The sequence below is a fragment of the Mustelus asterias genome, chromosome 3 (assembly GCF_964213995.1).
Source record: "Mustelus asterias chromosome 3, sMusAst1.hap1.1, whole genome shotgun sequence".
NCBI classification, from domain to species: domain Eukaryota; kingdom Metazoa; phylum Chordata; class Chondrichthyes; order Carcharhiniformes; family Triakidae; genus Mustelus; species Mustelus asterias.
Window position 1 is genome coordinate 46992374 of NC_135803.1, and position 144179 is coordinate 47136552.

The following is a 144179-nucleotide window of genomic DNA, read 5'->3' on the forward strand; positions in this document are numbered from 1 at the left end:
CAGCACATCTTTCGGACTGTGGGAGGAAACTGGAGCACCTGGAAGAAACTCATGCAGGCAGGGGGAGAACGTGCAGACTCCGCACAGACAGTGGCCCAAGCCTGGAATCAAACCCAGGTCCCTAGTGCTGCAAGGCAGCAGTGCTAACCACTGCGCCACCATGCCGCCCCGACAAAGGGTCTACACGCAAAATGTTAAACTTTCTCTTCCCTTTTTACAGATGCTGATACACTTGCAACATATTTGACTTGGATTTTATTTCAAACTTACAATATGTATAATTTTATCTCTTTCTTATTTCCAGAGTAAATAAACCAGTATTGATGCTCTTTGTATTCCAGCATATAGAACTTTTCATTAGTGCAATTTATGCCTGCAGCATCAGTACCGAGTATTCTGGGGCGAGGACAAAGCATATCCTACATTGTTTCAAAAACTTACCTTCAAGTCAACTTCAGAGAAAATCTCCAGCGGTTAATGCAATTGTAGCTGTACTTTTTGACAGTAGTCATATTTACAGTTTCTATAATTCAGCTACTAATTAAATGCAAACCAAATAATGGTTCCTTTCAATCAGTTTTCTGAAATCAAACACTAGCAAAAGTATTTTATTTAAAACACCCCCTAAAATAACTACTATAAGTAGCTATGCATTCCCTATCGTTGAATCATACCAAATGCTGTATCCACCCATTTAACCAAGACAGAGCAAGTAGTGCTCTGACATTCTCTTGTCTATCACACAAAACTCGTGTGAACCTTGTTGGCACAATTTGTTTCATTATAAAATAAACTAGAAAATTCAGAATTTTTGTTTTATTATTCGTTCATGGGGTATGGGTGTTGCTGGTTGGGCCAGCATTTATTGCCCACCCCGAATTGCCCTTGAATTGAGTGACTTGCTAGGCATTTCAGAAAGCAGTTGAGTGTCAATCATATTGCTGTGGCTCTGGAATCACATGTAGGCCAGACCAAGTAAGGATGGCAGATTTCTTTCCCTAAAAGGACATTAGTGAACCAGATGGGTTTTTATGACAATCAACAATGGTTATGGTCATCTTTTTACTTTCAATTCCAGATTTTTATTGAATTCAAACTTCACCATCTCCCGTGGTGGGATTTGAACCCGGGTTTCCAGAGCATTACCCTGGGTCTCTGGATTATTCTCACGATAATGCCACCACCTGGAGCCCTCTTGCTCACAATCTGCCAATTCAATTACTGACATCTGTCTAATAGCTGTCCCCCTGCAAACAGTCAGAACAAAACCACAGGTTAACATGATGACTACAGCCAGATCTTTTAAGCTAACAAGGATTAGATAAGGGCACCAAAATAAGGACAAATGTTTCAGTTCAGCATTATACCCCCACCTTAGTTGAAAAATTCGGCACTTAAATGCCACCATAACAAAACAGCACGGCAATCAGAAATTCATATTTTACAGACTACTTTTGCATCATAACTAATGATAGGTGATACCATACAAGTCATTGTACAACTTGTAAATTCCCATTTTGCCTACATAACCAATTTCTAATGACTGTTATTACAGTGCAGAACAATATAAAACTTGTGGGTCAGACTGTCACATGAAGATATTGAAGTGAAGTGTGACTGTGAGCAAAGGCTTGGCTCATAATTTTCATTTCATTTTTCAACTACCATTGCAACATTCTTAACAACGTTACCTCAGAGCTTTATTAAGTATTTCCGTATATTATAAATGTGGAACAATGTTCATTTATTTTATTTAAAGAATGAAGGTGACAGTACAGGAATAGTCATATAAAAATTAATTGCTTAACACAGACTCATTCTACAAATGTTCTCTTTATTATATACTCCTTTTACTTCAGCTAGCAATGATAAAAATTAGCAGACTGTAAAATTGCAATAACTGTAAAACACACCACTTATGAAATGAAAAGATGTTAAATGAGGCGTTTCATCATTGTAGAATTGATGCATCTATAATGCTTCAAAATCATGTCCATTTGAATTAATATCTTCAGGATGCATGACTCTACCCATAAAGAGGATGGTGCCTAGATCAGAAGGAGGTAAAAGTACAGTCTTAGGTCATGTAGTAGATACAGTTATATCCAGCTCAAGTTTAAATATTTTATATCTTTTTAGTAATGAGAAGTTCTGTATTAATTCTGTGGTAGTATTTTAATCCCTGGACTTTAAAAAATATATAAAAAGTCACAATTTGATAGTTTAGGACTATGCATAGCGTGAGGAATCCCACTGATGTTGCAATGCGAGGGCATCCCAAATCCCAGAAGGGAATCCTGGAATGTTGCTTCTTAACTATTTATTTTTGGAAAAAATGGAGAATAGAAATGAAACCCAATGAGGAAAGGCTTCAATCTTGTTGTAAATTAGATAAACAACAAAACATTTATTAAACTTTAAAACACACAACAAGAAAGGCAATACTAAAGAACAACAATTAGCAACAACAGTTACCCAGACAGTATGCTTAAATTAACCCCCAATCTAAATCTATCTACTTTCCTAAACTATATAAAGTATGCACCTTCCCCAAAGCAACATCCCATCGGTTTTAACAATATGAGCCAAATCCAGCAAATAATTACCACATAGGACCTGTAGCTTTCTTTTGGGAATCGTTCTTCTAGTTTAGAGTAGAATTTATCACGTCTCAAATAGATAGGCTTCTTCTGCTTTCGTTCCTTCACACCACTTCAACTAAGGTGGGGGGAACTTTGGAGAGAGCTCTGCTTTGCATCTGGGAATGGCTATGATCTAGGTCTCCAGGCGGCTAGCATCCAGTTTGCTTAAGAAAGTCTCTGTTTCAGCCTAATACTAGGCTAATGTGCATCTCAAGTCTTCAATGCAGCTAAATCTCTATCAGGTCCTTTTTTTACCTAATTCTTTAATTTATATTTCATTGCAACTTCCTAATAGTAGTTTATAATAAATATTTTTCTCTAATCTGTAATGTCTGACATTGCAAAATGTGTTATTAACTTTTGCTGTCAGTGCTGTAATATTGGTGTTTGGAATTTCTCTTACCTGTCCTTCGGTTTCTGATCATAAAGAAAAATGGATGATCTGCAATGATCTGGGGATTAAGGACCATCATTCTGCTAACAGCAATCATTTCTGCAACACAACATGTACAAGTTAATTAGTTTATTAGTTTTGCATTACTGCCAGTCTGGAAAGGGTGATCTGATAAGAGCTGTGTACGACAGTAAATGAGATGGAAAAGGTTAATCCAAACATTACGAACATTGCCCACAGCAACATTTGATCTGGTTCTTTTAAATATAAATGAGTGCATCAGCACGAATAGCCATCAGTATATTCTTGCCGGCTGCACATTTCTCTGCAGAGCCTTGGGACACTCTCGTTGAAAGCATAGTCAGCTGCACAAACGCATGGGACAGAATTTTACGTTGCTCGGGCCGACGTGGCCCTGACCCAGACGCACCTGAAATTCCCTGAAAAGACACTGGGCATGTGTCCCGACATCATCATGCACTCGCACAATATTTCAATTTGTGGGTGCACACGAGAGTTGGAAGTACACTTGCTAACATTCAAGCCGGCAATTTAGCCCACGAAGAGGCCAATGGAACAAAATTTTACATTGCTTGTCTGCTTTTACGGTTAGCGGGAGGGCCGATTGGCCTTTACGTTTTAGCTTCAAACTCGATCCAGGGTGGAATCAAGTGTCTGGGCTGAAAAGGTGTCCGAGGACTCAGGTTTGTATTTGCATTTGCTTCCTAGACACTCTTTGCATCGTTTTTTGGTCAGAATGTATTTGTTACAGCTCTGCAGCTCCCTGAGGCAGCTCTGCAGTGGCCGTCCCCCTGAGAGAGCACGTTTTAAGCACCAGCCGTATCCTCCCTTTTCTCTGCACCTGCCTTCTTCCTGCCATTCCCGGCAGCGCTCAGCCTATCACAGACAGTGTTTCACACTGGCTGCCCGTTAATTTGCCAGCCAAATTAATGGCATCCTTGTGTACGCATCTCAGCCAAGTTATTCTCCCTTTATGTCCTTGACGCTAACAGTTGGGGCCAGTGTTTCTCAAAAAGCAAAACATAAGCGCCATCATTCTCCCAAATTGGGGCTAAGCGCCTACTTTCCCACCTCATGTTGGACAATGGCTTGCGCACTCCCACTGTTCTGAGACTGGGCCACCATTTCTAAAGGGCCACCCGATCTCCGTGCTCAGAGACTGGCCCCCCCGACACACAAACATAAATTGTGCTCCTCCACACTGACGAGGGGGGTGCCACCAACCCCTCACGGAAGAGGGGCAGCCTGCCCTCCACCCACAAATAATGGGTAAGCCCCTCCCACATTACACAGGGCTGAGGGTGACCCCCACTCAGGCCACGCACCTTGGGAGTGCATCAGGTTTGCACAGGAGGAAGTGAAACTGTAGGCTATCAAGCAGGATTAGACTTTGTCCACATAGCAGTCAGGATCAATGGGGCACTTGAGATGCAGTCAACAGTGAAGGGAAATCAAAATAAAACACAGGTTGCTGGAGGATGATAGAAATCCTTGATCTGACAGCTGAATCTTTAACAGGACACTGCACATTGAACTGGTTACAGATCAAAGACTTCAAGTGCAGTGGAAAGGGTTTCAACAATTTCTGCTTGCTGGGAAGCCTCAGCAATTTCAAATCCAAGCTGGTGTGTATTCATTGGGGCTGAATGCACAGCTGGGCAGACTGGAAACAACCCCCCCCACCCCACCCCTCGGTGAAATTGACTCTCCCCTCTGTCAGAGGACTTCAAAGGGCTCTGCTTACATCTACAGCTTCTGACAGCGAGAAAGGGAAATCTTTGCTGCAGAAGAGTGCTGCAATGAGTTACAATCTTGCCCAGGTGACGCCGGGGGAGGTTAAAGTGACCTTGCCACTTCAGAATTTGCACAACTGACAGGCAGGAATGCAGATATTGATCCGAGGGCTGCCTGAAATCACCACGGTATTGGTGATCGTCAGGTCCACCAGGGCTAGATGGAGGAACCCAGCCACAACACCCCCATCCCAGTGGAAAGTGGCGAGGTCAACCCCCAGGACCCTTCCTCTGCAGCCTGGCAGCTGCAGAAGGACAAGTGGCCACTGGACCTGCCTCCTTGAGCCACCAAGGTGCCCAAGGTACCAGGGCAGGGTGTCAGTGACAGTGGGTCGTGCAGTGTTGGCAGTGCCAAGGTGCTTGGCCTGAAGGGAGGCTGAGTGGGGGGTCCAAGGGGGGAGGGGGCTGAGTCGGGGGGGGGGTCTGAGTGGAGGATTGTTCAGATAAACCTCATGTCTGTGTGGTCTTGGGGGAGGGAGGGGGGTGGGGGGGGGAGTGGTGAGGAAGGATGTCTCTCATTGTTGGTGCTTCCTCGACCCTCAAGGTCAAGGTCCGCTTGTGAGGACCTGTACGAAAGCCCACCCGCTGTAGATTCCGCTGGGGAGGCGGGCGAATACTGAGAGCTGCAAGCCTGCTAATTATATTTAAATTGGCGGTTTTGAATGTGCACCCCATCGGCACCAAGCCCGCGTTTCCGCCGACTCCCGATTCTCCGGGCCATTGCGTTTAGAGCTAGCAGGCCTGGAAAATCCCCCCCACAATATATTGGAAATCTGAAATAAAAATAGAAAATGATGGAAACACTCAAATTTTGATGAAGAGTTTGCCTGAAAGGTTAGTCAACTCTTTTACTTTCCTCTGCAGGTGTTGCTTTGCTGAACATTTCACTGAGTTAGTGAATTCCTACCTGTCTGTTGACCATTATCAACCTCCAGATCAATCATTTTTGGGGGCCAGTTATTTCCCTGTTATCCCTATTTTGTTTCAGTAGTTTACAAATGTTTCCTTGCTGATCTCATGGTTCCAGTTCATGTTCTGATTTCTTAACAAGCTCACTGTCACTTCCAAACCCTACAAGGGATCTTTGCCTGTGTCTGCACCAAAACATGCTGGATTTCCCGGGCAAACAGGTATTGAAGACAAAACAATGCATACTACCCAAGTCAGTAAAGGAATGCATCCAATTCCCCTTTCCATGATTTCAAAATTAATTAAAGCTTTACATTATTGGGTACATCATTTTATAATTCCAGTTTATAAATATTTAAAGAAAAATTTAATCCGTATGTTATTTCTTTTTAATATTTAAATTAACAACAATTGGTTATCACAGAATTGGTGATTTCTAGACAGCCTGGAATGGCAAATTTAAATCATCGTGAAAATATACATTGAAGTACAAGTTTAAAAATATATAAATGATATGACTTCCTTCCTTTGTCCACCTGGCCTCACTGCACATTTCAACCAAGTTAAATGTTTGAATATTTACAATGATAGCACTGCCGCTCATTAAAAAGCCAGTACAAGGGGCTCTGCAAGTGGAGGTGGAGTTCACATAGTATCAAATACAGAAAACTGCATATTTAGAAGAGTTCTATTTAAATCCGAATTAGGATTTAAATATTGTTCAGAAACTGCTATTGGCAGTAAGATTTAGGGGTAGAAATTTGTCTTAGGCTGTGGCACAAAATAGATGGTATCAGGCCAGCTGCCCATTATATCCAGTGCCCAATATTCAGTTCCACTGACTGCAATAGAACAGAGTACAAGGTACTGCATACAATGGACGGATAATCCAATATGCCCACTTTGTGCCACTGCCAGAGAAACATTTCTATTTCTTGTCTATAAACATAAATGAATGTAGACATTATACACTGTATTGGGGACACAGAACTAACTAAAATGTGAAAAGAAATCAGAGATTTTAACAATCTTTGAACCAATGTGCAAGATTCAAAATACTTATCAACTTTACTAAAGCATTATACCGGAGGCTGCAGCTGCTTCCGAACCTTCTTCATTGACTTCAATAAAAGATGAGTGAATAGCCTTGGAGATGCACAAGTCCTTCTTTCCTGTTTGAAAGAGAGAAATTCAACATTTCACAAGCAAAGTCAAACACACAAACTGAAGTACATGTGATATATGGCCTTGCTCGACTCAAAAGAACTAAACAATACAGTAACAGGAACAGGCACATCAGCCAACCAAGCCTGCGTCAATCACGTTGTCCGAGCTAGATCAACCATTTATATCCCTCTATTCCCCGTCTGTTCAGGTGTCTACCCAGATAAGTCTTAAATGTCACTGACGTATCTGCCTCAACCACCTCACTTGGCGGTGCATTGCAGACCCCCACCATCCCCTGTGTAAAAAAACTTCTCCCACACATCTCTACTGAACCTTTTCCCCCCTTATCTTGAACATGTGCTCCCTTGTAATTGCCATTTCTGCCCTGGGAAAAAGCTTCCAACTGTTCACCTTATCTATGCCCCTCATAATTTTATAAACTTCTGTCGCCCCTCAGCCTCTGTCTTTCCAGGGAGAACAATCCCAGTTTATTCAATCTCTACTCATAGCTAATACCCTCGATACCAAGCAACATCCTGGTAAACATTTACTGTACTCCTTCTAAAGCTTCCACGTTCTTCTGGTAGTCAGGGAACCAGAAATGGACACAGTATTCCAAATGTGGCCTAACCAATGTTTTATATTACTGTAACATAATTTGCCAACTTTTACATTTGATGTTCCCGATGATGAAGGCAAGCATGCCATATGCTTTCTTCACCGCCTTTTCCACCTGTGCTGCCACTTTTAAGGATCTGTCAACCTGTACTCCCAGATCTCTCTGTGTGTCTATGCTCCTGATAGTTCTGCCATTTATTTTATAGTCCATCTGAATTGGATCTACCAAAATGCATCACCTCGCATTTGTCTGGATTAAATTCCATCTGTCATTTCTCCGCCCAATTTTCCAGCCCCTCTATATCCTGCTGTATTCTCTGACAATCTTCATCACTATCTGCAACCCCAGCAATCTTAGTATCCTCCACAATCTTGCTAATCAGACCAGCTACGTTTTCTTCCAAGTAATTTATATAAATTTCAAACAACAGAGGCTCCAGCACTGATCCCTGTGGAACACCACTAGTTACAGACCTCCATTCAAAAAAAAAACACCCTTCCACCACTAGCCTCTGTCTTCTATAGCCACGTCAGTTCTGAATCCATCCATCTAGCTAGTTCACCCTTGATCCCGTGTGATTCAACCTTTTGCACCAGCATGCCATGAGGGACCTTGTCAAATGCTTTACTAAAGTCCATGTAGACAACATCCACGGCCCTTCCCTCAATCATTTTTGTCATCTCCTCAAAACACTCAATCAAATTAGACATGAGCTCCCTTGTACAAAACCATGCTGTCTTTCGCTAATAAGATCATTCAGTTCCAAATGTGTATGGATCTTATCCCTAAGAATCTTCTCCAACAATTTAACTATCACTGAAGTTAAGCTCACTGGTGTTATCTATGCTACCCTTTTTAAATAAACATTGGCTGTCCTCCAATCCTCTGGGTCCTCACCTGTGGCCAACAAGGAAACAAAGATTTCTGTTAGAGGCCCAGCAATTTCCTCTCTTGTCTCCCTCAGTAATCTTGGATAGATGCCATCTGGCCCTGGGGATTTGTCTACCTTAATGCTTTTGAGGTCAATGGACATTTCCATTATCAGCCCCTTGCCCGCTCCGATTCTGTGGCGGGCGGGGCGACTGTACAAGAACAACACAATAGCAGATTTCTGAAATAAAACTGAAAATACTGCAAATGCTCAACAGGTGGTCAGGCAGCAGTTGTGGAAAGAAACATAGTTAATGGGCTGAATTTTAGGTGCCCTCAGTGAGTGTGTTTCCTGCAAGGGGATGGCACATAAAAGAGGGTGGGTACCCAGTTTCCATCCCGCCACCGTCTTGCCCATCCGGCTTTCCCCCATAATACAGGGGATGGCAGGCATGTGCCGAAATTGGCAGCCTGCCCATCATATTTAAGTGGATAATCAAGGGTCAATAAGGCTTTTCATCAAGCCAATTGACCCTGATAATGCACTGGCTATGCCATAAACCACTGGCGAGGGCAGCTGGGCAGGAGCTGGAAGTCCTTTTTTTTTTAAATCGAATGCTTAAAAAGAGCAGGAAAGAAGTATGGTGGAGGTCACTCTTCAGAGGCTGCCCCTTGCCGATCTCGGGATGGCTCCACTTAGGTTGATGTCACCCCCCACTTCCTTTTTACCCACTTCCTTTCCACCTGCTTCCTCCCCGCCCTTCTCCCCAAGCTAAACAGGGGTGGGGGGCCACTATTTCACCACCCCCCCACTCCGAGTGGGAAGGATGTTTACAGCTCCCACACCTCATTATGATCCTTTATTCCTATTGTGAATTCAGATACCAGATCGGACTTATTGACACCTGCTGCAGTCAAATAACCTACTCAAATTGCCAATCATGACATTCTAATTATGGTCACTTGGGTAAATTACTGAAGGGCATCTAGCAATTTTGGAACCATAATCCAGCAAGAGAGTCAACATTTTAGAAAACTGGGAAAGAAAAAAAAAATCCAGTGGAGAAAATGTGCTTTCTTTCAACTTTAAAGATACTCAGGATGAGCTGTGGAAACTGATATATTTATGGAACAAGACACCCTAAGCAGCAAAGTATTTCATGCTTTAAGAGGTTTAACCCCTTTCCACCTGCTTCCTCCCAAGCTAAACAAGGCAGCTTAGTTTATGGATCTTATAGATCTATAAGATCTATATCACTCCTGAGGTTGCTTTCCAATCTGTTACCATTAACCACAGACTGAAACATGCAGGCAAACCTTCAGTATGGAAGCAGCTGAGACCCGGAGATGGCTTACTTTCCTCCTCGTCAGTTCAGGATTGAAGAGTGGGATCCTGATGAAATTAAGGAAGCATAGACCATTACACCGCAGTACAGGCCCTTCGGTCCTCGATGTTGCGCCGACCAGTGGAACCAATCTAAAGCCCCTCTAATCTACACTATTCCAATATCATCCATATGTTTATCCAATAACCATTTGAATGCTCTTAATGTTGATGAGTCCACTACTGCTGCAGGCAGGGCATTCCACGCCCTTACTACTCTCCGAGTAAAGAACCTACCTCTAACATCTGTCCTATATCTCTCACCCCTCAATTTAAAGCTATGTCCCCTCGTGCTAGCCATCACCATCCGAGGAAAAAGGCTCTCACTATCCACCCTATCTAATCCTCTGATCATCTTGTATGCCTCTATTAAGTCACCTCTTAACCTTCTTCTAATGAAAACAACCTCAAGCCCCTCAGCCTTTCCTCATACGATTTTCCCACCATACCAGGCAACATCCTGGTAAATCTCCTCTGCACCCTTTCCAACACTTCCACATCTTTCCTATAATACGGCGACCAGAACTGTACGCAATACTCCTAATGTGGCCGCACCAGAGTTTTGTACAGTTGCAGCATGACCTCCTGGCTCTGAAACTCAATCCCTCTACCAATAAAAGCTAACACACTGTACGCCTTCTTAACAACCCTATCAACCTGGGTGCCAACTTTCAGGGACCTATGCACATGGACACCCAGATCCCTCTGTTCATCCACACTACCAAGTATCTTACCATTAGCCCAGTACTCTGTATTCCTGTTAGTCCTTCCAAAGTGAATCACCTCACACTTTTCCGCATTAAACTCCATTTGCCACCTCTGAGCCCAGCTCTGCAGCTTATCTATGTCCCTCTGTAACCTGCCACTTCCCTCCGCACTGTCTACAACTCCACCGACTTTAATGTCATCTCAGTGTCATCGACAGCCTGCATCTCAGTACTCCCCTCGACAACACTGTCCCTCTCCAGTGTGAATACCGACGAAAAATATTCATTTAGTGCCTCTCCTATCTCTTCAGACTCCACGCACAACTTCCCACTACTGTCCTTGACTGGCCCTAATCTTACCCTAGTCATTCTTTTACTCCTGACATACCTATAGAAAGCTTTAGGGTTTTCCTTGATCCTACCTGCCAAAGACTTCTCATGTCCTCTCCTGGCTCTTCTTAACTCTTTCTTTAGGTCCTTCCTGGCCAACTTGTAACTCTCAAGTGCCCTAACTCAGCCTTCACGTCTCATCTTAGCATAAGTCTCCTTCTTCCTCTTCACAAGAGATTCAACCTCCTTAGTAAACCACGGTAAAGCAGGTAAACAAATAATGGAAAACAGGGAACAGAAAAGTGATGGGATAGGATTATGCATATTTAATGGAATGTTCAATAAAAGGAAATGGGGAATGTCAAAAACAATATTGCCAAGTTTTATCTAATAACTTTACTTCCAAGGACATGAATCTTATCAGGAGGTTGAACATTTTGAATGTTTTAAAATTATGATTGTATTGTGTAATCAAGGGTGCTTAATCTTAGGTTTAAAATAAAACTAACTTCTGAAGTCATTATTGGAAACATTTTTCCTGGAACTGAACTATCATTCCTACATCACATACTGTGCATTTATAGTGTCGACATGTAGAGGTATGTTTACAACAATTTACATTTATATAATTCCTTTAACATAATAAAACACCCAAGGCACCCCACTGCAGTGTTACATGAAATTATAACCACATAAAGAGATAAAATGGCTAAAAAGCTTGGTTGGTAAAATAGTTTTAAGGCAGGTCTTAAAAGTGAGTTAGATGCACAAAGAGGTTTAGGGAGAGTTTCATGCAGATGGAGGGCGATTGGTGGGGGGGGGGGGGGGGAGAAATTCTGCAGAACTGAAGTGATCAGAGCAGAGGGGTAGGGACCAGCACAGGTGGGGGGGAAAGAGTGGCGGGAGATCGGGGTGCCTGTGCCGGCTTCACCAATTAGTTTAGCTGCCCCCTTCCCCCCGCTACTGCCGAGAATCCGGGTTCTCTTTTTGCACTGAGTGTTGTATGGCTGTGGCTTGCCAAAAAAAAACCCGGCATCATTCTCCCATGCCAAAGAAAGATCCTTGTGGGACACCAGAGGTAACTGTGGGGGAAGCCACTGATGATGATTCTCTGGCTACAAATAGCTAGAGGAGAATGGATCAGGCAAGTGCAGTCCCACCCAGCTGGACAGTGGTGGAGAGGCATTGCAAGCTGTGAATAACTATATCAAACGCTATAGACAGGTTGAGAAGATGAGTAGGGATAGTGAATCTTTGTCACGGTCGCAATAGGTTTACAAAATATTTATTAAATGGCTGAGGAATAATTCAAAATACTGGGATGGGTAAAGGATGCATAAAACCAGGATCCAAGCAAGATGCGTGGTTAAAAAACAGAGAATGCTTTAAGTCTCAATTTTGGTCTATTTACTATTCCTCTGTGTGTGCTAGTGTGATGAAATGCAGCAGTCTGGATCAAGATAGCCAAAATATATTTAATATGTAAATATGCATCACATCCAATAAGCCCATTTTTTGCTAGTTAAATTCATTAGGCTGCAATTTGTAGCACATCTTAAGTATATGCCGATCTTACAATGCAGAAATTCCGGGATATTATGCTATGACTTATAGCATTTACATTTTTAAGTTTTTGAGTTTATGTATTAGTGTCACAAGTAGGCTTGTATTAACACTGCAATAAAGTTACAGTGAAAATCCTCTAGTCACCACACTCTAGCACCTGTTCGGGGACATTGAGGGAGAATTTAGCATGGCCAATGCACCTAACCAGCACGTCTTTCGCACTGTGGGAGGAAACCGGAGCACCCGGAGCAAATCCACGCAGACATGGAGAGAACATGCAAACTCCACACAGTGATCCAAGCTGGGAATCGAACCCGGGTCCCTGGCGCTGTGAGGCAGCAGTGCTACCAAACATGCATCATACCCCATAGGTTTCTGTCCAGGGGGATCCCTGCTGAACAGTTTCTGCCATCAATCAAAATGAATACCAATTGCAAATTTGCTGAAATGACATCATTTTGATCGCAGTTGCCACTTAGACAATAACAGAACGATGTTGGTTATTAACAGAATGATGCTAAGAGAGCTTAAATTCATTAAAATATTCAATCATTCAATGAGTTGACAAAGATAATATAGCTTGGTCCCACGCATATGCGCCAATCTTTATTCACTGTCTGTAGTGTGATTAAAAAGTGAAGGACAACCAGTGTTTTGTACTTCCTAGTTCACTGTCCGTTTAGTTTGACGGTATCACGATTGCTAGACACCAGAGATCCCCTATAGCCAATGCTGGAATGAAATTAACATTGGAAAAGGTGAAGCCCACACATCAGAGATAGCCCTTCCTTTCAGGTCAATGGCAAGGGCCATCACTCCACCACAGTGTATTATTGGGCTGGAATTTGCAAATATGTCATTGGTGTGGAGAATACATTACTGTTAAAACACTTTACTAAATAACGCTCTCTATAACATTGGTAAGAAATATCTGAAGTAAAAGACCAAAATAGAACTCATTGTAATTTTAGTAGAAACATTAAATACTCTCTTGTTGCATTTTGTGTCTGGACCCACCATCTTGGATCTATATAGGACATTTGCGGCAGTGCATTCTCATCAGTTGTGGTGCAGATTCACCATGACAGGTTCAGGGAGCACAAGAGTCTAACTCATTAAAGTTTATTTATTAGTCACAAGTAAGGCTTCCATTAACACTGCAATGAAGTTACTGTGAAATTCCCCTAGTCGCCACACTCCAGCGTCTGTTCGGGTCAATGCACCGAACCAGTACGTCTTTCAGACTGTGGGAGGAAACCGGAGCACCTGGAGGAAACCCACGCAGACACGTGGAGAACGTGCAAACTCCACACAGACAGTGACCCAAGGCAGGAATCAAACCTGGATCCCTGGCGCTGTGAGGCAGCAGTGCTGGAATTTTCCCATTCTGCCCTCCACGGGAATTGTAGCGGGCAGAGGGCAGACCATGCAAAGGTCCGTTGACATCGGGTGGGATTTTCCAGTTTTGGGGCGGCACAGCTGGAAAATCCCACCCATGGTGTTCTTCCCAATACCCCTCTGCTGCTTCCAAAAACAGCCAACCTTTAGGAATAGCTGACTATTTGCAGTTTTGAAAAAAAATCCAATTATCACACGCTAATTTGGGTGCTTTGCTTCCAGAGATTTACTCAAATAGAAGGCTTGGCACTAAAGTACTGATGTGCCAACTCTTGTACAATAGTGAAGCCAAAGCTACCCAGGAAACAGTGACCTTCTCCCTTTTCAGGTTAATAGACATAGAATAAATAAATTCCATGTGTGCATCTAGGTGGAACAAGTCTTGATCACCGGGTACTCTGATTTCCTCTTAAAGTTGGGAAGTGATTTTTGTATGTGTGTGAGTGAAGCGTGACACAGTGCATATCTGCTAGAGCGCAGCAGTCAGAGTATAACCAGCTGAACACAGCATCATAGTTTAATAATAATCTGTCACTCACACAGTGCACATCAGTTGATTTTAAAGTTAACCTCTAATGATCTGTAACTTGAATTTGTGTGGACAAGCGCCAGGCTTTGAGGTAGAAACGCTGTTTCTGAGTTCTGTCTTATCCAGGATAACAAAGAGACATGATTAAAAAAGTGTTTTTTGAACAGCTCCAGTGATGTTTTGCTCTGCCTAAATTTACAACCTCTGCTTGAACAGGCCATTATTCTAGCATATTCCACTGTACCACCAGATTATGCCAACTGTTTCCATCTGTGTTTGTAAATCACTTTCACCCTCAATTCCAGCAGTCATAGTGTAGTGTGCTAGCACTTGCAACATTAATCCTGCATATTGGAGTAAAAAAGGTTTGAAGCTAAGCTAAACTGGGGAGCTGATGGCCTCGTGGTATTATTGCTAGAACATTAAACCAGAAACTCAGCTAATGTTCTGGGGACCCGGGTTCGAATCCTGCCACGGCAGATGGTGGAATTTGAATTCAATTTTTTTTTTAAAAATCTGGAATTAAGAATCTACTGATGACCATGAAACCATTGCCGATTGTCGGGAAAACCCATCTGGTTCACTAATGTCCTTTAGGAAAGGAAATCTGCCGTCCTTACCTGGTCTGGCCTACATGTGACTCAAGAGCCACAGCAATGTGGTTGACTCTCAACTGCCCTCCAGGGTAACTAGGGATGGGCAATAAATGCTGGCCAGCCAGCGACGCCCACAACTGCATGAGACAAATAGGCTTAAATCCAGAGATTTGTTCTTGCTAACTGTAGTCAGGAAAACATTCCAGCCATATGAGGAACACATTTTAGAAGGATACTTGAAGATTAACATAATATTTTTCTATTTTGTGCTTGTAAGGTCAAAAATGAAGTTTCTCAAAAAGCCTAGTCTTTATTCTCTGCCAGAAAAAAATAGGACTTGTTAGCGCTGCACTTATGATGTTACTTATGGTCAACACTTTTCTCATGTTCTGAGAATGCTGTGTAAATGCCCTGATGAGGCAAAAAGGAAATTCCCATTAAACCTTGGAGCAATCAGATTTCTATGCAGATTTAAATATGCTTGTCTTCCAATTTAAGTAATCATGTTATAAACAGTTTACAGTATAATTATACATATTGGGCAATGGAAGCAATAAAGTTATTTTACAATGCAGAGGCACGGTGCCTTTATGGGTAAAGATTAATGGTTTATTATAAAAACTTTACGCAGAAATATTGTGATGATTGCAGGTAAAATGGAAAAGAAAACAGCACTGAACATACTAAGTAAATGTCTAACCACTGTTAAAATGCACAACTGTATCAGCAGCAAACTGACGCAATGATTCATATTTTTCTTCTAAAATATGCGACAGATTTGGTTGATCAGACATACCTTGTACAAACATGAGCCCGGGTCATCTGGGTTCACTGCTTTAACATATGCCACGGGCACCGCCCCACCCGCCCCCACCTCTCAACTGACTGCAACATGATGGGTGGGATTCTCCCAAAAATATTTTAAGAGCCGATTTCGCGAAAAGACTGGAGTAAATCCCACTGCATTTTTTCTGTGGGACTTTCAAAATGAATCTCCCATACTCTGAGCACTGCAGAATGCACTAGCATGAATCACACTAAGGGTCAGTGGGCAGGGCTTATTCCCGCTGAAGAGGTGGGCAGCATAGCGCTGAGCGGGCCAATGCACACGCGCTGATCTGTCAGCACTGAGATTGGTGCATGCACAGTAGCTGCGCACTGCCGGCATCCCAATCGCTGGCCAGCTCAATCGCTGGCCAGCCCCATGACCCCCAGATCGCTGCCCTTACGAACATTGCAACCCCACCCCACCCCCAACGGCCTGATCATTGGCCCCCCGGACGTGTCTGGGCCAGTTTCGACACCCCCTCCTGGATCCCCCCACCCCCCCGGCGGTCCCGATCACCCCTCCTCCCCAATCGGCAGCCCTGAACCCCCCAGCAGGCTGACCTCTCCCACCACGATCACTGGTCTCCCTCCCTCTGTCAGCAAGACCAAATGCAGAGTGGCAGCGGGACCCCCCCACCCCCAGCGATCTCTCCCCTCCCCCCCCTCCCTCCCTCCCTCCCCGCTGAGGACCTGCCCCATTAGACTCCGCCCCCTCGGACATTGCCACTTTGCCCCTTGTGCAGTGCTAGGGGGGCAGGCTGGCAATGCCCAGGGGACACCCCCTTAACCCCCGACCCTCTGTGGAGGCCTCAGTGGCCCCACATTAACTCCAGCGGGGTTGGGCCACAAACTCCCCACAAGTGGGGAGCTATTGTAAACCTCGCTGGAGTAAACCACTCCTGGCTGGAGGGAGGGGGGCTAGCGGACCCCTAATAGATATGAAATACATTTCAATGGGCATGTAAATAAATTATGCAGCTCCACGCTGATTTCTGGTGCGGAGCTGACGAGACCGGAAAGCCAGCACCTGGAGACTCACGGAGAATGTGGCGCCCAGCTGTAAAAGCAGTGCAGTGGGCAGCGAGAATTGCCCCCAGTGTGTTTTAACTGAGTATGTTAACCCCTTAAATGCTGTGATTCTCAGGAACTGACACAAGGGAGGTTTCCTCATAAAATTAAAAAAAAGTTTATTTCACAACACCTGAAATGTAATCACAATAGCACCTACTGTCTCACTCACACACACAAAAGATGGTTACAAAAGAGGTGGCATGCACTTACATTTTGAAAGAGTTCAAAAAGTCTCCATTACTCTTGTCTTTTGAGATGGAAATTGGGCATGTTGCAGGCCTCATGAGGGGGTTGCACAGTTGTTAGCACTACTGCCTCACAGTGCCAGGGACCTGGGTTCAATTCCTGGCTTGGATCACTGTGCAGAGTCTGCACGTTCTCCCCATGTCTGCGTGGGTTTCCTCCGGGTGCTTCGGTTTCCTCCCACAGTCCGAAAGACATGCTAAATTCTCCCTCCGTGTACCCAAACAGGCACCGGAGTGTGGTGACGAGGGGGATTTTCACAATAACTTCATTGCAGGGTTAATGTAAGCCTACTTGTGACACTAATAAATAAACTAAAAACTTACTTCCAATTCACTCAAAGATATGGAGGGTTGGATGTTTCTGGCGATGAATTCACAGCGGCTTCCTCCTTGCAACAGGAAGTTTTTGGCTTTGCTTCAGTTGAAAGTGTAATCGAGCTTCTATAGTGATGATCTAGCTTGGTTCTGCAAAACGGTAGGTAAACGGATAGCCCCACTTCTCTTTGACAAAGGGTCATCTGGACTCAAAATGTCAGCGCTTTTCTCTCCTTACAGATGCTGCCAGACCTACTGAGATTTTGCAGCATTTTCTTTTTTGGTTTCAGATTCCAGCATCCGTAGTATTTTGTTTTTAGCCCCACTTCTCTACTTGCCTAGACAGGATTCTTCTTTTTCTGAGATCTCTTCCCTTTGTATTATCTTTGTCTCCCAGACTGACTAACAAAAGCCTGTTCGCAGGATGTGTTAATAAATGTTTCATGTTACAAGCTGATTTGTCAAGTGACCATAGTATCAGCTTTTCCCATTGTCCACACAAATGGTCCCTGGGGTTTGAATCTCAGCCATTTGCATCTCTTTTCCATTCGCGTACCCCCAGTCTGTGGAATTTTGTTCTGCAGCCACGAAGTCTGTGTTGTCTTTGTGCATCAGTTTCTGTAGGTATGGTAGCTGCTAAATCCAGTAAGATGTCTCACAACACCAGGTTAAAGTCCAACAGGTTTATTTGGCAGCACAAGCCACAAGCTTTCGGAGTGCTGCTCCTTCATCAGGTGAGTGAGGACTTGTGTTCACAAACAGGGCATATAAAGACACAAACACAATTTACAAGATAATGGTTGGAATGCGAGTCTTTACAGGTAATCAAGTCTTCAAGGTACAGACAATGTGAGTGGAGAGAGGGCCAAGCACAGGTTAAAGAGGTGTGTATTGTCTCCAGCCAGGACAGTTAGTGAGATTTTGCAAGCCCGGGTAAGTCGTGGGGGTTACAGATAGTGTGACATGAACCCAAGATCCCGGTTGAGGCCGTCCTCATGTGTGCGGAACTTGGCTATCAGTTTCTGCGAGCGATTCTGCGATGTCGTGAAGGCCACCTTGGAGAAGGCTTACCCGAAGATCAGAGGCTGAATGCCCGTGACTGCTGAAGTGTTTCCCGGCTGGAAGGGAACACTCCTGCCTGGTGATTGTTGAGTGGTGTTCATTCATTCGTTGTCGTAGCGTCTGCATGGTCTCCCCAATGTACCATGCCTCGGGACATCCTTTCTTGCAGCGTATCAGGTAGACAAGGTTGGCCGAGTTGCAAGAGTATTTACTGTGTACCTGGTGGATGTGTTCTCACGTGAGATGATGGCATCCGTGTCGATGATCCGGCACATCTTGCAGAGGTTGCTGTGGCAGGGTTGTGTGGTGTCATGGTCACTGTTCTCCTGAAGGCTGGGTAGTTTGCTGCGGACAATGGTCTGTTTGAAGTTGTGCGGTTATTTGAAGGCAAGAAGTGGGGGTGTGGGGATGGCCTTGGCGAGATGTTCGTCTTCATTGATGACATGTTGAAGGCTCCAGAGAAGATGTCGTAACTTCTCCGCTCTGGGGAAGTACTGGACGACGAAGGGTACTCTGTCCACCATGTCCTGTGTTTGTCTTCTGAAGGGGTCTCTCCTGCCTCCCGAAGAGACACAAGGAAAAATTCCTGGAGCCTTATTCATCCAGCCTTCAGGAGAACAGAGATGTTCGCCAAGGCCATTCCCTTGGAATAATCAACACGGATGCCATCATCTTACGTGAGAACACCATCCACCAGGTACACGGTACATACTCTTGCAACTCGGCCAATGTTGTCTACCTGATACGCCGCAGGAAAGGATGTCCCGAGGCATGGTACATTGGGGAGACCATGCAGAAGCTACGACAACGGATGAATGAACACCGCTCGACAATCACCAGGCAGGAGTGTTCTTTTCCTGTTGGGGAATACTTCAGCAGTCATGGGCATTCAGCCTCTGATCTTCGGATAAGCATTCTCCAAGGCGGCCTTCACGACACACAACGCAGAATCGCTGAGCAGAAACTGATAGTCAAGTTCTGCACACGAGGACGGCCTCAACCAGGATCTTGGGTTCATGTCACACTATTTGTAACCCTCACGACTTGCCTGGGCTTGCAAAATCTCATTAACTTTCCTGGCTGGAGACAATACACACCTCTTTAACCTGTGCTTAACCCTCTCTCCACTCACATTGTCTGTACCTTTAAGACTTGATTATCTGTAAGGACTCGCATTCCAACCATTATTTTGTAAATTGAGTTTGTGTCTTTATATGCCCTGTTTGTGAACAAAACTCTCACTCCTCTGATGAAGGAGCAGCGCTCCGAAAGCTTGTGGCTTGTGCTACCAAATAAACCTGTTGGACTTTAACCTGGTGTTGTGAGACTTCTTACTGTGCTTACCCCAGTCCAACACCGACATCTCCACATCATAGCTGTTAAATCCACAGGAGAGATCTGTTGCATTTTTAATGACCACTCAAAGGAATGTTCCAAAAGGTCATTGGTCTTTCAGACAAGCAGGTTAAGTACTAGCCTTGGGCAGATCCATGTATATTTGCAGACAAAGAGAAAGGTCACCTGACTCTCTTGACTCTATTTTGTTTCAATGCAGACTGTTTAATATGCAAAATGCCTATTGTTTTAATGTAAAAACTGCTCACTTTTCACAGAACGGCAGGTACACCTGCATAGGCATGACATGTATCTTAAGGTTTAAGTTTGTACTATCTTTACAAGGTCTGTTTTGAACAAGCAGACAAGTTAATTTTCATATTCGTCATGAAGGTTACAGTTCGTATTCCTTATTACTCTCCTCGGTTATAGTTAGTTTTCCCTCACACCAACAATTGTCTCAAGCATTAAGATCTGTGCCGCTATCAGCTTCCTGAAATTAATTTTGGAATCAAAAAATAATGGAACGTCAGAGAGAACACCTGATGCTGGATCTACTCTGTCTCAACTTCAAATGCCACTTTTCTTACAATGTTAACAATATATTGACCTGCCCGTGGTTTGTTTTATAACACATGTCACAGGAAGATTTCTAATCATAGCTGCACTAAGAGATCATTACTAACATCAAACAGACAGTGGTTAGTGCCACGTAAACTTGCAGCAAATAAGAGTGAAGATTTGTTCAGTACTGAAAGAAGATGATGGGCTGGAACTCTCCGGTCTTGCATGCCCTGCAACTGCTACCAGCAAGAACAAAGAACTTCCATTCACTGCAGCAGGACTGGAGAATCCCAGCTGCTCGCGAGGTCGGAGAATTCTGACCAATGTGTTGGCAGTCATAGCAGACATAGCTAATCCAAAGGATGAATTCCAATGCTATATCTAGCTACGGGATTTATTCAATAAAGTCAAATGATGCAATTGTGTATCCGGAAAACGCTTCTTTTGCCTTTAAGCTACACAGGCCAAGGGAGCAGATTGTTCAGCAGTGCATTTGTCTAGTCAGATTGGATGGTGCTGGTAGGCCTGATAGCAATAGGTTTGTTGGTTCACACAAATCAAAAACAAAAATCTTAGTGCTCCAATGTTATCAACTACATACTCGCCCTAATAACCACTGATGAAGAAAAGGGTTGCTCACGTATCACAATAGGAGAAGCTTTCAAGGATTGATTACCTCAGCTTAAACTGAATTTTACACACCAGCTAATAAGAGAATCTTTAGAAAATTAGACTGTCTACCTACCAGTCATTGCCGAGAGGTCAGCATCAACACCAAACATTTCCGAGATCCCCAGGCTGGCCAGGACTTCTTTCAAATCAATATTCTGTGTCACTTTGAATCTAGCAATGTAATTTTATACACATGCAGAATTAAACAACAATGAAAACAAGCAGATTGGAATTACATGTAAGCATTTCTTTTGCTTTAAATTTAAATGATAGATCAATGTTTCTGGAGTAAAAATGTTGATAAAAAGATTACTAATGTATCTTTTGCGTGGAAAAATCATTTGTCGTTAGTCACTGGACGTTCTGAATACGCTCCCTTTATTCTGCAATTCCAAAGCAATAATGAAAAAGTCTTGTGCGCACAGAGTTAGCGCAAGTTGCATTTCCAACTTTGCTAACTCTGCTTGGGAACCTTTGTAGATCTTTGTAAGGTCTACACTGACAGATAATGATTAAAGCACAGCTAGAGTGAAACTAGCAAGTCTGATGCGTTATTGGTATTTTGTTGACAGCGGCAGCATGGCAATGACAACATGTGAATGAGAAAAACAGCAATAGCTGAACATTTAACTCATTCAAAATCTGCTTTCCGTATGGAATGATTGTGACTGCCATTATTAAATTGCTCCGAAAGTATACGCTACATTTTGAAAATGAACTTGCATTTTAAGAAGCTGTGGTTCTTTCAGACCTCCACACATGCTTGTTGTTCCTAATAATGTTTCTGACGCCTTTACCATTATACCAAGACATATGTATTAAAATATGCATTTTAAATAATACTCATAGAATCCTACAGTGCAGAAGGAGGCCATTTGGCCCATCGTGACTGTGCCAAATCTTTGATAGAGCATCTTACCCAGGCCCTTTCCCCGTAACCCCACATTTCAGTTTATTTATTAATGTCACAACTAGGCTTACATTAACACTGCAATTAAGTTGCAGTGAAAATCCCTTAGTCACCACACTATTTGGGTACAGTGAGGGAGAATCTAGCATGGCCAATGCACCTAACCAGCACATCCTTCGGACTGTGGGAGGAAACCAGAGCACCCGGAGGAAACCCACGGGGAGAACGTGCAGACTCCGCACAGTGACTCAAGCTGGGAATCGAACCAGGTGCTGTGAGGCAGCAGTGCCACTGTGCCACCTCATATTTACCTTGCGAATCCCACAACCTACACATCTTGGCACACTAAGGGACAATTTAGCATGGCCAATCCACCTAACCTGTACATCTTTGGACTGTGGGAGGAAAACTGGAGCACCTGGAGGATACCCATGCAGACACGGGGAGAACATGCAAATTCCACACAGACAGTATTAGTATTACGAAGGTGAGATTGATTTGTGCACCACAACTAAAGCTAGCAACAGCAATTGCACCAGCAGTGCAGTCAAGGACTTATGAAACGGCTTTGGCCGTTTCTCATTGAGACTCGTCTTGAAATGCAGGCTCTGCAGTTAAAAAATGAAGCATGTACTAAAACCCAACTAGAGACAAAATCAATGCTAATCCTTGATTCAGCCCGAAGTTTTCATTTGGTACACACTGATTGGCACAATGTAACCCTCCAGTTAGTCTGCCCTATATTCTAAGGCAGTTACACAATATCTTGGGAAAATCCTCATGCGTCACTATATTTTGCTTTAAAGGAGTGGAACTTGTTGGTAACATGCACTTAATATTGAAATTAAAAATACAATATTCCTGGCTTTATTTGTGCAGTTTGATTTGGGAGACTGGAGACACTCTAGATCTTTTGCATTAGGTTTGATGAAGAAGTCGATCAGGTGGTGTGCAATGTATGAAACGCTGACATGGGCACTGACATAGGTTTAATATATTTTATATATCCTACAAATCAGCTGAAAGTTCAATCCAAATTACCCCCTCACTAGAAAGGTTATCAGGTGTTGACTGAATTAATTCAAACAGTCAATGACTATGGCAGGAAACTGGAGAACAACGTAGTTTTATTTTGGCCTTTCATGCCACAAATGGCAACAGACTACGTTATTTCTAAATATCAAAAGTCTCACATTACTGTCAGCATTATTTAAAGGGCAAATGGACAGATAAGAGAATTAAAAGAAGAATGACACCAAATCACTTACATGTTGCCCTACTGGTTTATGATGGAGTCCGAACATCTTAGTGTTCTGTCCAACCTTCTGATCTGCCACCTGCCTTTGCACATTTATGTATTTTTTTCTTTACATTTGATACTATCTTTAACCTTTCCAGTTAACCATGGATGGTGGGTCTGTTCCTCGGACTTTTTTTAAAAATTTGTTGGAATTTATTTATACTGTGCATTCTGAAACATCCCCTTAAATGTTTGTCACTGCATCTCTATTGGCCTATTGCTTAACCTAATCTGACAATTCACTTTAGCCAACTCTGTTTTCGTGCCCTCTTAATTGCCCTTATTTAAGTTTAAAACAGGAGGGATTTTCCACTCCTGTTTTCAGCGTTGGGGGGTGGGGAGGGGGTGATGGAAATCGGTGACAAGGGTGGAAAATCTCACGGGATCCCAAAACAGTACCTACACATGCAGAATTTCCCTGATTAATTATCTCTGCCCCCCCCAGCAATGATGTAACAGATATCCCGACTTTGAAAGTCATGATAATAATTAGCATAGATTTTAATGTAATTATCAGGCGTTTACGCCTGATTGTCCTCCCATATTGGATTGTCCATTCACATCAGTGTGAGGGGGCGAAAGAGGTGGCATGGAAGTGAGGTTTTTATTTTTATTTCATTTTAAATTGGGTACCCTTTTAAAATCTAAATGCTCGAGCCCGCCCCACCAGCATGACATCACGGGACTCGCCCTTTGCCGTTTTTTTGTTTCTAAGATGCTCAAAAGACAGCAAGGAAAGCTGCCCTTGGGGTTGGCAGCTTCCTCGCCGTTTTATCCTGCCCGCTGCATCACTCTGCTTTTTTTCAGAAAAGTTCTTCCTTGTCTCAGACTCACTCCTCTTTCCCTCAAACTGAATGTAAAATTCAATCATATTATGGTCGCTGCTACCTCGGGGTGCCTTCATTACGAGATCATTAATTACTCCCATATTCAGACACGATTAGCATAGTAAACACTTGGTCATAAGAAGTAAAAGCAGAAATAGGCCATTCGGCCCATTAAGCCTGCTGTGACATTCAATAAGATAATGGCTCCCCTACCTCAATTACACCTTCCTGCACTATCCTTATATCCATAGATTCCCATTGTATTCAAAATACTAGTTCTGAAGTGTGTGATTATCAAAGCATGGTATTATTGCAAGAAAACACTATTAAATGTTGTTTTTCCAAAATAATCACTAAATTTCCCTGCAAAAGTGTATGTTACTTCCTGATTCAAAATGGCCAAACATATCTCAGCCATAATAAAATAGATTTTATTAGACATCATTCCCCAAACAAGAAAAAAAAACCCTCACCTTGGCAGATACACTTCAACCTTCTGCTTCTTTACCGAGCTTGCCCATTCATTAATTAGTTGGGTTTTGATAAGTGGCTCCAAGGTAGCCAGTTGCACTTCCTGTCTCGGGAGAACGATCATCATGCTCATCTTGTCACCAATGTAAGGCATTTCTAAAACTTGGTACACCCCTCCTGCTTCATTTGAGCCATCACTGAACTCACCTAAAAAAAAAATCAAGTTGCATCCGTGAAGAACTTATTACCTCAGATTCTCACAGACTGGTTCCTCGCCAATGAAGTACCTTTTGCAGTAGCCCCTGTTGTAATATAGGATGTGTGACAGTCAATTTTGCACATGGCTGTCTTCATGAACCTCATTGAGATAATGACCAGCTCATTGGTTTCATTGGAGTTGGTTGAAGTATGAAAATTGGCCAGCACACTGGGGAGGACTCTCCTATTCTTCTTTGAAACAGTGCCGGGGATCTTATATTCAACCAAGGCGGCAAACAAAGCCTCGTTATATCTCATCTGAAAGACAACTCCTCCGACTGTGCAGAATTCGCTTAGCACTACACTAGAGTATCAGTCTCAATTTTACACTCAAGCCTCTGGAGTTCGTCTTGAACTCATGGGGCATGATTTTCCAGCGTAGTGGGGCAGGAAATTTAAGAGAGACCCAAACAATACGATTCCCACCCGGCGGCCGGCAGGTTGCAATCTTCCTGGGCCATTTTTTTGGCGTAATTAAATATTTAAATATTCAGCAGGTCATTTATATGTCTTCAGAGAGCTCTGGACTCTATTGTCTGGGCTCACTTGGATTTTCAACCTCGCCGGTGAAGGTTCCCACCAGCAGGATCACAGCTCACCCCCAGCAACGAGGGCCAGATTTGATGGTCTCGTCAGTGGGACCGGAGGCCATTGAGGCTTCCCGGGAGGACAGGAGTGGAGCGAACAGTGTCAGCCTAGCACGGTCAGCCTGGGATCCTGGCAGTGCCAGCTTAGCACCCTGGCTATGCCAAGGGTGTGGGTGCCTCATGGGAGGGCTCAAGGAGCGGGGCAGACTCTGCATCCGGGGGGGGGGGGTAAAAAGCTTAACATTTGCAAACCATATTAGAAGTCTTCTTGTTGGTACATCATAGGTACCAACATGCAGCTAGTGGTGGGGGGCCGGTGATTGGGGTCAGTGCCAGCAATTGGGAGGCAGGGTCGCTAAATGGTTCGGCACAGACAAGAAGGGCCAAAAGGCCTGTTTCTGAGCTGTAATTTTCTATTTGGGGAGGGGGGGGGTGATTTGGGGAGGTGGCGGGGGGGGGGGGAGGTGTGATTGAGAGGGGTATGTCAACAGTTTGGGAGATCGGCGCATGCTCAAAGGCCCCCTGAGCACTCTGCTGTCGGCCTTTCTAGCAGGTTTTATGCCCCCCCCCCAACTAGTATGAATTGCCTGATGGCCTCTGTAGTGCACAGAGTACCGTAAATTCATGAAACTCATTCGTCAAAAAAATGGGTGGGTAAACCTCCTGTTTTCCTGCCCGTTGGACACTCTGAATTACTTTGGGGAAATTGCCCCCATGAACTTTTGACCAAGAAGTGAGTGCGCAACTAGCTGCACCCCAGCTGACACTGCATCACAGTAAAACTATAAACCGTGAATTATCAAGTTATGAAGAGTCACTGCTTGTTTTCAGCATGTTCACATTCACATCTCTGCCCATTTGTAAGTGCTATGGCTAAAATATCTCTGCTGTTTTGCAATCATAACAGAGAACCTCATGGGGTCATGTTTAAAAAGGCTAAAGGAAACAAAGGAATACTGTTCTCTATCAAATCTGAATCTTCATTCCAAATGCCAGATCAAGTGAATGGAAAGGTCAATTTTAATTAACTGAGTAAAAAAGCTAAACATTTGCAAACCATAATAGAAGTCTCCTTGTTGGTACATCATAGAGATCTGGATTTCACTTTCATCATCTTTGGTAAAAGGAAATGTACGTGTATTTTCTCCTCTGAATTGAGACTTCCAATTTCCTTTAAAGTAAATTGCATTAACGAGGACTAGACGAGTTAAAGCATTGAAGTCCTTTGGTGATAAAAGATTTGGTATCTTACCTGCAATTGAGAAAAGAAAAGGTCAAAGTATAGCATTCCACAGAGATACAATTCACTGAGGGATATAAATTACCAGCCAAACTCATTGCACACTGGGGCAATTTTGAACCCGCACTTTCTATCTGTGGGAATAGCGGTGTGTGCTTGAAATCCGGAGAGCATGATTCACGCCAGTGAGTTTCTGAGTTCCAATCATACCGGCCTCTCGCATGTGGAGTGGTGTGAAACACTCAGACCACAGAAAGATCATTTTAATATATTAGCACGTCATTAGCGAGCACTCTCTCTCTTCGGGACATCCCTCCATCTCACCAGATATTCAGCGGGCACCTAGATGGGAACCTGTCATGGGGATCTCCCGGGGTTGTAAAGTTTAAGTGTAGGCCCCAGGGGAGAGGGACATTGCCAGGCAGTTGCCTGGCAAAGGTGGGCAATATGGCAGTGCCAACCTGTGCCAAGAGGCGGGCCCCAGTAGGAGCCTCATGGAGGGGGCAGGGATTAATTTAGATGTGATGGTGGCCAGAGGAGCTGGGACACCAGAAGTGCCTGTTGTGGGGGATGTGGGAAGAGGTGCCGATGATCAGCTGGGGGCCCCTGTGGGCTCTGTCTGGAGGGATGGGGGAGGGGGGGGGGCGGCAAGAGATTTACTCAGGTTATGGTCGGGGCGCCCTTTAAAGATGGCGTATCAATCTCTGAGCAACAGGGTTTTGCCAGTGTGTTATTACCCCTCCCCCTCAAAACAACACAAAGTAAAATTATTCAGGAGCATGTTGTAAATTTAGCTACCATTAGCACTCAACAACAAAAATACAGCGATGAACCCACTTAACATTTGCCAACTTCTAAATGTTCTCCCAAAGGCTTCTCACTTGAAATGTTAATGTGATTGCTTTGTCCACTGATCAAAATCAATAGACAAAACAGGCAAAAATCAATAGTTACTAATGTTTTCAAACCGGAGAGATACAAACAGCAGCATTCCTCCGGGATATGCAGAGATTGAAAATATAAAAATCTATGAAAAGGGCTAAGTAATTTCAGGAGGACATGGGTAACTGGATTGGGCAAAATGATGCGAGTTGAGCTGTGAGTGTGAGAGGAGGAAGGGAACAGTACAGTGAAAAGTAAAACTAGAACAGAATGTATTTGGGGATTCAGATACACAAATCCTGAAATGTGGAAGGAGAAGATAACATATCATAGAAATCATAGAAACCCTACAGTGCAGAAGGAGGCCATTCGGCCCATCGAGTCTGCACCGACCACAATCCCACCCAGGCCCTACCCCCACATATTTTACCCGCTAATCCCTCTAACCTACGCATCCCAGGACTCTAAGGGGCAATTTTTTTTTAACCTGGCCAATCAACCTAACCCGCACATCTTTGGACTGTGGAAGGAAACCGGAGCACCCGGAGGAAACCCACACAGACACGAGGAGAATGTGCAAACTCCACACAGACAGTGACCCGAGCCGGGAATCGAACCCGGGACCCTGGAGCTGTGAAGCAGCAGTGCTAACCACTGTGCTACCGTGCCGCCATATGAATTTTTACCTTTTCTTATCTGGGGGAGGTGCTGGCCTGGTGGTATTATCACTGGACTATTAATCCAGAAACTCAGCTAATGTTCTAGGGACCCGGGTTCGAATCCCACCACAGCAGATGGTGGCATTTCAATTCAATAAAAAATTATCTGGAATTAAGAATCTACTGATGACCATAAAACCATTGCCGATTATTGGGAAAAACCCATCTGGTTCACTAATGTCCTTTTTAGGGAAGAAAATTTGCCATCCTTACCCAGCCTGGCCTATGCTATGGCTCTGGAGTCACACAATGTGGTTGACTCTCAACTGCCCTCGGGCGACTAGGGACAGGCAATAAATGCTGGCCAGTCAGCGACGCCCATGTCCCACGAATGGATAAAAAAATAATAATAGGGCATAAAGGCCCACAAGAAATACCAAACAGGATAGGAATATTTCACTGGATTTTGGGCACCCACCTTTAAATCATAGAAATCATAGAAACCCTACAGTGCAGAAGGAGGCCATTCGGCCCATCAAGTCTGCACCAACCACAATCCCACCCCCACATATTTACCCGCTAATCCCTCTAACCTACGCATCTTAGGACTCTAAGGGGCAATTTTTAACCTGGCCAATCAACCTAACCCGCACATTTTTGGACTATGGGAGGAAAGCGGAGCACCCGGAGGAAACCCACGCAGACACGAGGAGAATGTGCAAACTCCACACAGACAGTGACCCGAGCCGGGAATCGAATCGGGGACCCTGGAGCTGTGAAGCAGCAGTGCTAACCACTGTGCTACCGTGCCCCCCTTTAGGGAGGGAGTGCCAAAGAGATTCATTAGGATGATACCAGGGCTTTATTTGAAATAGGTCGAAGAAACTGGACCTCTTTTCATTAGAAGAAACAATTGTTTGAGGAACAATCTAATTTGGCTGCTCAAAATGAGGTAGTATGTTTAAGTAAATAGGGAAAAAACTATTGCCACTCGTCAGAGCAGCAGAAGGGATAAACTTATAAACATCACTAAAAGAAAGATGTTAGGAGATTGTTTTTTAATGCAGAGAGCTATTTGGAGATGAAATGTTTTCCCAGAAACAGTGTTGGCAGCAGCATCCACAAATGCTTGAAAAGGAAAAATGAATATTCAAAAGAAAATTTTAAAATCAAAAACAGAATATTTCAAAGGATAAATTTTAAGAAGTAGAGGAAAGACAGCAATAACAACATGTAACATAATTAAAAAGCCCCCGAGGCGATTCACAGAAGTTTTATGAAGTAAAATACAACACTGAACTTTTTATGATGATATTAGGACAGATGGTCTAAAGCTCATCAAAAAAGGTAAGTTTTGAAGAGCATCTTAAAAGGTGAAAGAGGCAGAGAAGTGAAGGGAGGGAAATTCAGAGCTTCGGGCCTTCGTGCAGCCACCAATTAAAATCAAAGTTGCTCAAGAGACCAGGTGGCACAATGGTTAGCACTGCTGCCTCACAGCGCCAGGGACCCGGTTCGATTCCTGGCTTGGGTCATTGTCTGTGCGGAGTCTGCACGTTCTCTCTGTGTCCGCATGGGTTTCCTCCGGGTGCTCCTGTTTCCTCCCACCGATGTGCCGGTTAGGTGCATTGGTCATGCTAAATTCTCGCTCAGTGAATAGGTGCCGAAGTGTGGCCAGATTAAGTAGAGTTGGGGTCGGCAGAAAGTGATACAATAATCAGAGTTGGTCTTAATCTAGTGATTGATACAATGAGACAAGCAAGATCACAAAAGGTGGCAAGTTCAAAGGGATGACAACGAATATGGGTTGGGAGGTTTACATGGAGCGAGAATAAGAGGACAGTGAACTCAGAAGAGAAAGCATGGCGACTTGAAAAGAAAGTTAAAATCTCTGAAGTTGACAAGTCACACAGTGCAGAGGCTGAATGAGGAAATCAGTTGGGGAAGGGCGTGGGGGGTGGGGGTGGAATTCTCCAGCTGGAATCAGACAGTCCGCGGGAATCCCAATGACCCGCTGAACAGGGTGCCAGCCAAAAATCAAGATTTCCCCCGAGGTGTTAAGGCAATCAAGTTTCACCCAATGCGCCCTGCCGGTCCCAATCGGGTTAAGCCCGCTAATTGTAATATAATTAGCAGGTTGGACAGCCCATTCAGCAGCTTCCCGTCATACACCTGCCTCCCCAGCAGGAAATGCAGTGGGCAGGTTTAGGTGCTGGTAACAGCCAGTGTGGACCTGGCATGTTGGACCCCAAGAGGAATCAAGTAGGTAGATCCTGTAGCCATTTGTCCCTTTGCCGCTGCCAGGCTGCAGAGGGAGGGGCCAAGGGTCCTGGGGGTTAAGTGGGACTGGGCTGGGGGCAAGATATTGATCTCGGCACTGTCCTCCATCCCAGGACATCTGAGCACTTAGTCTGAAAATGGGCGAATTCCGCCCAAGACATCTCGGTGAAAATCTTTTATGGCATTTGGGTGTGCAATGGTGAATGAGAATAACAAGGGGTAGAGCAAAGTGAGACATTCAAAGGAGGAGGAAGTGCCAGAGGAGTATGGGGACAAATGAACGTGTGATTTGTTGATAAGAGCCACACGCCACAGCAATCTTGGCAAGTAGTGGAAGGTATAGCTAGGGGGAAGGTTTCAATTAGCAGACAGGTATCATCAGGTTTCTATCAAGGCCATGATGTCAATGTAATCATCCACAATAAATTAGTAGATGGGCAAGCGCCTTGTTCACAAATGAATGGGCATTCTGGATCAAGAAGAAGAGAAAGTGGTGCAAGCTGATCGACACAGAGCCCACAGGATCATCAGTAGGAAGGGTGAATGGAAAGGAAGGAGTTTGTGGAGGTTAGTCCTGAGGACATGCTAGGCAGGAAGTTTAGAGAGAGAGTAGGATGGTTGCTGTTCCTAACAAGGCTGCACTGAGTCCCCTTGGAGAATGTCAGGAGGCACAAGTAAAACCTGTAAGCTTAACTAAGAGAAAGTCAAGCCTAGGATGACAGCAGTGCAGAATTAAGCACATAGTTCTTAGAACCATTGCAATCACGATGGGCTAAATAGGCTCCTTCTGTATTGTATAATTCCAATTCTCTGCAACGACACAGACAGTTCAAACACACAAATGTCACTATTCACAGCATTTCACACGTTGACAATACTTACTGTTGGTTTGATTCTGCACCCACTCATTGATATGATCAGCCACAGAAGAAGGTTGGCTGAAGTCAACATTTTCAACACTGGCACTGAAATATTTCTTCAGCATTTGAAGGAACTTGTCACTCAGTTCAAATCCTTTCTCCACAAACAAAGAGTTGGCGAGCTTCATCACATACTTCTGGCTGTCTGCTTTCATTGACTGAGAGAGATCCCGTAACAAGTCAAATTCCTCACCTGAACAGGATAGAATTCAGCACTTTTAAAAATATATACTCCTTAATACTGTTCTGCCATATTGGAACAATGTTCACATTGCAAGGTCTTCCACATTTAGGGAATTTCAGGCTCCACATATAGCTGGAACTTAAATCATAGGACAGGGAGAGATGGCGAAATCATCCATGGAATGACTGCCTTGAAGACCTTGTCCAAAAGTACCAGACTAATTTTAGTAGAAACTTCTCATCTAACAACAAGATTAATATAGCATAATACAAAACAACAGCACTAAGCCAAAATAATTGAGGAGTAAGTCACAAGAAAATTTTATATAGCAAGGCTGCCATCGTTGGAAGAATAATGAAAATTAAATGTGGCATGTAATCTAACCTCATACAAATGACATTTCACAGAATAGATACAGAAATTATCCATACAACATAAAATATCTACACAATCAGCTCTTGTTAGAGCGAAGTACAATAATGCATGTAATTGTATAAGGTACAAAAGCTGCACCAGCGGTAAGGGCAGAATTCTCCCAACCTGCCCACGATGGGTTTGGTGGCAGATGGGAATGGAGAATCCAGTGGGAGCCGAAAAGTCAGAAACACGCCAGCATTAAGAACAGTTTGCAATTCTCTCCATGCGAGTTAATGGTGGGCTAGTCTCCCACTTCCTGGTGGCATGAACTCCATTTGCATCTCATGAATGCTCATTAAAACAGCTAATCACCAAAATCTCGTCAGGCCTTTCAATCTTGTGTCACATCAGTGGGAAATCACTTTGGCATCAAACCCGTTTGAAAAAGAGTGGTATGCACATGGCAGACCTCAGTTCACTCGAGACTTCAAGGTAAGTACAGCATTCATAGCTTACCTGCCATGGTGCTGCATCCCTCCTGTTGCACTGAACGTCAATCTTCTGGGCAAAGCAGCTTGTGCCCTCCAGCATTGTGCTGTAGAACTCATGGACCCACCAAGCCAATGGTCTGAAGTTAGACCGGGGGTGGGGTGAGAGGGGATTTGGAGAAAACAAAGTGGCAGTGTGGAAGGAGGGCTGTGCAAGGTTGAGGGCGGAACAACAAGAGGGCACGATGGCAGGCAGAGGTGCAAGGAGAGGGATGAGGATGACAGACGATGGAATGCAAAGACTGAGGGAAAGAAAGCTGGACCCCAACAAGGCTGCATGAAATGCTCACAAACAAGGCAGTCAAAGGGATACCACATTGTTCACTGGAAGGGGATCCAGACAGGGTGGTAGGGGTCCACGTTGAGCATGGGCACCTCACCGGTGGTGAAATGTATTATAAGTTTACAATGGTTTACCTTATCTGGAATGTTCAAGATCCACTGATTGGAGAAACCTTTCACCCAAAAATACTTGTCATTCAAATGAAGATCAAGATCCAGGAGTTACAGCCTAAGGGATACTTTCCAAAAAGCAGGCATTGGATACCTTGAGACTTCCAAGTCAAGGTAATTGATGGGCATTTTTAAGCTATGAACTTAACCAACTGGAACCATGCATGTATAATTCACATTTAAGGATTTTATGTCTATCTTCCAGACTCTCTAAACAAAAAATCAATTCTACTTAAGAAGCAGACAGTATTTACCTTTTTGCATGTAATTGTAGCCCATAACGTGTTGAATTTGCTCGAGAGTTGTACCATCAGCACCGAGCTCCACCATTCCTAAAGCATTAGCAATACTAAATGGAGAATAAAAAATATTTCCATCTTTCTCCATCGACCGCAAATGGTGGTAAATCTTCACAGAAAAGTCAGCAGTGATGCCATCCTGAATGCCCGCATCAACTGCTGCACATTTCATAATCAACAGAGTCAGGAATCCGATCAAAGATGTCATTTTTCAGATAATTTTCAAGCCTAGAGAAAAAGGAATTGTAAAGTAGTACTGCAAAATACACATATTAACAATTTTATATGATCTATTTAGTTTAAATGGTAAGAGTAGAATGAATAAGGAAATGTCAGAACAGTGTATTCTATACGGTTAAGAAAGCAACCAGAAGGTGCAGGAGACGGAGAATACCACCAGTATTTGATCTCAGGTAAATAAAAAACAATTAAAGAAACCAAGAAAGCCGTAGTATTTTTGAAACAGCACCAGGGACTCCAGTAATTATTTTTTATTCCCATCTTCAAAAGGACTTACTGGGGAACGACAGGGAGAAAAAAAAAACATGCATTGTATAGTGCCTTATGTCTCAGAAATATCCCAAAGTGCATCACGTATGATCAAATTAATTTGAAGTGTTACTATGTCAGAATTTGACTGGATATTTGCCAACCTTCCACCTTGTGTACCCATATTGGAAACTCTTGGTCAAACTTAAAACTTCAACGTCCTCTTGTTCATTTCCAACTGCAAATGGCTACCATCTTGAAAATATATCTGGATGATTTAGATTTTGGACGAAGTACGATTTATAAGACTGTTTGTATTCACTGCTCATCATCTTGGTTCTAGCCCTAGACTCAGTCATTCTTTCTTTCAATGGTGGCCATGATGTGGAGGTGCCGGTATTGGACTCGGGGGGGACAAGGTGAGAGGTCACACGACACCAGGTTATAGTCCAACAGGTTTATTTGTAATCACAAGCTTTTGGAGTGCTGCTGTAAAGTCACTTGACAAAGGAGTAGTGCTTCAAAAGCTTGTGATTTCAAATAAACCTGTTAAGACTATAGCCTAGTTTCATGTGACCTCTCATTTTTCCTTTCAGCACTGCTCCTTTCTCCCATCCCTGCCTTGCTCAAATGCTAAATCTTAAAGTAACACACCTTGCGTTTATCAATAGTATAGTACTTTGTCCAACAAGTTAATGATTTCAGCTGCCTCCTGCATGTTCATGGCACCAGGACGCAATGTTATAATGCTACTCAACCCGCTAGACACAAAATTCAACATCTTTGTCCTGATTTACAAAATCTATCCCCAGTTTCATCTTACCCCACCTTCGCAACTTCCTCCAGCTTTACCTTACAGCCCATTTCTCTTCGATCTCCAGACCTACTGTGCATCCCATTCCATCATCAGTGCAGAACTTTCAGCCATGCTGCCTTGATTTTCTGGCATTTTTGCTAAAACTTGCTATTTAAACAGGATTCTCCACCCCCCCCCTCCTCCCCGCTACTCCCCATAGCGTGTTTTGCAGGGGTGGAAGTGGTCCGCCACTGGCCTATGGTGAGATCTTCCAGTTGTTCGCACCCTGGCAGCGAGAGGCCGCCATCGGCACGGGACTGGATGATCCCACTGGCAAGAATGGCCAGAAATTCCGCCCATAGGCCACCTTGCCAGTTTTTTTACTACCAGCTAGCAGTTTCTTCTCCCACAGCAGTAGCTTCCTTTATACCCTCAGAATTTTTACAGATATACCATAGAAAGCATCCTTTCCAGATGTATCACAGCTTGGTTTGGCTCCTGCTCTAACAAGACTAAGAAACTACAAAGGGTTGCGAACGTAGCCCAGTCCATCACGCAAATGAGTCTCCCATCCATTGACTCAGTCTACATTTCCCGCTGCCTTGGAAAAGCAGCCAGCTTAATTAAGGACCCCATGCATACACTCTTCCACCTTCTTCCGTTGGGGAAAAGATACAAAACTCTCAGACCACGTACCAACCGACTCTTTCTTCCCTGCTGAGATCAGACTTTTGAATGGACCCATCATATATTGAGCTGATCTTTCGCTACACCCTAGCTATGACTGTAACACTATATTCTGCACCCTCTCCTTTCCTTTTCCCCTATGTATGGTATGTTTTGTCTGTATAGCACGCAAGAAACAATACTTTTCATTGTATCCCAATACATGACAATAATAAATCAAATCAAAAATGCAAGTCGTTGTTTTAACACACATTAATACATGGTGAAGAAAAATTGTATGGATGCATGAAATTTTTGTGCTTTAATTATCACTCAAACAACAGAATTAAGAACAGATTACCTGGTCATTTATCGCATTGCTGTTTGTGGAACCCTACAATATACTAATTGGCTTCTACGCATGCTTACACTTTAATAGTGACTACATTGCAAAAATCACTTCACTGGTTAAGATCCATTTCCCGTACCCAATCACTGATAGATAGTTTTTGCTTTAATTATTCCTCTGGAGTCAGTTTGGAGTAATGAATGCAAGCTGTCTCCAATTCAAGCCACACTTCATTTAATGCTAGCTATATATCCTTCCTTTTACCATGCAAAACATCATTGGGACTCATTTCACTGGCTACTTGTGATTACATTAGTCAGTAACACTCAGCTAGACTTCTGAAAATATATGACTAGGCCAATTTAATTCGAGGGTCATGTAAAGCTGTTTTTTTTCACTCTGTCAATAATGTGGATCGTTAAACAATAGTCCAGATTTTTCAGTCACACTGGCTTATACTGAGCATGTAGCACAATTATGGCTGCACACAAGATTTACATTCCTGGTTCATGAAAAGAATATATGCCATTGCTTACACACTCGTACTAAGAGTGGTGATATGACATAGCTAATACATTCACAAAGGTTGTCTGGGCATTAGGATAAAAGAATGTTACATTAGTAGAGGTCCTGTGTCAAAAATCTGGTTGGAAAGGAAAAATAGATTAAATTCTATTTTTCTATTCTATGATGAATTTAATCTATGATTAGTTCAGGGTGGCACAGTGGTTAGCACTGCTGTCTCACAGCTCCAGGGACCTAAGTTCGATTCCCAGCTTGGGTGACTGTTTGTGTGGAGTTTGCTTGCTCTCCCCGTGTCTGTGTGAGTTTCCTCCGGGTGTTCCGGTTTCCTCCCACAGTCCAAAGATGTGCAGGTTAAGTTGATTGGCCATGCTAAATTGCCCCTTAGTGTCCTGGGGTGTGTACGTTAGAGGGATTAGCAGGGTAAATATGTGTGCTTTCGGGGATAGGGCTTGGATGGGATTGTTGTCGGTGCAGGTTGGATGGACCGAATGGCCTTCTTCTGCACTGTAGGGTTTCTATGATTCTATATTTCTATGATGTCCAATCACACAGTTAAGACTGAATTTTTGCAATATTTATACTTAAAAGTGCAAACTAACTATACTGATGCTCCTAGGTTCAGAGGAAATCAAAGTGTCCAGTATATTGCAAATGTAATGTGATATCGATGCATCTACCTTATAATGCTCAGCAACCCCAGTTATAGCTTGGATCAAGACATACACTGGTTGCTATGTTGCATCCACAAAGCCGTAGCACCAGTTTGACATTTAAGGAAATACACAGATACAGGTTGTTGTTAGTGATTTTTAAATCTTTCACAGGGGGTGGGTGTCGCTGACCAGACCAGCATTTACTGCCCATCCCTAATTGCTCGAGAAAGTGGTGGTGAACCACCTTCCTGAACTGCTGCAGTCCGTGTTGTAGGTGCACCCACAGTGCTGAGAGGAAGGGAATTTCAGGATTTTGACCCAGCGACAAAGGAACGGCGAGTGGAGAGTATTCCACCACTGTCTTAACTTGTGCCTTGTAGCGGGTGGACAGGTTTTGGGGAGTCAGATGGTTACTTGCCGCAGAATCCCCAACCACTTGTCAGCCCAAGCCTGAATATTGTCCAGATTTTGTTGCATATGCACATGGCCTCCTTCGGCATGAGGACTCACAAATGGTGCTAAACATGGTTAATTACACAATGAACACTGTGGTCATTTCGGACCTTACGATGGAGGGAAAGTCATAGAGGTAACAGCTGAAGATGATTGGACCTAGGACTTGGAAGAACTTCCTCAGGGACGTGCCAGGGCTAAGATGACTGGCCTCCAACAGCCACAACCATCTTTCTTTGTGCTAGGTATGACTCCAAGTAGTGGAAAGTTTTCCCTTCTGATTCCCAATGACTCCAGTTTTGCTCGCACTCCTGCAAGCCGGCCAAATGCTTCCTTGATGTCAAGGGCTGTCACTCTCATCTCACCTGTGGAATTCAGCTGTTTTGTCCATGCTTGGACCAAGACTGCAATGAGGTCAGAAGTTGAATGGCCCTGGCAGAGCCTAAACTAAGGGTCAGTGAGCAGTTTATTGCTGAGTAAGCCCTAGTTGAAAGCCATGTCAATGACACCCACCATCACGTTGCTGATGATCGAGAGTAGACAGAAGAGGTGGCGGCTGGCTGGATTGGATTTATCCTGCTCTTTGTGGACAGGATAAACCTGGGTAATTTTCCACATTTCCAGTGTTGTAACTGTACTGGAACAATTTGGCTGGGGCATGGCTCGTTCTGGAGCACAATCTTCAGGATTATTGCCGGAATGTTGTTTGCAGCATCCAGTGCCTTCAGCCATTTCTTGATATCACGTGGAGTGTATCAAATTGGCAGAATACTGGCATTTGGCGATGCTGGGGACCTCAGGAGGAGGTCAAGATGCATCATCCATCTGATACTTCTGGCTGAAGATGGTTGCAATTGCCTCAGCCTTTTCTTTTGCACTGATCAAAGAATCCCTACAGTGCAGAAGGAGGCCATTCAGCCCACTGATTCTGCACCGACAATAACTAAGGGGATATCCCACCTAAACCTGTTCCCTGTAACCCCAAGTATTTACCCCGCTAATCCCCCTAACCTACACATCTTGAGACACCAAGAGGCAATTTAGCATGGATAATCCACCTAACCTGTACATCTTTGATGTGCTGAGTTCCCCCATCTTTGAGAATGGGGATAATTGCGGTGCATCCTCCTGTTTGTTAGTTGTTTAATTATCCACCACTATTCACGGCTGGATGTGATAGGACTGCAGCATTTAGATTTGATCTGTTGGCTGTGGGATCACTTAGCTCTGTCTATTGCATGCTGCTTAGGTTGTTTGGCATGCAAGTAGTTCTGTGTTGAAGCTTCACCAGGCTGATACCTCTTTTTCAGGTATGCTTGGTGATTGCTCCTTGCCTGCCCTCCTGCGCTCATTAGACAGGGTTGGCCTCCTGGCTTGAAGGTAAGAGTAGAGTGGGGGATATGCCAGGCCACAAGGTTACAGGGTACAATTCTGCTGCTAGTGATGGTCCTCAGCACCTCAGGAATGCTAGGCATTGAGCTGCAAGACCTGTTTTAAATCTAACCCATCTAGTGCAGTGGTAGTGCTACACAACACGATGGAAGGTGGCCTCAATGTAAAACCGGGATTGTGTCTCCACAAGGACTATGCTGTCATGGACTTTGCATCTGTGACAGGTAGATTGGTAAGGATGAGGTCAAGTAAGTTTTTTCCTTTTGTTGGTCCCCTCGCCAGCTGCTGCAGACCTAGTCCAGCGGCTATGTCCTTTAGGACATAGTTGATGACATCAACAAGTTCCATCCCACCATCAGACTCACCATGGACTACTCTCCGGAATCGGTTGCATTCTTGGACACACGCATCTCCATCAAGGACGGTCACCTCAGCACCTCACTGTACCACAAGCCCACGGATAACCTCACGATACTCCACTTCTCCAGCTTCCACCCTAAACACGTGAAAGAAACCATCCCCTACGGACAAGCCCTCCGTATACACAGGATCTGCTCGGATGAGGAGGATCGCAACAGACACCGACAGACGCTGGAAGACGACCTCATAAGAACAGGATATGGCGCTTGACTCATCGATCGACAGTTCCGACGTGCCACAGCGAAAAACCACACCGACCTCCTCAGAAGACAAACACAGGACCTGGCGGACAGAGTACCGTTCGTCGTCCAGTATTTCCCCGGAGCGGAGAAGCTACGATATCTTCTCCGGAGCCTTCAACATGTCATCGATGATGACGAACATCTCGCCAAGGCCATCCCCACACCCCCACTTCTTGCCTTCAAACAACTGCACAACCTCAAACAGACCATTGTCCGCAGCAAACTACCCAGCCTTCAGGAGAACAGTGACCACGACACCACACAACCCTGCTACAGCAACCTCTGCAAGACATGCCGGATCATCGACACAAATGCCATCATCTCACGTGAGAACACCATCCACCAGGTGCACGGTACATACTCTTGCAACTCAGCCAACATTGTCTACCTGATACGCTGCAGGAAAGGATGTCCCGAGACATGGTACATTGGGGAGACCATGCAGATGCTACAACAACGGATGAATGAACACCGCTCAACAATCACCAGGCAGGAGTGTTTCCTTCCAGTCGGGGAATACTTCAGCAGTCATGGGCATTCAGCCCCTGATCTTCAGGTAAGCGTTCTCCAAGGCGGCCTTCACGACACACGACAATGCAGAATCACTGAGCAGAAACTGATAGCCAAGTTCCGCACACATGAGGACGGCCTCAACCGGGATCTTGGGTTCATGTCACACTATCTGTAACCCCCACGACTTGCCTGGGCTTGCAAAATCTCACTAATTGTCCTGGCTGGAGACAATACACATCTCTTTAACCTGTGCTTGGCCCTCTCTCCACTCACATTGGCTGTACCTTTAAGGCTTGATTACCTGTAAAGACTCGCATTCCAACCATTATCTTGTAAATTGTGTTTGTGTCCATATATGCCCTGTTTATGAACACAACTCCCACTCACCTGATGAAGGGCAATGCTCCGAAAGCTTGTGCTGCCAAATAAATCTGTTGGACTTTAACCTGGTGTTGTGAGACTTCCTACTGTGCCCACCCCAGTCCAACGCCAGCATCTCCACATCTTTAGGATTTGGCCAGCTCAGTCAATAGATGTGCTACTGAGCCACTCTTCATGATGGACTTTGAACTTCTCCACTCAAGAGTGCATTCTGTGTCCTTGCCACTGTCATGTACCATCTATCAAGGCAGCCGTTTATCAAAGCAATCCCTAGTTCAATGTATTAACTCAAGATTAAGCCTACACTGTCAATATTACGCAATGGAAAAGTACTGCTGCATTTTCTCAGCTGCAGCACTTTTAAATTTCAGAAACTGGGATCTAAAGATTGGTGGTAAAATGAGCCACTCAGCTCCTGATCTCATAGCAGCTTTAGTTCAAACAAATTTTATATCAGGGAAATACAGCTTTTGAAAAAGCATTAACTAACAAGATAGCGACTTGTTAGTTCATCTGCAAAACGTGTGGAAAATAGCAGCCTCCCTTTTATGTTTCAGATCAAATAACTCTCATTATGATGATGGTTTCCTGATCTTTAAATGATGATTGAGCGAAGTACTGGTACTATCCCCACAACCCTCTCAACTGAAATTGGTTTTGACAAATGGGTTATTATTTATTTATGCAATAGAATACACAAGCTGCAGCAAGCTTAATGTTATGAGGCTGCGGCGAGATATCTTTCTAATGATTAAAAATGAATTGCATGGTAACACCATGATTCCAGATAGTTAGAGACATCATGACAGTAATGATGGAACTAGACTGTTGCAAAGCATTTCAATGCAGCACTTCTAGGTAACTGCACAAAAGATCAGGATACAGTGGACAGCTGCAGTAGTCAATCAAGATGTCTTTCTCATCAGAATAAAAAACTATCATAGGTTTATAGCTTCGGAAGTCATTAGAGAATTGCCCCTGGAACCTGTTAAATGCTATCTAACAGTCTAATTAAGGTAATTACATGGTAGCCTAGGGGAAAGCACAACTAAATCATCCCTAACCACAATTACTGGTACTCATTTACTCTTTTTGGGCTAAAATTGGCACGTTTCTTAGTTTTTCAAAGAACAGTATGGTTTGAAATGCCAAAGCTCACTATATTATCTTTATATTTTAGGAGAAATAGCATTTGAGGAAATTCTGATCATCATTGGATGGGGATGGGAGGTTAATTCAAAGTGAGATGTGATTACAAGATACGTCAGAAATAAACATACGTCAAAACAAAATGATGCCACAATATTTGGGACAAATTTCTGACTTTATACCTCCTGTAGGTAAGGATTTTGTTAGCAACAAAATATAGGAAATGTATCTTTTGTGCAGTTTTACATTGCTGACAAAAACAGAACGAAAACCAACATAATACCCAATTTCTACACAAGAGTATGATTGCTTGGATTGAGTGCCAGTAAACTAGCTGGCCAAGAACATTTATGTTAAATAACAATTTCTGATGCAGCTCAATCCACTTACATGCAAATGCAACCAAATTATGCACCTATATATTGAGGTTTTATTTATTAGTTCAAGGGATGTGGGCATCGCAGGTGAGGCCAGCATTTCATTGCCCATCCCTAATTGCTTTTGAGAAAGTGCTGCCAAGCCATCTCCTTGAACCACTCTAGTCCATGTGGTCTAGGTGCACCTACAATGCTGGAAAGAAGGGAGTTCCAAAAGCTTGACCCAACGACGATGAAGGAATAGCCATTATAGTTCCAAGTCAGGGAGGTGTGTGACTTAGAGGGGAACTTACAGGTTGTCATGTTCCCATGTGTCTGATGCCCTTTTCCTTCTAGGTGGTAGAGGTTTCAGGTTTGGAAAGTGTAATTGAATGGGGCTTGGCAAATTGCTGCAATGCATCTTCTAGATGGCACACACTGCTGCCAATGTACATTAGACCATAAGACCATAAGACCATAAGACATAGGAGCGGATGTAAGGCCATTCGGCCCATCGAGTCCACTCCACCATTCAATCATGGTTGATTTCAACTCCATTTACCCGCTCTCTCCCCATAGCCCTTAATTCCTCGAGAAATCAAGAATTTATCAATTTCTGTCTTGAAGACGCTCAACGTCTCGGCCTCCACAGCCCTCTGTGGCAATGAATTCCACAGACCCACCACTCTCTGGCTGAAGAAATTTCTCCTCATCTCTGTTCTAAAGTGACTCCCTTTTATTCTAAGGCTGTGCCCCCGCGTCCTAGTCTCCCCTGTTAATGGAAACAACTTCCCTACGTCCATCCTATCCAAGCCGTTCATTATCTTGTAAGTTTCTATCAGATCTCCCCTCAACCTCCTAAACTCCAATGAATATAATCCCACGATCCTCAGACGTTCATCGTATGTCAGGCCTACCATTCCTGGGATCATCCGTGTGAATCTCCGCTGGACCCGCTCCAGTGCCAGTATGTCCTTCCTGAGGTGTGGGGCCCAAAATTGCTCACAGTACTCCAAATGGGGCCTAACCAGTGCTTTATAAAGCCTCAGAAGTACATCCCTGCTTTTGTATTCCAAGCCTCTTGAGATAAATGACAACATTACATTTGCTTTCTTAATTACGGACTCAACCTGCAAGTTTACCTTTAGAGAATCCTGGACTAGGACTCCCAAGTCCCTTTGCACTTTAGCATTATGAATTTTGTCACCGTTTAGAAAATAGTCCATGCCTCTATTCTTTTTTCCAAAGTGTACGACCTCGCACTTGCCCACGTTGAATTTCATCAGCCACTTCTTGGACCACTCTCCTAAACTGTCTAAATCTTTCTGCAGCCTCCCCACCTCCTCAATACTACCTGCCCCTCCACCTATCTTTGTATCATCGGCAAACTTGGCCAGAATGCTCCCAGTCCCGTCATCTAGATCGTTAATATATAAAGAGAACAGCTGTGGCCCCAACACTGAACCCTGGTGGTAGAAGGAGTGAATGTTGAAGGTGGTGGATCAGGTGCCAATCAAGCGAGCAGCTTTGTGCTGATGGTTTCAAGCTTCAAGTGTTGATGGAGCTACACTCATCCAGGCAAGTGAGAGTACTCCTTCACAATCCTGACTTCTGCCTTGTGGATGGTGCAGAAGCTTTTGAGAATCAGGAGATGAGTTACCCGCCACAGAATTTGAAGCCTCTGATCTCTCTTGTAGCCAAAGTATTCACCTGATGCAGGAGCAGCGCTCCAAAAGCTCATGCTACCAAATAAACCTGTTGGACTTTAACCTGGTGTTGTGAGACTTCTTACTGTGCCCACCCCAGTCCAATGCTGGCATCTCCACATCAAAGTATTTATATGGCTAGGCCAGTTCAGTTTCTGGTCAATGGTACCATCCGGGATGATAGTGGGGGATTCAATGGCGGTAATGCTCCTGAATGTCCAGGAGAGATGGCTGGACTCTCATAGAAATCATAGAAACCCTACAGTGCAGAAGGAGGCCATTCGGCCCATCGAGTCTGCACCGACCACAATCCCACCCAGGCCCTACCCCCACATATTTACCCGCTAATCCCTCTTAACCTACACATCTCAGGACTCTAAGGGGCAATTTTTAACCTGGCCAATCAACCTAACCCGCACATCTTTGGACTCTGTCTTGGTGGAGATGATCATTGCCTGGCACTTGTGTGGCGCAAATGTTATTTGTCCCATATCAGCCCAAGCCTGAATTATATTCGAGGTCTTGTTACAATTGGGCAGGGACTGCTTCAATTTCTGAGGAGTCAGAAATAGTGCTGAATGTTGGGCAATCATCCCTCTACATCCCCACTTGTAACCTTATGATGGAGGAAACATCACTGAAGATGGTTGTGCCCTGAGGAGCTCCTATAGGGATGTGTCACGGTTGAGATGATCAACCTCCAACAACCACAGCCATCTTTCTTTGTGCCATGTATGACTTTAAATAATTGGAGATCTTTCCCTCGATTCTAATTGACTCCGTTTTGCTAGAGTTATCGATGTTACTCTGTCAAATGTGGCCTTGATATCAAGGGTAGTCACTCTCACCTCTTGAGTTTAGTGCTTTTGTCCATGTTTGACCTAAAGCTACAATGAGGTCAGGAGAGGAGTTGCGGAATCCTCTGGTTGTGGGATCGCTTAGCCCTATTCAATGCCACTTGTGCTGTTTGGTCCTGTGTTATAACTTCACCAGTTCCACATCTCATTTTTAGATATGATGGTGCTGCTTGTGGCATGCCCTCCTGCACTATTAATTGAACCAGTGTTGATCCCTCAACATTGCTGGGGGATATGCCAGGCCATGAGGTTACAGATTGTGGTTGAGTACAATTCTGCTCTGCTGAAGTCCTCTGAGATGCCAGATTTGTTCAAAATCTATCCCATTTAACACAATGGCAGTGCCACACAATATGATGGAGGATATCCTCAATGTGAAGGCGGGACTTTGTTTCCGTGAAGACTGAGTGGGTGGTCACTCCTACCAACAGTCATGGACAGATGTATCTGAGTAGACTGGTGAGGATGAGATCAAGTGCACCCCAGACATTCTCTCTTCCACCTTCTTCTGTCAGGAAAAAGATACAAAAGTCTGAGGACACATACCAACTGACTCAAGGACAGCTTCTTTCCTGCTGTTATTAGACTTTTGAATGGACCTGCCTTGTATTAAGTTGATCTTTTGCTACACCTCAGCTATGACTGTAGCACTGCATTCTGCACGCTCTCCTTTCCTTCTCTGTGTATGGTATGTTTTGTCTGTATAGCATGCAAGAAACAATACTTTTCACTGTATCCCAATACATGTGACAATAAGTCAAATCAAGTAGGTTTTTCCCTCTTTTTGGTTTCCTCAGACCTGCTCAGACCCAGTCGAGCAGCTATGTCCTTTAGTCAATTCAGTCGGTCGTGTTTCTTCTGAATCACTCCTAATGACAGACATTGAAGTTCCCCACCCAGACTACATTCTGTGCCCGAGCCAAACTCAGTGCTTTCTCCAATTGGTGTTCAACATGGAGGAGTACTAATGCATCAGCTTAAGGAGGGCAGTAGGTGCCAATTAGCAGGTTTCCTTGTCCATGTTTGATCCAATCCCATGAGATTTTATGGAGTCCGGAGTTGATGTTGAAAATTTCCACGGCAGCCCCCTCCCAACTATACACCACTGTGTCGCCATCTCTGGTAGGTCTCTCCTATCATTGGGACAGGACATATCCAGGGATGGTGATGGTGTTGTCCGGGACAGTATCTGTAAGGTATGATTCCATGAGTATGACTACATCAGGCTGTTGCTTGACTAGTCTGTAGGACAGCTCTCCCAATTCATCCCCAAGGATTGGGGTTACTTTCTGGAGTTTTGAGATTTTGTTCTAACATCTAGGGCTTAGTGCATTTATAGGTATGACACTGGGCTGCTATTCACAAATCTCTATCCAACCTTTTCAAACCATCCACCCCATTTACCATGCCTCTAATGCATCCTACACACTATGCTATTGACACAATGAAATGAATATATCCACAATTGAAAAAATGCTTAGTAAAACAAACAAGGGCCCCAACACTGCAAGGAAACAAATCCCCTCACTCTATTTCCAATTTATTTGAACAAATTAGTTATTTTAAAATTAAACTGTTGGCTGCAGCAGTTCACCCATTTAATTGAATGGTCAAAACTTGGACAGTTTCACACAAGGTGTCACAGACAAATCCATAGTTCACTATACCATGGCACAGTCAAACCGAGGGTCAAAATGTTTTTGTTACTCTTTTGTGGGCGTCAATGTATTTCCATGTTGAATCTTTCAATGAGCTACTAGCGTGGAACAACATTTAGAACAGTAGGGTAACTCAGAGAGCAACTTCCTGATTTCCACATTTAACTGCATGTGTGGTTCCCAGAGGTTGTTTTGTAACTTACACTTTAACAGTGGTGAGTGCTTTTAGCTTCACAGTTATTTCTGCAGCAAAATCCAAACCATGATCTCATCTTATGATGTTGCAAAACCAGGATTTGCGAAAACTGAAGTTCTATTATATAGCCTTGTAAAAAGATCATTTAACATCTCTTCAAATGAGTACAAAGAAAGAATACTCTAAATACATTGTGACTCTGCACCAATGCTAACAGAATCATATAATTTGTAACTTGTCATTATTTAAATTTTCAGCACACAGCAAAACAATGTTTTATTACACAAAGTTAAAAATGGAGGCAGGTAATCAAAAAAATAACATTAAAAAGGTCAGTCTATGTACACAAGTCCAAAGAAAAGTGGATTAAAACATTTTATTTGCTCCTCTGTATCTAAGATAAGTTAATAATTTTAATATTGGTTTAACTATCAAAGACATGAAGATTCTTTGACTCATATTCAAATTGGCCGTATAGTCAAGGCTTGGAACAATGAAAACTTGATGGCAACCACCCCCCAAATACTGGATGGGGGTGGTGAAAGATGGCAACCAATAACCCCAAAGGGATTCAGAGAAAAAACTAATTTGAAACCAAGTTCATTCTTCTGTTTTACACCATCTGAACCACTTGACTGAATTACTGCCTAGGAATTCACTCATATGCAGTGCAATGGTAACTGAAATTGAATCAATTCATTTGTGGGGCATGGGTGTCACTGGCCAGCCAGCATTTATTGCCCATCCCTAATTGCCCAAGGGCAGTTGAGAATCAACCACATTGCTGTGGCTCTGGAGTCACATGTCGGCCAGACCAGGTAAGGAAGGCAGATTTCCTTCCTTAAAGGACATTAGTGAACGTGCAATTAATTCTGCATTTACCTTCAACTGTTGAGAATGTAAAAAGGTCAAACCCAAGAAGGTTACTGTGGAGTAGCTTGTGCTGCCTGATTAACAGCAGAGAAAATGACAAATATATGGCCTGGATCACATTTATGCAGATATTAGGCTGAATTTCTACAGCCATCTTGCAAGCAGAAGTTGACGTCCAAATTTCCTGTGGCATTTATTTGTTTATACCAGAACTTTAGGACTGACCTAAATGGGCAAACACAGCATTAATGAGCAATAGTGAATAGGCTGCTGCCTTTTGCAGTGGTGCATCACCCATTATTATATTCAGCAAGTGCATAATTATTCAGAAGGCTGCCTGGTCATTCTAAATATTCCATTATCCTATCTCATAATGATGTAAATCAGGATTTTTGTGAAAACTGCAACTCTATTCCTTCCCTAAACCTCTTCACCTCATCAATCCACTCTTCTCTTTAAACTACCAAAATTTGACTTGAGCTTATGACCACCCTTCCTATCATCTCTGTCTCAGGGTTAATTTTTTGCCTGATTATGTTTCTGTGTAGTACCTTGACTCACGTTTCTACTTTAAAATATACTATATCAATGAAAAATTGTTATTTTAGTAATAAACTTGAATACATATGCTGAACTTTATTGAATACATATACTGTTCTGAATCCTGAAGTGCTAATTTTAGCTCATTTTTAAAACAGCAACATTTTAAATAAGCAATTTTAAAAAATATTTAAGAACATTTTAAATATGCTATCTTAACTGCTGTTCTTCCTATTTGCATCAAAATCAAGATTCATCACTCTATGGCTATTCTTCCTTTTGGAGCTGAATTCATAACACACTGAATGAACATCAAGTTATTCTGACTTAGGATGTCAAGATTCTGCAGCTATGAATTCATTCAATTTTCTTTTCCTTCGTCAAACCATGTTTCGAGAGCCAAGTACATGGTGAATAAAACATCAGATTCTAATTTACAAATGTGTTCCATCCTTTGTAGCGGCTTTGATCCTTCTGTAATTATTCATTGAAAAACAATACAAAACTCAAGGCACTAAAACTGTGGACCAAAATTGTAAGTACCCAGCTAAATAACACTGATGTTCATAGCAGAGAAGCAGTAGTTTAGTAAATCTAATCGGATTCAATTATTTAAAATTAATGAAAATAGGGAAAACTCAATCTTGATTTTTTTTCATGAAAACTCAATACAAGAGCAAAATCTTATGACATGGATATACAAAGCAACTTAACCACACTTCAGTAACTAATGTACAATGATCTCTTGATAATGAGTTTCCTGCCCATTTAGACCCTCCACCTCGAGTCATAAACATTCACTGGTTTTATTATCCAAAGTTTTTGTTATAGTTACACAGATTGTCAGATCTCATTTGGATAACACAAGACAAAGTGGACACATATCATTGAGAGATCCGAATAACATGTTGCTTTCTGTTAATCAAAATATCAAACAAAGGACAATGTCATTTTTCTTCTCCAAACACCAGTCAACTACCAACTTTCTTTACAAAGAACAGTGTGAATACATACTTATGGGTTAAGCCTAATCATTTGTCTTTGTTTAAAATTAATATTACTTTAAGTGAAAACATTGACAATAGGTGTTTCAGGGGTAGAAGTACTGGCACAGTATTCATGATACATTTGACAGCAGGTGATAAGGAGACTGGTGAAAACTATGTTCCTGACTTGTCAAATGGTATGAAAATTGCAGATGGCACTCCCACAGTGTGACTAACACCCTGGATTTTATGGTAATTTTCCCCTGGTTAGTACAATGTTGCAGAATGTCAGATACACACTTTCGAATGTCAAGTTCTCAACCTTCCTAGCAAGAGGGGATATGTCAGACCAAAGGCTAGGTGATTAAGCAGTGAGATGGGAGTAAGCAAATAAAACAGAATTACTCATGCAGCAAAAGGAATGCACAAGGCGCAACAGGAATTGATGCATTGTGTGCATTGCTAAGAGATAAAATCGTGATCTCAACCATACAGTGAACAAAAAAATGATTCATTGATGGACTGAAACAGATATTTTAAATAACTACAATTCTGTCAATAATTTCAAAATACTGTTTTGAAGGATGCAAAAAATAAATAAATGTTAAATAGATGTAACACCAGTAAATGCATTCAGTCTCCTACACCATAAATCAATTATGTCACTACTCCTCTGATGTGGAAAATTCTCCTGCATGGAAAAAATATCATAAGATGGCAAGAAATCAAATAACTGCACAAAGTCATTCCATTCTCCAGGCACTTGATTTTGCCACACAACCAAACAAAAATCAATGACATGTAGGTCAGACACAAAGAGAGAGAAAAAACAATATTTGCAGCTAAAGTAGATACATTTTTTGGTAATGTATTCATTTGAGGTATTCCCATCTGATAACCAAGAGATGCAAGGTTTCAAAAGAAAAGATAACGGTGAAATCATGCAACGCTTCGCTAACATTCATTTCTAACAATGGGTTTCGTTTAAATGAAAGCTGGTGGGCGGTGGAAAGATATTTTCCACCCGCTCGCAAGTCTTTTTTTAACCTAACGGGCCAGCCAGATGGGTTTTTCGGATTCATTCACACAAAAAAAACTGAAAACAAGGAGAGTAATAAAATTAAGCAAGAAGCATTCAGGTGTCAACAAGCTGGGGTGGGCTAGTCAGATACAAAGAGACACGGGGGTTGGGGGAGAACAGGAGCTGATATAAATCATCCCCGGTGCCCGTAATAGGTGACTATCAATAACCTCCAACACAGAGACTAAACTACACCCTTAACAAGTCAGGCAGCCCCCAACTAAGCAGCACTTACAAACTTTCTACTATCATTTCCTTCAGCCCCCACTCCGGGGTCGGTAATAGGTTTGCATTGACAGTGCTGAATGGAAATCAGACAAGATACAAAGCAGCCACACTTGTCCCCTCCGCTGAACACACTGCCACTTGCCACTTTTTTCTTTTGCCACATCAAAGAACAGGAGAATGCCAAGCCTGTGGGGATTTTTTTGTCTTTTTTAAATATTTCCAATAGTTGAACTTCAGTTAGATCTGCCTGGGAGTCAGATTAAAGGAGACATTGAATGATTATACCTGCAGCCCTTGCTCCTCTCCAGGTTACAGCTGACCCGCTCGCTACTGGGGTTGCTACAAAAAAATACATTCATCGGTGGCCCCGCCCCCAGGCTCCGCCCCCCTCCGCCGCGCGCAGCCTTGGACCCACTGGTTAATCCACACGTCAATCAGATGGGATGTTAATGTGGTTCGACCGCGGTGCGCACTGGGGCTTGTAGTCCTCTCCCCGCCCCGCGCAGGCGTGGCGGCGGAGTGGAACTACAACTCCCGGCAGGCACCGCGAGGCATCCCTGGCGCTGATTGACTTGCAGGCCGAGGGGTTTCCGGTCGAGCCGCTGCCGAGTCTTCCTCCTCCTCCTGATCGGCGGCGGCGGTGGTGGTGGTGAGGGGAGTCGGAAGGGGAAGGTGCGGTGACCGAGTCACCGAGAGCCTGAGGCCTTGAGAGCCGGTTGCGTTTGAAGGCCGAATGCGTGTGGGTGAGTGAGTTCTTGTCACCGTCCCGCGCGGTGAGGGAAAGAGAGGAGGGGGGATCCTGGTCCGTGACGCCGCTGCCGTCTGGTCCCCCCCCCCGCACTCGGTGGAAAGGTTTCCGCCCAGGCTAGCCTGGGCCAAGGGCTCTGAGGGGCTCTCCCTGGGGGGAGGGAGAGGGGGGTAGTACCGGGCCTGGGCAGCCAACACCCCAGATGGGTATGAGACTGTGAGAGGATTTCAGGGAGTTTTTAATGGAGACGCAACTTGGGGAAGTGTCAGCCTGGAATCGAGCTGCTCGGAATGTGTCTAAACAAACCTGGGTGTGTGCCACAGCTCAGCATTCAGCCATTCGTGCCTGTAAAAAAAACCCACCACTGGTGTCTCACAGACAGGCCATCGAAGCCTGCATTGCTCTCTCCCAAACTTCAATCACACACACACAACTGCTGTCCCTTGGGAATTTTTATTAAGTTTGTGCGAAGTAAGATATCCTCCTAAAAAGGGACGCCTGTTGATGATTGGTTAATGAAACCTTGAAAACAAAAGGCTACAACGCCTTACTTCGAGAATTTCAAATGCACCCATAAGGTTTTGTTTTTAACTCCATTTGGAGCAACTACCTATTCTGTAAAACTGTAGGTTCGTTTCTAGAGTTCTGGCTAATCTGCTGGGAAAACATTTGATGGAAAATCAATAGTGATTTATAAGGAAGTTGATTGTATCTGTGCTTCATTTGATGACTAGTTGCTAGATCTCAAAGTTGGGATGATTTGTAATTTCATTTATATCCTGGCGTTTGACTGATTTATCGCTTGACCAATCTGGTGTGTGACTTTCACAATTCTGTACATCTTATGTACAGTTTTTTTTTGTTGGGGAAGGACTTCACGAAAGCATAATCAAAAATTGGACATTCAAATAAGAGAAATTACAAGTGGCAATCAGAAACGTAGTCAGAGGTTTCATTTAAAGAAGGGGCGGTTGGAGGCATTTAGAGATGGGATTCCAGAGGCTTGGAGATTGTCTGCAAAGTTCCATCCATGTAAGATGGACATGCAGCAAATCTGTTTGGGGGGGCGTGGGGGGCGGGGAGCTTTATATGGTGCACTTTTTGCTGATAATCTGTGCAAAGCAGGTTTTGTCACAGAAGTGACAGTGATTATCAGTTGGCATTGTGGGTTGATTGTGTTGGCACTTATTGCCTAAATGCTGTAGCTATCAATTGTTATGGTGGTACATGCTGGTCAATTGGTGATGTTGCAATTTCCCTCTTGTCAGTTCATGTCCCCAGCTGTGAAAACATATGTTTAGGGTCTTCCAAGCAGAGCTCTGAATGTCCTACTCATCTTCTGGCTCTGGCCACCTCACCATACAGAAAATATTTGGATATGCATCCAACTTCCATCCTGCAAATGTGCCTGAGGCAGTGAAGTTGCCTCTCTTTGAGCGCGAGCAAACTTGGGGGATTTGCTTTGGAGAGGACTGCCCAGTTTGGGATTTTGCCATTTCCAAGAATGTGCCACAAATAATGAAGATAAAAGATTGTTGAGCTTTCTTTCTTGATGACTGCAAGTCGTATGTTTCACAACCCTACACAAAATAGGAGCATTTGTCCCTTCAAGCCTAGCTCTGTCATTCAGTATGATCATGGCTGATCATCCAACTTGGTTGCCTGATCCTGCCTTCCCCCTGCATATACTTTGACCTCTTTTTCCCTAAGAATTATATCTCGCTCCTTCTTGAAAACATACAATGTTTGGGCTTCTGAAGTAGCGAATTCCATAGACTTACTACTCGGGATGAAGAAATTTCTCCTCATCTCAGTCCTAAAAGGTTTATCCCTTATCTTTAGACTATGACCCCTGGTTCTGGACTCTTTCACCATCAGGAACATCCTTTCCTTCATCTACCCTATCTAGTTATAGAGGTTTACAGCATGGAAACAGGCCCTTCAGCCCAACTTGTCCATGCCACCCTTTTTTTTAAACCCCCAAGCTAGTCCCAATTGCCCACATTTGGCCCATATCCCTCTATACCCATGTAGCTGTCTAAATGTTTTTTGAAAGACAAAATTGTACCCGCCTCTACTACTACCACTGGCAGCTTGTTCCACTCACCACCCTCTGTGAAAAAATTGCCCTTCTGGACCCTTTTGTATCTCTCCCCTCTCAACTTAAACCTATGCCCCCTAGTTTTAGACTCCCCTACCTTTGGGAAAAGATATTGACTATCTACCTTGTCCATGCCCCTCATTATTTTATAGACCTCTATAAGATCACCCCTCAGCCTTCAATGCTCCAGGGAAAAAAATCCCAGTCTATCCAGCCTCTCCTTATTACTCAAACCACCATGTCCCGGTAGCATCCTAATAAATCTTTTCTGCACTCTTTCTAGTTTAATACTATCCTTTCTATAATAGGGTGACCAGAACTGTACACAATATTCTAAGTGTGACCTTACCAATGTCTTGTACAACTTCAACAAGACGTCCCAACTCCTGTATTCAATGTTCTGACCAATGAAACCAAGCATGCTGAATGCCTTCTTCACCACTCTGTCCACCTGTGACTCTCTGTTAGAATTTTATAGGTTTCTATGAGATCCCCCTCAATTCTTAACTCTAGTAAATAAATCCTAATCAACTCAATTTCTCCTCGTACATCAGTCCTACCATCCCAGGAATCAGTCTGGTAAACCTTTGCTGCATTCCTTCTATAGAAAGAACATCCTTCCTCAGATAGGACAAGCAAAACTGCAAACAATATTCCAGGTGTGGTCTCACCAAGGCCCTGTATAATTGCAGCAAGAAATCCCTGCTCCTGTGTGATACGCAAATCCTCTCACCATGAAGACCAACATACCATTTGCTGCCTTTACCTCCTGCTGCACCTGCATGCTTAGCTTCAGCGACTGGTGCATGAGGACACCCACGTCTTGTTGCACACAAAGACTCCCTAAAGTGCAGAAGGAGGCCATTCAGCCCATCAAGCCTGCACCGGCAACAATCTCATCTGGGACCTATTCCCATAGCCCCATGTATTTACCCTGACTCTAAGGGGCAATTTAGCACGGCCAATCAACCTAACCTGCATATCTTTGGACTGTGGGAGGAAACCCACACAGACATGGGGAGACGATGCGCAAACTCCACATAGTCACCTGAGGCCGGAATTGAACTTGGGTCCCTGGCGCTGAGAGGCAGCAGTGCTAACCACTGTGCTGCCCGCATGTGGCTGGTCAAGTAGAGTTTCTGATTCAGCAACTTCCAAACACACAACCGTTACCACCCAGAGGGCAGCATATGCATGGGAACGCCATCAGTTGCAAGTTTCCCTCCCAAGTTTTGGAACTATATCACCGTTCCTTCATTGTTCCTGGATCCAAATCCTGGAATTCCATTCCTAACAGCACTGTGGGTGTACTTACACCACAGGAACTGCAGCAGTTCAGAAAGGCAGCTCACCACTCCCTTTAAGGATGCGCAATAAATGCTGGTCTAGCCAGTGATGACCACATCCCATCAACAAATACAAAGAATGACATTGTCACCATGACTGAATTTGCTAACCACTCCCAGCTGGGTTTAGTGTGCACAAGAGCAGAACTGTGACATCCGCCACAACAGTTTTATTGATACTTATGGTACTTGTATAACTCGCATAGAGCAAGTTACTTGCATAGGAGGGACAATCCATGAGTCACTGGTTGAATTTCCATTGAGTGACTAGTGTAACATTCTGAGAAGTGTTCTCTGATGTGCAGTATTTTCTGTCTTCGCTTTCAGTCTGGATGGATTGTCGCGCTTGTCATCTGATCTAGTAACTCCTTCCATATTTGCAAGGAGGGAAGAAGGTACAATCACCAATACTGGGAACTAATGGGGGAGGGGATGTTGCACAAAAGGCCAAGTCTGCCTGCTGTAATCATGCCTATCGTAGGAAGATGATATGGTTGTTGGTGACCGATCAGCTCAGCCTGTGACATTGCTGCAGAAGTAGAGACTGTAGCCCAACCTTCACCTGCTTCATAATGACCATTGCTCCATCAGAATATCATTAATGGGGATGTTCTCTGATGATTGCAAAGTCTTCCGCTTCATTCGCAGCTACTCATATTGAAGTAGTCCACGCCTGGATGACATTCTGGCAAGTATCATTTGCACAGTACATACCAGGCAATGACCATCTCCAACAGGAGATAAGCTATTATCATTAATCAGAAACTGAACTGGACAAGCCACATAAACACTTGCTGTAAGGGCAAGTCGGGGTGAAAATTTTGTGGTGAGTAATTACTCTCCTGACTCCCCAAAGCCTATCGACCATTTACAAGGCACAAGTCAGGAGTGTGACGCACACTCCAAATGCCTGGACAAGTGCACCAATTCCTGTTCATCGATTGTTCCTGTGCACACCAGCCTACGATTGGCTCCTGCAATGTTTTCATTTGGGAATGTTATGTCTATTTTCAAATCCCTCCATAACCTTGCCTATCTGGATAATCTCTCAATCCTCATTTGTGCTTCAATTCCAGCCTACTTTGCCATGGTTTTTATTGCTGCATGAGTGGTGACCCTGCCCTCCAGCCTCCTTAGCTGTAAGCTTGATCTCTTCACCTGTCTACCTCTTTCATCCTATACGTCATCTGGTAACCTACCACACCTGTAATGAGATCTCCTTGTGTGCTCAATGTCAAATTTTGTTTGATAGTGCTCTTTGAAATCTCATGAGACATGTTAAAGACCCAATATAAATGTAAGTTATTGTTATAAAGCTACCTCATAATTAATTCCGTTGAAATTTTAAAATATGTAATGCCAAAAATGTAGACTTTATCGTAAATTTCCAAATATAGCAACTATATTTAGTTATTCAGTAACTCTTATTTAACAGCTAAGACAATGTGATTACAATGAAAATATTACCTCCAGATTTTAATGAATTTTAATACTTTTATCTGAATGGCTTTACCCATTTTTGGAATTTTATTAACATTTTTGTATAAACATTGCCAAATCAAGTTAGCTCTGAATGTGGTCACATTTAATTCTTTCTGATTGATTGAGATTAGTTATTCTGGGGCCTTGTTTTTGAGGGAGACTTTCGATTCAGCAGTGCATTGCTCAATATCTCCTGAATGGGTTCTGTTATGTGGCCAATGAAGTAATGTCTTCCTTGTTTAAGTTCCACCTTAACGGCAGAATTAAGTTCCACCTTAATGGAAGAATTGGGCAACATATTTCTGTTTTCACTAATTTACAAACAAAATCACTTTTATGAAGTTGACTTTGCCAAAAATATTCTCAGCCATGTAGCTACATCTTGGGCTGCAACATTCCTGTGGATTTAATTTGTAATTCCTTGTTAAGGGCATTTACAAGGTTAAAGATTACTGTTCTGGATTGAGACAGTACATGTGACATGTTAAGGTATATTGCCAGACCTTCTGTTTGCAGGTTTAGTAACATTACAAAAGAAGAATTGTAACATTAAAAAAGAGTTATCAATCCTATCCTGTGCTTTGGAAAACATGCCAAGTGTTTCATGCTGTAGTTCATAATCACATTGGCCTGGATTTTGCAGTTTCAGTGGTGGTATAGGAATGGCAATTGCCGTTCATTTTGTATACATAATTTCTATGAGCTTTTGCAATTTGCAAATAGTCAGGCAGCAACTGCATGCTCTTCCCAGAGGGGGCCTGTGTGAACAGGGCAAGCAATAGCATGTTTCTCTTCAGCCAATTAGATTTTAGAATCATAGAAGAATCCCTACAGTGCAGAAGAGACCATTCAGCCTATTGACTCTGTGACAGATTATCTTACCCAGCCCCCCCCCCAATTCCTGTAACCCCTCACGTTTAACATGGTTAATCCAGTTAACCTACACATCTTGGAATACTAGAGGGCAAATTTAGCATGACCAATCCACCTAACCTGCACATCTTTGGACTGTGGGAAGAAACTGGAGCACCCAGAGGAAACCCACGCAGGCGGAGAATGTGGAAAATCCATACAGACGGTGACCCGAGGCCAGAATTGAACCTGGGTCCCTGGAACTGTGAGGCAGCAATGCTAACCACTGTGCCGCCCACTACGTCTTTATTGAGTCTGAGTCTAAACCAGAAAGCATAAGTTACAATAGTTAATTGAATGTCAAATCATATACAGAAATTGAAATCGAGACAAGTGATAATAGGGGAGGTAATGGTATTGTCACTTGAACTAAAAATCCTGGCTAATCCTCTGGAGACCCGCATTCGAATCCCATTATGACAGATGGTAAAGTTTGAATTCAGTAAAAAATCTGGAATTAAAAGTCTAATGATGACCATGAAACCACTGCTGGTTCTCTAATGTCCTTTGAGAGGAAATCTGCTGTGCTTATCTGTTCTGGCTTACATGTGACTCCAGATCCACAGTAATGACCATGAGACGAAGAAGTAGGAGTAGGCCACTCAGCCCTTTGAACCTACTCTGCCATTTAATAAGATCATGGCTGATCTGACACTCACTAAGTCAACTTTCCTGCCTTATCTCTGTAACCTACTGATTAAAAACCTATCAATTTCAGCCTTGAAAATGTTCAAGGGCTTCCACAGCTTCCTGGGGTAAAGAATTCCAAAGGTTCGCCAGTCTAAGAAGAAATTCTTCCTGAAACCCCTCTTAAATGAGCACCCCCTTGTTCTGTGTCCATGCCTTCTCATCCTACATTCTCCCATGAGTGAAAACATCCTCCTAACAAGTTGCTGCATTTCTGTGATAAATGCATTCTCAACTTTCTGGAAAAATTTAGGCTTGTACATTGCTATACTCTAATGACGCAGCAAGTCTTCATTACTGTGGATCAACCGCTCTGATTAACTTTTATGAGTATGGTGCATTTCTTCAGAATCTAAATATTAGTGATTTAAAACTTTAAAATTCTTTCAGTCTTTCCTTTTAATAACATTATTTCCCCTTTGCTTTCTGTACCTGATTTGATATTGGATTATTTATTCAAACTGACACTGTGCTGCTTGTTAATAACTCTTCAGTTGCATTAGTTAAGGAGATAGACAGTTTCTTGCTCTGTCCGCATAGTTTCTAGATCATCTCTGGAGTTGGTGTTCAGAAATGGTTTCCTAATTTACAATAAGTTCCAGTGCAAAGTCCCATAGCCTGTTTGCAAGTCAAATCGCCGCTGAGAGCAAAATCGAGACTCTAGATACTGAAAGTAAAGTTCGTAACATCTAGTTCAACTGCTTATTCGTGCTTGCAAGTTCCTAAAATTTAATTGAATTGAGTTGTATACATATTTGCATTCCTGAATGGATTCTTTTTAAAGAGAAGATTTACTTTTGTGTAGTGCGTTTTGTGTCTTAGGATGTTCCAAAGCACTTTTCAGCCAATTATGTATTACTTGTTGCTGGCCTGCAATACCTAATTTGTATATACCAAGATCACAGACCGCAGCAAAATAAATGGGCGAGTGGATCTGTTTTGGTGCTGTTCATTCACGGATAGTTGTTGGCCAAACCATCAGACGAGTTCAGTCTATTCAAAACGTGCAATAGGATTTGATACGTTAGCCTGAAGAGGCTGATAGAATGCTGGTTTAAAGTTTAATTCCCTGGATAGAACCTCTGGCAGTGCAGTATGCCTTCAGTACTGCATTGAAATGTCCCTTTTAAATTGCAGTGAGACTTCAGCCCGACTGAGTAAAGAATTGTAAACAGGCGACTGCTGAGCTAAGCTGCCTAAAAATCCAAACTTTTTGAAAGATGAAAGGTTTTGATATTAGGAGTATCTCAGCATATATTTATGCAAGAGAAAGCAGGATATATTCAAAATATGATTGAATAGGAGCCTGTGGAGTAAGATGAGGGTCTGAAAAATTAACTAATACATTTTTAAACTAGGCTTGTAAATGGGAGTATTGCTGTGTTTTTGACACTAGCTTTGTTTTTTGATGAGGTAGCAGAAAAGGTAATGTGGTTGATATGGTGCATATAAGCTTCCAAAAGATATTTTGTAAAGTACCATTTAATAGGTGTCTCAATAAAGTGAAGCCCATGGAATAAAAGGAAAAATTGCAGCCTGGGTAGGAAGTTGGCTGAGTGAGAGGAAACAGCAGTGGTAAGCAGTTGTTTTTCAGACTGGAGGGAGGTAGACAAGTGGTGTTCTCCTGGGGTTGGTACAAAGCCTACTGCTTTTTAAAAAATCTATGTTCATGACGTGTTGCTGCCTGGAGACCCTCTCTGGGTTATAGAATTCTCAAAAAGAAGTGCCACCAAGCTCACGAGGAGGGTAGCAGGCTTCACAAGATAGTCTCCCCACCTTTAGAGAGCCTACCTGCCACTGTTAAAATGCTAGGGGTAGTGAGAAGGGATCTTTAATCAGCCACCATCTTCTGGCAGAGCGCCATAGTGATGGGAAGGTAATGGACATTCCAACTATGCCTTTCTCCACCATTTTCCAGGCCCTTAACATGTGCCTAGAGGGCTAGTAAAGGTTGAGAAAGTGGTCAAATGTAATCCCGAGTTGAATGGCTGCTTCCTTGCTGGAATATGTCAATTATTCTACGAATCCTCCACCTTCCGTCGGGGAAAAGATACAAAAGTCTGAGGTCACGTACCAACCGACTCAAGAACAGCTTCTTCCCTGCTGCTCAGACGTTTGGATGGACTTACCTTGCATTAAGTTGATCTTTCTTTACACCCTAACTATGTAACACTGCATTCTGCACTCTTTTGTTTCCTTCTCAATGAACGGTATGCTTTGTATAGCGTGCAAGAAACAATACTTTTCACTGTATGTTAATACATGTGTCAATAATAAATCAAATCAAAAATCCCTCATTTGTATTGTGCAATTTCAGGTGGCATTTATTGCGCAACTGAAAGTAGAACCTTTGACAAGCATGACTTGAATGCTGCAATGAGTTTGAACATTTATTTGATTTCTGTAACCTGGATTTGAATTGTGCCCAGTTTCATGGAATTAGTTTCTTTTAACCTGGTTGTAAGAGTTCTGTGCATTGGATCAAGAAAAGCCTAATGCAGCTTGGTCCTTCATGTGGATGTGCCATGTAAAACTGCCCTTAACTTGGCACCAGCTGATGAGCTTACTCAAGTTTAAAAGCAACTGATGTATGGGAAATGGAAAAGTTTTCACAGTTGCCTTATGAATTCTAGCATGAGAAAAGAAGCTTTGTTCTACAAATGGGCATGTTATTCTTGGTTATAAAATGCTTTTGAAGCATTGAGGTTCTGAAAGATGCTGTATTAACGCTAGCTTGACCATTCTTTTGAGTAGGCTCATTGTTGACACTCCAAAAATGAGATGTCCTATTTCCCATTAACAAATTAATAACATTTGAGAACCTATGCAATAGTGAGTTTTATGAATTGTTTAATAAAGCAGTTTGTATCTTTTGCAAAACATTGTAACTTGCTTTTCCATAAATTATTTAACTAAAATATTTGTTAAGTGAGTTAACTTTTCTCCGGCTTTGCGCGGTACTATAGAATCATAGAAACCCTACAGTGCGGAAGGAGGCCATTCGGCCCATCGAGTCTGCACCGACCACAATCCCACCCAGGCCCTACCCCCATATCCCTACATATTTACCCGCTGATCCCTCTAACCTACACATCTCAGGACACTAAGGGGCAATTTTAGCATGGCCAATCAACCTAACCCGCACATCTTTGGACTGTGGGAGGAAACCAGAGCACCCGGAGGAAACCCACGCAGACACGAGGAGAATGTGCAAACTCCACACAGACAGTGACCCAAGCCGGGAATCGAACCCAGGTCCCTGGAGCTGTGAAGCAGCAGTGCTAACCACTGTGCTACCGTGCCGCCCCTATTGGTCATTACAATCACAACTGTAAATCACAATCAACGTATCATACAGTCAAATCCTGAAATTTATCTTTCACCAGAACCTCAATGCTCCAATGCACTTTATAAGTTTTTTAAATCAGTTGATTATGATCTGTTTCTTTGCATACTCCAAGGTTTGATGTTTCACTGGGCTTTGGTGTAGAGAATTGTTCATTTGCTGCAAGTTAGTATCAGACAACTCCAGATTCCTACAGTCAGCTTGATTCTTAGTGCAATAATTCATATTTACAATGTTTAAATAGTAACTGGTTACAGTGTTAAACATTTTCATGTCCCTTAGAGAATTTACTATTATTGCATTTGGCCATACTTTATATAAAGTGTTATATCCATTTTGGTCAGGTCAGCTCAAAGTTGAGTATGCGCTTTCATCTTCTTGAAACTCACCTAACTCCTGATTGGTTCTACACGCATCACTAATTCTGCTCAAAGATTTGTATTTAAAACATCCTAACTTCCATTGAAATTAATAACAAATCCCTGCTATTCCATGTATAGGTGCTTAGTGGCCAATGCCAAATATAGTCAAACATTTTAATATTTATTTCATGTTTTCTTCATAGGGTAGTGGCTCCTTCTTGCATAAGGAGGGAAGAGGAAGACTGGCTTGGCAGTGAATGCCTTTTGTAGCACTTTTTCAGCAATAGTGTGAGATTAATCAAGGATGACAATGGAAGAGATGAGGAATGAAGCAGATACAACCTCCATGGTTTCCATGCCACTTTATGCAGTGATGTACCCAGTGTTCAATGAGGTAGATATTTTAAGTTCTGGTAGACATATAACAATGCTATTGTTTATTTGGCTTTCTTGAAGGCCTAAAATAACTGTGATCTATTTTGGACAAATGTAGCTAACATTTCTCCTGAAAATGACAGTAAAATAGAAGTTGACTGTAACAAAAAAACAGTGTGACCCAAAAGAACATAGAAACCATGCTTGAGTAATATGTGATGGAGAAACAAGCAAAGCAAATTTGAAGATCGATAGTAACAAATAGCACATACAACTATTGATTCTGAAATTCTGTCTAATTCAGTAAGTGTGTGACTGACAGTTTGAATGAAAAATTGGCAAATTAACAGGTTTTTTTTTCAATAGCTATGTAAGTATTCCTGAATGGTATACCTATGCTCACCTCTGCAAATCTAGTTCTAGATCTGTTCTCTGAACATTTTAAATTTTACAATATAAATCGTTGCAACTTAAACGTTACTAAAGTCTTATTTTTTATTGCAGCTGGAGCATGTTAATCTATCTGCTGCACAAACTCTCAGAGCTGCTTTCATTAAGGTGAGTTTGCTTGCAGTGACACATTTATGCTAAATGTACTGCAGTCTATAATGCTGTGTTGATTTGGTTACTTTTTTTGTATTTCAATATTGTACTTTGCTTAGAATATAACTTGGTTGGAAAATTCCGTTTTCACTCTGTTTGAATTTAAAACTATTTTGCTATAGTTAACAACCCAAAATAAAATGTCATTTGAGGATATTCCTTGGGTTTTTAAACTTTTTTATAACTTGAGTGAGAGGAGATGGATCGGATAATGTCCCTATGTCCTTGGACGTGCTGCTGCTTTCCAGCTCACCAATTTTGAGAACTTTTACAGCTGACAATCAAGCCGACATTATTTAAGAATAATGTGGGCGGCACAGTGGTTAGCACTGCTGCCTCACAACGCCAAGGACCCGGGTTCGATTCCTTGGGTCACTGTCTGTATGGAGTTTGCACCTTTTCCCCATGTCTGTGTGGGTTTCCTCCAGGTGCTCTGGTTTCCTCCCACAGTCTGAAAGGCGTGCTGGCTAGGTGCATTGACCTGAATAGGCGCCAGAGTGTGGCGCCTATGGGAATTTCACAGTAACTTAATTGCAGTGTTAATGTAAGTCTACTTGTGACTAATAAATAAAGTTTACTTTAAAGAATATAACTTGCTATGTTGAAACATCGACTTCACTGTTGGGAACCTGGGTAAACCTTTGTTCTTTTGGAACCAAAAAAAATCTGAAATGGCTACAACTTTGAAATATCAGTCATATATACTGTTGCATTAAGAATTTTGTTTTAATATCAACGTGATTTAACCTACCTGGAACATTCAACTCTGTCAAAGAAGCAAAACAAAGTACACTAGTGATCACTAAAAGCTTATGTTAATTTGAAATGGGAAATAATTAACTGATTCAGAATAAATGGCTTAATGTTTGCATAAAATTAGCACATGAAATGTCTTAATACATTAGATTTTCATCTGTGAACTTTATTGATCAGTATTTCTACTTTTTGTCTACCTCAAGTACCATAACATTGCACAGTCATATTCAGAACAAGGATTTCAAAGTTGACTTTTTTTCTTGAAAGGTGTAGAAAGTGAGCAAAAATATTCTTTGAAACCCACTTCTTGATCACTTTTGTATCCTTGTATGGAAGCGGAAACTAAATTTTTCACTCACAAATGCAGAGCTGTTTAAACAGGCACTTCCACTGTGCTAAGCAGCTTTACATTATGTAGAATTTCTGAAGCAAACATTAAATTTCCCTCATGAGGTTATTAAATTTTCTCTGATTATTAAGGGCTGGGTTAGTGTTCGTTGCATTACAAATATGCTTTAAACTTAACCCGCACATCTAAAAAAAATGTAGATACTTTCAAAATCACGAGAAGCAGCAAAAGCTAAGTGGATTTGATACTTCAAATATATGTATGCTGCACAATGATTTAATTCTCATACTTAGTAGTGAGGATGCTAAGAGTTAAAAATGTCATCAGGTAGAATTATATTCACTGGAATAAAATGTAGCCCAGAATGAATGTGAATGACCCCCTTCCACTTATTTTTGTCTTATGATGCCTAAATCCACCCAAGTTTGAATACATGCCTCTGTATCTCTGGATCTAATAATACATATTGCAGTCCTGGACAGAGATCAAGCAAAACATTTCCTAACAGATGATCCCTACCTCACTTTTAGCATACAAAGAACAAAGAAAATTACAGCACAAGAACAGGCCCTTCAGCCCTCCAAGCCTGCACCGGCCATGCTGCCCAACTGATCTAAAACCCCCTCCCCTCCCGGGGACCATATCCCTCTATTCCCATCCTATTCATATGTTTGTCAAGACGCCCCTTAAAAGTCACTACCAAAGACTATAAATTCAACTAATACTACACTCAAAAAACCTTCTCACCCTAAATGTGCCCCTGGTTGCTATGCAACAATGCATTATTTCTCCAACTTCATGTTTATTTTTCACGCCATAAACTCTCTCAGCACAACAGGAATACAATTTCAATTGAAACCTATCCCCCACACATGCAAACACCTTTGCTCAACATACAAACTTTACATTCTTTTATGCGCTCGATCTCATACATTTTGGGGGGCAAGATGATGTGTTGCTTTTCCACATTGATGCTTGCTCTTTCTCGCACTTGATTTTTCTGACTTATTTTTGTTTTCTCAAGTGTCTATTTTTTTAATTGGTCATGCTCTGGTTAGTGCTTTTTACAATGTTTCCTGCTTTTTTCTAAATAGAGATGTACAATTTTACATGTTTTTTCATGTGCTGAAATTAAGGCTTCTCTCATAATCTTAACTTCTGAAGTTCCATCAAATTATAGAAGCGTGCTGCAGCAAGATTGCCTATTAGCATGAGGTGATATTCAATTAAGGAGTGTACAGCATTTAAATTTAACTTCACATTATTTACTAAATCAAATGGATTTTTTAATGGGGAAGGACTGTAACTAAACAGTGACAAGGAAAGTTGTTGGCAGTAATCACTTTGTACCCCCACTCCACATAACCTTGTTTTCTAACTACAAAGTGTAACTGAACTTCGTATTACATAATTTTATGGGGAAGATATAATTTTATAATGGTTCCTAAAATAACTTTAAGTCTGCTTACTATTTATTCCAAATACTGAGTTATAATAATTCTAAACTTGTTTTTATGCTGTCAGTTAGTTTTCTCATTTTCCAATTAAAATTAGTTGTCTGTCGTTCAGCGATCATAATTTTGCTTTGCCACCAGATGTAATTTTTGTCAGAGGATTCAAGTTTTGTTTTACCAAAACAGATTCTTGTAGTGTCCTTAAAGAATATAGTATTTTGTATTTCAAAGTAATGGTGAATCTAATGCCAAATCCCTGAGACATTACTGTTGTATTCACTGTTCTGATTTAGCAAGTAGCTGATCTTATTTACACATTAGAGCTTTGACTAGAGAACAGTGGACTACAGATCAGATTAAAAATTGGATTAACTTGGACGTATTTGGTAAATGTCATTTGTTTGTGTAGCGATAATGTGTCCACACAGCATGTAAAGAAACAAAGCCTTATTCAGTTCTCCTGGCAGGAAAAATCTGTCTAAGTACAGTTGGACTATTTTGCTTTATCTGTTTGTGTGCTAATTGTCTTGGGAATGGTATGAAATAGAACTTGTTTTTTGATCTATCCAATATACCTTTGACCTCCAGTTTTGCTGCAATTTTTGAAACGTACTTTGAGGCACAAATTTGATCATTTATACAGCAATCCTCCACGCTACCTGCCATGCATGATGGGTATGGAAAACATAATGAAATCCTTTCTTAAGTTGAGGCTATTTTGTAAGCAAATTCTTTTGATAAACTAGGTGAATGTATCCTAGCCATTCAGTGTATCTCCCATCCAAAAGGGAAATTAAGTGAAACTTCAAATTACCTCTCCGACCTTGCATCTTTGAATTCTTTTTTTAATATAATTTCTAGTATTTGTTATCTACTTCCAAAGCTATTTTGGTCGCAACTAATAGATGAAGCGCACTAGTCTTGTACATTTTGCTCAAAAACCCTGGTTTGCTGTGAACTAGATCATGACTGACCAATTCTGGTCCATAATTCTGCTTGAATCATTTTTTGCCAAAGTCATGAAATTAAAAATGTTTGTGTGATGCAGAAAGTTGTCCTAATACCTTCATTACCAATGAATCAAAATTCACTTGACCAATATGGTGTAAATTTAATGGAATTGGTGAGCTGTGTGGCTCAAATCTGTGACCATATAAATTGTTGGACAAATAATCTGCTAATAGATGATGCAGAATGGAAAAATGCATTGCACTAAGTATTTTAAAAATAAAATCTGCACGTAGAATTATTTAATTTGGTATTAGTACATTTGGGTGGTGACCTGTATTTGTACCGAAATATCAAACTTTACTTTTACTGTCCTCATAAAATGGTTTTATATAATTGCTTATATCAGACCATCCATAGCCTCATTAAAAATAATCATCCTTTACATATGATAAACTAGAGCGAAATATAATTGGATTGGATAGTATACTGTGCATGTTCAGAAGCACTTGTTGAATTGGTGACTCTTTCAATTTAGGCAGAAAAAGAAAATCCCGGTCTCACTCAGGACATCATAACCAAAATTCTGGAAAAAAAGAGCGTGGAAGTTAATTTCACTGAATCATTACTGCGCATGGCGAGTGATGACGTTGAAGGTATGATCGACTATTCTCTTGTAGACAGAACACAAGAAATCAGAAATCCCCTGTACTAAATGCTGTCTGGATGTTTTTCACTTAAATACATGTCTGCATTTTCTAGACAGTGCCCCTTGAATCTGTCAACATTTAGACTTCTGGAGATTGGAACTTCAAATTTTGTGATTCCATTGATGCACCGGTTAAATTTTGAAAGATTAATGTACTGCGCAGCTACATTATGCAGTGCAAGCGAGAAACATGTACAATAATGCAGCCTGCCTTTTTAGTTGAGTTCATCTATTTCTTACGCTACTAAATGTCACTACAGGAGTGCATTTGGACCACGGCAGATTGTGATGATCTAATATTTTTCTAAGAGCTTGTTACCTGGTATATACATCCTAACTTGGAATTTATGTGCCGAGAAAACACTTGTACAAAGCACTTTTTCTTGAGAGCAATCTAGTTTAAGAATAAGTCATGAATGACCATTGTGTTACACAATTTGCAAGGTTTAAATTATTTAGAATCAAGTTCTCCAACTGTGGCAAAATATTTCCATTTGTTATTGAAATGGTTAACCTGAAAATTGAGATTTATGGCTCTGATCAACAATGAGCTTATACCTCTGATATAGATTGGAAAGATGTAAGTGTCTATGGACCCGAGTCCAGAATCAAAAACTCACCAATTGTGTGCACTTTGGCAATCAAGTAACTAATCTAACTGAAGCCACTGGATGATTGATGTGGGAAATAAAAAAATTATTTGTGCTCACTAGCCTGTATTGACTCAACGCTGTCTTGATTTTCAAACTTGTTCTGGCATTTAAATCTCATAATTGCCTCAATCCTCTGCACTTCTCCACTTTCTAGTCCCTTGTGCATCCCCCACTCCCGCAATCATGACCACTGGCAGCTGTGTCTTTGACCATCTAAGCCTTGAAATTTTGTCCCTAAATGCCTCCCCCTCTCTTCCTTTAAGATATTCCTACCTCCTTGACAGATGTTTTGTCTCTATCCTGATGTCTCCTGCCTGAGGAGGCACTTCTGTAAAGTGTCTTGGGAAGTTTTTGTATGCTAAAGGTCTACAGAAGTAGTTCTTACATTGTTAGTCTTGAAAAGAGTAAATAGAAATGTATTTTGCATTCAGCTGTATTATGCATGATCTAGGAATACTTGATGCTGGCAGGTGTGCCTGAATGGAAAACGCCCTGTAACCATATCTCATCACTCCGTTGAGCACAATTCAACCACTTTCATTTTAAATACCGCAACATGCCAGATAACACACAAATAGTTCCAGAAAATGTCCTGAATCAATAGTTCTGCTGTAAGTTAAATTTAGTTAACCCTTAACTCTCTGGATATTAAGTATATGGTGCCGATATATCATGGAAATACCTGTCAATTTAACCAGAATATGTATTGCAGCTCCATATTTACAATACCATAACGAGACCTTATTTGTACATCTGGAAGGATAACAGTTAAGTGCCCAATGTGAGCTTTGCAAATAATATGGTATTGCCACAAAATTATAAAACTTTCACAGTATGAGGTTTGATTTCTGACATACTGTACATATCAGTACCTTGCATACATCTATATAACCACAGTGGGATCCACTTTACTGCATCACGTGATTAGCTGGCACTGGCGGCTCCTTTTGTCTTTCCTGTAAAAGTAGTGAAAGGTTCACATTGTGATGCATTAAGTCATGTTGCAGAATAGTAGTGTGATGCAAGTACTGTTGATGCATGCTGCCTCAATGTTTGTTCCAGGCCTCTGAGATAGTGGTAGAGAAGCATCTCTGTCTATCTTCAGTTTTGTATAGATTCATTGCAGAAAGCCTATTTAATAAGCTCAGATCTGGAACTCGATGAACCTACAGGAGAATGAGGAGAGCAGATGATGCATAAACTGAAAGGTACCGTAATGCACAAAGGCTAACTTGGCATTGCACTCAACACCTAGCCCAAAAAAAACAGTTATAGAAGCTCTTAATACTTTGTGTATTAAAGTCCTTAAAATTTTAGAATTCTGATCTCTAGTAACATAAAGTCTAGTCTCTGATTTGGTACTGATTCAAATATCTGCACTGTTGATAGTTATGTACTCAACCTGATGAAGCTTTAAACTGGATGTCTTCTTGGAGGAGTTTGGTCACCTTTCTGAACCTAATTATTATTGTTCCCTGAGGTTCTGAGAGAAGTGGAATCTCCTTTTTTACAATTTTAGGTTGGAATTATTCCATAGCTTATATACTGTCAGAATGCTGTCAGGATAATTGCAACTCCAGCAACACTCAGGAACCTGGGCTGGAACTTTCCGCCCGTTCGTGATGGCAGGTTCTTCTGTTCTTGCCAATGGCACCCCCCTGACTGATATCCTCTGCCACCTAGAAGGACAAGGGCCGCAAAAGCATGGCAACACCACCAGTGTAAATTCCCTTCTTAAGTCATGCACTATCCTGAGTTTGGAACTATATCACCTTTCCTTCGCTGTCTCTGGATTAAAATTCTGGAACTCCCTTCCTAACAGCACACTGTGAGTGTTCCTGCAACACATAGACTACAGCGGTTCAAGAAGTGGCTCACCACCACCATCTTGAGGGAAATTTTGGATGGGCAATAAATACTGGCCTAGCCAGCAATGTCTCCCTCCCATGAACAAATAAATAACAATGTTTAAGGCAGTGTCTTTTTAATTATCTGGAGGTGTGACTGAAATATCTATTCTCCTTTTGATGAAGTAACAGCATCAATAGATCGGTGACTTTCAGCTCCAATTACTATTTTGTAGATTTTGCAAGTTTATTTTCATACAAAAGGAACTTATTTTATTTATTCATCTTTATCTAAAGCAGTTTTCTGAAATATATTTGGTTCTAAGAGGGAATATTGCTAACCCCAGTTCCCTCTCATTATAATTCCCCTTGTTGGAATAGTTTTTAATTTTCAGTTTGTTTCCTCTATATTTAAAGTGATCCTTATTAGGTGTCAATGGATTGTAAAAGTCACAAAAACCACAACTGGAAATAAAATTCAGGTACAAGTCCAAAAGCTACTTTTATATTGTTGTGATGCTGTTAGCTTTTGCACTTCCAGCAGGTAACTACTTTATTCATTTTAGCTGGCAGCTGGGAAAATGAGTTTTCTTACTATTCCCAGCTGCAGACTTCATTGAATATAGCAAGTTTTTTGTTTACCAACAATGGTCACTTGAGATCCAGATATTAACCTAACATGACATAAAGTAAGATACAAGAGCAACCTGAAGGTGCCAAGATCATGCATGAACATCATTATATTAACACCCTAATTTTGTAAGTATTTTTCTTGTATTGTGCTGATTCTAATGTGTCTCATTCTAATGAAAAGACAGGAACATTTTTGACAATATCTAAATGAAATTATTTATTTTATTAAAGTGATTTTATATGAAAGCTGTTTCTTTTCTCACCCTATTATTTTACTCTCATAGAGTATATGATTGACAGGCAAGAACCAGAATTCCGGGAGCTAAATGAAAAGGCCAGAGCGCTGAAACATATTCTCAGCAAAATTCCTGATGAGATCAATGATAGGGTCAGATTCCTTCAGACAATCAAGTAGGTATCGTAGATTTCTCAAACCGTGTATCAAATATTTGTGTATATTGCATTTACATTTCCCACTATTTCATCTAACAGCTTCAAGTATGTACTTCTGATTTCTCCCTTCTGCACATGTCCAGTTTCCCCTGAAATGCATCTCTGCCACTGCCTCAACTTTAGGCGGTAGCAGTTCCTGCAAAATATAACAAGTCTCTAGGCGAAGAGTTTCTCCAATTTCTTTATTGGATTTATTTGTTAGCCCCAGTTTTGAACTCCCACACAAATGAACCTAACTTCTCAGTTTACCTTACCAAACTTAGGTCATCCTTGGAGCCCAAACCTGTTCATTCTTCACGAGCAGTTATTTCTCTGTTCTGATATCAAACTTGTGAATCTTTATTTGCACTTTCTGCAGTGCTTCCTTATTCTTTTTGTAATATAGAAACCAGAGTTGTATACAATACTTAAGTGTAGTCTAGCTGGGGCTTGATGTAAATTTCGTATAACTTCTCTGCTTTCCAGCTGTATTCCTCTAGAAATGAATCCCAGTGGCTTTGCATTTTAGTAGCCGTGTTGAACTGAGTTGCTACTTTCTAATTTATGAATCTGAACCTCTTATACCCATCTCATTTAGACTCTATTTTCCAAGTGACTTCCCTATTCCTTGCAAAATGTTTTTAATTGACGTTCACTTGTCACTTTACAGTTCCATTCTGCAAGTTATGAATGTCTTGTATTTTGCTGCAGTCTTCCTTGGTATTAACTATACTTTTCAAAATAAAACTCATCCACTAATTTTGAAATTGTAGTTCCAAATCTTGAATGCAAATCATTTACTTAAAAGGTAAATAATAGTGACCTCAGCACCAATCCTGATGGAACACAGTTTTCCATTTTCCACCAGTTTGAGTAAACACCTTTAACCCACTATCCTCCGTTTTCCTTTAACCTACTCTCTGAAATTAAGGGCTAAATTTTTGCTTTGGAGTTGGATGTGTCAAGAAAGTCCCTAACTCTACAAACCCATAAAATGGTGAGTTTGATAGAAATAATGTGCAGGGGTATGGGGAAAAGGCAAGGGAATGGCACTAAGTCAGTTGGAGAGCCAGTGAAGACAGGATGCACCAAATGGCTGCTTCCTGCGCCTTAACAATTTTGTGATGAGCAGCTTCTAATCTGGCATTTTGTCTGATGGTAGCTGGTGTCAGATTTCAAAACACAATTAAAGCAAATGCTGGAGGTTAGCTGCATTAGGCACTACACAAGTTTTCTTGGAGTAGCTTTTCTGATTTATTTTCTTTGCCCAAGTAAGTGGGACGATTGTTACTTTCACAAATCAATTTATATGCTGAGCATAGGCAAAAACATAATTTTGCGGGCTGGAAGAAAAGGGTCGAATTATACACCAGGTCAACTTGTATATCGTGATTTACCGTATTTTAAATCTGGAGGAATTGAAGTGTGACATCCATTTAGTTGTTAATTTCTGTTGCATTTACTTCTGTTTACAGGGATATTGCCAGTGCAATAAAAGAGCTTCTCGACACTGTGAACAATGTTTTCAAGAAATATCAGTACCAGAACCGTAGAGTAAGTATTGCAGAAATAATCCCCAGCGAACCTACAGCATCAGAGTTGCCAGTTACACCAAATGATATTTGCGGGTGCAGAGTGGAGGGTGTTCTTCATAGATTTGCACAGTACTCTAATCTTCTGACCAGCTGAAAAGTGCTTGAAGTTTCATAGTTCAAACTGTTCCTGAGACAGCAAACTATGAAGCTATTATTCCTATTTCATTAATCACCATGTTTATTTCAAGCCCTGTTAATGTGAAATTTGTGACACCTCCACCAGTGAAAATTATACTGAAAGTATCATAAAATAGTAATTGAATTTGGAAGGAATAGGGAAGTTACAATGGTCAAAGTACTTTTTCTTGTATACTGTAATACCGAACTGAAATCCATGAAATTAGCTCTATGTTGCATGTGTAACATATGTATAAAATATTGAAATAAAACCCCCATTCATTCACAGCCAATGACGATGTGTATTTGGATGGTTTAACTTTAGTTTTTTTAAACATATGTAAACTAAAAGTTTAGATTAAATTGAATGGTTATTTTTAGGCACTTGAGCACCAAAAGAAAGAATTTGTCAAATACTCCAAGAGCTTCAGTGATACTCTGAAAACCTACTTTAAAGATGGCAAGTAAGTATAACAGTAACATGAAACATTTTTTTGCTTTTGTATGAATTATCCTGCAAGCAAAGCTTACTGTACCAGCGTAACTTAAATTTAGAATTTGTGGTTGCCACAGCAGTATTAAATTTAAATAGAAGTTTGAATAATAGTTGATACAATTGAGTAAAACGATAGAAGAAATAACCTTTTGTTCCCATTGTGAGACAAGGAAGAGTCGAGGGGGTTTGGCTGTCTTTAGAACGAGTGACATTTGTGCTTTACAAAAAGATTAGTTTGTGTAAACAATACCCTTTTAATGGTGATGTTATCTGTATGTGACTATGAGCTTAGAAATGGTTCACCACATTATACTTGCTCATGTTTCCAATAGTGGAGAGGTCCAGTTACAATTTTGTTTAAATTTTCTTCTAAAAAGCCAGCTTTTGCTTTCATAATGCATTTGGATTTACTTTGAGTAATTTAGAGTGGAATGAATATATATTTTGGAATCTTGTACTTAAGTTACATATAGGACAAATATCTAGACTGAATTGATATGATCTTTTGTTTTTAAACAGGGCAATTAATGTATTCATGAGCGCCAACCGGTTAATCCACCAAACCAACTTGATACTGCAGACCTTCAAAACTGTTGCTTAGAACCTCCATTTGTGAAGCTTTTTAATTTTCAATCTTACAAGGTTGACCTTTATGTAAATTTAAATAGTTACAACTGTATAAATTAACACATTCATTTCAGGACTTGAAAATGTTGAATAAAATAATTGTCAACTTGCACCATATTTTTGTAAAACATTGTAGCTAATCATGATTTCTCATTAAGAAATATTACATAACTTTTGCTATTACTATTGTATCCAAAACGAAGCCAAAAGAATTTGCGCCTTAACATATCGTAATGTAACATTCCTTTGTGTAAATATTGGTGTTCTGTTTCTGAAGTTAACTTGCTGGCAAAAAAATAAGTTATGTATTTAACATGATTAGTGGCAAATAAATAGTTTACAATCTGATTTGCACTGTCTCTTTATTAACTGCAATTTATTATAGGGTGAGAGGGCTTCACATTTATTTGTTAGTGGGATGTGGGCATTGCTGGCTAAACCAGCATTTATTGCCCATCCCTAATTGCTCCTGAGTAGGTGGTGCTGAGCTGCTGCCTTCAATCACTGCAGTCCATGTGGTGTAGGATGGGAGTTCCAGGATTTTGACCCAGTGACCGTGAAGGAATGACAATATAGTTACAAGTCGAGAAGATGGTGTGCGGCTTTTTGATTTGATTTATTATTGTCACCTGTATTGGTATATAGTGAAAAGTATTGTTTCTTGCACGCTATACAGACAAAGCATGCCGTACGTAGAGAAGGAAAGGAAAGAGCAGAATGTAGTGTTACAGTCATAGCTAGGATGTAGAGAAATGATCAACTTAATGCAAGGTAGGTACATTCAAAAGTCTGATGGCAGCAGAAGAAACTGTCCTTGAGTTGGTTGATATGTGTCCTCAGACTTTTGTATCTTTTTCCTGACGGAAGAAGTGGAAGAGAGTATATCCGGGGTGCATGGGGTCCTCAATTATGTTGGCTGCTTTTCCGAGGCAGCGGGAAGTGTAGACAGTGTCAGTGGGTGGGAGGCTGGTTTGAGTGATGGATTGAGCTTCGTTCACGACCCTTTGTAGTTTCTTGCAGTCTTGGACAGAGCAGGAGCCATACCAAACGTGATACAAGCAGAAAGAATGCTTTCTGTGGTGCATCTGTAAACATTGGTGAGAATAATAGCGGACATTCCAAATTTCCTTAGTCTTCTGAGAAAGTAGAGGATTTGGTGGGCTTAACTATAGCTCGGCATGGAGGAACCAGGGCAGGTTGTTGGTGATATGGACACCTAAAAGCTTGAAGCTCTCAACCATTTCTACTTTGTCCCCATTGATGTAAATGGGCATGTTCTCCACTATGCTTCCTGAAATCGATGACTATGTCCTTCGTTTTATTGACATTGAAGGAGAGATTATTGTCGTTGCACCAGTTCACCAGATTGTCTATCTCTTCCCTGTACTCCGTCTCGTCATTGTTTGAGATCCAACCCACTACGGTGGTGTCATCAGCAAACTTGAAAATTGAGTTGGAGGGGAATTTGGCCACAGCCATAGGTGTATAAGAAGTATAGTAAGGGACTGAGGATACAACCTCAACTGGTGTTGAGGATGATTATGGAGGAGGTGTTGTTGCCTATCCTTATTGATTGTGGTCTGTGGGTTTGGAAGTTCAGGATCCAGTCGCAGAGGGAGGAGCCGAGCCCCGGCCATGGAGTTTGGAGATGAGTTTCATAAGAATGGTGTTAAAGGCTGAGTTGCAGTCAATAAATGGGAGTCTGACATGGGTGTCTTTGTTATCTGGGCGTTCCAGGGTTGAGTGCAGGGCCAGGTAGATGATGTCTGCTTTGGACCAGTCGCGGTGGTAGGCGAACTAGTGGATCCAGGCAATCTGGGAGGCTGGAATTGATTCGTGCCTTGACTAACCTTCTGAAGCACTTCATAAGCACCTCCACCCCTCCGAAGATGTGTGGGTTAGGTAAATTGGCAATGATAAATTGCTCCTTAATGTCAGGGAGATTAGCAGGGTAAATATGTGGGGTTACGGGGATAGGCTTGGGTGGGATTGTGGTCGGTACAGACTCGATGGGCCGAATGGCCTGAACTGTACGGATTCTGTGGTGATGATGGATGTCAGAGCCACCAGGCGATAGTCATTAAGGCACGCTGCCTATCTTTTCTTTGGTTCCGGGATGATGGTCGTTATCTTGAAACGGATAGGGACCTCAGATTATTGTAAAGAGAGGTCGAAGATGTCTGCAAATTCCCCCGCCAGCTGGTCCGCGCAGGATCCGAGTGCTCATCCCGGTCCATCACCCATGCCATTCGCTTTCTGTCGGTTGACCTTCGAGAAGGCTGCTCTGACGTCTGCAATGATGACCTTGGATACAGGTTTGTCTAAGGCTTCTGGGGTGGAGGGCTTGCTCTCACTGACCTCTTGCTCAAAATGGGCATAGAATGCATTGACCTCATCGGGGAGGGGTGCACTGGTGCCAGCAATCTTGCGTGCTTTCATCTTGTAGCCTGTTATGTCTTGCAGACCTCACCATAGTCGGCAGGGGTCCGTGTGGCTAGTCTGGGACTCTATCTTGGTCTGGTACTGTATTTTGGCATCTTTGATGGATCTCCTTCGATCATATCTGGCTTGGGGGGAAACTTGCTGGTGGTGGTGGTGGTGTTCCCATGCACCTGCTCCCCTTGTACTTCTGGGTGGTAGAAGTTTGGAAGATGCTGTTGAAGGAACCTCTGATTTGCTGCATAGCACTTTGTAAATGTACACACTGCTGCTACTATGTCAGCAGTAGAGGCAGTGAATGTTTAAAGTGCTGGATAAGGGTGCCTTTTAAGTGATTGTTTTGTCTGGATGGTGTCGAGCTTCTCAAGTGTTGATGGAGCTGCACTCAAGTGGAGAGTAATTCATCACGCCCTGACTTGTGAAGTCAGGGCGTGATGAAGGGGGAAAAGTTTGTGCGGAACCGTTAGAAATGGCGGAGCTGCTTAATGAATACTTTACCTCGGTATTCACGGTGGAAAGGGATCTGGGTGGTTGTACTGCTGGATTGCGGAGGACAGAAAGGATCGAGCATGTGGACATAAAGAAAGAGGATGTGTTGGAACTATTGAATGGCATCAAGGTTGGTAAGTCGCCGGGACCGGATGGGATGTACCCCAGGTTACTGTGGGAGGCGAGGGAGGAGATTGCGGAGCCTTTGGCGATGATCTTTGCATCGTCGATGGAGACGGGAGAGGTTCCGGAGGATTGGAGGATTGCGGATGTGGTCCCTATATTCAAGAAAGGGAACAGGGACAGCCCGGGAAATTACCGACCGGTGAGTCTAACCTCAGTGGTTGGTAAGTTGATGGAGAGGATCCTGAGAGACAGGATTTATGATCATCTAGAGAAGTTTAGTATGATCAAAAGTAGTCAGCACGGCTTTGTCAGGGGCAGGTCGTGCCTTACGAGCCTGGTTGAGTTCTTTGAAAATGTGACCAAGCACATTGACGAAGGAAGAGCGGTGGATGTGGTCTATATGGACTTCAGCAAAGCGTTCGATAAGGTCCCCCATGCAAGACTTCTTGAGAAAGTGAGAGGGCATGGGATCCAAGGGGCTGTTGCCTTGTGGATCCAGAACTGGCTTGCCTGCAGAAGGCAGAGAGTGGCTGTGGAGGGGTCTTTCTCTGCATGGAGGTCAGTGACCAGTGGAGTGCCCCAGGGATCTGTTCTGGGACCCTTGCTGTTTGTCATTTTCATAAATGACCTGGATGAGGAAGTGGAGGGATGGGTTGGTAAGTTTGCTGACGACACCAAGGTAGGTGGTGTTGTGGATAGTTTGGAGGGATGTCAGAAGTTGCAGCGAGACATAGATAGAATGCAAGACTGGGCGGAGAAGTGGCAGATGGACTTCAACCCGGATAAGTGTGTAGTGATCCATTTTGGCAGATCCAATGGGATGGAGCAGCAGTATAAAATGAAGGGTACCATTCTTGGCAGTGTAGAGGATCAGAAGGACCTTGGGGTCCGGGTCCATAGGACTCTTAAATCGGCCTCGCAGGTGGAGGATGCGGTCAAGAAGGCGTATGGCGTACTGGCCTTCATTAATCGAGGGATTGAGTTTAGGAGTCGGGAGATAATGCTGCAGCTTTATAGGACCCTGGTTAGACCCCACTTGGAGTACTGCGCGCAGTTCTGGTCACCTCATTACAGGAAAGATGTTGAAGCCATTGAAAGGGTGCAGAGGAGATTTACAAGGATGTTGCCTGGATTGGGGGGCATGCCTTATGAGGATAGGTTGAGGGAGCTTGGTCTCTTCTCCCTGGAGAGACGAAGGATGAGAGGTGACCTGATAGAGGTTTACAAGATGTTGAGGGGTCTGGATAGGGTGGACTCTCAGAGGCTATTTCCAAGGGCTGAAATGGTTGCTACGAGAGGACACAGGTTTAAGGTGCTGGGGGGTAGGTACAGGGGGGATGTCAGGGGTAAGTTTTTCACTCAGAGGGTGGTGGGTGAGAGGAATCGGCTGACGTCGGTGGTGGTGGAGGCAAACTCGTTGGGGTCTTTTAAGAGACTTCTGGATGAGTACATGGGATTTAATGGGATTGAGGGCTATAGATAGGCCTAGAGGTGGGGATGTGATCGGCGCAACTTGTGGGCCGAAGGGCCTGTTTGTGCTGTGGCTTTCTATGTTCTATGTTCTATGTAGATGGTGGACAAGCTTTGGGGAGGCAGGAGGTGAGTTACAGTCCAGAATTCTCAGCCTCTGACCTGCCCTTGTAGCCACAGTATTTATATTGCTAATCCAGTGCAGTTTCTGGCCAACATTAACCCCAGAATGTTGATGATAGGCCTGAAGTGATGGTCATGTCAGAGAGATGGTTATGTTCTCCCTTTGCTGGACGCCCTAACCTAAATGTTGGCTAGGTCTTGCTGCATACAGACTCTGAAGCATACGTATGCTTCACGATCTGAGGAGACATGGATGGTTCTGAACATTATGCAAACATCCTTCTGACCGATGATTGAGGGAAGGTCAAAAATGATGCAATGGAAGATAACTGGGTCTAGGACGCTACCCTGAGAAACTCTTGCAGTGATGTCCTGGAACTGAGATTATTGACCTCCAAAAGCCACAGCCATCTTTTTTCTGCTAGGTAGGATTCCAATCAATAGAGAATTTGTGCCCTGATTCCCACTGACTTCATTTATGCTTGAGCTCCATAATGCCACACTTGGTCAAATGCTGCCTTCATGTCAAAGGCAGTCAATCTTCCGTCCATGTTTGGATCAAGACTGATGAGGTCAAGAGCTGAATGAACCTGGCTGAGTGTCAGTGAGTGGGCTGTTGCTGAACACTGTCAATTTTCGTCACTTTGAGATTAGATTGATATAGTGATAATTGGTGTGGTTGGATTTGTCCAGCTTTTTATGGACAAAACTGGCAATTTTCCACATTGCCTGGTAGATGGCAGTGTTGCAGCTGTACTGGAACAGCTCGGCTAGCATCATGAGTAGGTCTGGAGCACAGGTCTTCAATAGTATTGCAGGACTGTTGTCAGGGCCTATAGCCTTTGCAGCATCCATTTCTTGATATCACTCGGAGTGAATCTGATTGGCTGAAGACTTGCATCTGTGATGCTGGGCAATTCAAAAGGAGGCTGATATGGATCACCACACAGCACTTTTGGCTGAATATGGTTGCACGTGCTTCAGACTTGTTTTTGCTCTGATGTGCTGGCTCTGCCATTGTTGAGGGTGGGGATATCTATGGAGCTGCTGCCTCCTGCTAGCTGCTTAATTGTCTATCACCATTCACAACTGGATGTGGCGGAATTCCAGATCTGAGCTGTTTGTGGAATTGCTTGGCTCTCTATCGCCTGCTGCTTCCATTTGGTATGCAGGGTAGCCCTATTTTGTAGCTTCACCAGGTTCAGACCACATATTTAGGCTCTGGTAATGGTAGAGTGAGGGATATGACAGTCCATGAGGTTACAGATAATGGCTGAATACAATTCTGCTGTTGCTGATGGCCCACTGCCACATGGATGCCCAGTTTTGAGTTGCTAGGTCAGTTTGAAATCTTTTTCATGTAGCATGACAGTAATGGCACACAACACAAATTATCAATAACCTGATCATTGACACTCAGTAGGGGTTCCACCAGGTTTACTCAGTTCCTGACTTCCTGCCTTAGTTCAAACATGGACAAAAGAGTGAAGGTGAGAGTGACAGCCCTTGACATCAAGGCAACATTACTTTATTAAACCTGGTATAATTGCTCCTTGATGTTCACATATCTATGTAATTTTCACTTGTCATTCTAAAGGGACCAATGCCAGGGCATAAAACTGTTTTACATTAATAAACTATTACTTTATTGTCTTGAGTAGTGTCTCTCTTTCTGTAATCCTTCAGTTATAGCATTTTATGAAAACACCATTTAAACAATTCATTTCCCAGAATGTTTTAATACATCTTGATAGTGTAAAAGTGTTATGAAGCTTTTTCTTATAAATGAAAAAACTTTGATATGTATAAATCCCATACACACTACTGAAGAGTTTTGATGCTATGCAGCGATCTTTGTTGGTCAAACTTCTTACAATCGCTAAACAGATGCTTGTTTATTGTAATAGTCCCCTGTGATACGTTGACACTACGAGGACTGTCTGACAGTCACTTCTGTGCTACAGTGATTTCTGATGCAATATGAAGGATTAAGTCTGATGTGCCTCATGTGTGTAAAAGCGAAGTCATCTGTGTGAAGAAATTATTTGTTGCAGATACAATAAATCATTCTCAGCCTCAGCACTTACAGATATATATGAGCCTGCTATGTTTTACTTTAGGGAAGCAGTTAGCTCAGTTGGCTAGTGTGTGGTTCAGAATGAGGCCAACACTAGTGGTTTGATTCCCGTTCCAGCTCAGGTAAACTATGGGGCCTGTCCCTAAGAGTGAAAGACAATGCCAAACTACAACTGGCGGGAAAAAAGAAGCCAAGCTTAGGATGAATCATCAGCATTAATGAGCTAAGGACCTGTCTTTGGGCAGAGTACATACAAATTAATATAGATTTAATTGCTTTTGATTGAAAATCCTGAATCATGAGGGTTATCCTGTATTTCATTTTCGGGCTGTGGGAGTCACTGGAAAGACTGGCATTTATTGACCATTCCTGATTTGATTTGATATTTGATTTATTATTGTCACATGTGTGAGTATACAGTGAAAAGTATTGTTTCTTGCGTGCTATACAGACAAGGCATACCATTCATAGAGAAGGAAACGAGAGAGTGCAGGATGTAGTGTTACAGTCATAGCTGGGGTGTAGAGAAAGATCAACTTACTGCAAGGTAAGTCCATTCAAAAGTCTGACAGCAGCAGGGAAGAAGCTGTTCTTGAGTTGGTTGGTACGTGACCTCAGATTTTTGTATCTTTTTCCCGACAGAAGAAGGTGGAAGAGAGAATGTCCGGGGTGCGTGGCGTTCTTAATTATGCTGGCTGCTTTGCCGAGGCAGCGGGAAGTGTAGACAGTGTCAATGGATGGGGGGCTGGTTTGCGTGATGGATTGGGCTACATTCATGACCTCTTGTAGTTCCTTGCGGTCTTGAGCAGTGCAGGAGCCATACCAAGTTGTGATACAACCAGAAAGAATGCTATCTATGGTGCATCTGTAAAAGTTCCTAGCTTGTCCTAAGGCGGTAGTGGGCTGCATTTTTGAACTATAGCAGTTCTTGTGGTGAAGGTACTTCCACAATGCAAGATTTGGCCTCTGCATAATAAAGGAACATCAATTTGATATCAAAGTCAGACTGGCTGTGAGACTTGGAGGGGGTTGGAAACAGGAGAACAGCTGGACCCATGGGAAAAACATGCATTTGTAAAATATCTTTCATTCAGGACATCCCAAAGTGCTTCACAGCCAACTCAATACTTTGAGTGTGATAACGTAGGAAAGGTGGCAGCCAGTTTGCAAGCAAATTCCTACAGTGATAATGACCAGATAATTTCTTTTGATATATTGATTGAGGGATAAATATTGACTAGGGCAGCAGTGATTGCTGCTTCCTTTTCTTTGTCTGAGGGGACAGATGGGGCCTTGGTTTTGCATCTTAACAAGACAGTGCAACACTCACTCAGTACTGCATGGAATGTCAGCCTTGATTTATGTACTCAAGTCTTGGAATGGAATTATGAATCCACAACCCTGTAACTGTGGTGAGTGACACCAACTGAGCAACAGCTGAAAATGCACTTTTTGCTTTTCCCCTTTTAAGTGGTGAAGATTGTAGGTTTGGGAGATGCTGTAATGATTTTAATCTTTCCAATTTGTTAAATTTTAGCACAATTTGTTAACTAATCAATCAGGATTGACTGCAACCATTATGGCGGGTGTGTTGAGTTTAATCAGAGTTTAAAATAGGGTATAACATACCAGTTAGATGACAAAAACAATTGTGACAAGTAGTGAGTAACTGTCCAGGTCAGGCAGAGCAACTGGCATGTTTGAACAGCCCCCTCTCTCTTTCTACTCCTGCCTCACGTCTTCATAACTTCTCAAAGTACCCAAAAGTGTGTTAGCATGGAGTTTCTCTCCACTGCTAATTGCACCAAGGCCTCCCAAAGTGTCTTTCATTAGAAATCCAAAATCTGCCTTCATGCCAGGTCGTGACTTGAAATGTTTACTCAATTTCTCTCTCCACAGATGCTACTAGGCCTGCTGAGTATTTCCAGCATTTTCTGGGATTGACCTGAAAGGAATATTAACAGAACCATATGGTCTTTTAAAGATTTAACTTAGTTTGAAATAGCCAAGAATTCTTTGCCTTTTTTAAAGTTTATTTATTAGTGTCACAAGTAAGGTTTACATTAACACTGCAATGAAGTTACTGCAAAAATCCCCAAGTCGCTGCACTCCGGCGCCTGTTCTGGTACACTGAGGGAGAATTTAGTATGGCCAATGCACCTAACCAGCACGTCTTTCGGACTATGGAAGGAAACCCACGCAGACCCATGGGGAGAATGTGCAGACTCCATACAGAGTGTGACCCAAGATGGGAATTGAACTGGGTACCTGGCGCTGCCTAAACCATGGGTTGAAATCCCAACTTTAATGTTATGCATCTGCCATTATCTTCTTGAATCCTTGCACAAAATTGTATGTGATCAATCATGCCCTTGCATTATTTTTGTTTTATCTCAAGCTGTTCTTCCAGAAACAATTCACTTCCAGCCATCAGAAATATGCCTAAGGCCTTTTCGAGAGCTGTCCATAACAGGCATTTAGTTTTGCTGTTCTCATTGCTTATCAGGTCATTAAATTATAGGATTGTCCACTAAAGTAACCTCCACACACTAAGATGCATTTCAGCAAACACCTTAACTAAGGCAAGTTTAATTGAAAATCCTATCAGTTATGTGTTTTAAGCATCTAGTTGCTCTTCCAGAGACTTTTCCAGTTAGCTACAGCTGTCAACAACTAACAAATCATTCCATTAGCAAAAGATTAAGCAGTTTGTGGTAAAATAAAACTTACTACACCAGTTCATTCCTTTCGTCTATTTCAAGCTGACTGCTACATATGTTTATTCTAAGAGTTCAAAGTGTCGACAGAGAAGCTTCAGTGAGATTCTGATATGCATCTTGTAGAAAATGCATAGGGCAGCCATGATATGCCATTAATGCAATGAGTGTTACACACTTTGGCAAACACGCACAAGGATTGGTGATACAATATTGTAGTGTTTTTTATTTGAAGATAAAATGATATACAGATAGTGGGAGGCTAAGCATAGTACTTCTAATATCTACCCTGTTGCTTGTTGACTGACTATAAATCATGGAACACTACATCATATCCTGTTGACTGTCAGTTTGTTAAAGGTACATGTCATATTATAACATCCCCTTTTTCTGATCAAATGTTTACCTTTAAAGAATCAATCAATTTACATGACAGCAAAACAAAATAACATTGTAATGGTATGTACTTTAACACAGGGCGAGTTGCTACAGTGACACCAAAAGGGAATGAAAGGTGAGTCATAGCCACAAAAACAAGGGAAAAGGCTGCTGATGGCAGTCCATAGAGGGAATGGAAGGTGTGATTGGCCAAACAGCAGAGAAGCTGAAATCTGAGGGTGACCTGTGATAGATGAAGGGGTGGGTGGGGGGGGGGAGAGGGGAGGGGGGGTGATGGGTGGGAGAGAGGTAAAATTGAGAAAAAGGGGGAAAGGGAAGCAAAGGGGAGAAAAGGTTAGGGAAGGGGGATAAAATATTATAAAATTATTTTTTTGCTGCAGTTCCATAGGTGGAATCTCTTGAGTCATTGAACGTGGTGAATTTGACATTCAGTATGAATGCCAAAGAATGTACTGGCACAGTGGTACCAACATGCCACTGTCCAGATTATATGCCCAGAGGTGGAGAGGCAGCATAATCCATATGCAAAACTGGATATTGTGATTTGATTTGATTTATTATTGTCACGTATTAACATAACAATGAAAAGTATTGTTTCTTGCGCACTATACAGACAAAACATACCGTTCATAGAGAAGGAAACGAGAGAGTGCAGAATGTAGTGTTACAGTCATAGCTAGGGTATAGAGAAAGATCAACTTAATGCAACGTAAGTCCATTCAAATGTCTGATGGCAGCAGGGAAGAAGCTGTTCTTGAGTCGGTTGGTATGTGACCTCAGACTTTTGTATCTTTCTCCCGACGGAAGACAGTGGAAGAGAGAATGTTCGGGGTGCGTGGGGTCCTTAATTATCGGTGCAAGTGCAAAATCTTATCTTGCCCGTGGCCATTCCTTTGCCAAAAATATCAATCCATAATTGCACATTTGCACTTCTTTGAGATTTTAGGTTTCCTAACCCCCGGTAATAGATCTACCGGATAAAGCTGGAGTTGTGATTATCCAATCTCCCATTGTAAACTGGTTCTCTGATGCCCTGGGAGGAGGGGATCTCAATGTGTAAAAAGTCCTTCACTTTCAGCGACTTGTCCCTTGCCTTCATTACATTCCAACAGCAGTGACATGCTTTACACTTCAGGGAGGGGATGGGGGGGGGTAGGGCAGATAATTGTTTAAAGTCTATTAAAATCTATGGGGGAGATGACAATGTTTGTACATTGTTTTAAACAGTGGAGGCAGTGTGTGAGGGAGATGTTAGTGGTTCTCTGCTGGTGATTGTTTGGCTGGTTGTTGCTGGGTTACCGCAGTCACTGAGCTTTGTGTGGAGGGAGTGAGCCACACACACACAGCGCACTCGGGAGTTCACTCGCTGCTGCAAGCTCATACCACCGGGTGAGTGAAATGTGGTCAACATTGTGCTTTTCACAAGACGTGTGATTCCCCCCGTGCACCACATCGGGGGGAATGAAGCCCCCTTCCCCCGAGCCTCATTGTGTGAAGCTGTTTCCGAACGCCTTACTCTTTCTGCAAATTCGGAAATGAAATGGTTTTTCCTGTCTTCCCTGCAGCGCGTCCGGAATCTGGACCTTGTTTGGGTTTGCTGGGCTTGGCCAAACTGGAGTTTGATACTATTACTTGGATCCTTGGAGAAATCTGACTTGCCAACTGGCTCGGTGCTATACAGGTTAATACAGTGGCAGAGGTCCAAATCTTCTGGTCTCTGGATCGTCCGAAGCCAGCCACACGCCCCAAGATGAACATCGGGACCCTGTGGAGGTCCTGGCGCACGGGAATGTGGGAATTGCCCGGGAAGTTTAAATTTCCAATGGGCAAATCCTTCTGTTTCCCTGACCTTCCCTCAATGTCTCCAATTCAGTTAGAGCCAGAGAATTTGGACAATTCCACTTTACTTATCTGAATAGTTACCCAGGAAATGTTAGAATAAAACCTGGTCTAGCACCTGGGTAGCCCCACAACTGATCTCCTCTCCTCCCCCCCCCCCCCCCCATAAACCCCTGCCTAACTATCTCTTTGCTCGGAACCCTCTGACCCAGCTACCCCTTGGACCACACCCATTTCCACCTCACCCATTTCATCTACCTTCCCTCCTCACCCACCTATCCACCTGCTCACCTACCTACACATTTCACCCATCTACCCACCTTGCCTCCTACCCATCTGCCCACTCACCAACCTACCCATCTACCCATGCACCCACCTATCCCCTCAACCTAACACTCATTCATCCGCTTACCCATTCACTCATCCATGCACCAACTCTCACTCTAAAAGACTGACCTTTAAACTTAGCAGACAGAATACAGCAGCTAGTGCCGTAAAAAGAGGATGTGTCCTATCTTCCCCCAACAGAGTCCCCCAGAAGATGCTGCTTTTTTGGACAGCTGGGATCGGAAGGTCCAAGAAGAAATGTGCAGCAGAGTCAAGTCAGGAGAATCTTCCTGTGCAATAACAATGTGTGCCGCATTGTCTCTGCTGAGAAGATTTGGGCCACACATTTAGTATTATTATCCTTACTGCAGCACTTAAAATATGCAAAAGCACAGTACAGTGACTGCTGGAAACCTGAAATAATGCTAAATGTTGGAAATACTCAGCAGGTCAGGGCGCATCTACAGGTGGCACAGTGGTTAGTACTGCTGCCTCACAGCGCCAGGAACCCAGGTTCAATTCCGACCTTGGGTGACTGTGTGGAGTTTGCACATTCTTCCTGCATCTGCGTAGGTTTCCTCTGGGTGCTCCGGTTTCCTCCCACAGTCCAAAGATGTGCAGGTTAGGTGGATTAGCCATGATAAATTGCCCCTTAGTGTCAGAGGGTTTAGCAGGATAAATATGTGAGGTTACATGGATAGGGCCTGGGTAGGATTATCATCAGTGCAGGTTCGATGGACAGAATGGCCTCCTTCTGCACTGTAGGGATTCTATGATTCTACCTTTGGAGAGAGTTGGGGTTTCATGTTTGTAACTCCAGCACTTTCTGAATATTATTTATTATTATTTAAATAAATGCTCAATGTCCTGTTGTGTTTCACCGTACTAAGAAATAGAAAGTTTCCATCTTGAGCATCAAATGTTAGCAAAATGAGATGCACATCCTGAAACATTGTCCAACAACATGCCTGAACTCCATTAGAAAAATACTTCTACATTCATACAATTGTCAATGCCTTAAGCCGATGGACTTTCAACTCTGGTGTCCGCCAGTTAGCTTTCGAAAAACCAACTTCTTTTTCACTGGGATTGGAGATTGTTAGAACTGTTTGGGTTGTTCGGTGGATCAGGTTAAATCACCTGGAGCTGGGAGTAGAAGTGATTAGAAACAGATTACAATAATTACAGAATGGGACAGGATGTTTAGAAGCTGCGTTCTGGTAATGTCTGTTACTCATCACCTTATCGCAGAAAATGTTCAAAATGAATTGACGGTTTCTGAGAGTCACCATTTTAAGTATGGTTATCAAATGATTGTTCCCTAAAGTTATTACATTTAACAAGCTGCTGTATGCTACTTAAAAAATTGGTGATGGTTAAACACAAAATGAAATGGTAATGAAACAAGTAAAAGGTGGATCTAGAACAAGTGTGAGTAGGAAAGTAGATTGTTAACTATATATATACATATATATATATATATATTCAATATCATGTTGACTATAAGCCCACTGAATCCCACAGCTATGTTAGTTAATTGGATTTCCACTTCCCTTTCTGTAAGGACTCTATTCCAATCTCCCAGTTTCTCCATCTCCATTGCACCTATTTAAAGTTAAGTTAAAGTTTTATTAGTCACAAGGGGCGGCACGATAGCACAGTGGTTAGCACGGCTGCTTCACAGCTCCAGGGATCTAGGTTCGAATCCCAACTTGGGTCACTGTCTGTGTGGAGTTTGCACATTCTCCTCGTGTCTGCATGGGTTTCCTCCGGGTGCTCCGGTTTCCTCCCACAGTCCAAAGATGTGTGGGTTAGGCTGATTGGCCATGCTAAAATTGCCCCTTAGTGTGTCCTGAGATGCATAGGTTAGAGGGATTAGTGGGTAAATGTGCAGGGATATGGGAGTAAGGCCTGGGTGGGATTGTGGTCGGTGCAGACTTGATGGGCCGAATGGCCTGTTTCTGCACTGTAGGGTTTCTATGATTTCTTTCTATGAAGTAGTCATACATTAACACTGCAATGGAGTTTACTGTGAAAATCCCCTAGTCGCCACACTCCGGCGCCTGTTCAGGTACTCTGAGGGAGAATTTAGCATGGACAATGTACCTAACCAGCACGTCTTTCGGACTGTGAGAGGAAACCCAGAGGAAACCCACACAGACATGGGGAGAAGATGTGCTTGGTGGTGGCATCATGCAGACTCTGCACAGACAGTGACCCAAGCCGGGAATCGAACCCGGCTCCCTGGCACTGTGAGGCAGTAGTGCTAACCACTATGTCATTCGATGAGCCACTTCCCATTGCTTGCGGTATTTCTGGTCAGTCTTCCTCTCTCCTCAATCAAGGATTCCTCCCATCATGGTTGATGGGGCCTTTGTGTCCATTCCTGCACTTCTGCTCGCACCTTCTTCTCTCTCCAAGGAGCAGGACATAATACTCCTTGTCCTCACCTTCCACTCCCAAAAGCTTCCACATTCAACAGGTCATCCTTTGCCATTTCCACCTCTCTCAGCATATTGCCACCACCAAGCACATCTTTGCCTCCCCTTCCAGCAATCCAAAGCAACACTCTGCCCAACCCGCAACCACCCGCAACACACTTTCTCCTTCCAATGGCACCTTTCAATTCATGCTTAGGAGATGCAAAATCTTCCCTTTTACCCTTCTCACTCCCCATCATCCAAGGCCTCAAACAATCCTTCAAGACTGATACAGCAATTTACTTTACCTCTTTCAATTCAGAGTACTATATTCACTAATTATGATGCAGTCTCCTCTACTTTGGGAAGGCTGTATGCAGATTAGGTGACTGCTTTGTTGTCTGTTTTTTTTCTGTTAGAAGCCCTCTGCAGCGAAGCTTGAAGAATGTCAGCTCAGTTGCCAGTTGAGTCCCTAAATATGGAAAATGAGGAGTCCAGAACACCTGAATCAAATTCTAATGAAATGGAAACATCAAAAAAGATTCTGGATCAGCTAGAGAACCGACTCAGCGTCGAAGATATAATGAAAATACAGAAGGTTTTCATGGTAGGTTTCCATAGCTACATTTTGGCATTTTGATTAATATTCCATCTTATTATCAACTGGAATGTTTAGTTTTATACACATGCCCAAAATAACTCATTAGAGGTACATGTAAAGCTTGTCTATTTTTATAATGTATTTGTTTGCATGGAACAAAATAACATGACTGATGAGTCATAGGCTGGGCAACAACTAATTCCATTTATGTAATGCCTTTATTGTAAAATAAATCTCCAGGTGTTTCAGACAAAAAGTGTATGGAAAATGAACACTCAACCAGGAAAGGAAAAGGTTTCGAAAAGTGTTTTACAGGAGATGTCAGAGAATTGGAGATAATAGAAAGCACATGATTAAACATCCTGTCAATGACAGTGTGAGGATGGAAATGGATGATGCATGGAGAACTAGAGTGAGGAATGAAATGTTTAAGGGATATAGGACTGGAAGAGATTATCGGTATGGTAGAACAAAGCTGTGAAGAATTTAAAAATAAGGATGAGTATTTTTAGATTTAGGAATTTGATAATAGAAAACCAATGGGGGGGTGGTGGGCAAGTAGGATTGATTATACGCAGCAGGGTTATGGGCAAGTTTGAATTTACGGAGGGTGAACATGAGGAGTCTATAAGAACACTGTTGGAATAGTCACGTATGAAGGTAACAAGGACATATGAGGCTTCCACAGCAGAAGGATTGATTTAAGTGGAAGTAAGAAATTTAGTTACAGAGAGGATATGGAATCTTTGAGTCAGCCCAGGTTCAAAATGGACACTAGAATTGTAAACATGCTGAAACATTAACCAAGGAAGGGTAGAGAATCAGTGGCAAGAGTACAGAGTTTGTGACGAGGGCGAAAGGCAGTGACCAGAGGATTCATTCATGACTCTGACTGGATGTCAGGGAAGTTGTCTTGACAGCACAGAGGTGGTCAAGGGTGTGTTGGAGTGGTAGGACTAGATATCATTAGTGTACATCGAGAGACTCTCTGAAAATAACAAAGCACAGTTGAGAAAAGGAAAGGGAGCTTGTGAGGGTAGTTCCTGGAATAGAGGAATGAAGAAAGAGTTCGGAGTGGCGCAGTTGAATATGCTGAATGCTCTACAGGGGCCCAGGATGGATAACTCACCATAATCACAGAGGATGTCATTCGTAACTTGGGTTTGGGACATTAGTGCGAGAAGAAGGGTAAAAGACTGGAGGATTTCATGAAGGTGTTCTAGAAAAAGCAGTTATGTCTTAAATTCATATTATGAGCAGGCAAACTCCTGCAAGAAATATTTAGTATCCAGCATATTTAAGTTCCTTTTGTGGGGGGTTGAACAAATGAATGAATATTTTTTCTTGAGCATCCTCATCTTAATATATTCAGTTGTGTGGTCTCAGCCTATTTTCATTATGCACTCAATCACCATTTAATAATTTGTGAGGGATGGTTGTTTAGAAAATCTGTTTTCTGAAATATATTTTAAAAACGTACTGTCAGACCTAGAGGAATCCAAGTTTTGGGGCTAGTTTCTAATTGATATGTTCAATTTTAATTATGTTACACTTTCTTTTCATGCATTCTTACCTTCCATTATAGAGGTGGGGGCTCTGATTGGAAAACTCAAACATTATCATTAAAACACTGACTCTAGAGGTTGGTTTCTGCTGTTAAAGCAGACCTGAAACTCTACAGATTGGTAAAGTAATGATTGGATTAATATGACAAGTGACAGTCACCAAAATATTTAACATTATGATTTACCTTTGGACTGCTGTTATGTAAGCAAATGTTCCAGCCCATCTGCATCCGAGGAATATTTTTTAGATGGTAGAGGTAATGGAAGGAACGTTGACCAGGATAGGACAAGAGCTCCATGCTGTTTTTTAAATACAACAGAGGGATTTTGTAAGTCTTCCTGAATAAATTAATAGGATTTAAGATGAACAGTTTATCTGAAGAGTGCCACATCTAATAATGCAACATTCATGTACGATGAGAGTGGTGTGCCTCCTTGGATTATATGCTTAAATACAATTGGCCATAACTTCCTGGTTTCCCATTGTCACATCCAATGATGTGCTGGAGAATCCCTCTTGGAAGTTCCCACATAAGGGTTTACCCGGCAATTGTACAGAAGAGCTAAATTCTCCTGCACTGGACTGGGAACCATCCAACAAGGCAATTTAAATTGATAATTTCGGATGGTTTTGCCAATTTTACCCTCATGGTTACCATGAAAGAGTTAGAAGTACTTCTAACTTCAAAGTAACTATTTTAAACACCCTAACTGAAACTCCACTTCTCCACCCTGACCCCAACTCCGCCTCGAGTCCTGTCCAACTCCACCCAACTCCATCCTTGTCTGAGTCCTCCCCCGCCACTCCCCAGTTCATCCTCCGGGTCAGACTCTGATCTCTCACCCTCCATCCTAGTCCTCCAACCCTCTCCCTCCTCATTCTGAGTCTCTAGCCCACCCCCTTTATAGGTCTCTCCCCACCTCAACACCTCCCCCCCTCCGCCCCGCAATTCCAGCTTGGAGTACTGTGTTCAGTTCTGGTCACCCTATTATAGAAAGGATATTATTAAACTAGAAAGAGTGCAGAAAAGATTTACTAGGGTGCTACCGGGACTTGATGGATTGAGTTATAAGGAGAGGCTGAATAGACTGGGACTTTTTTCTCTGGAGCGTAGGAGGCTGAGGGGTGACCTTATAGAGGTCTATAAAATAATGAGGGGCATAGACAAGGTAGATAGTCAATATCTTTTCCCAAAGGTAGAGGAGTCTAAAACTAGAGGGCATAGGTTTAAGGTGAGAGGGGAGAGATACAAAAGTGTCCAGAGGGGCAATTCTTTCACACAGAGGGTGGTGAATGTCTGGAACAAGCTGCCAGAGGTAGTAGTAGAGGCAGGTACAATTTTATCTTTTAAAAAGCATTTAGATAGTTACATGGGTACGATGGGTATAGAGGGATATGGGCCAAATGCGGGCAATTGGGATTAGTTTAGGGGTCTTAAAAAAAAAGGGCGGCATGGACAAGTTGGGCTGAAGGACCTGTTTCCATGCTGTAAACCTCTATGTCTCTATGACTCTATGACTCTTCATAACTTAAATGTTCCATCCCAGGCAGCATCCTGGTGAATTTCCTCTGCACCCCCTCCAGTGCAATCACATCCTTCCGATAATGTGGCAACCAGAATTGCACACAGTACTCTAGCTGTGGCCTCACCAAAGTTCTATACAACTCCAACATGACTTCCCTACTTTTGTAATCTATGCCTCGATTGATAAAGGCAAGTGTCCCATATGCCTTTTTCACCACCCTACTAACATGCCCTTCCACTTTCAGAGACCTGTGGACAAACATGGCAAGGTCCCTTCGTCCAAAGAACTTCCTAGTGTTCTACCATTCATTGAATACTTACTTGTCAAATTACTCCTTCCAAAGTTTATCACCTCACGCTTTTCAGGGTTAAATTCCATCTGCCACTTATCTGCCCATTTGACCATTCTATCTATACCTTCTTGCAGCCCAAGACATTCCGCCTCACTGTTAACAACCCGTCCAATCTTTGTGTCATCTGCAAATTCACTAATCCTACCCCCACATAGTCATCAATGTCATTTATATAAATGGCGAATGATAGGGGGCTCAACAGATCCCTGTGGTACACCACTGGACAGTGGCTTCCAGTCACAAAAGCAGCCTTCTGTCATCACCATCTGTCTCTTACAACTGAGCCAATTTTGAATCTACTTTATGAAATTACCCTGTATCCCATGTGAATTTGCCTGCTTTACAAGTCTCCCATGTGGGACCTTGTCAAAGACTTTGCTGAAATCCATATAAACTACATCTACTGCACTACCCTCGTCTACATAACTGGCCACCTCCTCAAAAAATCAATCAAATTTGTTAGGCATAACCTTCCTCTGACAGAGCCATGGTAACTATCCCTGATCAAGCTTTGCCTCTCCCAGTGGAGATAGATGCTCTCCTTCAGAAGTTTCTCTAATAGTTTGTTTATCACTGACATGAGACTCACTGGTTTGTAGCTCCCTGGTTTATCTCTACAACCCTTTTTAAATAGCGGAACCACATTAACTTTTCTCCAGTCATTTGGCACCTCTCTCTTGGCCAGAAGAATTGAAAATTTGGGTCAGAGCTCCTGCAATCTCCTCTGTTGTCTCCCACAGCAGCCTAAGGCACAACTCATCTGGACCTGAAGATTTATCCATTTTTAAGACTGCCAACACCTCCAATACCTTGTCATTCCCAATGTCAATTTGCTCAAGAACCTCACAGTCCCTCTCCCTGAATTCCATATCATCATCCTCATTGTCTTGGGTGAAGATGGATGTGAAGTATTCATTCAACACTGTACCAATGTCCTCTGACTCCACCCACAGATTTCCCCCTTCGTCCCTAATAGGCCCTACTCTTTCCCTGGTTATCCCCTTCCCATTGATATACCTATTGAATATCTTGGGATTTTCCCTACTTTTACCAGCCAGAGCTTTCTCATATCCCCTCTTTACTTTCCTAATGGTTTTCTTAAGCTCCATCCTGCAGTTTCTATACCTCACAAATGCCTCTACTGATTTGTTCCCCTTGTACTTATTAAAAGCCTTTCTTTTCCTTTTCATTTGTATTTTGAATAACTCTGCCCATCCATGGTTCTCTGGTCTTGTTATTCCTACCTATCACCCTCGAGGGAACATGCTGGGCTTGCACCCTCCCCATTTCCTTTTTGAATGGCCCCCCACTGCTCTTCTGTAAATTTTCCCATCAGTAGCTATTCCCAGTCTACCTTGGTCAGATCCTGTCTTATTTTAGTAAAATCTGCTCTCCCCCAATCCAAAACCTTTTTTTGCAGCTTGTCTATTTCCTTGTCCATAACAAGCTGAGAATGTACCATGTTGTGATCGCGATCACTAAAATGTTCCCCTACCACCACCTCAACCACCTGTCCAGCTTCATTTCCCACAATCAGGTCCAGCACAGCTCCCTCCCTTGTTGGACCCTCCAAATATTGATTTAAAAAGTTCTCCTGTACACATTTCAAGAAATCTACTCCATCCGAACCCTTAACACTATGTATATCCCAGTTAATATTGGGAAAGTTGAAAGGGTATAATAACCCTATAGTTATTGTTTTTACACACCTCCACAAACTGAGCACATATTTGCTCCCCAATATTCCACCGACTATTAGGGGTCTTTAATAAACACCTAATAATGTGGCTGCCCTTTTTTTATTCCTATGCTCTACCCTCAAATCTTCATTTGATGCCTCCTCCAATATATCATCTCTCCTTACTGCAGTAACTGACTCCTTCACTAATAATGCAATCTCCTCCTCTTTTACCTCCCCTGTCTCGCCTGAAGATTCTATATCCCGGAATGTTGAGTTGTCAATCGTGTCCTTCCTTCAACCATGTCTCTGTGAATGCTAGTATATCACACTTTCACGTGCCAATCATAGAATCATACAATGCAGAAGGCAGCCATTCGGCCCATCAGGTCTGCACTGACCACAATCCCACCCAGGCTCCATCCCCACAACCCCATGCATTTACCCTAGCTAGTCCCCCGACACTATGGGCAATTTAGCATGGCCAATCCACTTAACCTGCACATCTTTGGACAATCATTGCCCTCAACTCATCTGTTTTACCTGCAATACTCTTGGTGTTAAAATAGAGACCATCCAGCCTGGCCTTATTTGTACCATAATACAGCTGCACTCCCTCTGACTTGTTTGTTTTGCTGTATGATTCCATGTCCTTATTCTGCTAACAGTCTGTGTCCCCTCTGCCTGCCAAATTAGTTTAAACTCCTCCCAGCAGCACTAGAAAAACGTCCCGCAAGGATGTTAGACCCGTTCTGGTTCAGGTGTAGACCGTTCCATTAGTACAGGTCCCACCTTCTCCAGAAATGGTCCCAGGGATCCAGGAATCTAAAACCCTCCCTCCTGCACCAGCTCTTAAGCCAAGCATTCATCTGCACTATCCTATTTCTGTGCTTGCTAGCACGTGGCACTGGGAGTAATCCCAAGATTACAACCCGAGAGGTCTTGCTTTTTATTCTGCCTAACTCCCTGAATTCTTGATGCAAGATGTCATTCCTCTTTCTATCTATGTTATTGGTACCAACATGTACCATGACCTCTGCTTTATGACCCTCCCCCTTCAGAATGCCCTGCAGCTGTTCAGTGACATCACAGACCCTAGGACCAGAGGGCCAACATACCATCCTGGAGTCACGCTGATGGCCACAGTAGCATCCCTCTGTTTCTCTGACTATTGAATCTCCTATTACTATTGCCTTGCCTCTCTTCTTCTTCCACTGCCCCCCCCCCCCCCCCCCCCCCATCTAGTCCTGTACAGACAGGCTGCTTGTGGTGCCAGAAGCTTGGCTCTGTCTGTACTCCCTGGAGGAATCAGCGCCCTCATCAGCCTCCAAAATGGAGTACCGATTTGCAAGCAGACCCCAGGGGGCTCCTGAACTACCTGCCTACATCTCTTGGACACTAATACATTTTTTAAAATCCAAATCACTCTGTAGATACGGTGGGCTATGTTTCAAACCAAATTTAGTTGCAGTAATAATAAATAAAACTTGCTTGCTAATGACTATATTTTTTTAAGTTTATTTATTAGTGCCACAAGTAGGCTTACATTAAGACTGCAATGAAGTTACTGTGAAAATCCCCTAGTCATCACACACTGGCGCCTGTTCGGGTAGACAGAGGGAGAATTTAGCATGGCCAATGCACCTAACCAGCATGTCTTTCAGATTGTGAGAAGAAACCTGAGAACCCGCAGGAAACCCACGCAGACACGGGGAGAATGTGCAGACTCCGCACAGACAGTGACCCAAGGCTGGAATCGAACCCGGATCCCTGGCACTGTGAGGCAGCAGTGCTAATCACTGTGCCACCGTGCCTTCAATGTTAGAGACAGATCGCTTAGCTATCAACTTCAAGTCCATACAGCAATTGAATTGATTTAATCCTTGGGTTCTGCTTATCAAGTGTACGATTAGCATTAGTTTAAAGTCATCCATGTTAATAATGGTGTTTGTCTTGCATAAACAAAATCTTTTATACTCTTTCCTCTTTTAGCCACCAAATTTTACAGAATTTGTGCCGGTTAATAGGAAGAACTTTATTGACAATATGTTCACAGCTCTTGGATGTGGCTTGGAAGAGGAGTATGGAGACTTGTTTGACAGAATTGATGTAGCACGGGATGGCTTTGTTGACTGGGACAAAGTGACAACATTCTTGCTGTTAGAACTTTACGAAAAAGAGGAGCGGGCAAACTTGTCACTTGTTCCTCAGTGGAAAGAAATTAAATTTCTTCAGTCACTTCATAAGGAACCTATTCAAAGTCTGGTCTACCTGAAGAATTCACATCGCTACCTGACTTTGAGTAAGGAGGGTCGGTTGAACGTCTGGGGTGAGAATTTAAAGCTGCAGCAAACTTTACGAGTTGCCACAGATTCTGTAAGATTGCGGGACCTCTGGGTAACAAGTATGATCTCCTTAGCAAATGTAAACAAGGTAGGATTTAATTTCTGAAATACTATGCTATTCATGAATCAGTTCAAAGAAAAGAACAACAAAAAGTACTTTCTAAATATATATGATTAGCAGGATTCAGTTAACTCTAACTTCCTCCAATTTAGGTACCTCTGGTTTAATACTTACGTATGAAATTTCGCTCTCGGGTCACGATAGTTACCAGCTCTGCAGCCCCGACTCGGGAAACGTGCCTCGGATGGATGGATCTTCATTCTTGGTGGGGGTTGGGTGAGGGCAATGGGGGGCAGGGTTTAATGGAATTTGGTCTCCCCATCCTTGGAAACAGTTTGGAGGCAGCAGAGGGGCTCTGCTGTGTGTGGAAGCAGACAGGCGCTGACACTGAAGAAAATAATAAAACAAAAATCTGCCCCCCTCCCCCAGTCTTCACCCATCATAAACCCTCATTCCCTAACCCCCAGACACTCCCTATGTTTAATTCCCTTTAATTCCTCATCAGAACAGACTCCCATGGTAATTGTGGCCTCAGCCTAGAACAAGCATCAATTTCTGTACTACTTTCTGGAACACTGATCAAAGTGCCAAATTATATTCCTCAGCGAGTATGAACATGGTCTACTATCTTTCTGGACCATCTGCAATATTTGACATGGATTCCCAGCTGAGTATGATTGTTTTGCCTGGTTAAATTTTTGCCTATTTAGTCACAACCAGATAACTTTCTGCAAATACTTTTGGAGTTCCAAACATTCATTTTTTTTCCCTCTCCTATATACTGGCCCTTAGTGACAGCATTCAAAAACATGTCAGGTTCCATATGAAGGCTGATGACACCCAGTTCCAACTCTCCCTCCCACCTCATTCAATTTTACCATTGCCTCTGTGGCTTGCTTAACTGATATCCAATCCTTGATGAACCACTATCTCCTCCAATCATTTAAATACTGTGGCCACAAGAGCAGGTCAGAGGCTGGGAATTCAGCAGCAAGAAACTAACCTCCTGTCCTGTCCACCATCCAACAGGCATAAGTCGGGAGTGAGATGCACAATGGCAGCAGTGTGTGCAACAACTCACCAAGGCTCCTTTGACAGAACCTTCCAAACCCCTGACCTCTACCACCTAGAAATACAAGGGCAGCAAACACAGGGGAACACATCCATCTGCTAGTTCCCCTCCAAGTCACACACCATCCTGACTCGGAATCACATAACCATTTCTTCATTGTCGCTGGGTCAAATCTTGGAACTTCTCGATAGCACTGTGGGTGTACCCATACCACATGGACCTTTGCAGTATAAGAAGTTGGCTCCTCACCACTTTCCCAGGAATGATTAGGGATAGGCAATAACTTCCGGCCTTGCCAGCAATGCTCACATCCTAAGAATGAATAAAATAACACATTGGGAGGTCAAAGCAATTGTGTCACTGCCACAGTGTTATTTTCTTGCCTATAATTCAAACCCTCTCGTTGGCCACTGTATGAAGCTCAACCAGACATTTTGCCACCTTGGCATTCTATTTAATGCTAAGCTGAGCTTCTGAGCTCATAACATCTTCATCCTAAAAACCACCTACTCCCACCATGGCAACATTGACCATCTCCAGCACTGTCTCTGCTCCAGAGTTGACTATTCCAATGCTCCTTTGACTGAGCTCCCATTTTTCTCCCTTCATAAACTTCAGCACATTAAAACTTCTGTTGCCCGTATCCTAGCCCACAGCTAATTTCCTGCACTTTTCACTCCAAAGTTGCTGCTCTAGAGTGCTAAATTTCTCCACTGCTTTCTCCTTCTTAAAGACTTTCCCACCTCTGTGACCAATCATAATCATCCATCCTAATGTCTTCTTTTTTGGCTTTGTGTGAACTTTTGTTTGATCATTCTGCCTGTGAAGTGCCTGGAGCTGTTTTCCTATGTTAAATGCAATTGCTGCTGTTAAACTCCCCAGGACGTACCTGAAAATTGCGGTATTGATTTGCCTCTGGTGAAATTGAAGAGATGTAAGTCAGGGCTTAGTGGACTGCAGAATCTTAACATTTTATAAAATAGAAGCAGACTGCACAACCTTTTTTGAAAGAGTTATTAACCTTATTATATTCCATGGATCTTCCCCAACACCATTAGACATGTTTTCAACTTTCATTAAAGCTAGAAACTATTATAGAAATTGCTGTTCCTGTTATTGCATTCCAGACGTGGAAATGATTGAAAGGGTGCAGAGAAGATTTACAAGGATGTTGCCTGGATTGGTTGGCATGCCTTATGAGGATAGACTGAGGGAGCTCGGTCTTTTCTCCTTGGAGAGACGAGGGATGAGAGGTGACCTGATAGAGGTGTACAAGATATTGAGAGGTATAGATCGGGTGGATTCTCGGAGGCTTTTTCCCAGGGCTGAAATGGCTGCTACGAGGGGACACAGGTTTAAGGTGCTGGGGAGTAGGTACAGAGGAGATGTCAGGGGTAAGTTTTTCACTCAGAGGGTGGTGGGTGAGTGGAATCGGCTGCTGTCAGTGGTGGTGGAGGCAAACTCGATAGGGTCTTTTAAGAGACTTCTGGATGAGTACATGGGACTTAATAGGGTTGAGGGTTATAGGTAAGCCTATATATAAGCCTAGGTAGGTAGGGACATGACCGGCGCAACTTGTGGGCCGAAGGGCCTGTTTGTGCTGTATTTTTTCTATGTTCTATGTTTTTCTATGTCCTAATTTCCACCAAGCAAAATTGGTAAATTTACTTGTCTGAAAAATTTTTTACCTTTGTGTTTTTGTAATGATCTCAAATGTCTTCATCCATTTACTGACTCAGTGAAAGTAGCCTATCCAATTTACTTTATCAAAACTTTTCAGAACTTTGACCACGTTTATCAGATATTCTCTTGAATGTCTGAAAAAAGCCCCATATTATCATCCTCCCATGTAACTAAAGCTTTTCATCTCTTGTGTCATTCTATTGACTTTGCACCCTCTGTATTGGCTTGCCATCTTCTGTAAGAACTTCAAAAACTTGATACAATATTCTAACTGCAACTTAATTAATTTAGTGCTAATTAGGGTATAGCGCTACCTACTTTATTTTCAAATATAATGACCTTTTTAAAAAGCTTAGTATCCATTTTCCTAAATATTTCCAACAACTTGTCCCTCCCACTTTTAAATATTTCTGCATCTGTTCCCCAAGTACTTCCCTGAGCCTTGGACAATGATTCACAATTTGAGGAGATATTTAGTTCAGCTTTAAAATTATGCATATTGAGAGGACTAATACCACAACTATCAGATATATTACCATTTTAACAACAGCAGAAAGGAAACTGATATACTTTGGGTGGAATGTTACGAGAATGATTCCAAGTGTCCAGCTAGCATGAAAATGGGAGAGTTTCTGGTCCGTTTTTTGAACGGGTTTTCATGCCCAATCTTATAAGTTTAGATATCGAAAATGTGGTCTAGACCATTTCTAGGTGCTGTGGGCAGTGAGCTGGGCTTAATTTGCCAGCCAGCCTGTAGAGGGAGCTATTTCACATGCACAGACCTCTGAAACTGCACATGCGCAATTTCAACAGCAGAGCTCTGACAGACAGGGCCCTATTTTACCATTGCGTCGCGCCCGTTTTTGGGTGCAAAAACGTGGTAAAGTCGGGTGTGAGGCCATTAACGCGATCCGCATCCGCGCGGATGGCCACTTTCCGGAGATCTGGGAATGGCCGCGATCCGATTCACGCCTGAAACGGGTGCAACGGCGATTTAAATGTATTCGCATGTATTTAAATTGAATTAATGAACTGCCCGCCCAACTTTATCAGCATTTCCCCCTTTACCACCGCGTTCGCCAATCCGGAATCGCGCCAAAATGAACCTGCTGAATAAAAGTCTGAATCGGACGCTCCAGCTGCTGAAGAGGCGAGTTCCGAGCTTCCAAAGGCTCTCTGACTCAGACCGGGTGGGGGGGGGAAGCGGGTCAGATCATTCTCTGGTTGTGGGGGGGGAGGGGAGTGAGGCCAGATCATTCTCTTGGCGGGGAGGTGGAAAGTGAGGCCAGATCATTGTCTGGTTGGGGGGGGGGGGGGGGGGGAGGGGGGGCGGGGGGGGGAGGAGGAGGCGGGTCAGATGTATCTCTGGTGGGGAGGAGGGGGATGGAGGGAGGCCCGATCGTTGTCTGGTTGGGGGGGGGAGGGCCGATCGTTGTCTGGTGGGGAGGGGGGAGGGAGGTGGACCAGATCATTCTCTGGTGAGGGGGTGGGGAGGGAGGAGGAGGCGGGTCAGATCTTTCTCTGGTGGGGGGGGAGGGGGAGTAGTGAGGCCAGATCCTTTTCTGTGGGGGGGGGGGGGGGGGGGGGCGGCGGAGGAGGGAGGTGTGTAAGATGTATTTCTGGTGGGGGGGGAGAGGGGGTAGGCCCGATTGCTCACTGGTGGGGGCGGGGGGCAGATGGATCTCTGGTGGGGGGGCTCTGCTGCCACCCTGCGGGCGATCAGTGGGGGGGGGGGGGGGGAAGGGGGCAGGGTCGTGATCGGTCTGGATAGCGGGGGGGGATGGATAAGGGGGACAGTGATGTCTGTAGGGGCCATCGCTCCTGCTTTTTGCCCCTGGGCTGCTTTCTCCATTTTCTGCGGCCGACGAGCGATCTGACATGGGCGTGTTTTCTAACTGCGCATTCGCAGTTCAGAGATCCGATCGTTTCAGGCGCGCTAAGCCCCGCCCACAGCGTGATTCGGACTCGCGGTTTATTTTTCAGGCTGAGTGCGTATGGGGGCGCCTGAAAGCAGATTTCAAATCGGATCTGAATTGTGCCCAGATTCAGCACTTAGAATGAAAATGGTAAAATCAGGCCCAGAGAAGGCTGTCAGGCCCCTGCTGTTGCAGGCAGCCTCATAAACTCATCCCCCGCCCCCCTGCACAATCGTAGGGGCCTGCAGCTGATTGTGAGTCCCACACCGCACGGACATCTAGCCCGTACCATCCCCCTGCCGCCCAACTGATCATGCCACCCTCCTTCCCTGATTTGATCCGATCACGATGTGGATTGGCAGCAGGACGCCCCCTCCCCCCCCTCCCGCCAGCCCCTGATCCAATCGCGATGCAGAGTGGCAGTCGGCCCTCCCTCCCTCCCCGATCTGATCACAATGCAGAGTGGCAGCGGACCCCCCTCCCCAATCCAAATCTGGCCAGTCTGATCCTTAGCCCCAGCAATGACAGGATTAGAGCCAGTCCCTGAGGAAAAGTTAATGGAGGGCAGGCTTCAGGCAAGTCTGAGCTATCGGCGGGGCTCAGTTAGCAGACCCTCTGACTAAGGTGGGGCGAGGGAAGTGGGGATCGGTGAGGGAGGTGAGAGACTAAGGGGCAGGGCTAAAAGGGGGTTTGACCTTGGAGCGGGAGGAGTTGTCTCCAATGGACACTGGAGGCCGAAAGGAGGTTCGTCCCATTGTCTGATACCAGTGAGCCTTGCGACACCATCCATTTGTCATGAGCCACAGGTAAAATAGTGACAGGAATGGGATAAAGCACTTGACTGGCCATTGACTGGGCCTCAATAGGCCCAAGGGCATGATGTTTATCCAGTGCCTCCACCACTCCCCATAATACGGGGGACAGGTCGGGAGGCAGGCAAGAAGGCTGTGGACAGGTAACATGCTGTCAGTTAAGAGCCCGCTTACCTTTAAACACACCAGTGGAAGCGGGGTTGTGTAAAATCCAGCCCCTGAATTCCTGGTCAGCATTCATCTCATTTCATTTGTGGGTCTTAGCTGTGTGCAATTGGCTGCTAAGTTTGCTTAAGGAATAACAATAACTTCAAAATTACATTCATTTGAAGTTCCAATTGTAATGATTATTCTTTAACGGGATGCAGTTGTCGCTGGCTAGGTCAGCATTTTTGTTGCCCATTCCTAATTGCCGTAGAGAATCATAGAATCCCTACAGTGCAGAAGGAGACTATTCGGCCCATCGGGTCTTCACCGACCACAATCCCATCAAGGCCCTATTCCCATAACTCCACATGTTTACCCTGCTAATCCCATGACACTACGGTCAATTTAGCATGGCCAATCAACCTAACCTGCACATCTTTGGACTGTGGGAGGAAGCCGGAGCACCCGGAAAAAACCCATGCAGACATGGGGAGAATGTGCATGCTCCACACGCACAGTCATCCCAGGCCGGAATTGAACCGGGTCCCTGGTGCTGTGAGGCAGCAGTGCTAACCACTCTGCCACCGTACCGTCCCAAAGGGGGTGGTGCACCGCTACAATCCGTGACGATTCAATGATATTTGCTAAATTTTGAAACTCTTGTTACATGCTGAAAATAAAAGAAATTTTCTATGTTTATTTTTAAGGTAGCAGTTGCATTTACCAGTAAGGAGATTTGCTTTTATGACCTTAATTCCAAAGAAGAATTTTCCTGTCAGTATAAACTTCATGGAATATGCAACACTCTGATTTGTATGCATTATTGGTACAACCCGGAAGATGGAAATGAAGCAGTTCTCACCTTTGGTGATGTTTGTGGGGAGGTAATTGCGTTAATCAAAAATTATTCAGGATTTAGATTATTTTAATTTTGTAATGATCAATGAATTTAATTTACCATTACTATTCAATATTGTGTGAACATTTCTACCTTAATTTTCTTTTGTAATTGGTTCTTAATGGGACCCAGTTTACTTCCAACTGAACTTCATTTAATGAAAATAAATATTTCTACATAAGTCAAACAAACACAAAAATCAGTGTGAGTTCCACAAAGTAATGTTACATTTCAGCCTGTTCTCACACTAGCTCAAATGAAATTCCTGTCTTTATTTTCATACAACCCTTAGGTATAATTGGTTTAAGTTTTCTGTTGCATATTAGTTTTTGTTTCTTCAGCACTAAGTGACCGCTCCCTCCTGCCCGACATTTCTTCAGTTCCCACTTTTTCAGCTTTTCGACAGATATGCAATTTTTATTTGTACCACCAAGGTGGAGAAACTTTAGCACATCGCTAATTTCACTTCAAAAAAATTGAGGAAAAACTGAATGTTGCCATATGTTGTGATACTACCTTGATAAGAAACAGCCTTAATGAACCTGGATGGTCTTCTGGACTACTCATTTTATAACCCTGGTAAACAACAGGTTATAGCCATCTAAGATTACAGATTTTACCTGCATTTTTATGCTGTTGTGCAGAGTTGCCATATATGTGACTCAGTGCTGAATAATATAAAACCAGCAGAATATCTCAGTGTTGCCAGCCTGCACCAATTCCCAGGTAATATCAATGGTAAGGCAGTACCTGTGGTGTAAAGCAGCCATTCGAACAGGCGCTGGAGTGTGGTGATGAGGGGATTTTCACAATAACTTCACTGCAGTGTTAATGTAAGTCTACTTGTGACAAATAAATAAACTTAACTTAGCTTAACTTAGTCTTTTTGCTAACTATTCTGCCATTACAATATAATTCCCTTACTCTCCTACCATTATCCTTTCTCAAGTTAATTCTCTCCTATTTGTATTCGTCAACTTATTGCCTGAATGATATTCAACTATTAACAAGCCATACAAAACTTTTAATGTGTAAATCCCTGTTTAGTTATTTTTGACTCCATACCAATGAAAATGTGTAGTGTAACTCCAGAAAAGGGCTATCAAAATAAAACCTAGGCTTATGCAACTCCCTCAAGTAGTTTGTTAGTTCACAGTTTGTTAGCCTTGCATCACCTGTTACTAAACAATTGGTGCAAAGCAAATTTTACAGAATCTTTAGAATGTCCAAATAATCACGAGAGAATTTTAATGTTTCAATTGTCTTCTTTTATGTGTTATTTAAGAGTTGGTTGTCTTCTTGCCTTTGTTAATGTTAGAATGTAGCCGGCCTTTAGGTACCAGGGAACAGAACTCTGTGAGTGCTTCCATGTATGCACAGAGCTTTATTTTACTTGGCTACAAATTACTGTAAAGTATGATGTATAAACTAGGTCTGCTGTCCTGCATTATTTTTGGAAAGTACCCTTCTCCAATCATTGCATTACATATATCCAAATGCTTTACATGCACAGAAGGAATACCTAACTTAATGCATTTGTGGAAAAGTCTAAATAAGCTATCAGCAATTAGGTGGGGGAGTGATGACCTCGTGTTATTATTGACAGACTATTATACCAGAAACTCAGCTGATGTTCTGGGGACCCAGGTTCAAATCCCACCATGGCAGATGGTAGAATTTGAATTCAATAAAAAATATCTGGAATTAAGAATCTGCTAATGATCACAAAACCATTGTTGATTGTTGGAAAAACCCATCTGGTTCACTAATGTCCTTTAGAGAAGGAAATCTACTGTCCTTACCTGGTGTACATGTGACTCCAGAGCCACAGCAATATGGCTGACTCTCAACTGCCCGCTGACCAAGGGTAGCTAGGTAGGAATGGGCAATAAATGCTGGGCAGCAAGCAATGCCCATATCTCACAAATGAATTTTTAAAAGTTGTGAAAATTTTCATCCTAAGTGAAATAAAATGAATTTATTTATCATGATGCATTTAATTTATCAGTGTGAGGATATATAAGAATCTTTTTAAATTTGTTAATTTTGTTCACTGAGCTTTGTTAAAAGTTCAGGGGGATTTCTACTAAACCATAGTGTCATTGAACCTTCACCGTCACCTCTCCAATGATTGCTGTCTTCTCCATACCAAATATTGCAGCTTTTACCAGTGTGTTTTGAAAAATTTGTTGTGCATTTTTTGTTCTTGCAGGTCAATGCTATTTGCTTCACTTCAGCTTTAATTTCACTCTTTGAAAGACCAACCAGTTCAACAGATGAGCAAGAGACAACTGTAGCTATCACCTGGCAAGAGCTGGTTAAAGGAAATCACAAGTGCTGCTTCACTTTACAACACAAAGGACACAATAAAGAATGGGTCAGACAAGGTACATCAGGGCAGAGTTTCAGCTTTGGCGATCCAGGCTAAAATTTGCTAGTTTTCCAGACTAGATTTGGTTCATATTCTTGCTAAAAATATTTGCGTCATCACAAACATAAAATCTTCCGTGAACTAGCATAGTCAAGCCGCTTTTAAAAACATAATTGTTCATTCTTCTACCTTGGCTGAAAAATATTTCCTAATGTATTGAAATGCTGTAATCTGGTGCAGTTTTATTAATACAGTAGAAAATGGATTTATCACAAAAAAACATTTTTAGTAAAAGTGTCTGCTCCACCAGTTGTGAGTAATCTAATTTTAAGTAACTGAAAATGATTTTTAAAATATGCAGAACCATTTACTAATTTCATTCAACACCAGTCAGTTTCTTAGTAAATTTAATTTTCTTTTAATATCTAAAACCTTTAAAAAGTTATTAAACTTTAAAAACTTACTAGTACCCTTGTACTAGTAAGTAACTAGAGAAGAAACAGCTTAATTTAAAAAAAACAAAGGATATAATTCTAAAAGGGGTGCAGGAGCAGAGAGAGCGAGATATACAAAAATCGTTGAAAGTGGCAGGACGTGTTGAGAAAACGGGTAATAAGGTAAATGGCATTCTGAGTTTTTTCAATAGGGACCTGGAGTACAAAAGCAAGGGAACTGAATTAAAGCTGAATAAAACACTGGTTTGACCTCAATTGGAGTGTTGCATTCAGTTCTAGGCATTACACTTCAGGAAGAATGTGAAGGCATGAGTGAAGGTGCAGAAAAGATTCACAGGAATGATTCAAGGAATGAGGAACTTCCGTTACATAGAAAGATGGAGAAGTTGGGCCTGTTTTTGTTGGAGAAGTGAAAGGTTGGGAAGAGATTTGATAGTGGCATTCAAAATCATGGGCAGAGTAGATAGAGAAACTGTTCCCATTGATGGTTGGATCAAGAACCATGGGGTACAAGTTTAATTGTAATTGGCATAAGAAACAAAGAAGATATGAGGAAAGTGGTTAGAATTTGGAATTCTAAAAAATTCTTTCACCGCATTTGGATAGTATTGTTGGTTCGATATTCTGGTGGGTGCAGCCCCTACTCCAGCACCAACCCTCCCTCCCCCAAACACCCTACCTCCCAGCAAGCTCTGAAAATCCCAGAGCATCGTAAAAATTGACCTCTCTTTGGTCCATCTTCATATCTAGTGAATGGATTTTCCCAGGGGAAAATTATCCCCTGTTGCTCATATGAGAACAAGAAAACATCTTCCATTATTTTGGAGAAATGCAGTAACTGTTACGCAATAATCACCTTGTATTATCCAACTCTAAGATGTGGACTCTCTTTCCTGTTAATGAATAAGAAATTAAAGCTCCATTGCTTTCTTCCTCCAGTGAGTTACTGTTCTAATTTGGAGGCTTTCATTTCCTGTGCTACAACTAACTTGAATACAATAGTCTTGGGCTGGAAAGAAAAAGGAACACCCCCCATGAAAACCACTTCTTTCCATGTTAATGAAGGTGTTAATGCATTTGATTATCATCCTGGACTCAACTTAATTGGTAAGGGAACTCAAATACTTTTGTGCTCAAAACTGTCCATACATAAATAAAGTTAAAGTTTATTTATTAGTCATAAATTAGGCTTACATTAACATTGCAATAAAGTTACTGTGAAATTCTCCGAGTCGCCACACTCCGGCCGGTGCCTGTTCGGGTCAATGCACCTAACCAGCACATCTTTAAGAGTGAGGGAGGAAACCAGAGCACCCAGAGGAAACCCACGCAGACACGGGGAGAATGTGCAAACTCCTTACAGACAGAGACCCAAGCTGGGAATCGAACCTGGGTCTCTGGCACTGTGAGGCAGCAGTACTAACCACTATGCCATCGTGTCGCCCCCATGTCACATATAACGTGTGTTGTTCTGATACAATGCATACGAGCAGTTGGGCTAACAAAAATTCACATTTGACTCACTTGAGAGATTATACTTCTAGCCTGTCTCTTATTTAACAGTCTCCTGAACGATTAAAATAACAAATCAGGACACTCACCCAACATGCTGAGGTCCTGCCCCGAGGCTGCTTTGAAGAAATGCCACGTTAAGACTAACTCATGGGCTGTCTGAGCAGGAAAATAAAACTTCTAATTATCCCGTCATTGCTGTCAAACATCTTGCAATGTCCCATTTTGGAGCAACATTGGGGAGTTCTGGAAACAATGTGAACTGTTATTCTATGAAATCTTAAAGTATTCTAAATATTTGTTGGATGGAGTAGTTTTATATTAAGTTTCATTAAAAGTTTTAACAATCTCATCAGTTCTGCTGGGTCTTTTGAAGGCCAATTTTACATTGCTTTGAAAGCATTCCACCAGCTCAGCCTCCTCTATGCTGTCTCATCAAAGTGTGTCCAAAGATGTGTAGGTTAGAGGGATTGGCAGGGGAAATGCAAGGGATTACAGTGATAGGGCAGGGGGTGTGCCTGAGTAAGATGTTCTGTTGGAGAGTTGGTGCAGACTCAATGGGCTGAATGGCCTCCTTCTGCACTGTGGGAAATTATGATTCTATGATCTCTGTCCAAAAATGCTCTTGAGAGTTGGGGCTTTAGCTGTAATGTCCCCACTTGTTGGCACTCACTTTTATGTGATGAATGGCTACTTGGTTATGGGTTTTGAAGCTGCAGAGTCGAGATATTGGGGCAAATTTTCCCGTTCCACTCGCCATTGGAATTGGAATGGGCAAGGGGGCGGATCATGAAAAGCTCTGTTGACCTTGGGTGGGATTTTCCGGTTTTGTGGCGAGTGCGGCCGGAAAGTCCTGTCTATTGTCTTTAGATGAAGGGAAGACTATTGGTTGAAGTATTCATTTTAAAATCGAATCTTAATTATATTAGAAACTGGAATGAGATAGCTGTCGAAAAAGTCATGACCAGACCTGTGTTTTAATTTACATATAATGAGGTGTAATATCATTACCGCGTGTGACAGTGATACTGTCCTTTAAATTTGCGCTGATATCATTTACAAGCCAATATTAACAAGCAATAATTGGATTTACTCTGCGGCATTATAGACAGTAGTTCTTATGATCAGTACATTTTTTCCAAAAGCTTCTGCAGCTTTAGATCATAAGGTCTACTTATGGAACCCTTACATGACTAAACCCACTGGAGTTTTACGAGGTCACCTAGCTAGCGTAATAGCAGTTCAGTTTAACATTTCACGAAGACAACTCTTCAGCTTTTCAAAGGACAAGGTGAGAGTAATTTGCTTTTTGTTTAACTTGTGAGTACACTTGTATATAATTATTAAATATAAAGAAATATATGGGGCCTGATACTCCCAAAAAAATTCCAAGTGTTAAATTTGCGGGAAAATTGGTGTAATTCACGATTGTTTTTTCAGTGGGAGCTCAGACTCGAATCTCCCACACTCTGTGCAATGCAGAGGTCACAATTACAATTGTAAATATCATTAAAAGCTCGGGGGGGGGTGGGGCCTATTCGTGCCAATGTCTGACAGTTCCGGGCCTCTGCACATCGCGGCGCGCACAAGCATTCCCAGACCAGCCTGATTCCCCCCCCCCCCCCATCCAGGAGCACTGCAATATCCAGTCCCCCCTTCATGGGAGGCAGACCACCACCACCACCCCCCCCCCCCCCGCCGCCACCCCCCCGCAGCCCGCCCCAATCGCTGGTCTCCCTCCAGCCCCAACTGATCCTATCTGCAGAGTGGCAATGGGACCCCCCACTCCCATCGATCACCCCTAGGCCCCACCCATAATAGGTCTCGCCCCCGAACCCATCCTTGGCCCCACCCCTAGGCCCTGCCCCCTTGCCCGATGTCCGGTGGGCTGTGCCAAGGTGTCCCCTGGGCATGGGCACTTTGCCCTTTAGGCAGTGCCAGGGGGCACAGGCTGGCACTGCCAGGGTGCCCATGCCCAGGGGGCCTCACCTCCCTGCCATCTATCCCCCTGGGGGCCCCGATTGCACCCCCCTTCACTCCAGGGAGGTCTCCCGCTAGATCCCCGCATGTGGGGAGCAACTCTAAACCCCGCCGGAGTGAAATACTCCTGACGGGGTGGAAGATGCTATCGGGCCCAGAGAATTCAGTCCCATGCCCAATATTGACATTTAAATTACATGAAAAATAGATTAAAATCACTTACCTTGTCTTCCTGCCAGTCTCCAGCACAGTCCCGACTGTGCCTGCTCTCCGGCTATGGGAGACGCATGCGTCAGGAACACTTGCGCAAATCCCACGAAATGGCTGACACGTGCATCTCCCAAGCCGACGCGCCAAAAAACACGCATGTCGGGATTGGAGAATCGGGCCCATGGTGTCTGTTCCACAGACTTATAGACAAAATCTTCCAAAATTGTCTGTGTTCTAATAGTTTTAAATGTTAAAGTCTATACAGTCTTAAAAGCAGAGTGTAATGATATGAACCAGAATGGGCAGTGCCAGTTTGTGACAGATGCTTGTGTTCACACTATTTGTTCAGTCCAATGATAGGCTAACCATTCTTAGTTGTGAATTTTGTGCACCAGTTGGTATAACTGTTTTGAATTCTAGGTTTTACGAATTTGGGACTTGCACCATCAGCTTTGTATCCAGCGGCTTGCTGGGATGTTTCCAAAGTGCCTGGAATTTCAAACAATTCTGCATTTCAATGAACCTCATGGCCAACTGTTCACCACTTTCAACAATCAGCTGACGTTGTTGGAGATGAAGCAAGAGACCAGCAAATTTGTGAAGAGTCACGAAAAGCCGGTTACCTGTGTACTTTATAACTCTCTGTTCAAGCAGGTGAGTGAAAGTAGGAACAGAACGATATTACTTTTGATAATGCTTCAGAGACCAATTGTGCAAGGTACTTCAATAAACAAGAGAGTATTCTTAAATTAACTCCAAGACCAAATTGTCTTAGTGGCAATCTTTTCTGTAATTACTGACAGTTTTAAACTGGAACAAAGATCAAACACCACATACACAGATCTAGTCACACTCCTGGATCTCCAGTTTTGTTTGCAGAAAGTCAAAAGGGTTCAGTTTTTGGTAAATAGGTGAATCTGACATTGCTTTGGGAATAAATAGCGATGAGTTATACGGGAGGAGTTGGCAATCTCAGTCACCACTGGGGTGGTTGATGTTGGAAAAAGAAAACTTCATACTGACACAATAAAGAGTAGCCCAAGTTTGAGGCAGAGTAAAAGACACTTTAGTCTGTTGTTGCCTCATGCTTTACCTAATGTGAAAGTGCCTGATACTGAGACTAAAGGCATAAAATGGATAAGTTTTATCTTCCACATAATGACCTCTACTGATGAGTGCAATCATCCGCTGGTTACCAGAAATAAATATTCAACAATTTAAAAGCATTTGCTGGGGAGATGATGGTCTAGTGGTATTATTGCTAGACTATTAATCCCAGAAACTCAGCTAATGTTCTGGGGACCCGCGTTCGAATCCTGCCACGGCAGGTGATGAAATTTGAATTCAATAAAAAATATCTGGAGTTAAGAATCTACTGATGACCATGGAACCAATGTCGATTATCGTAAAAACCCATTTGGTTCACTAATGTCCTTTAGGGAAGGAAATCTGCCGTCCTTACTTGATCCGATCTGTGAATCCAGAGCCACAGCAATGTGGGTGACTCTCAACTGCCCTTGGGCAATAAATGGTGGCCAGCCAGCGACACCCATGTCCCATGAATAAATTTTTAAAAATTATAAAACTTCTATCTAATTTGAAGTTTTCGTATTTATGAGAAGTACATCTCCAAAAAGTTCAATTCTGTACAAAACTTGAATACAGCTCCCATATCTGGATGTTCCTCAGACACCTACCTCCCTGCAATCCGGAACGGCATACAGGGATAAAAGCTCACATATCTAGCTACCATGCACTATTTCTTATCTCAATATTTCCTTTTTCTCTTTGATATGATGGTCAATATTTTTTTTAAGGTTTCCTGTCCATAAGCACAAGCATCAAATCTGCCATTTTATGTGCACTTTTACTGTATCGAAATAAAGAATTATTGCACAGCTATCCGCTGTCACTCATGGATTCCCTGGACCTGAAAATTACTGAACCTCTTACTTTCTTAGCTCTTCCTTCCTTCCACAATCTTCAGGGTTTTAAAAATCTAGTTTGGCATCAATTAATCACGACTTCGTGATGCATCTTGTCTTCACTTTTATCCTATTCAACCAAGATGATATCTTGCACTTTGGGCTTTGGACCTTCAACTTGACATTTCATTAAAAAGGAAATGCAAATAATATATGTGAAACACTTGCAGGTTATCAGTTCAGATGTTGAATCTACTGTTATAGTCTGGATGATTGAAACTGGTCAAAAAATAAAGCAATTTACTGGGTGTCATGGCAAATCTGAGATTACTACAATGGCACTAGATGCTTCTGAGACCAGATTTTTCACCGCAAGTGTTGATGGAACAGTGAAGGTAAGGTTTACAGTATACTCACTTCTAAATTACCATTCCTGTGCTATGAGGTTATGTTGATCAAGCATATATAACAATATAACAATGTTCATCTTGTGTGAGGTGGCGTATAATCAAATAATCAAATAGCAGGGCAGTCAATAAAACAACCTACCTACTTAATTCTAGGAATAGCGTATAAGCAAAGCACATCAGTTTACTGAACCATATCTTCTCTAATTCCATCATGGACACTCTGTCAAAGTCCCAACACTCTTTTCAGGCCCTCCATCCATCGTAGCTGATCTGTTTAGTGGAGTTTGCTCACTTACTCCATCCTGCTTGCAACCCTGCTCCTTCACCACTCCCATCCTTGGCAGACCTTGTAGTCACCTCAGCCCTGTTCTCAAGAGCTGTACAGCTTTCTTCCAAATCTGTCCTCTTTTAAATTTGCTTAAAACATTTCAACCACCTCTTAATCTCTCTCCTTTTGATTTCTCTGTAAAGCACTTTGAGGTGGTGTGCACATTTAAAGGAATTATATGAATGTAAGTTGTCATTGTTGTCTTTTAACAAAGACTAAGTGAGCTTTATGTGTTTTTGGTGTGCACTTTTTATCAGAATGATCGGTTCTAATAAAGGGCACAAATTTGAAATATCTGTCCATCCTCTTTGCAGCTGCTACTTGGGCTGCTGTGTATTTTCATCATTTCCTAGTTTTATTTCAAATTTCTATCTTTTCTTTTTATTTTAACTAATTTGTAGGGTATGTCTCCTTTAAGTCATTCCACTTTAAAGTCATGGATATAATGGAGCCGTTAAGCACACTTTGATTGGGATTTCCTTTAAGCATTGTTTCCCAACAAACCAAATGACCCAATCAGCACCATTTTGAAATGGCCCACTCTCCGCCTACCCCGTTCACCATCTCCCCACACTTCTACTTACTGAATCTCCCACTCCTACTCACTGCCTATCCCGCTCTTCACCATTCCCATTCCCCCATACTCCTACTCACTGCCTATCCCTCTCACCACCTCTCCCACTCCCTCACACTCCTACTCACTGCCTATCCCTCTCACCACCTCTCCCACTCCCTCACACTCCTACTCACTGCCTATCCCTCTCATCACCTCTCCCACTCCCTCACACTCCTACTCACTGCCTATCCCTCTCATCACCTCTCCCACTCCCTCACACTCCTACTCACTGCCTATCCCTCTCATCACCTCTCCCACTCCCTCACACTCCTACTCACTGCCTATCCCTCTCATCACCTCTCCCACTCCCTCACACTCCTACTCACTGCCTAACCCTCTCACCACCCGCCCACTCCTACTCATTGCTTATCCCTCTGATCACCTCTCCCATTCCTACTCACTGCTTCTCCCTCTCACCACCTCTCCCGCTCCCTCCTCTCCCGCTCCCTCAGACTCCTGCTCACTGCCTCTCCCTCTCACTCCCACTCACTGCCTCTCCCATTTCACCAATCTTCCTGCTCCTTGACCCTTCAGCTCCTCACCATCTCATTTTCTGACCCTCTCACTGGCTGTCTATTCTGCTCCCTGATCTTGCAGCCCCCTGACCTTCCAGCTTCTCAATCCCCCCCCGACTCTCTGAAACCCCCGCTCACTACCCATTCTGCTCACTGATCCTCCCACTCACCACTGCCCTCCTTGGCCCTTCCATTTACAGCTCCTGTCACTCCCTTCTCTCTCACAGCCACTCAGTAAAGGTTTGGGAGATGGAAATGGCAAACGGGGGGGAGAAGCAGTGGAGAGTGGGAGGGTCGGTGAGCAGGAAAGTTGTGGAATGAGCAAGAAGGCCGATGAGTGAGAGGGCTGGTGAGGGGGTGGATCAGGAAACAAGAGGGTCAGCCAGTGAGAGCTGAGTAGAACGTTTTGCATGTTTCTTCTATATTTTTCAATTTATTTTGTTTTAAAAGTTATTTCATTTACAAATATAGGAATATATGAATGATGCACCATTGATTCATGCAAAGACTAGATGTTGCGAAACAACAGACTTTTATTAACAAGAACAGAAGCACTCCCAAACCGATGGCTAACCCGAACTGAGGCAAAAGGGGCGGAGAGCAGCCACCTTTATACCCCGAGGTGGGCGGAGCCCCGGATTGAGGCAGCAGGGGCATGCCCAGGCATATCCCATATACAGACAGTATTACAGTGGTTCACCACAATGAATGTACAGTATTTCAACTTCCAGTGTGTAATGTTGTTTTCTGATGAGAAAGGTCCTACAGCGCCTGGGACTGGGGTTTGATTCTGGCCTTGGGTCTCTATCTGTGTGAAGTTTGCACGTTCTCCCTGATTCTGTGATTTCCTCCGGGTGCTCCAGTTTCCTGCTACAGTCCAAAGATGTGTGGGTTAGGTTGATTGGCCGTGCTAAATTGCCCCTTAGTGTCAGGGGAAATACAGGGACAGGGCCTGGATGGGATTGTTGTCGGTACAGGCTCGATGGGCTGAAAGGCCTCCTTCTGCACTGCATGGATGCTATGATTCTAACCACCGGTTTTACATTGGTTTTAATAGGAAAATCTGATTTGCTTAATGTTGTTTCATTTGAAGTTGCACTTATCAGGAACACGACTATAAAGTGAAGTGAGGAAGTATTGTATTATATTCAATCCAATATGGTTTCAAAAAAGAACATCTGTGTCCTTCTATTTCAAAATTCAGGTTTACCCATATAGTGTGAAACATTCAATTCATGAGATTGTAATCCTTGAAGTTGTACCTTGTATTGACAGATTTGGGATTTCAATGGTCATTGCCATCATAAATTGAATGCTGGAAGGGACCAAGCAGCCGATATCTCCCAGATCTTGATATTAAAAAGAAGCATTCTGATACTGGGCTGGGAAAGGTATGTTGTAGTCAACAGCTGAAAATCAGCAAAATACACTTATGTGATCTTCTCTAAACTAATCTACTTTTCCTGCTTCTTTAAGATTTTTGCTTTGAACTTAAAAGATGATTTTGTATTTTCTTGTTAGCTTAAGACTTGTAGTGAAGTCCATTGTTACAAGGTTACGTACCAGTCTGGACCATTTTCACTATGTACCATGAGCTTTGTTACCTTCCTTAGATTCCTGAGATTTTCAAGACCATTATTTCCTTCCAGGACAACACACTCCCTGAACCCAGTTCGCACTGACTGTCGACTGCAGTTTTAACAGACACAGAAACTTTATCAACATTCATTTGTGCTAGCCACTATGAAAGTGCAAATTACGAACTCAGGATATCGCCCCTTCCAAGTTTCCTTTCCGACTGCTGGTTGCTGTCTGTCGTATGGTCTGGATTGAGAATTGTGGGAATAACTTGAGCATTTCTCTGTATATCACTCGATGACTGGATTTGTTGGAGTGTCAAGAGTTATATTGCTGTACCACACTTGGCAACACCTTTCTTGAATAGGTTAACAGGCAGCTGCTATTCCATTGTCATTAGAGACATCTCTAGCTTAGACAGCTTAGAGCTCTTTAATTGGTAAGCTTTGACGTTTGTAGATTTGCTCCACCATATTAATATTTATATATTTTTTCCAGAATAATTACTGTCTTCAGAATGGATACCCTTACAGAATGTTTAGTTCAGCCCTCAGAATGGAAGGGGAAAGCAGAGCATCAGAATGACATTCTTTGTGCAGCATTCTTACCACCTCAAACCCTTGTCACAGGTTGGCTACTTCATTCTATTTTATGGGTAGATACAATGTTAACATGCTTTTCCACCTCTGCCAACTCATGGGATTAGACAGACTGTGAAATCAATAACTTGGATTTCTATTTGAATCAAATCTGGTAAATTAGCATGCATTAAGTCATTTCTTCCTTCATATCTTCAACTGCTCATCTTAATGGAAATGTTTGGGTTTTTTTCAGTGGATATATTGAGTTCAGTTATTTTGTGCTTTTGCACATGTAGATAGGAGTGTGCACAGAATGTGTGGTGGTAAAATAGATAGGCCGATTTAACATGGGAGGTCTCGCCCACCAGTTGGAGAATGTTTTTCTGCAGGAGATCTCCTGGGCAGCACAGAATGGTCAATTTAATTAATCCCTAATAGGGTGGAAATACTAAATACTGCCCCTGAGAGCTGCTGGCCAATCAGGGGCATCAAGGTGGGGTGGGGGGGGCAGTTGTCGGGGCTGGCCCAGACACATCAGGGAGGCCAGTGATTGGGCCATGGGGGGAATTGGTGGGGCTCGCCAGTGATTGGCCAGTGATCGGGAGGCTGGCAGTGCCAGGCCACTGCACCTGCGTCAATGTCGGCACTGACAGATTGGTGCATGCACAGTGGCCCGCTCAGCGCTGTTCAATTAACTATGAATAATATCTCAATGTGATTTCTACAGGCAGTTATGATGGGGAGATTGTAGTGTGGAATAATAACTCGGAAAAAGCATTGTCTAGATTTCACCCATGTTTGAATAGACCTCTGAAGTCTAAATCAGGTAACTATAAATCATTTTATCTAATTCAAGTTTGCAGTTCAATTTTTATCCAAAAGGACACTTTATTGGGCATTACAATCTTGATACTTTATTGTGGCGATGTTTATTTAACTTTATTTATTAGTCACAAGTAGGCTTACGTTAATACTGCAATGAAGTTGCTCTGAAAATCCCCTAGCTGCCACACTCCGGCGCCTGTTTGGGTACACTGAGGGAGAATTTAGCATGGCCAATGCACCTAACCAGCTCGTCTTTCAGACTGCGGGAGGAAACCGGAGCACCCGGAGGAAACCCATGCAGACACAGGGAGAACGTGCAAACTCCACACAGACAGTGATCCGAGCTGGAAATCGAACCCAGGTCCCTGGCACTGTAAGGCAGCAGTGCTAACCACTGTGCCACCCACCATGCCACCTTGATGATGATGATGATGACAGAAAAGGTGCTTTATGGTTCATTTCATCATCTGGACCTACTTTAACCATATTCACCCATATATGGCTGTGTTTAATCAGCTGCCCCCTGACTAATTGTTGTCCTCCTGATGAGGGCAAGAAATGTGAATAAAGCTTTAAACATGCTTGCTATAAGAGTTATTCACAGTTGGGATTTAAGAATGATCCCTGGAATGAAGAGCTTGTCGTATGAGGAACGGTTGGGGACTCTGGGTCTGTACTTATTGGAGTTTAGAAGGATGAGGGCAGATCTTATTGAAACTTACAGGGTACTGCGAGGCCTCGATAGAGTGAACGTGGTGAGGATGTTTCCATTAGTAGGAAAAACTAGAACCAGAGGGCACAACCTCAGGCTAAAAGGGGGGTTCCTTTAAAACAGAAATGAGGAGGAATTTCTTCATCCAGAGAGTGATGAATCTGTGGAACTTTTTGCTGTAGAAGACTGTGGAGGCCAGGTCATTGAGTGTCTTTAAGACAGAGATAGATAGTTTCTTGATTAATAAGGGGATCAGAGGTTATGGGGAAAAGGCAGGAGAATGGGGATGAGAGAAATATCAGCCAAGACTGAATGGCGGAGCAGACTCGATGGGCCGAGTGGCCTAATTCTGCTCCTATGTCTTATGGTCTAATATGGAATAATTAATTTGTCAAACTATATAATAAATAAAACTCCAAATAATCCAATAAAGTTTCTACGTATATAAACATGTTCAGTTATTCCTAGTTAAACATGCACTATACATTCAGACTTACGTTTTTAATTTTTTATTGTTAATACATGTGTACTCTCCTCTTCTGATTCATATATTTGAAAAATATTGCAGACAATCTACCAAACCAACAGGAAGGACCTCAAGCTGTGGATAATTCTTCTGCAGTTTCACATCGATATTCATTATTTGCTGACAATGAGGATAATGAATTTAATTATATAGTTTCAAGGCTATTCTTCCTGGAGAGCAGAAAGAATGGTTCCAGTTCAGGTGAGAAAGCACAATTACTTCTATGTGTACACTAATGCTATGTTTAAGCATGCATTATTTATCTTTATTATGTTTGATCGATCCACATTGCAAACAAAATATATATTTATCGTGCAGTAGATTAACCTATGGAATCCCCTTCAGATGTTGTCGGGTAAGGTTTGCACAGTAATTGCTCTGAAGTGCAAACTTCCCCCCTGGGCAATTGCCCTGCACTGGGAGCAATTCAAAAACTGTGATTTAAATCACAAAATTTGGATGGTTCTGACGCGGTTACACCAATAGTTACCCCAGGCGAAGTTAGAAGAATTAAAACCTTTTCTAACATCTGGGTAACAATTGCACAGACCCAAACTGACACTCACCCGTCCCACCCCTCCCCCCCACAACCCACCCTCAAACCCCAAAAAGGATGCTCCCCACAAGCACAAGTCTGTGGACTCCCCACAGCTCCCCACTGGACTCATCCACCTCTCCAACACCCTCACCTCTCCGCCTCTGAGACCCGACGCACTCCCCCAAAGCCAGATATCCCTCTCCAGGCCCAATCTTCTCCCTCCCCCACCCCAAAGGTCCAACCTGAGTTGGAAGGTCAAGCAAGTCACGATTTCAAGTAAGAATTCTGAGGAGTTTCAGGCTCCAGCTGTCAGTTGATAGTCAGGTGCACTCAGGTTTGTAGTTATTTGCCTGCTTTTCTTCTTGTTTGGAACAGATGCTAGCGAGAATAACATTACTAAACCATGTACAACGTTTGCTTCTAATTTGCTGCAATGGTAATTTTATTGGCAAATAGTCAATTTATGAAGCGCTGCTCCTCCAACCAAGTTATTAATTATTACCTAACCTACAAATCTATGCACTCCTGTAATATTTTATAACTAGCATAAATAAAACATGGAAAAACAGTATTGAAAATGAAAAATAAATTGCAGATTTGAAAATAGTGATTTACCTATAGCACCCTGTTTGATTTCAATTTTAATATTGGAATAATGAAGTTCAAACACATGACCACTATCTATTTATCACTTTTGAGTTAAAAACTTAGTCTTAATGTTTTATTGTAGGAAAGTATTTAAAACATGCCATTCAAATGATTTAGAAACAGATGTAATTTAGCTTTAGAAAAGTAAATATATCTTAGAAAGAACCATGTTTTAATAATTTATTAACTTCCATCCTTACATTGTAAATCTAAGGACTTACCACGTGAGATGGTTCTGGTTGTGTGTTTATTTACATTTGTAATTAATAGTGATTTCCTTATAAGAAGTAAGTATTTTTGGACTTTCTTTTTAAACTTTCAGGTGGTGCAAACCTTGTAGCCTGTGGTAGTTGTGGAATTGTTCGTTTTTGGAATACCTTTGAAAACCTTCTGCAGGCTGAGTTTGAGGCCCATGCGAATGTAGCATCCATTATTATGACAGTTGATAAAAATAGCGACTATCTTATAACAGGGGATGTGAATGGATATATGAAAGTCTGGAACATACAGGTAAAGGACCTTTGTTAGCTTTATGTGCACTATTTTGTTTCTGTATCCATAAATTTCCAAAAACAATTTAAATACAGTCAAGTTTAGAGGGGAGATGTTGACGTAGTGGTAGTGTCACTGGGTTTTATGAATCTCAGGGAGAGAGGTCCTGTGAGAATGAGAAAGGAGGACAGCAGGAGTATGTGTGTTTGTACGTTCTAGACCCATACGGCAGAGCCTGGTCTGTAGTTGTCTTGGATCCTCTTGCTGCTGGGACCAAGGTCTTGCTCTGTCAAGCCCAGGTGGTAGCAGGTAATGGTCATCCCACGTTAAAAGAACTCACACACAGGCATCTTCCACCCCTTGAAATGAAGTTCGGGACCTGGACTGTCAGGGCTCTTCAGTCACTCATTTTTAGTGTGGAAGCAAGTCACTCTCCACTCTGAGGGACTGCCTAAGAAATAGCAAATCCACTGGACCAGTAATCCAGAGGCCCAGGCTAATGCTGCGGGGATATGAGTTCAAATCCCATTGTAGGAACTGGCGGAATTTAAATTCAGTTGATGAAATGTGGAATTGAAAGCTTGTCTCAATAATGGTGACCATGAAATGATCATCAATGGGCAATAAATCCTGTCCTTGTCAATGATGCCCACATCCTACAAAAGAGTTTTTAAAAATGCAATGGTCTAAAAATTAGCCTTCAAGTCCAAAGTCCAAAGATGTGCGGGTTGGGTTGATTGGCCATGCTAAAAATTGCCCTTAGTGTCCTGAGATGCATAGGTTAGAGGGATTAGTGGGTAAATATGTAGGGATATGGGGGTAGGGCCTGGGTGGGTTTGTGGTCGGTGCAGACTCGATGGGCCGAATGGGCTCTTTCTGTACTGTAGGGTTTCTATGTTTCTATGTAATGGAGATAATTTACTTCAAATGAAGAAATACTGTAGTCAGTGGTATGTTTTAATTGTCTACCTATCTAATAACGTGCTGCTATTCCCACCAGTGTCTAACAACCAAAACTGAGTTATGCTTCTGTTCATTGCTTAGATTTTTATTTCAGACCAGTTGAGTTTTATTGTGAGGGGTAGTTCCAAAATCCAGTGCTCCTAGGAAGCACATCATCAAAAATGTCAAACGATTTCAATCCATTATGGATGGAAACTAATAGGCTACATGTCCATGCGTTCTGAGATTTTCTGATTGTGGGATTAGCCCCCTGAAATCTGACTTTCCAGCTTTGGAATGTTTTCCAATTAGTTTTGAATACTCCTTCCAGCTCTGGCTCTGAGAAAGGGTTGATTTATAATCTGAGCACCCTAGTTGTAACAAATAACTTATCAGTGGGAATACTCCCTCCAATAGTTAAGCAATGGTTTTACTACATTGGCTGGGATTCGCCCACAAAGTCCCCAATTCGCGTGAAAACGAGAAACTTCTGCTGATTTTTTTAGTGGGATTTTCAGAATGAATCTCCCACACTCTGTGTATTACAGAGTGCCCTGGCGGGATTCACTCTGAAAATCTGGGGGCAGGGCCTAGTCCCGCCCGAGAGGCCGGCAGCAGAGCGCTAAGCGGGCTATTGCGCATGTGTTAATCTGTCAGCGTGGAGAACGGCATATGCACCGTGGCCCCACACTGCCAGCTTCCCGATCGCTGGCTTCCTGGACCTATCTGGGTTAGACCCAATGTCCCCACCACCCCCGCCCCCCCCCCCCCAACCCCAGGCCAGACCCCAACTCCCCAACATGCCCTCCCCCCAGTCTCTCAGATGGCGAGCCCCGATCGCTGTCCTCCCTCCCTCTGCCTGCGATCCCAATTGCTAAGTGGCAGCAGGACCCACCGATTGCCCCCTTGGCATTGCTAGATGCCCGGTGAACAGTGCCAAGGTGCCCTTAGGTGTTGCCAGTTTGCCCCCTAGGTAGTGCCAGGGGACCAGGCTGGCACTGCCAGGCTGACATAGCCAAGGGGGCACCCCCCCCATTACCCCCGGCCTCCTGGTGGCCTCCATGGCCTCTGTTCCCTCCAGCGATGTTGGGCCACCTGTTCCCTGTTCATGGGGAGCAGTAGTAAACCCCGCTGGAGTGAACCACTCCTGGTGGAGGGTGGGGGGGAGGGAGACACTCGCAGGCCCAGATGCTTCAGTCCCTGGCCTGCTAATGGGATGCAGATCCTGATTTAAATATTGAAATCAGCTCTGCGCTGATTTCTGGCACGGAGCTGATGACACTCAAAATCGTGGGCCTTGGGAGGCAGCAGGCTGGAAGAGTATTTATAAACACAATCTAATAGAAACAGTTTATTCATAAATCTGTGGACTTTAATGTTAAACTGGACACTAATCTAAAATTTGCAGCCCCATTTGTTGTCCGTTTATCAGTTTATAAACATGGGTCCAAATTTCACGATCTCCAGATTGTTGGAGGTAGACATACGGCTGAAGATGCACATCGGGACCCTATGGGAGTTCTGACATGTGAACCTGGGAAGTTTCAACTTCTCATGAACAATTCACCCGCTCCACAGGACTCTCCACAGATGTCTCTGACTCTGAGCTAGTCGTAGACTTCAGACAGTTCACCAGTTCCCAAAATCTTCTTTATTTCTCTTCCTCCACCTAGTGGTGCATGAGGCAAATGCAGCACATGCTTATATCTGTTTCCATAGCTGGTTTTTCTTAGAACAGGTCACTAGCCTGTTGTCAGAGTTTGACGGGTGCTGCACCACACCAATCATGGCTGACCGGGAGACTCTCCACACTTACCACCTGCTACAGGTGTGTTGGGAAGGTTTAAAGATTGATAATTAATCTGTTTGGCCGAACTATGAATCTACCTTTCTTGGCCTTCAAGTCTGCCCATCAAACCCAGAGCTTCCGGCTCAAAGGCAGAGACACTATTCACTGCCCCACAAGACCTCCCGTTTTACCTGAATAGTTACTCAGGTGATGTTGAACAGATTAAAACATAGTCTAACATCTGGGTAACTATACAACTGACCCCATAATCACCTCCGCTGACTTCCCTATTACTCACTGTGGCCACCTGACTCCCACCCAACCCAACCCAATTACCTTCTCACCTACCAGCTGCCACCTTATCCATGTATCATCTCATTCACCTGCCAACTCACTCACCCACAATCCTACCACCTCATATACCTATTTACTTACCTACCTCACCCAGCTACCCATTCAATCATGCACTTACCCACCCACTAATTCATTCTCTAAATTCATTCATTAAATTCAAAGTGGACTTTTAAACTTACCATATGGCCGCTAGTATTGTAAAACATGGCCGTGTTCTGTCTTCCCCTGCCTCCACTCTGCTTTAACTGAGGTCTCTAAGTGACCCTGTGTCAGTTAGCTCAGTTGGCTGGATGGCTTGTTTGTGATGCAAAGCAACAGCACAGATTCAATTCCTGTACAGGCTGAGGTTATTCATGAAGACCCTGCCTTTTCAACCTTGCCCCTTGCCTGAGGTGTGGTGACATTCAGGTTAAATCACCACCAGTCAGCTCTCTCCCTCAAAGGGGAGAGCAGCCTATGGTCATCTGGGACTATGATAACTTTATTTTACCTATTGGGGGAATACCCAGAGGTACACGGGGAATCTCCTTTGGAAGGTCACGAGTAAAGCTTTTGCGGCAATTTCCCAGAAGTGCAAACTTCCCCTGAAAAAATGCTCTGTGCTGGGAACCATCCAAAAACACAACTTACACCATTAACTTCAGGTAGTCCTGACTGGATTACACCAAAGTTACTCAGAGAAAGATAGGAGAATTAAAATGGCTTCTAACTTCTGGGTAACTATTGTACAGACTCCGAATACTCCTCCTCATGGGGCTCCCCACCCCCTGCCCCCAACTACCTTCCCCCCACCCCACAAGGCCTGGCCTCCTTCCCTTCAACACTTGGCCTTAGGGACGCGCTGCACTAATCAGATCTCACCTGGCCTGAATCACAAGATTGGGCAAGACAAGATGGAAATGTTTATGGTTTAAAAAAAACTTGGAGCCGAGTGGCAATCTGACAATGATCGCCAGTCCGAGGAAGATTAGTTCCATTATTAATCTAATTTAGAATAGAACATTGTTATTCGTCCGCTGTTGCACATGATGTTTCTGTTTGTTTCTGATTAGGAATACTGCTTATGTTCCAGTGACGTTCTCATTACTCAACCTCCACCAATGGTGGCAGCAATACAACCTCATAACGATTGCATCAATCACCTTGAAACTTGTGTGCAGGATGACCATTTGCTCATTCTTTCTGCGTCTGCTGACTGCAGCATTGTTTTGAGTGACATTTCTGGATCACTGATCGGTGTATTTGGACAGGTGCAGATTATTATTCTTTTATTTTTGCTCGCATGGATGTAGATTAAGAAAATAATGCTGTGCCATGATCTTTATTACCTTATTTTCAAAATGCAGCACTATGCTGCTATCGTAAGGTGTTCATGACAATCAGAATTATCCCCATTTCTTGCTTTTGCGATGTTTTAGTCAGTTTGGTAAAATGAAGCAGAGACAGTTACCTGGATTGCTGTTCCATGTTTTATCAATTGTTTAGAGCAAAATTGTCAGGTTAGTAAGCAGTACTCTATGATTTAGGTATGCATGGTCCCCACATGTAAGAACAGGGGTAGGCCATTCAGCCCCTAGAGCCTGCTCCGCTTTTCAATAAGATCATGGCTGATCTGTGGCCTAACTCCACATACCTGCCCTCGGCCCATATCCCTTGATACCCCTGTTCAGTAAAAACTTGTCTATCCCAGACTTAAACCTAACAATTGAACCAGCATCCACCGCCATTTGAGGAAGTGAGTTCCAAACCTCCTCCACTCTCTGCATGTAGAAGTGTTTTCTAACACCTCTCCTGAATGGCTTGGCCCTATTTTTTAGATTATGGCCCCTGGTTCGAGAGCCTACTAATGTTCAAATACTACCTGTCGGACAGCAGGTGCACAGAAACAGCTACACTGAGGAGCCAAAAGTTCAGCAATGCCTTAATTTCTTCCAGACCTTGGGAGTTAAGTTCACAGATTGTATTACTTACAACTAGTGATACATGTATCATACTTGGTAGCAAACATCTTAAAAGCAAATTGCTTTAGTTTACACAGTTGATGGTGTGAGTTACAAAGTTAAATACAATTCATAAATTGTTCTAATCTACTCTGTTATAATGTTTAATAGTTAAATAAATATTTTTGCATTTAATATTTTAAATAATTTAGTTATTCTGATAAAATATTTAGAATATTTATGTCCAAAGTGAAAAAAAGATGCCTGCAATAGCATTCTTCTTTCAGCAATATACATCAGAATATCAACGCAATTTCTGTCAGTTGATGGGAACTTTATGTTATCAACATGGTTCAAAATTATGCTGTTTTTACTATATTTCGTAAAGGATGTTGGGTATCCTTTTACCCTAAGTTTTCTTTTAATAATAGTTTTGTTACTTTAAGTCACTTGATAAAGTGCCACATAGCAGATTTATTTGGAAAAAAAAGCACATGGAATTAAAGGGATGATGGTAACTTCGGTAAATGTTCTTTTGATGGAAGAGAAATATGCCTTGGGGTTTCCCAGCTATTGGTATTCAGCCTATTCCTTTCCTTGTTATTTATAATTCACCTGGATTTAGATATAAGAAATAGTGTTTTGAAGAATTGTGAATGATACAAAACTTGCAGCTTAGTGAATAGTGAGGAAATAGTAGCAGACGTCAGGAGAATATCTACAAGGCACAACTTAATTGTATAATGCAGAACTCCCTGGATGAATGCAGCTCTAACAACACTCAGGCTTGACACCATCCAGGAAAATTCAGCCCACTTGAATGTGACCCATTCACTGCTTTAAATGCTCACTCTCTCCACCACCAGTGCACAGTAGCAGCAGATGTACTGTTTACAAGATCAACTACAACGGGGCGGCACGGTAGCACAGTGGTTAGCACTGCTGCTTCACAGCTCCAGGGTCCCGGGTTCGATTCCCGGCTCGGGTCACTGTCTGTGTGGAGTTTGCACATTCTCCTCGTGTCTGCGTGGGTTTCCTCCGGGTGCTCCGGTTTCCTCCCACAGTCCAAAGATGTGCGGGTTAGGTTGATTGGCCAGGTTAAAAAAAAAAAATTGCCCCTTAGAGTCCTGGGATGCGTAGGTTAGAGGGATTAGCGGGTAAAATATGTGGGGGTAGGGCCTGGGTGGGATTGTGGTCGGTGCAGACTCGATGGGCCGAATGGCCTCCTTCTGCACTGTAGGGTTTCTATGTTTCTATGTTTCTAACTCAGCAAGCATTCTTACACATCACCTTCCGTGACTTTGCCACCTAGAAAGACAAGCACAGCAGGCACATGGGAAGATCACTACCTGCAAGTTCCCTTCCAGGATACACACCATTCTGAGTTGGAAGGATATCGCCATTCCTTCACTGTCACTGGGTCAAATCCTGGAACTTCTTGTCTAATGGCACTGGGGGTATATCTATTCCACAAGGACTAAAGTGGTTCAAGAAGGTGGCTGCATCTTCTCATGGGCAATCAAGGATGAGCCTTAAATGCCGGCCATGCCAGTGATGCCTACATCCCATGAATGAATTAAAAAACAGACTTGTCAAATGGGCAGATACATGGCAGATGCAATTTAATATGGCTAAGTATGAAGTAATGCACTTTGACAGGAACAACATGGAGAGAGGCAATATAATCTAAACGTGCCATTTGAAGGGAGTGCAAGAGCAGAAGGAGCTATGCCTGCATATTCACAAATCTTTGAAGGTGGCAGGGCAAATTGATTTTTGTTTAGTGAATCTTCACATACTTTTCCCTTTCGGGAATATTGTGGAAATGTTGAAAGGATTCCTGAGCTCATTATCAGCCCATTAAACCACATTACAAACACTCCTTCCGTGGTCAACAAATCCTGGCGATGGACTTGAACCTAGAGCGTCTGGCCCAGGGGTAGGGATGCTACCACTTTGCCACAACAGCTGCTTAAAGAAAGATGATAGGCAGTGAAGGAAGTTCATAGAATATTTGGCTGTGTAAATAGAGACATTAAGTACAAATAATAAACAAGTTATGCCAAACCTTTAGAAATGACTGGCTAGGCCTCAGCTGGAGTGCTGTGTGCAATTCTGGGACACCACATTTTAGGAAGGATGTCAAGGCCTTGTAGAGAGTATAGAGGATAATACCAGGGATTATATCATAAGGTTGGAGAAACTGATTATTCTTCTTCATGCCGGCGTGTTTCGGGGAGACCTATTGGAACATTCAAAATTATGAATGGCTTTTAGAGGAAGTGGGGAAGAGTGGTTTCTCCTGAAAAAGTGGCTTGGTGACCAGAGGTCTGAGGTATAAAATAATTGGCAAAGTAGCTAAAGGGGAAATAAGAAATTTTTGCATATGTTAAGCAATTAAAATCTGGAATGCATTACCTGAACAGTTAGTGGAAGCAGATTCCGTAGGAAATTGCAGATGGCAATTGGACATAAAGATGACTAATTTACAAAATAATGGGGAAAAGACTGAGGTGTGGGACTAAATTGAATAGAGCTGGCTGGGATGGGCATGATAGACAAAATGACTTCCTTCTGTGCTGTGAAACTCTAGGAAGCCCAGTTTTCATTGCACTTAGTTACATTATATATATCACACAGATATAAAATTACTGGTCATTTAAGGATGTGCGGATTAGGTTGATTTCCCATGCTAAATTGCCCCTTAGTGTCCCGAGATTAGGGGGATTAGCAGGGTAAATACGTGGGGTTGTGGGGATAGGAGCTGAGTGGGATTGTTGTGCAGGTTCGATGGGCTGAATGGCCTCCTTCTGCACTGTGGGGATTCTATGATTGTATTTCATTTTCTCAGAGACAATTGAAGAAAACATCTCCACAAATGGGCATCAGTTTATATTAATAATTCATACTTTAAAATAAATTCTTCCGCAAAGGAGAGAATTTACATTTTGGGAGGGTACTGAAGCGAAAAGAACAATTTGATCTATTATTTCACATGCCATTAAATGTAGATTTGTTATATTCCAAATGACTTCAATGTTAAGAAGGATAAATGACTGCATTTTAGAAATGTAACTAATTTGAAGAACTCCGTTTAGGATGAGCACTGGCGAATTGGCGAGTGTTCGCCTCCACCTGATAGAAAGATAGCAGCCAACGAAGAGAAGACTGCCAATCAGAAACAGGTGAGACATGAAGAACAACTGCCAGTTTTCAAACACAGCACCCCAGTTACTGAGGAGAACATGGATACATATAGGAGGTAAGTCATTATAACAAAGAAAGAATTGATAGAGAAAGCAGCATATAGCTGCTGCATTTATGGTTGTGTTTGCTCACTGCTATATTTATAAGTAAGTTGGATTTTGGTTTGCTTTCTATTATCTTGATGAATATGAACTTATGAACAAGGAGTAGGAATAGGTCATTCAGCCCCTTGAGCCTGCTCCGCCATTTAATAAGATTATGCACGATCTGATAGTAACCTCAAATTTGCACTCTGCCTACTCCCAATAATCTATCTCCCTCTTGCTTAACAGAAGTCTATCTAGCTCCGCCTTAAAAATATTCAAAGGCATTGGGCGAAATGTTACCAAAAAATGGCATTGTTGTTTCAGGTGAGAAAGCCATAGTTTTTCTCACCAAAGGAAACAGTTGGTTTTGTCTCTAGATGTTACGACACTGCCAAAAAACATCACGCCGTCATACAGGGGGAGCAAGGCCTCAACACAACAGCAAAACCCTGCTGCTCAGAGATCAGATGGCACCCCCGATCAGCGCCTGAGTAAATCTACTTTCCTATCTATCTTTGTGTCATCAGCAAATCTGGCAACCATCTCACCCATCTATTGATCCAAATCATTTATAGAAATTGTAAACAGTTGAGGTACCAGCACTGATCTCTGTGGCACATCACACTACATCTTGCCAACTAGAAAAAGATTAATTTATGCCTGCTGTCTGCTTCCGGTTTGCCAGCCAATCTTCTGTCCATGCCAATATGTTGCCCCCTGTAACATAAGCTTTTATGTTAAATATTTAAGAACCATATTTGATCAAAAGTCTGTCACTAATTTAAATATACCAGGTTGGTTATATTCAAATCAATATTCTTTCATCTTCAGAAACCAGTTGGCTGGAAGTTACAATCTGCTGTGTTATTTCAAGTAAAACTGTACAACATTATGCATTTATAGCTTTAGTATATGAAATTAGGCCAATACCATGGAAGAGGAATAGGGATAGTCCCTTGAGTTTGTTTTGAATTGCATCATGGCTGATCTGTAACTTAACTCCATCTGCCTGCTTGGTTTCATATCCTTTAAGATCCTTGCTGAACATAAATCTATCATTCTTGATTCTGTAATTATCAATTGACCCAGTATCAACAGAGTTTAGAGGGGGAGAGATCCAGATTCCACTATGCTTCCTCATATCACCCCTGAATGGTTTAGTTCTAATGTTAAAGTTAAAGCTCTTGTTCTGGGCAGAGGAGATATCTTCTCTCTCTCTGTCTACCCTAGTGAAATCTTCAATCTGAAACACCTCCATTAGATCATTCCTTAGTGTTCCATACACTAGATGGTGTCAAACCAGAGCTTTGTATAACTATAGCATAACTTCTACCCCTTTGTGTTCCAGTCTCCCTGGGTTAAAAGCTAATATTCTATTAGCCCGTTTAAGTTTCTTCTTGTTCCCACCCACTGGCTTTCAGTGATTTCTGTACTTGGGTCCCTAAATTGAATGTTTTGCATTTCCCAGTTTTTCATTTATAAGATCGATACTTAACCAAACCATATCGAAAGTTTTAATGCATTTTAATCATTTTTGTTAATGAACTATCAATGTCATTCTTAATCCACATCTGACATATAGTAAACATTTTGATGTAGGAGTAATGAATGTTGACTGAAGATAAAGGTAAAAGTTCTTGTAAATGGTTTTAAAATAAGTTGCAAAAATATTAGAAAAATGCATAGTTTACAAATATAAGCTTTAACAAATTTGTATTTTTTTAAAGTAATATTGAACTTTATCTTTTAGGGTGAACACATGGGAAAGTACACTTTTGGGTAACAAGTTTAGAGAAAGCAGAATCCAAAAGAGACCAAGACCGCGGCTATCTGCTTGGGGCAAAATGCAGAACCCTATTGGTAAGAATAATCTCTCTACCTCTACACATAAACCTTTACATATGGGGTAGTTCATTAGACTGTCTTCCAAGTTAACAAAAGTAGTTTACTCACAACTACACCACTAATGTTAAGCAAATAAACTGATTCCCTGTAAAGTGTATTTATAGCAGGACCTTATAGAAAGTGCAAATGACCACACTTAAGAGCTTAATGTTTTTTAAAAGTTATAATTAGCTATTTCAAATGAACATGGAGATTTTGCACTTTATTGAACCTAATTTACAATGTGACTTTCAGAATATTCAGGCTAATGGAAATGCTTAGGATTGTTTGAGAGTATTTGACCAAGACATAACCTATAAAGTTGAAAGTTGCAGGTACTAGATTAGTTCAATTTAATATGACCAGTTCGTCAGTTGTATGAAGTATGAAGGATTTAAATGAAGTTCAAAATTAATTATTTTAAAATTAAACCACTGATTTGTTCAGATTTCACTGGCTCATTTAAGAATATTAATGTTTAGATAGTAAAGATTACAAAGTCATTTATAGAACATTAATTAGTTTATTACATAAACAAATTCTGCTATTGTCTAACTATGTGCAATATTAATATGGCAAATGTGGAGACTAAGTTGGATATAATTTCATAAATGTTATTTTGATACCATCAGTACAAGTTATTGCTATGTATCCCCAAATTCATAGTTTTTACTTGTACATGACAAGGTATCTATAACCTCCTGCTATAAAATTAGATGGGACATTTTCAGGGAAATCGAAAGAATCCATTGTTCCTCTTATTTTCATAATTATATCCAAAAATTGAAAGTTAAAATATTTATTGAAATACTTGCATTTAAACCACTACATAAAGTGACAAGAACTCGATTGTGAAGAGGATAGGAAAGTACTCATCAATGAAGGGTTACAGCCTGGAAAATTTTCAAATTTTAACTTTTGAATTGCCAATAAAACAATTTATACTTGTGAACAAATAATCTTTGTACAATGATGCAATGCTCAATTTTATACAATTTGATTGAATTTTAGTTTGATATGTAGCTGCAGTTTCTCCTTTAGGTAGAATCTTACCTGTTACTAATTCTAATTAAAGCTTTAGGTTAGAGTTCAATAAACTCAATAGGTTTGATTTCCAATTTATTTCCCAAATATTCTTGTTGCTTTTCTAATATTACAATAGCAGAATGACTGTGTTTAAAGAAGAACTTGCTTAAACTATTTTTCAGTATTAATAAATAAACTATTGGCACAATGGTTAGCACTACTACCTCATAGCACCAGGGACGTGGGTTCAATTCTGGGCTTGGGTGAACGTCCGTGTGGAATTTGCACGTTCTCCCCGTATTTGCGTGGGTTTCCTTCATTTACTCTGGTTTCCTCCCACACTCCAAAGATGTGCGAGTTAGGTTGATTGGCCATGCTAAATTGCCCTTTAGTGTCCAAAGGTGGGTAGGTTTGGTGGATTGTCCATGCTAAATAGCTCTTTAGTGTCAGGGAGATCAGCAGGATAAATACATGGAGTTACAGAGATAGGGGCTGGGTGGGATTGTTGTTGGTGCAGGCGCAATGGGCCAAATGCCTTTTTCTGCACTGTAGGGATTCTATGATTATTTGAAACATGAAACTAAAAAATATTTGCTTTGTTCTAACATTTTAAAGTTCAGAGAGCTTTTTTTCACTTGTGGATTGGCTTTACAGGAACATTTAGTTCCCTACATATGGAAGACTTGGAGAAAGTCATTGACGTGCCAAAACCAGACTTTCTGCAGAATCCTTATAAATACTTTGATGTAAAGTTTGAAGAGGCTGAGAATGAAAAACTGATGTTCCCTACATTATCCGAAAGTAAGCAATTAGTTCCTTCACATCATTTATAACTGAATTTCAAACATGTGGCAGTAATCTAAGTTTCAAGTCAAAAGGTTCACCACAAAACTCCTAAATGGTGTAATTCACACTTAAGGTTAGAGAAATAAGGAATTGAGAAAAAGTAACCTTTCAGCTGCAGCCTTTAGTTTGATGAAGTGAGTGTTGGTGCAATTTTAACTATACTTTGATTTTAGATATTGTATTCACTCATATATCCACTCTTATCTTCATATATTCAGTCTTATATCACGTCCACATCACACCTGAAATGTGTATCACAAACCATTCATCATCTCTAATACTTAAAATTAATATAACCGTTAGAGATATATAATATGTTACAAAAGCAATATGTAGTATTGGTCTGATTAACTAAGTGATCACTTTCTGTTGGTGTTAATCATGTTGATTTGATCACATATTAGACTGTCCTGAAATCAGTAGGATGAGCCAGCTTTACCAATCGAGAACTAGGAATTTGGACAAAATCAGTCACTTAGTTTATTCATCGGTATCAATGAGAAACCAGCAAGTGCCACACAATCAAATCATTCAACAAAGAATGTTTTATTAGTCATTTGACTCTCTATTTATTATATATCCCTCAGTTTATAACTGAGTACATATATTAATAATAATGCAATTATTTAAACAAGATCGTTAATGTTCATTTTGAATATTACAGCTGTTGATACTAGCCAAGTAATTGAATTGACTATGTCCTGAATTTTCAGGATGGTGAGTATTTGATACCCATCATCTGGAGAGTCAGCAGGGAACACATTCTCATTGACTCTGACAGACACTTTGCCATTTACACTCTACTGAGCATTGATTGGCAGCGGGCAGGACTTGGAAGGAATTCCTGCCTTGGAGAGCTGTTGGCCAATGAGATTGCCAAACAACTGTCCAACCCATCCAGGTAAGAAGTCTCACAACACCAGGTTAAAGTCCAACAGGTTTATTTGGTAGCAAATACCATAAGCTTTCGGAGCACTGCTCCTTCGTATTTCCACTCCATCTGACAAAGGAGCAGTGCTCCGAAAGCTTATGGTATTTGCTACCAAATAAACCTGTTGGACTTTAACCTGGTGTTGTGAGACTTCTTACTGTGTTCACCCCAGTCCAACGCCGGCATCTCCACATCATGAACCATCCAGGCACAGCTCTGTAGTGGTCAGGAAAGATACTGCAGCATTCTGCCTGAGACTAGGTACTCGGAGCCGCGGAGTTGGTAAGTTCCAGGGCTCCTGGGGGGAAGGGAGGATTGAGGATCCCTGGGGGTAGGAGAGAGAGATTTGAAGGTCTCTGAAAGGGTTTTTTTATAAGATAGCAAAGATTCACTCACAAAGCTAATGTCTCTGGTACAAAGATATCTTTATTAAGACCAGAAGCTAATGGGAGAAATGATCTCAATGGTCACAGGTACAGAATATCCAGACCTCTCGGACATGTTCTGAAGTTATCAGTAAAAACAGAACGGTTATACATTTTCTTTATCAGATTTCCCGCCCTTCATTAGTTTAAAATTAATTTCATTTAGTATACACACATCAGTACAAATCTCTGTCAAGTACCTCAGCCAACCGCATTGTACCTGCCAGCATGATGGTACTTCATTCGTCCATGAAGCCCAGACGCTAAATCCCTTCTTGGCTCAAGTTACCTCCCTGTTGCCTGGTTATGGTAGATGCCACCGTAAGGGTCAAAGTGGATGTTCCCACCGGCTCACTGCCAAGCTGCATAGACATGTGTTGCTGCATCCGGGGCATACCTATTCTGTGTCTGGGCAGTGACTGAACCGATTCATTATGTTTCAAAAGTGTTCCCTCATAAGTCTTCCAGGTATGAGTTTTGCTAGCGAATGGGTTCCCAGGCCTTTTGCTCTAAACTATTTACCTTTCCCATCACACCTTTCGGTAACTTACATTGGCCAAAGTGAACAATCACAATAAAATACTTGAAATATATTTAGAATATTGGCTTTTTTGTTTTAAAATCATAGTTACTTGTTTAATTCTCTTACTGCATTTACGTGTGTAAGTTATCATTTAACTCTTTACTGTTAGCTCTGCCAGTCCCTGCATACTGCCTAAAAACTAAGAAAAATGTAAAATAATCAGTTTCTATCCCCGCTTCTGGCCATATAGCTAGTCCAATACTAGGCCAGTTATAAATGCACCTGAAGAACTATTCTTAGCTCTATAATTGATTTAGCTCCACCATGATTATCATTGACAATGCTGTATTGGCTGTGTACTTGATTAGCTACACACAATTGCATTGAATTTAAAAATCCCTACTAATTCAGAAAATCATAAGGGAAAAAGTAATATCATCCTGTGTTAGCCCCTCAAATGGATGACTGCCAGTACATATTCTCATTCACTGGAGGGGCACTTGGGATTCTGGTTAGCTCTTCTTCCACTTGAAGTGATGCAACTGCTACTACACCTCCCACGTACTTGGTTGTTAAAGAACAGCAACATCTGATTGCTTGTACAACCAGAAAGAAAATTAAAATTACTACCATGAAAATCACTATCCTTTGCCCTATATTTGGCCCCAGTGAACCCATCCAACCAATGGTCCAATTTCACAGAGAAAAAGGCGTTGGTTGTTTTAGTTTCTCGACCTCCTTCCGAATATGTGTAACCAAATTAGTTGTGTTCTCCGAAGTGTCTGGTATGTATGTGCAACACCTTGATCCAATTAAAGCACATGTTCCACCCTTGGCTGCCAAAATGAAGTCTAATGCCATCCAATTCTGTAGCACAACACTGCACATTGCAACCATCTCATCACTGATCTCCGTAAGGGCTGTAGCAGTATCATTGGCAACTTGTTCTAAAATCGAGAAAGTGGCTTCGGTCTCAATTGATAGTCTTATCATCATTATACCAAAGGCACGTCACTTTCTTCCAGTTGGAAGCTGGTAAGAATGATAAATATATAGGATTACATATCCAGGGTAACATGATCCCATCCATCCAAAAGGAAACCATGGATAGGCCTTATTTCCACAAATCCAATAAGTACCATTGAGAGTTGGATACATGTGTTCCCCTCTGAAGCAATATGGAATATTGCAAGATCAATCATCACGAGACAGGTTCAGACAAATTTGTTTGGTTACATCTATTGAGTGTTGACACTTGCTGGTGCCCAAGCTCCCTCCAGGGCCTCTTTTATTATCAACACATAATATTCCTTGTGGCTTCGATTCTGCTCCATTTAAAATAAGACTGGGTGCTGGACTGGATGTGTTAAAGACAGGTGAGTACCTGTTCATGTGACCTGGCCTACCTGTGCAGGATCCATTTCTATAAAAGTCTATCCTATCACAAGTTCTAGGAAATCCTGATGTTATATATCCTATGATCGCTAAAAGACTGAGTAAGCTGATCCCACACAATTAAATCTGCCCATGATAAAGGTACTGGATGTAAAGGTATTCCCCCCTCAGCATGTATAGGAATGTGTGAGCATACCCAACATTTAGATATATCAGCAGTTTTAGCATATGCCATATACAGATAAGTACTTGTATGCAGTCCTCAATGGATCGTCTGTATTAAACATAGTGAACTCAACAATAAAAGAGCAGGAAAGTTTACAATCATCATGATAATTATCAACTGACAGTCACAATATTATCTTTAATATCTCCCAGCTAGTGGACAATATTTAAAAGGATAAAAATTCAATTGCAGAACCGCGTCACAAGTATGTCGCCTTTAATCTCAGGTCCGGAGGTTGACAATCCGACTTGGGGATTGATAGCTGATAGTTAATATCCTGTTGAAATTATCTTGAAATCTTCATGCGCACAATATTCTGTAAGTAAAAACAGAGTGGCCCTAAGGCCCTTAAATTAGTATCATAGTAACTAAATTATTCCTATTTCCTCTGTTCTAATATTACTCTAATTTCTGGATGTCATAATTTGATCAAATTTAATAATTGTCTGTAAATTTGAATTAACCCTATCATCAGTACTGTGGCTACTGAAACCATAATGATCCCCTGCTCTACAAGATCATCCATCTTCCGGGACAATTTCGTTATGACTGAGTTGTCCAATAGGATATGGTTTTAGCTGTGTCCAATGTCGCCATTGTAGACAGTATTTTCATCAATTATAGTACATGATTGTCCTGTCACAACTGCTCTAAAAGGCCCTTCCCATCCAGTTCCTAACACTTTCTTGTCTGTCATCAGTTGCACTATTACCTTATCCCCAGGGGCTGGTAACCTCGAAGTGTTCTCCTCTGCCAACTTCATCCAATCTCTATGCAAAGCCTATATTCAATTGTTTCCTTCTAAAATGGCTTTGGCCAAACTATTCTTCACCTTTCGACTCATTTGTTCTACCATTCCTGAACTCTGGGGGTAATATGGTGTGAAATCTTTGTTTCATCCCTAACATTCTGCAAACTTTTCTTAAAACTCTCACTGTGAAATGAGTTCCTTGATCTGAATCTAACTGAAAAGGCATTCCCCATCAAGGAATTATCTCATTTGCCAATATCATAGCTACAATTTTAGCTGAGGCATCTCTACATGGGAATGCTTCAACCCATCAAGTGAACCGATCAATAATCACTAAATAATAGTTCTTCCCTTTCACTCTAGGTACTGGTCCTATGAAATCCATTTGCAAATATTCCCATGGTTCTTTTGCGTTTTGGCTGGTTCCCCATTCTAACTTTTCAGTAACGACCTGGTTCCACCTTTGACAGAATTTGGCTATCATTTCTCCCATTCCCTTCCTCCGCCAACAATTTCCAATCAAATTAACCATTTTGTCTCTGCTTGTGTGTGCTACTCCATGATACAACTTTAACAAGATTTATTGTATTGCTTTTGCTGCTATTATCTTCCCCTCTCTCCTCCAAACACCATCTTATCCTTTTTGCCCTCCTTGTTTTTCCCATCTCTACTTCTCTTCTGCTCTTGTACTTGCCTCACATCAATGTCTGGATTATCACTAGCTTGCAATGCTGCCACACCTGCTGTTTGTGTTCCTTGCCAGTTTTGTTCTAACTGATCTTTAGCTGCCCTGTCTGCTTGACTATTTCCCTTTTGAGTGTGACTTTTAATTTTCTTGTCTGCCTGTACTTTGATTACAGCTGCTTCTAAGGGACTATGAGCTGCTTGAATTAGATCTTTAATCAGGCTTTCATGCTGTATGTGTCCTCCACTTGAAGTAATAAAACCTCGCCTGTTCCAAGCTGTCATATAGTCATGAATTACTACAAAAGCAGTCTGGATGTTAACTTGTTTTCCTGTACCCCATTCTAAAGCGAACAACTCTGCTACCTGTGCTGATTTACTTCCTGGAATTTGTTCTGTAATCACTGTTCCTTCATCATTTACCACTGTCCATGCGGTGTGGGGTTCACCATTGACATACTTTCTAGCCCCATCTACATATAGGTTGATCACCCCTTCATCTGTGAGTGGTTCTTCTGTTAAACCTTCACTCTCTCCTTCATTGAAACCTGCAACACATTCATGTTCTGTTCCTAGCACTGTCAATCCTACTGCAGGATTTTCCCTTCATTCCTGCTGATTCCTACATGCTTGTTTCCTGGCAAGAGACTTGCTTCCCACTTTGAACGTCTTCTATCTGAAACCCCTTTTAATCTTCCTGTTTCACGGTGGCCTAGTGGTTAGCACTGCTGCCTCACAGCACCAGGGTCCCAGGTTCAGTTCCCGGCTTGGGTGACTGTCTGTGTGCACGTTCTCCCCGTGTCTGCGTGGGTTTCCTCTGGTTTCCTTCCACAGTCCGAAAGACGTGCTGGTTAGGTGCATTGGCCATGCTAAATTCTCCCTCAGTGTACCCGAACAGGCATTGAGTGTGGTGACGAGGGGATTTTTCACAGTAACTTCATTGCAGTGTTAATGTAAGCCTACTTGTGACACTAATAAATAAAATAAACTTCTCAAAGTTGCACAGTTGTATGTGGGCTGTGGAGGCTTAGCCTGTTTCTCTTTCTCATTCCATTCTACCCTCTCTCCACTGGCTCTTCCTCCTTTAATCAAATCCTATAATGGTTTTGCAAGTACTGCATAATCTTCCACAAAATTCCTGCAATAGTTAAAAAGCCTTCAATACTTGTCTTACCACATTCCCAGTGAGAGGCCTTTGTACATAATGCAGAACCTTCTTCCGGTCCTCTGGAATTTCTTTTTTACTAAATTCTATAACATAATAACATCTTTGAAACAAAAATCAAACCTTTCAATTTGATTCCAGGTAGTAACTTCTTGATCTTCAATAGCAGCATTCTCTTAAGGTAGCTTGCTTACAGCACATTTTCTTATGTTAGAATTGTCCTCAAATCAGTAAATAGTGTTGTGGGCTGTCAAATGTCTATTAATGTCTATAAGAACATAAGAACTAGGAGCAGGGGTAGGCCACCTGGCCCCTTGAGCCCGCTCCACCATTCAATAAGATCATGTCTGATCTTTTCGTGGACTCAGCTCCACTTGCCCGCCCGCTCACCATAACCCTTGATTTCTTTACTGTTCAAAAATTTATCTATCCTTGCCTTAAAAACATTCAATGAGGTAGCCTCAACTGCTTCACTGGGCAGGGAGTTCCACAGCTTCACAACCCTTTGTGTGAAGAAGTTTCTCCTCAATTCAGTCCTAAATTGCTTCCCCTTATTTTGAGGCCATGCCCCCTAGTTCGAGTTTCACCTGCCAGTGGAAACAACTTCCCTTCTTCTATCTTATCTATTCCCTTCATAATCTTATATGTTTCTATAAGATCTCCCTTCATTCTTCTGAATTCCAATGAGTATAGCCCCAGTCTACTCAGTCTCTCCCCATAAGCCAAATCTCTCAACTCTGGAATCAACCCAGTGAGTCTCCTCTGTACCTCCTCCAGTGCCAGTATATCCTTTCTCAAGTAAGGAGACCAAAACTGTACACAGTACTCCAGGTGTGGCCTCACCAGCATCTTATACAGCTGCAACACAACCTCGCTGTTTTTAAACTCCATCCCTCTAGCAATGAAGGACAAAATTCCATTTGCCTTCTTAATTACCTGCCGCACCTGCAAACAGACTCCTTGTGATTCTTGCACAAGGACACCCAGGTCCCTCTGCACAGCAGCATGCTGCAATTTTTTACCATTTAAATAATGGTCCATTTTGCTGTTATTCCTACCAAAATGGATCACCTCACATTTATCAACATTGTACTCCATCTGCCAGACCCTCGCCCACTCACTTATCCCTTTGCAGACTTTCAGCATCCTCTGCACACTTTGCTCTGCCACTCATCTTAGTGTCATCTGCGAATTTTGACACACTACACTTGGTCCCCAACTAAAATCATCTATGTAAATCGTAAACAATTGCGGACCCAACACTGACCCCTGAGGCACACCACTAGTCACTGATCTATCATCCTGTTCATTTCTTTCATTGTTCATTTATTCTACTGGATTATTTCCCTTTGAGCCCACCTTGTGACTGATACAGTTTTCAACCTTCCCATATTTAAAATTTGCACCTGGGTGTGCTCTGGACTATTTCTCCCTTTCTTGAGATTGGTTCACTAACTTTAAACTTGCACTCCTCACAATCCAACTAAAATGCTGTTAGGACACTATCATTGATGAATAGCCCTAAGTTAACCGATGCTATGATCACAGGTTATCCAATAGGGGCGAATGTAAACTTCACACTCTCCCCACCCATTCTATCTTGTGTAATTTCCTCACTAAACACTCTCCACCCGCACCCCCCCCTCCCCCCCCTTCTGCTAGATTTTGATTTGAATTAACAATTTCAACTATATTGGCTTAAAGCTGCAAATCTTTAAAACACAAAAAATCATCTTATCTGTGAGGGTTAACTCTCTGCATGTTTCAAAAAAGGGTGGAGTCATTTTTTTCAGATGGACATCATAATGTCATCACTTTTTCTTGGCTAACATCCAAAAATTCCGTATTCTCAGAACCTAATTCTAAAATGTATCTTTTCATTGTCAATTTTTAATCATCAGGAACATATATTTTCGAACTTAACAAAAGATTTTAATCCAGGTTGATCCAAAGCAAGATTTACCTTACATTTTCCCCAGTCTAAATTTTAAATTCAATTATTTCTACAACTCTGCTCCCAGCTTCGGAGCGATCAGTTTCTAAATTTCCTTTTCTAACGTGGCAGAGCTCAAATCTCTGCCTACCATTCATATCCTTTTTGTTGAAAATGATCATGGCCACCGACCATTTCCAAGATCAAGAAATTTCGAGAATTTATATTAATTCCAACCTTTATTTAATCTTGATTCTGCATTAATTTCTTGCAAAACGTTTTTTTGGAGCTTCCGATGCCATACCCTACACAACCACATGATGGGGCTGTGGTCTATGATGCTCCGATTACAGACTACTTGGATTTTGTCTGACTTTCGATTTTGTTTTTTTTTAAAAGGTTCCCCCTGGGAACCATTACATCGAAGCCCTCAGCTCCTGCTGAGAACAACTGCTGTCCCCTTAACTTTTCTCACTGGGGACCTACACTGGGATCTATACTGTCTCTTCCTCTTTTCCTGAATCCTCCTCACTGGAGATTCCTCCACTGGGACCTACCCTGTCGCTTTCTTAAAATAACTCTAACTCAAACTTAATCACTAACACCCAGGCAAACCTCCGATTGGTTCTAGCCTTATATTCTAGTGAACAACGCTCTAGTGGACAACTTAAAATAAATACTCAGTTCATCTTAAAATAAATGCTCACGATTCTTTTCACAGTGACATAACGTTTAGCCGTCAAACTCCAGTGACTCTATCCCATTCTTCATTGCCAAAAAAGCTGTAAGTGGGTTTTTTTACAAGGTAGCAAAGATTCCCTCATGAAGCTAATGTCACTGGTACAAAAGACATCTTTATTTAGACCAGAAGCCAATGGGAGAAATTATCTCGGTGGTCACAGATGCAGAATACCTGGACCTCTCGGACAAGTTCTGAAGTTATCAGTAAAAACAGAATGGTTATACATTTTCCTTATCAGATTTCCCTCCCTTCATTACTTTAAAATTAATTTCATTTAATATACACACAATACAAATCTCTGTCAAGCCAGCTGCATTGTACCTGCCAGCATGATGGTGTTTCATTTGTCCATTAAGCCTGAATGCTAACGCCCTTCTTGGCTCAAGTTACCTCCCTGTTGCCTGGTTATGGTAGATGCCACCATAAGGGTCAAAGTGGATGTTCCCACCGGCTCACTGCCAAGCTGAATAGACATTTGTTCATGCATCCAGAGGCATATCTATTCTGTGTCTGAGCAGTGACTGAACCTATTCATTATGTTTCAAAATGTGTTTCCTCATAAACATCTTCCAGGTATGAGTTTTGCTAGCGAATGGGTTCGCAGACCTTTGGCTCTAAACTATTTACCTTTTCCATCACGCCTTTTGGTAACTTGCATTGGCCAAAGTGAACATACTTGAAATATATTTAGAATATCAGCTTATATGTTTTAAAATCTTGTTTAATTCTCTTACTGCATTTACATGTGTGTAAGTTATCATTTAACTCTTTACTGTTAGCTCCACCAGTGCCTGTATATTGCCTAAAACTCAGAAAATTGTAAAATAGTCGCTTTCAGTCTCCAATCTGTGAAGGACTCTCATTCTGAAGGGGCCTCCCTGATAGAGGGTGATAACATTTTCCATTTCCTACCTCAGTCTAAAAATTGAGGGTCAGCAGGCAAAGGCCCTTTATGTGGACATTAGCTGCTCACTTAAAGGCCTTAATTGGGGCATGGCTGGGCTTTCCAAGGCCCTGTCCACCCCACTGTGAAATTGTGTCTGGATTAGGTTGGGCAGGATATCAGATGGTATCTTGACCTAGTTTATGCTTTCTCCTCTCCTCAAGACCCTCTGGAGCTGGGGCAGTGTAAAATTCTGGCCTATGAGTCTTTTCTAAAATACAGGCAGTTAGTAATTTCTCTCAGCTTTTGAAAACCCCAGCCCACAACTCTCAAGTGCTGCCTGACCTGGCCACTCTCCCCCTGGCCACAGTGGTGCCAGGTTGCAACCCCTGCAGAGCATTCAGGCCAGCCCTGTGCAATCTCACCCCCGTAACCATTGCTGCAAGAGTTGCAGTCCCTTTTCAAATTCCCTTCCAGTGGGTCTATCTGAGGGCATGCAAAGGTTATGCAAAATGATTAATTTAAACAGAAGCTGAGTACACATGAGGTGTACCAAGTAATTAGCATGAAGTCCAGCTTAACGGTGTATTGCTTTGACAGAGTTCTCACTCAATTCTAAATGTTTGATGAGTGAGAGTATTTGAAGATTGTTCTTGCCGGGAGGGTGTTAGTTACAGAAAGGTGTCTCTTAAAGAAGTCTTCAGTGGGTCAATTGTAAGTCTTCATTAACACGTAGAACTTTGCACAAGTGATACAGGCTAGGAGCTCTCTGTATGCTTAGGTCTGTTAAGGTCCCTGATCAACACCACACTAACCCCTGGATCTGGGTCATGTGCCGCCTTAGATCACGGATGGGCAGTACTATACTCAGCACCACATTAAAGTTTTAAAGTTTATTTATTAGAGTAGCAAGTAGGTTTAAGTTAACACTGCAATGAAGTTACTGTGAAAATCCCCTAGTCGCCACACTCCGGCGCCTGTTTGGGTACACTGAGGGAGAATTTAGCATAGCCAATGCACCTAACCAGCACTTCTTTCGGACTGTGGGGGAAACCGGAGCACCCGAAGGAAACCCATACAGACACAGTGCAGACTCCACACAGACAGTGACCCAAGCCGGGAATCGAACCCAGGTCCCTGGTGCTGTGAGGCAGCAGTGCTAACCACTGTGCTACCGTGCCGCCCTGTATTAACACTGTATGTGCCGGACTCTAGTTCTCTTTCAAAAATAGAGTCAAGTTCTGTATTTAGCGCTTAACTTGACTTTAACTGATAGTTTCCTTCCCAGCCTGGGAGCCAGTGGTCAACAAGCTGCTTGCTCATGGCAACAGCACAATAAATTAATTAGGTGACTCATGAGAACCGGTTACCTGATCAGCAAAGACTCAAGTCTTTGGAATTTTAGCTAGTATAAATATCTGAGGTTCTTGCTCACAAATAAAGTAAGCAGCTTTAGCCCAGCTTGATGGAGAACACCTTCAACAAGAACACTTATTTAACTCAGGGAATTTTGTGAGTGTGGGAATTCGGCGTGCTGAGGGAAGGGGTGCTGTTGCGGTCTTTTCCAAAGCTAGGAATGGTCAGAGGGAATTGGAGACAGTGAGACTGGGAGCTAAATTCCAGAGGTGAATAATGAGGTGATCAGGTGGCTGATTGGTTGGTGGGATCAAAGGTTTATTTTTTGATCTGATTTTTTTGTTGATTTATTATTGTTATATGTATAGGGGATACAGTGAAAAGTATTGTTTCTTGCGCGCTATACAGACAAATCATTCTCTGTTCATAGAGTACATAAGGGAGAGGGAAAGGTTCGGGTGTAGTTGTAGTAGTTACAGAGAGGGTGAAGAGAACGGTCAGTCTAATATGTGATAGGTCCATTCCAAAGGCAGCTGGGAAGAAGCTGTTCTTGAGTCAGTTGATACGTGTCCTCCGACCCTTGTATCTTTTTCCTGATAGAAGAAGGTGGAAGAGAGAATGTCCAGGGTGCATGGGGTCCTGGATTATACTGGCTGTTTTTCTGAGGCAATGGGAAGTGTAGACAGAGTCAATGGATGGGAGGCTGGTTTGCGTAATGGACTGGGCTTCGTTCACAGTCCTTTGGCATTTCTCTAAACTAGGGCAGGAATTTAAACTAGAACAGGCAAAGTATAATTACTGTATTAAATTTATAGTTTAAATATTTAAACTTCTTAATATATAAATATATATACAAATAGCTTGAATAAATACTTAAATAAACAAATAAGTGGCACAAATCTACAGAACCTGCTCAACTGGGTCTGGATGGGATAGACCCACCAATGTTATCTTCAAGTCACAGAAACAGCTGGAACAACTTATTCTCTTTGCTTATTCTCAGCCTTTGGATCAAGCTTCTTTTTGCGTCTTCTTCAGCTTGTCTGCTCTGCTCCAGTGGACTGAACAACTGCGACTCCTCAGCTTGGATGGCTCTGAGTACTCTTACATTTTTCCACAATTTTTAGTTTTAATTTCCCAACCTCAGCTTGCTCCTGATTTCCTTAAAAGACTGGGAAGTTCAGTTCTGTTTCTGTGTTCACCTTTCCTGCTTCCTTTTCAGTTTCATTGTCAATTCAGATTCTGTTCTGAGATAGAGTCTGTCTCAAAAATAAATAAATTACATTTTAAAATATCCCTTGCAATACTTTATTGTGATCAAGAATGCTAATCTTTGTGTAGATATAACCCCATGAATGATGTGCGGGTTAGGTCGATTGGCATGCTAAATTGCCTCTTAGTGTTAGGGGGATTAGTGAGGTAAATACGTAGGGCGGCACGGTAGCACAATGGTTAGCACTGCTGCTTCACAGCTCCAGGGTCCCGGGTTCGATTCCCGGCTCGGGTCACTGTCTGTGTGGAGTTTGCACATTCTCCTCGTGTCTGCGTGGGTTTCCTCCGGGCGCTCCGGTTTCCTCCCACAGTCCAAAGATGTGCGGGTTAGGTTGATTGGCCAGGTTAAAAATTGTCCCTTAGAGTCCTGGGATGCGTAGGTTAGAGGGATTAGCGGGTAAAATATGTGGGGGTAGGGCCTGGGTGGGATTGTGGTCGGTGCAGACTCGATGGGCCGAATGGCCTCCTTCTGCACTGTAGGGTTTCTATGTTTCTATGTTATGGGGATAGGGCCTGGCTGGGATTGTTGTCGATGTAGGATTTATGAGGCGAATGGCCTCCTTCTGCACTGTAGGGATTCTATGATTCCATGAATGGAGACTGAGAACTATAAGTAACAATCTTTATTTATGTCAGCACAAAGCAATACCATTTGCAATAAACATTCAATATTTCCACTACATTAACAGCACCAAGAGTAGCTTTTGATGAGAAAAGCCTGTTTCCTAAAGAAATATTGGATCGTGAACACAAAACAAAACTTTCGGGTGAAGAGAATTTAAACGGAAGAAAAGCTGCAGCAAATAATGCCTTAAGGGTGAAGTCTAGGTAGGTGATCTTTGTTTTGTAATACATTTGAAGTTTATTAAGATTTCATAGGTTAAATCAAAAATTAATTTGTCAATATTATGTACTGAGACTTCTGTTACAGAACCAATAATTCTAACGATGAAGTATTGTGAATAGTTTATGAAGTAATTTGAATGCTCTGACCTTCCTTACACCTGTATTGAAGTCATTGCTGTTGCAGTTTTATTTATAATTCATATGAAGCATTTATTGTTCCAAACATCTTTGACACTTGTAAATTAACAATTTCTTGAGGAAAATGAAAACTTGCCATCATACTGTACATGTGATATTAATTATTGGAATAATAACATGATATTAACCAATCTTCCCTGCAGATGGAATGGCAGTGTATAATATTAATTTTGGACGGTGGTGTAAAAAGGCTAATGTAGAATAAGCATCCCATTATACACCAGACTTGGTTTCCCATTGAAGCCAATGGAAAGGAAATATATGCAGGGCATTAAAAAAGGCAATTAGTATTGTTCATGTCCCCCAACAGCCTAAATTTAAATTACCCAATAGTTGCGGCATCGTGTAGTATTCATATTAAGGAAGGTGGGGCTAACTCAAATTTAAAAAAAAACACTCTGGCTATGGGCATCACTGGCTTTTATTGCCTATCCCTTATTGCCCTTCAGAAGGTGGTGGGGAGCTGTCTTCTTAACACTGCTGTCCATGTGCTGAAGGTTTCACATATTGCTGAATTACATTGTAATACTTAACATTTGCTTTGCTGGTGGTTCGATCCCTTTTATTCACCACATTTTGGTGCTAAATGTGCACACTAGAACCTGCAAAGCCTTCCATTCTGCCATGACCTCAGGCACCTGGAAGTAGAAATGGGAATTTTCCCATGTCCTCACAAAGACCCTATTCTTGGCAACTTGAAAGCAACATGAAATCTTACCGTGGCAGGGTAGCACGGTGGCACAGTGGTTAGCACTGCTGCCTCACAGTGCCAGGGACCTGGGTTCGATTCCCGGCTTGGGTCACTGTCTGTGCGGAGTCTACACGTTGTCTACATGGGTTTCCCCCGGGTGCTGTGGTTTCCTCCCACAATCCAAAAGATGTGCTGGTTAGGTGCATTGGCCGTGCTAAATTCTCCCTCCAGTGTATCCGAACAGGCACTGGAGTGTGGTGACTGGGGGATTTTCACAGTAACTTCATTGCAGTGTTAATGTAAGCCTACTTGTGACACACTTAAATAAACTTAAAACTTATATACTCTTGTCACACTTATAGCTGCTCCCATTGGGAGAGAGCATGGGGTGGAAGTTTGCTGAGAGCTGCTTTAGGTGGAATCAGATATTTGGGTGCACAGGGAGGAGCAGCCTGAGAGCACTGTTCGCTCCGTCATGCAGATTAATCAGGAAGATTCGTAGG

At 42.4% G+C, this 144179-nt stretch overlaps 3 protein-coding genes across 11 annotated transcripts in view; 2 read left to right on the forward strand and 1 right to left on the reverse strand.

The window, feature by feature from the left end:
• Positions 1-245: 245 nt before the first annotated feature.
• Positions 246-50083, reverse strand: LOC144490722 (neuroserpin-like). The gene is made up of 9 exons (XM_078208433.1): positions 49984-50083; positions 33145-33417; positions 31311-31541; positions 26428-26622; positions 24528-24732; positions 21091-21188; positions 6845-6931; positions 3046-3135; positions 246-2048 (listed from the first exon to the last, which is right to left on the reverse strand). Exons 2-9 carry the CDS (start codon positions 33395-33397, stop codon positions 1972-1974), a joined length of 1236 nt encoding a protein of 411 aa, XP_078064559.1. The 5' UTR covers positions 33398-33417; positions 49984-50083; the 3' UTR covers positions 246-1971.
• A 158-nt stretch (positions 50084-50241) lies between these two features.
• Positions 50242-72624, forward strand: LOC144490731 (programmed cell death protein 10). 7 transcript variants are annotated; one of them, XM_078208463.1, is made up of 9 exons: positions 50273-50441; positions 54970-55190; positions 60886-61076; positions 61562-61615; positions 65706-65823; positions 69294-69420; positions 70917-70995; positions 71535-71617; positions 72169-72624. In XM_078208463.1, exons 3-9 carry the CDS (start codon positions 60987-60989, stop codon positions 72248-72250), a joined length of 633 nt encoding a protein of 210 aa, XP_078064589.1. In that variant the 5' UTR covers positions 50273-50441; positions 54970-55190; positions 60886-60986; the 3' UTR covers positions 72251-72624. The 7 variants fall into 7 exon arrangements, with proteins under 7 accessions (XP_078064583.1, XP_078064589.1, XP_078064569.1 ...); XM_078208443.1 differs by having other exon boundaries at positions 50291-50441; positions 54970-55032; XM_078208468.1 differs by lacking the exon at positions 50273-50441 and adding an exon at positions 54221-54288.
• A 10842-nt stretch (positions 72625-83466) lies between these two features.
• The window catches only part of LOC144483736 (cilia- and flagella-associated protein 337-like), a 67344-nt gene continuing 6631 nt past the window's right edge, over positions 83467-144179 (forward strand). Inside the window, exons 1-19 of one of the 3 annotated variants that reach the window (XM_078202280.1) lie at positions 83467-83505; positions 87122-87309; positions 94418-94858; positions 101169-101345; positions 103572-103746; positions 105125-105292; positions 106843-106988; positions 108308-108541; positions 110043-110207; positions 112957-113072; positions 113758-113888; positions 114568-114666; positions 115946-116104; positions 117412-117599; positions 121719-121916; positions 125705-125868; positions 127650-127759; positions 129464-129610; positions 142631-142769. In XM_078202280.1, coding sequence (XP_078058406.1) covers positions 87148-87309; positions 94418-94858; positions 101169-101345; positions 103572-103746; positions 105125-105292; positions 106843-106988; positions 108308-108541; positions 110043-110207; positions 112957-113072; positions 113758-113888; positions 114568-114666; positions 115946-116104; positions 117412-117599; positions 121719-121916; positions 125705-125868; positions 127650-127759; positions 129464-129610; positions 142631-142769 — 3119 coding nt within the window. In that variant the 5' untranslated portion in view covers positions 83467-83505; positions 87122-87147. Of the gene's footprint in view, positions 83798-87121; positions 87310-94417; positions 94859-101168; positions 101346-103571; positions 103747-105124; positions 105293-106842; positions 106989-108307; positions 108542-110042; positions 110208-112956; positions 113073-113757; positions 113889-114567; positions 114667-115945; positions 116105-117411; positions 117600-121718; positions 121917-125704; positions 125869-127649; positions 127760-129463; positions 129611-142630; positions 142770-144179 lie in introns of all 3 variants that reach the window. The other 2 variants (XM_078202275.1, XM_078202289.1) reach the window with 2 other exon arrangements.

Bases quoted from the DNA above. Each gene is read 5' to 3' on its own strand.
- LOC144490731 (XM_078208457.1), top strand. From the start codon at position 60,987: ATGACAATGGAAGAGATGAGGAATGAAGCAGATACAACCTCCATGGTT. The intron at 61,077-61,561 runs GTAGATATTTTA...TTTTTATTGCAG, and splicing joins TGTACCCAGTGTTCAATGAG to CTGGAGCATGTTAATCTATC. The intron at 65,824-69,293 runs GTATGATCGACT...TTACTCTCATAG, and splicing joins GGCGAGTGATGACGTTGAAG to AGTATATGATTGACAGGCAA.
- LOC144490722 (XM_078208433.1), bottom strand. From the start codon at position 33,397: ATGACATCTTTGATCGGATTCCTGACTCTGTTGATTATGAAATGTGCA. The intron at 26,623-31,310 runs GTAAGTATTGTC...TCTCAATTGCAG, and splicing joins GGTGCAGAATCAAACCAACA to GTAAGATACCAAATCTTTTA. The intron at 2,049-3,045 runs GTAAGAGAAATT...CTTCTGATCTAG, and splicing joins GATCAGAAACCGAAGGACAG to GCACCATCCTCTTTATGGGT.